Source organism: Schistocerca americana, chromosome 3 (genome assembly GCF_021461395.2).
Source record: "Schistocerca americana isolate TAMUIC-IGC-003095 chromosome 3, iqSchAmer2.1, whole genome shotgun sequence".
Classification (NCBI taxonomy): domain Eukaryota; kingdom Metazoa; phylum Arthropoda; class Insecta; order Orthoptera; family Acrididae; genus Schistocerca; species Schistocerca americana.
Genome location: NC_060121.1, coordinates 290,528,960 through 290,673,138, shown reverse-complemented (window position 1 = coordinate 290,673,138; position 144,179 = coordinate 290,528,960). Strand labels below are relative to the sequence as shown.

Sequence of the window (144,179 nt, the reverse complement as noted above, 5' to 3'; positions counted from 1 at the left end):
TCGGTCCACTGTCGACAACCTGGCCCTCCTAGAGGAGGCTATTCAGCAGTCTTTTCTATGCAAACATCACTGTATCAGTGAATTCTTTGATATCAGTATCGCGTATGACACAACTTGGAGACACTGTCTTCTTGCAAAACTGCATCAATGGGGTTTTCGTGGCCACCTCCCCATTTTCATACGGCCTTTCCTGTCTTATCGGTCTTTTAGGGTCTGAGTTAGTGACTCGCTGTCAGATCGATTTGAATAGGAGAACGTGGACCCTCAGGGCAGTGTTTTACGTGTCGCCCTCTTTGCCATAGCCATAAACAGTATCACATCAACGGTCAGGAGTCATGAATAGTGCTCCTTATTTGAGGACGATTTTGCTGTTTCTCTTCCTCCAGTGTTGCAAAAGCGGGCCGCCAGTTACAACTTACAGGGCAGCGGTTAGAGGAGTGGTGCTGCAAAGACGAGTTTTCGGTTTTCTGCGGATACGTGTGTGTGTGTGTGTGTGTGTGTGTGTGTGTGTGTGTGCGCGCGCGCGTTCATTTTAATCAATCCAGCGTATTTTTAACATAGCTGCCTTGCATGTGAGCGACATCATGCTGTATTTTAAGAACTCAGTGCGGATTCTGGGCCTTATTTTTTACTCCAGATTTTCGTGGTTGTCACACCTGAGAGACCTGAAAGCAAGAACCCTAAACGCACCGGATATCTTAAAGTGCCTTAGCCACAGGTCTTGGGGAGCAGACAGGGAGCGTCTCCTCCAGTTTAATGCGGCTTTCGTGCGTTCACGGCTGGACTACGGGTGCATGGTGTATGGATTGCAGAGGCCTTCCTATTTGAAGGTCGCTGTCCACCGTGAGAGGCTCTGCCTAGCCACAGATGTTTGTAGGACCAACCCTCTCTGCTGAGACTGGGGAACCACCCCTTACCATCCGGCGCCAGCTCCTCCTGGTGCGTCAGGCGTGTAAGTTCCTCACATCTCAGACTTCCCCTGCACACCATACTGTTGCTCGTCTGCCTCTGGGGCGCCTTTTTTCCGTCCACGAGCCACAATGCCGTTTGGGATCTGCATGCAGCGTTTGCTGTAGTCCCTCGGTGTGTAGCCAATACGACCTCAAATCCAGGGTTTCAACCGTCTGCTGCCCTGGTTACTGGAGAGACCCAGAGTGATCTTAGATTTGGTGCAGTACAGAAGAGATAGAACTCTTGCTTCCGTTTTTTATGCAATGTTTTCTGACATTTCATCTGAGCACCACCACTATGTCGCTGTTTCTACGGAGGTATCGAAACAGGGAGATTCTGTTGGTTGCTCTGTGTTTTCCCAGATCGAGTCCTCATGGTCCTACTGCCTCAAGCCTTTACTGTCTTTGTTGCAGAATTGCATGCAATCTTGCAGGCGCTGGAGCAGATGAAACTGCATTCAAGTGATAAATTTCTTGCCTGTTCCGATTCTCTCAGTGCCCATCAGTCTCTGCGACATTTGTACCCAGCAGATAAAGTTGTCCAAACTATCTAGGATAGTCTCCTCCACCTACAACGGCTGGGATAGGAGGTGTCTTTCTGCTGGGTACTATGGCTCCTGGGATTTGTGGGAAACGAAAGGGCGGATCTAGCAGCCAAGGAGGCACGCCTGGATCCTCAGATTTTTCGGTGTGCCATACCATGCGTGCTTTGACCTCGCTGTTGAGCTCCAGAGCCTTGCGTCGGTGGGAGGACGAATGGCTGGAAGTAATCTAACAATAAGCCCTGAGGCATATAGCCCGTGATGCACCACCCTCCAGCCACGTCGACGGGGCGAAGTCCTCCTTACTAAATTTCGCATAGGCCACAGCCCTATGACGCATGGCGTTTTGCTCCAGCGAGAGTCCTCTCCAATGTGTGGCACTTGTGGCGTACAGATCACTGTGCGCCACATTTTATTAATCTGCATTTTATTTTCCGACCAGTGGGCCGCGGCTGATTTACCGACAGATCTGCTGTCTATTTTTGTCAATGATCAAACGAATATGTTTTGAGTTTTAAAGTTTTGTTCAAATGGTTCAAATGGCTCTGAGCACTATGGGATTTAACTTCTGAGGTCTTCAGTCCCCTAGAACGTAGAACTAATTAAACCTAACTAACCTAAGGACACCACACACATCCATGCCCGAGGCAGGATTCGAACCTGCGACCGTAGTGGATCGCGGTTCCAGACTGTAGCGCCTAGACCCTCTCGGCCACTTCGGGCGGCTAAGGTTTTGTGAATTGTCTACCGTTTTTACCACGATTTTAGGGAGATGGTTTTAATATGTTCACGGGCTGTCTGGCTCTCCCATATTTTACGTAAGTGGCCAGCCAGTGACTTTTCCTGTGTTTTCCTTTTAGCTCCTTTGTCGTTTTACTTGTCTTTTAGTCTCCTGTATAGCATCTTTTTTTCCTTTCCCTTTGTCGTAACGTGTGTAGTTGCATTTTACTACTTTTCTCCATATGGGCGCTGATAACTTCGTCGTTGAACGCTCGTAAGCACCAAACACACACACACACACACACACACACACACACCTACCAACAAACTGCCGGATACCTGACACGCAGAATCAGTGATGTATTTCGTTCCAAAGACGGATAAACAAGCGTTAATGCAGCTGGCCATAATGTTTTGGCTTATTAGTGTACTTTGCAAGTCAACCAATCGATTTTCTGTCTTGGAGATGATGTTTAATACGGAGTCAATTGTGACTGCAGTCATGGGCAACATTGGGGGAAATTTTACGTTTAGTCGTTGTGAAAAATAAGTTGCAGAAAGCACGGTGTGTATCACCGGGCACCGCTGCCTGTATTAAGACCTATGGACCGAGCATCCGGTCACCAACTGCGGATAAGAGACGGCCGGGCGAGAATGTGGCAGGCATCAAAGAGCGCAAAATAAAGACGGCCGAAAATTGAACTTGTATAAAATAATAAAAAATAAAAACCATGCTTAGTTATATTTGATCATATACTAATCTATAGAGCACCAGCCTATCAGGGGCGATCAAAAAGTTTCATTCTGAGGGTGCTGCAGCAGCGTATGTGCAACCCAGCGCGATTCCGATGCCCGATATAAGCACTGACATGTAGGCAAGCGGTTAGTGTGGCTTCCGAACGAAACTTTCAATCGCCTATTACAGAATTCGTCGTGCATCTTGTGTTGAAATTGAGATCTAGTTACCTATTTAATATGACGCACTGACGTAGTCAGTCCTTTAGTAACAAGAAAATATAGCGACGTTGATTGTGAATTCTGCTGAAAGTGATTAGTAGTTCGGTCCTGCGCGAGTTATTCTGTTGAATGGATACGAAGTACGTTGTCGTGATTAACTCAAGCTTAATTAGAAACATTCTTGCTATAGATTTCAGAGCAAAAATGTTCAAATGTGTGTGAAATCTTATGGGACTTAACTGCTAAGGTCATCAGTCCCTAAGCTTACACACTACTTAACCTAAATTATCCTAAGGACAAACACACACACCCATGCTCGAGGGAGGACTCAAACCTCCGCCGGGACCAGCCGCACACTTCAGAGCAGTTTACACGAGTGACAGTTTACTTACTCAGTGGCAGTTAGATTACACTTCGGTGAACTTTTCGTGTACGGTACTGTCACAGTTACGAATTTTTCTACTCGATTTCTTCTGATTAGTCAGATTTCAGAGGGTCAAGTCAGGGCTTACTAACGATTAGTAGAGTCGTAGCCATTAGGGTATTTCTAATAAAGCTACGTTTCGTGTGGCTTCTCCCTCAATCGGTGACCACATCACAAAAACTGAGGTTTTCTCAGGCCAGTCGGATGATCGAGCGCTCACGCCCAAGGAACGTAAGAGCATATATGACACCAGAACCACTACAGGAGTGCAATACTGCAGCGGTTCTCCAAGGGACGGATTCCACAAGTTTTTGGTAGGTTTCCAGATCTTTGTGGCACTGGATGTCTACGCACAGGGGACGCAACTCACGTAAATTACGGACCAAATGTTTGTGATCGCGCAGCTAACACCCAATGGCCTCCCACATGTGTTCCATGAGCTTCAGATTAGACGATTTTTCTGACCAATGCATCTACATGTGTTCACTATCATACTCCTCAAACACCCGTGCAGCCCTGTTCTGGCGTTGTCGCACGGGTAGTTATCCTCTTTGGAGATGACATTGCCGTCAAGGAAGCAACTACACTCATGGAAATTGAAATAAGAACACCGTGAATTCATTGTCCCAGGAAGGGGAAACTTTATTGACACATTTCTGGGGTCAGATACATCACATGATCACACTGACAGAACCACAGGCACATAGACACAGGCAACAGAGCATGCACAATGTCGGCACTAGTACAGTGTATATCCACCTTTCGCAGCAATGCAGGCTGCTATTCTCCCATGGAGACGATCGTAGAGATGCTGGATGTAGTCCTGTGGAACGGGTTGCCATGCCATTTCCACCTGGCGCCTCAGTTGGACCAGCGTTCGTGCTGGACGTGGAGACCGCGTGAGACGACGCTTCATCCAGTCCCAAACATGCTCAATGGGGGACAGATCCGGAGATCTTGCTGGCCAGGGTAGTTGACTTACACCTTCTAGAGCACGTTGGGTGGCACGGGATACATGCGGACGTGCATTGTCCTGTTGGAACAGCAAGTTCCCTTGCCGGTCTAGGAATGGTAGAACGATGGGTTCGATGACGGTTTGGATGTACCGTGCACTATTCAGTCTCCCCTCGACGATCACCAGTGGTGTACGGCCAGTGTAGGAGATCGCTCCCCACACCATGATGCCGGGTGTTGGCCCTGTGTGCCTCGGTCGTATGCAGTCCTGATTGTGGCGCTCACCTGCACGGCGCCAAACACGCATACGACCATCATTGGCACCAAGGCAGAAGCGACTCTCATCGCTGAAGACGACACGTCTCCATTCGTCCCTCCATTCACGCCTGTCGCGACACCACTGGAGGCGGGCTGCACGATGTTGGGGCGTGAGCGGAAGACGGCCTAACGGTGTGCGGGACCGTAGCCCAGCTTCATGGAGACGGTTGCGAATGGTCCTCGCCGATACCCCAGGAGCAACAGTGTCCCTAATTTGCTGGGAAGTGGCGGTGCGGTCCCCTACGGCACTGCGTAGGATCCTACGGTCTTGGCGTGCATCCGTGCGTCGCTGCGGTCCGGTCCCAGGTCGACGGGCACGTGCACCTTCCGCCGACCACTGGCGACAACATCGATGTACTGTGGAGACCTCACGCCCCACGTGTTGAGCAATTCGGCGGTACGTCCACCCGGCCTCCCGCATGCCCACTATACGCCCTCGCTCAAAGTCCGTCAACTGCACATACGGTTCACGTCCACGCTGTCGCGGCATGTTACCAGTGTTAAAGACTGCGATGGAGCTCCGTATGCCACGGCAAACTGGCTGACACTGACGGCGGCGGTGCACAAATGCTGCGCAGCTAGCGCCATTCGACGGCCAACACCGCGGTTCCTGGTGTGTCCGCTGTGCCGTGCGTGTGATCATTGCTTGTACAGCCCTCTCGCAGTGTCCGGAGCAAGTATGGTGGGTCTGACACACCGGTGTCAATGTGTTCTTTTTTCCATTTCCGGGAGTGTAGAATGAAGGGATAGAGGTCGCCCGTAATCTGAGACCGGCTCCACAAAACCTCATGAGGCTAAATGAGGAGCTACTTGAAAAATAAGTAGCGCAACTGGGATACAAACCGTCGAAAAGGCGACATGATCCAAAGAAGAGCAGCACCTTTCGTTTATAGTTCGCGTAGTAAGTGCGAAAGCTTCACGGAGATCTCTAACTCCAGTAACAGACGCTGCAAAAGGGGCTTCGTGAATCACCATGTGGTTTCCTTTTAAAATTCCAAGAGCTGATGGTCTTAGAAGATTCAGCCAACACACTGCATGCTCCTATATAAATCACTGGAAAAGATCATGAAGATAAAATAAGTCTCGATCTCATACAGGGTTAGCAACAGTCGATCTTCCGACTAAGTATTCGAGAATCGAATAGAATGGTGGGAGTAATAGTGGTACAAGATCTACTGAAAAACTAAATCTGGGTAGTGCAGAGGGCACTCAAACGTAACGTCCTAAATGTAAGAGGAACAGACGTTACTATGAAAGGTGAAAATCAATCTACATCAACATACGTAACCCGCAAGCTACCGTGTAGTGCATGTAGTGCATGCAACTACTAGTCATTTCCTGTTCCACTTGTAAATAGAGCGACGGAAAAACAACTGTCTATAAGCTTCCGCACGAGCCCTAATTTCGCTCATCTTATCTCCGTGGTCGTTACGCGAAATGTACATTGGCGGCAGACATAAGCTCTCTAAATACCCGCAATAGCGCCCTGCGAAAAGAGCGTCGCCTTCCCTCCAGGGAATCCCATTTGAATTCACGTAGCATTTCCGTAAGACTTGCGTAGAGATCGAACCTACAGGTAAAAACTCTAGCAACACGCCTCTGAACTGCCTCGATGTCTTGCTTTAATCCGACCTGGTGTAAATCCCAAACACTCCAGCAGTACACAAGAGTGGGTCGTACTAGCATTCCACACGCCGGCTCCTCTATAAATGAGCTACATTTTCTCAAAAATCTCCCTCATTCGCCTTCCCGACTATCAACCTGACGTGCTCATTCCATTTCATATCGACTTGCAGTATTACGTCCAGATATTTAATCGATGTGACCGCTGAAATATGTCAATAGAAAATCAATCAGGCCATGAAAAATATTTATAAGCTAATAAATATGTAAATAACAATTATTGTGTGTAATAAAAATGTTTTGTAAAATTTATTTAAGTTCTTTGCATATCGATGGTAACAGTGAAGTATCCGCACCACGCTCTTTGTTGGCGGGAGAGCCCGCGCATTAATACATAGGGAGCGCGGCGAGAAGCGCGGAGCATTGTCGATAGAACACTCTTGAGTCAACCTTTGTGCTGTGAAGCTGTGTGTAGAGACAGAGAGGTGTGCCTGTTCGCCAGCAGCTATATATTACTTGAAGAATCCTATAATTATGTAATTGGTAATTATTCATGAATTATTAAAAATCGACGTCATGAAGACATCAAAGGTATTTAAGCGCTAACTCCATATTGTAAGTTCGCTGTTACATTTTGAATCTGTTTTATGTAAACGATCCCCAAACTAAAGTTTTATAAATTGAATCATTATAAAGAGTTAAAAATTTATATTCAATCACTTTCAGAATAGATCAGTTTATCTCATTCAGAATCGTATTTTTTTCATTGAACCCAGTAATCACAAGATTTAACTTCCGTTGAGTTTTCTCAATTTTTTTTTATTTACTAATGACATTGAATTTTTCACCAGCAACTTCAATCAAAAAAGCAAATGAATAATAAATACAGTGTTAGCTCACATATTTGCAATCCTAGTAAATGAATGCCAACCTTATAATTATCAGCAATAGATCAGAGTGAGTAAGTTCAGACATGCAATCAGACGACGTTATCCAGAGGGGACCCAGTAAAATAAAAGGTAAGGAAAATATATATGTATGTTTTCAGGTTCGCTGCATAGACAACCAGTACTAAGGGCCACTGCGTAAGCTTGTGTGTTCACGTCGAAATAATCTTCTTTTGATCAGTCACATTAATATTGTTACCAATAAAGACATTAGGCATACAACATTGCGTATGCTAAAGACTATCAGATCAGACACATTATCAAAAGCAAGTCCAGACAGGAAAGCTGCAAGGCACAAAAAGTTCAATTCTCTTTCTTCCTTTCATTAGACGGAAAGTAAGTTAAATTATTTTATTCTAGACGGGAAGGTTATCGTCTAAACGCACTAAGTTCAATCATTATTTCTTTTATTTATTCGACGGGTAGGTTTCACCGTGTCAAGCAGAACATTGCTAATGCTGTATTCGAACGTTATAGGATTGTTTTTCCTACTCATCCGCATAAACTTACATTTTTCTACATTTAAAGCGAGCTGCCACCATCACAACAATCATAAATTCTGTCTAAGTCATCTTGTATACGCCTACAGTTACTCAAGGACGACACCTTCCCGTACACCATATCGTCATCAGCAAACAGCCGCAGAGTGCTGCTCACCCTGTCCACGGGATCACTTACGAATATAGAAAACAAGAGCGGTCCTAACACACTTTCCTGGGACACTCCTGATGATATCCTTGTCTCTGATCAACACTCGCCGTCGAGGACAACTTACTCGGTTCTGTTACTTTACAAGTCTTCGAAGCACTCTCATCTCTGCGAAGCCAATTCGTATGCTCCGACCTCCGTCAACAGTCGGCAGAGTGCCACCGTGTCAAACGCTTTCCGGAAATCTAAGGATATGGAATTTGCTTTTTGCCGTTAATCCATGGTTTGTATGTAGACTATCATGTAAGAAAAGGGAAAGTTGAGTTTCGAACCAGCGATGTTTTCTAAATCCGTGCTGGTTTGTGGCCAGAAGCTTTTCTGTCTCAACGAAATTTATTGTATTCAGACCGAGAAAGCGTTCAGAAATTCTGCAGCAAACGGGTGTTACGGATAGTGGTCTGTAATTATGCGGGTCCGTTCTTTTGTTTTTCTTACATACAGGAGTCACCTGCGCTTTTCTTCCACTCTCTTGGGACTTTTGTGCTGGGCGAGAGATCCACGACAACTACAAGTTTAGTAACCTCCGCAGAGTAATCTCTGTAAAACCGAATTCGGATTCCACATGGACCAAGCGACTTATCTGTTTTCAACTTTTTCGATTGCTTCTCTACGCCAGGGAAGCCTGTTCCTATGTCCTCCATGCAGGGGTCTGTACGACAGTCAAACGACAGTATGTTTGTACGATCCTCCTGCACGAATTATTTCTTAAACGCGAAATTTACAACTTCAGCTTTCCTTTTGGGGTCTTCTATTGCCACACCAGACTGGTCACTGAGTGACTGGATAGAAGCCTTTGACCCGCTTAATGAGCGTAAATTTTTCGGGTTCTTGGCGGGATCTTTCGCTAAGGTATAACGATGGAAGCTGTTCTATGCTCCGCGCGTAGATCTTACGGACGCACTGTCATGTTATTTTGTGGTTTTAAAAAGCTGCACTTGCGTCTTTTCTCTGCCTGTGTTTGCTCATATTCTTATAATGCCATGTAAGAAGACCACGGTGTGAAGGGAATCGGTTGATTTCGATCTTCATGTTTCTTATGTTTACTATTCACGTCCCATTATACACTACTGGTCATTAAAATTGCTACACCAAGAAGAAATGCAGATGATAAACGGGTATTCATTGGACAAATATAATATACTTGAACTGACATGTGATTACATTTTCACGCAATTTGGGTGCATAGATTCCGAGAAATCAGTACCCCGTAATTACGGCCTTGATACGCCTGGGCATTGGGTCAGACAGAGCTTGGATGGAGTGTACAGGTACAGCTGCCCATGCAGCTTCAACACGATACCACAGTTCATCAAGAGTAGTGACTGGCGTATTGTGACGAGCCAGTTGCTCGGCCACCATTGACCAGACGTTTTCAATTGGTGAGAGATCTGGAGAATGTGCTGGCCAGGGCAGCAGTCGAACATTTTCAGTATCCAGGAAGGCCCGTACAGGACCTGCAACATGCGGTCGTGCATTAGCCTGCTGACATTTTCGCATGGATAGAATGGCCGTTGCTGGGGAGGCTTGCGTGCCTCAGCGATACAGATAGCCGTACCGTAGGTGCAACCACAACGGAGGGGTATCTGTTGAGAGGCCAGACAAACGTGTGGTTCCTGAAGAGGGGCAGCAGCCTTTTCAGTAGTTGCAAGGGCAACAGTCTGGATGATTGACTGATCTGGCCTTGTAACAATAACCAAAACGGCCTTGCTGTGCTCGTACTTCTAACGGCCGAAAGCAAGGGGAAACTGCGGCCGTAATTTTTCCCGAGGGCATGCAGCTTTACTGTATGATTAAATGATTATGGCGTCCTCTTGGGTAAAATATTCTGGGGGTAAAATAGTCCCCCATTCGGATCTCCGGGTGGGGACTACTCAGTAGGACGTCGTTATCAGGAGAAAGAAAACTGGCGTTCTACGGATCGGAGCGTGGAATGTCAGATCCCTTAATCGGACAGGTAGGTTAGAAAATTTAAAAAGGGAAATGGATAGGTTAAAGTTAGATATAGTGGGAATTAGTGAAGTTCGGTGGCAGGAGGAACACGACTTCTGGTCAGGTGACTACAGGGTTATAAACACAAAATCAAATAGGGGTAATGCAGGAGTAGGTTTAATAATGAATAGGAAAATAGAAAAGCGGGTAAGCTACTACAGACAGCATAGTGAACGCATTATTGTGGCCAGGATAGATACGAAGCCCACGCCTACCACAGTAGTACAAGTTTATATGCCAACTAGCTCTGAAGATGACGAAGAAATTGAAGAAATGTATGATGAAGTAAAAGAAATTATTCAGATAGTGAAGGGTGACGAAAATTTAATAGTCATGGATGACTGGAATTCGGTAGTAGGAAAAAGGAGAGAAGGAAACGTAGTAGGTGAATATGGATTGGGGCTAAGAAATGAAAGAGGAAGCCGCCTGGTAGAATTTTGCACAGAGCACAACTTAATCTGAAGAAACTGCAAAAAGGTGGGAATTTAAGGAGATGGGACCTGGATAAACTGGAAGAACCAGAGGTTGTACAGAGTTTCAGGGGGAGCATAAGGGAACAATTGACAGGAATGGGGGAGAGAAATACAGTAAAAGATGAATGGGTAGCTTTGAGGGATGAAGTAGTGAAGGCAGCAGAGGATCAAGTAGGTAAAAAGACGAGGGCTAGTAGAAATCCTTGGGTAACAAAAGAAATATTGAATTTAATTGATGAAAGGAGAAAATATAAAAATGCAGTAAATGAAGCAGGCAAAAAGGAATACAAACGTCTCAAAAATGAGATCGACAGGAAGTGCAAAATGGCTTATCAGGGATGGCTAGTGGACAAATGTAAGGATGTAGAGGCTTATCTCACAAGGGGTAAGATAGATACTGCCTATAGGAAAATTAAAGAGACTTTTGGAAATACGAGAACCACTTGTATGAACATCAAGAGCTCAGATGGAAACCCAGTTCTAAGCAAAGAAGGGAAAGCAGAAAGGTGGAAGGAGTATATAGAGGGTCTATACAAGGGCGATGTACTTGAGGACAATATTATGGAAATGGAAGAGGATGTAGATGAAGATGAAATGGGAGATATGATACTGCGTGAAGAGTTTGACAGAGCACTGAAAGACCTGAGTCGAAACAAGCCCCCGGAGTAGACAACTTTCCATTGGAACTACTGACGGCCTTGGGAGAGCCAGTCCTGATAAAACTCTACCATCTGGTGAGCAAGATGTATGAAACAGGCGAAATACCCTCAGACTTCAAGAAGAATATAATAATTCCAATCCCAAAGAAAGCAGGTGTTGACAGATGTGAAATTTACCGCAGTTTAATAAGTCACAGCTGCAAAATATTAACGCGAATTCTTTACAGACGAATGGAAAAACTAGTAGAAGCCGACGTCGGGGAAGATCAGTTTGGATTCCGTAGAAATGTTGGAACACGGGAGGCAATACTGACCCTACGACTTATCTTAGAAGCTAGATTAAGGAAGGGCAAACCTACGTTTCTAGCATTTGTAGACTTAGAGAAAGCTTTTGACAATGTTGACTGGAATACTCTCTTTCAAATTCTGAAGGTGGCAGGGGTAAAATACAGGAAGCGAAAAGCTATTTACAATTTGTACAGAAACCAGATGGCAATTATAAGAGTGCAGGGGCATGAAAGGGAAGCAGTGGTTGGGAAGGGAGTGAGACAGGGTTGTAGCCTATCCCCGATGTTATTCAATCTGTATATTGAGCAAGCAGTGAAGGAAACAAAGGAAAAATTCGGAGTAGGTATTAAAATCCATGGAGAAGAAATAAAAACTTTGAGGTTCGCCGATGACATTGTAATTCTGTCAGAGACAGCAAAGGACTTGGAAGAGCAGCTGAACGGACTGGACAGTGTCTTGAAAGGAGGATATAAGATGAACATCAACAAAAGCAAAACGAGGATAACGGAATGTAGTCGAATTAAGTCGAGTGATGCTGAGGGAATTAGATTAGGAAATGAGACACTTAAAGTAGTAAAGGAGTTTTGCTGTTTGGGGAGCAAAATAACTGATGATGATCGAAGTAGAGAGGATATAAAATGTAGACTGGCAATGGGAAGGAAAGCGTTTCTGAGGAAGAGAAATTTGTTAACATCGAGTATAGATTTAAGTGTCAGGAAGTCGTTTCTGAAAGTATTTGTATGGAGTGTAGCCATGTACGGAAGTGAAATATGGACAATAAATAGTTTGGACAAGAGGAGAATAGAAGCTTTCGAAATGTGGTGCTACAGAAGAATGTTGAAAATTAGGTGAGTAGATCACGTAACTAATGAGGAGGTATTGAATAGGATTGGGGAGAAGAGAAGTTTGTGGCACAACTTGACTAGAAGAAGGATCGGTTGGTGGGACATGTCCTGAGGCATCAAGGGATCACAAATTTGGGATTGGAGGGCAGCGTGGAGGGTAAAAATCGTCGAGGGAGACCAACTTTCAGAAGGTCTCCAGCGAACCTTGCAGAAATAGCACTTTTGAAAGAAAGGATATTGCGGAGACATGGCTTAGCCACAGCCTGGGGGATGTTTCCAGAATGAGATTTTCACTCTTCAGCGGAGTGTGCGCTGATATGAAATTTCCTGGCAGATTAAAACTGGGTGCCCGACCGAAACTCGAACTCGGGACCTTTTCCTTTCGCGGGCAAGTGCTCTACCATTCTGCAAGGTTCTGCAAGATTCGCAGGAGAGCTTCTGTAATGTTTGGAAGGTAGGAGACGAGATACTGGCAGAAATAAAACTGTGAGGACCGGGCATGAGTCGTGCTTCGGTAGCTCAGATGGTAGAGCACTTGCCCGCGAAAGGGAAAGGTCCCGAGTTCGAGTCTCAGTCGGGCACACAGTTTTTATCTGCCAGGAAGTTTCAGAAGGTTGTTGTCTTGCAAACGTGTGGATAAGCTTGTCCTAATAGCCACGGCGTTGCGGGGACAAAAAATTCTCGTGACTGCGGACATCAATGCAAAATCCCCCCTGTGGTTCAGTGGCACCCAGGATGAAAGAGGAGAAAAAGCTGTCGATACAATCACGTCATTACAATTCATAGTCGCAAACAAACAAGGAAACCCTCCCACCTACACCGGAGGGGGGGGGGGGGGGGACATGGTACAAACATTGATGTTACCTTGGTAACACCAAATCTTGCAACAAAATTATCGAACTGGACAGTGTGGGATCAGATCACTACCAGTGACCACAACATGATAAGATTCATCATAGGAGACAGCGAGTGCCACTGGGACATGGGGTGGGAAACGCAGTTCAACTACAACAAAACTGACACCGCCTGGCGAGGGAGTGTGACATACCTCCGTTGCTGGAGGGTGATGTCAACATGGAAGAATATACCAAAGATCTTACAAATGCGATAATCAGGGCAGTAAAGGCAGCTGTACCAACCAGGAGGAGGGCCATTGCGGCCTCCCCTTCACCATCGTCAGCCGAACTGGGACAAATGCGCCAGGCAGTACGGAGGGCGAGGAGGTATTACCAGCGGTGTGTCGTCTGGTATGAAAAGCAGCGCTGGCAGCAGATATACAGAGAAGCCAAAGAACAGTTCCAACAGGAACTCAAGGCTGTCAGAATGAGAAGCTGGGAGAAATATGTGCAAAGCCAGTTGGCTACGGACCCCTGGGGACTTCCCTACAAAATAGTCAGAGAAAAAATAAAATAACCTATGGTGTTATCTACCGTCAGGGACGGGGACCGGATGACGGAGACCTGGCAGGAAACTGCGGAGGCCCTACTCCGTGCCCTGTTACCTGACGATAGAGAGGAAGATGATTCGGAAGAACAGCAAAGAATAAGACGAGAGAACCAGCGGGTCTATGAAAACAATCGTGTGGTCTACTCCTTCTCCGAAGAAGAGGTAAGCTCTCAAATAAAAGGTCTCAAAAAAGGCAAGGCTCCCGGCCCAGACGGCATTATTGCGGAGGTGATACAGCACCTCGCCCCCCCAGCTGGTAGCACCTCTCACTCAGCTATACAACGAATGTCTACGGCTTCAGACATTCCCCTCAATATGGAAGAAGATGAACGTTGTCATAATTAAAAAAGGTCCAGACAAAGACCCCAAAGAAGCCAAGTCATACAGACCTATATGTCTACTGGACTTGTTGGGCAAGCTCTTTGAGAGGTTGCTGGCAGACAGGCTGGCTGCACACCGGGTCCTGTGCGGGATGAGTGACAGACAGTTCGGTTTTCGGACGGGACGGTCCGCGTCTGACGCAATCGCCCTGGCCGCGGATGTCTGTGGCTCTGCCCCGCACAAGTACATAGTTGGCATCATGGTGGACATCAGTGGCGCCTTTGACAACCTGTGGTGGCCTTCGCTCTTCTCCTGCTTGCTGTCTGAGGAACTATTGTGAAGACAGGGAGGTCTGGCTATCGGCCCCTAGTGGAAAAGTCAGTAAGAAAATCACCAAGGGGTGTCCTCAGGCATCCGTCCTGGGACCACTCTTTTGGGACATAAATATGGAACCACTCTTAGAAGAACTAAAGAGTAGTGAAGATGTGCTAGAGGTCATAACCTGCGCAGATGACCTCCTCCTGCTGGTCGGCGGCCATAGCCGCGAAGAATTGGAGCCAAAGGTAGAAAGAGCTATCACAATACTGACCACATGGTGTCATAAAACAAAGATGTCAATAGCACCTAACAAGTCAACCTACTTGCTGCTCAAGGGTCAACTCATAAGAAACCCTACCGTCAGAATAAATGGCCTACCGATCCTCAGGCGCAGAGAAGCTCGGTACCTTGGTGTCATCATCGACGAGAGGTGGAACTACGCATCGCATATAGACACAGTAACACAACGATCACTCACAGTACTACACAACTTAATTGGAATAGGGCACAAAAGATTTCACCTCCCACCTGATCTCATTAAACTGTATCACAACAGCATCCTCACATCCATAGTAGGCTACGGATCAGCGGTCTGGGCACACAGGCTCACGAGGGTCATGCCTGCCGTGGCCGTAAGAAGAGTGCAGCGAAATATGCTCCTACGGTCAGTAGGCGCATACAGAACAACTCCAGGAGGGGCACTTTCAATATTGATGGGGCTATGTCCATTGGACATAAAAATTAGGGAACAGGCTACCTGGTACTGGGTCAAGAAAAATAGAAGGGAGAAGATAGAAGAAATTATGGGGGTATATGTAGGGGATAAACCAAGCATCAAAGGAAGGGGAATGGAATTGTGGCAGGAACTCTGGGATAGTGATGAAACTGGCCGAAGAACCCATGAGCTGTTTCCAAGCATAAAGGAACGCCTTGAACTTACCTACATCAAACCATCAAGGGGATTGCTGCACTTTCTTACTGGGCACGGACCCTACCCGACATATCTCTGTCGGTTCGGGAAAAGGGCGGCATCAGCGTGTGACTGTGGAGCAGTGCAGGGCACTCCAGACCATGTGTATGAGTGTCCCCTCTTCGACGATGTTGCACACCAACTTAGGGAACAACTGCCGAAAAACGACACGTACCACCTGCTCAGGCATGAAAACACCTTCGACGTTCTGAATCAATTAACCAATGAAATATCAAGTAAAGTCCTCAAAGAATATCTACGTAACAATCATTAATTAAATACCAGATTTGTCGCGTACGCCCCCCTGTTCCGCCGGGACGTGGAATAGGCCAGTCGCTTCACGGCTGGAATCCGCCAGGTCTTCGGAATAGGTTGGGGGGCAGTACATTACTACCGGATTTGACAAGCACCGATCATGACATTAGATTAAGGTTAGTTATAAGATCAAATTAGGATAAGAGAAATAGTATAAAACTGCAGCGACCAAGTTACCGGCCAGCCCAGTGCCAGGGGCACTCCCACTGGGATTAGCTCAGTGGGAATGGCCAAAAAATTAGGTTTGTATTGTACTATGGCACACTTGTAACGCTGCAGGTAGGGTAGTTATAATAAGTAATCATCTGAAAGTAGCATCTTAACAATAGAAGGCAAAATCAAAGTAACACTAGAGAAACAATAACATAGTACAGCATAGTAGCAGAACACTCCCATAGTGGTGATGGATTGTAGTAAATCCTGTAGTGTTAAACATAATAATAGCTGCAGACAGTAACTTACAAATAGTAAAAAATAGGACCTACTAATGTATTCAGGTAGTAGGTTAGTTTGTATCACAATAATGATGAAATAAAGAATTTTTTTTAAACAAAAAAAAAAAAACAAAAAAAGTCTCCATCTGTTGACTCAGGGATCGAGACGTGGCTGCACGATCCGTTACAGCCATGCGGATAAGATTCCTTCATCTCGACTGCTAGTGATACGAGGCCGTTGGGATCCAGCACGGCGTTCCGTATTACCCTCCTGAACCCACCGATTCCATATTCTGCTAACAGTCATTGGATCTCGACTAACGCGAGCAGCAATATCGCGATACGATAAACCGCAATCGCGATAGGCTACAATCCTACCTTTATCAAAGACGGAAAAGTGATGGTAAGCATTTCTCATCCGTACACGAGGCATCACAACAACGTTTCATCAGGCAACGCCAATCAACTGCTGTTTGTGTAGGAGAAATCGGTTGGAAACTTTCCTCATGTCAGCACATTGTAGGTGTCGCCACCGGCGCCAACCTTGTGTGAATGCTCTGAAAAGCTAATCATTTGCATATCACAGTATCTTCTTCTTGTCGTTAAATTTCGCATCTGTAGCACGTCATCTTCGTGGTGTAGCAATTTTAATGGCCAGTAGTGTACCTTTAAACCAATTTCCTGAACATGGATGACTTCTAGATTGTATGAATGTGGTCGTAATTGCAAACACATGCACACTGGTAAATTCAGGTGCGCTTTTTTGGTTCAGCTGTGTGGCAGGGCCTGGGAGCTGGCTTCGGAACCCAGTTTAGCAGGACGTCTGTATGCCCAGTCTTTCTTCGCATGGCCTCGCGGTTATTCCCTCAGACGCACAAGCAAGATAGGTAGGTACTTATTCAAATTTTAGATTTCGAAGCGATGGAAAATTTTGAGCACAGGAACAAACCGTTGTTTCTCGTATCTTATGACTGGAGGAGACGGCTGGTACCACAAAAAATTCGTCGGTCTGTTCGCCCCCTCCATGTTCCTTTCTGCCTATGTCCATACAGGCGAGGTAGGTGGCATTTTGTGCGGAATCAGTCAGTGCCTGTTCTGGGTTCTGATCAGTATGACGTACCGCTTCTGTGCGCACTTGGAAGGTGCTTTTGGATGGGAGTTAGTTGAATTTTTCGTTACAGGAACATCTTATAATTTTTATAGTCATTTGTCAGAAGCATTATATGGTTGTTGGTAATAACAACTTTGCTATCGAATGAATAGATTCATATGGGGCTGACTTCGCTCTTTATCTGGGTCAGGACTCCTTAGAGCGCCACAATTTCATCTGGTGGCAGAAAGTGGAACTATTATTTTTTCTTCATACTCCACAAGCGCACCGATTAATGAACATATCTACAATGTTTCAGCGTCCTGCGACATATACAGCCCTCACTGCAGCAGTCGCAAACCCGGCATTTAATTGTAATCACCCAGTTCGGGTATACAGGGTGTTACAAAAAGGTACGGCCAAACTTTCAGGAACCATTCCTCACACACAAGTAAAGGAAAGATGTTATGTGGACATGTGTCCGGAAACGCTTAATTTCCATGTTAGAGCTCATTTTAGTTTCGTCAGTATGTACTGTACTTCCTCGATTCACCGCCAGTTGGCCCAATTGAAGGAAGGTAATGTTGACTTCTGTACTTGTGTTGACATGCGACTCATTGCTCTACAGTACTAGCCTCAAGCACATCAGTACGTAGCATCAGCAGGTTAGTGTTCATCACGAACGTGGTTTTGCAGTCAGTGCATTATTTACAAATGCGGAGTTGGCAGATGCCCATTTGATGTATGGATTAGCACGGGCCAATAGCCGTGGCGCGGTACGTTTGTATCGAGACAGATATCCAGAACGAAGGTGTCCCAATAGGAAGACGTTCGAAGCAATTGATCGGCGTCTTAGGGAGCACGGAACATTCCAGCCTATGACTCGCGACTGGGGAAGACCTAGAACGACGAGGACACCTGCAATGGACGAGGCAATTCTTCGTGCAGTTGACGATAACCCTAATGTCAGCGTTTGTAACGTTGACCACGTCACTGTATGGAGAGTGCTACGGGAGAACCAGTTGTTTCCGTACCATGTACAGCGTGTGCAGGCACTATTAGCAGCTGATTGACCTCCACGGGTACACTTCTGCGAATGGTTCATCCAACAATGTGTCAATCCTCATTTCAGTGCAAATGTTCTCTCTACGGATGAGGCTTCATTCCAACGTGATCAAAATGTAATTTTTCGCAATCAACATGTGTGGGCTGACGAGAATCCGCACGCAATTGTGCAATCACGTCATCAACACAGATTTTCTGTGAACGTTTGGGCAGGTATTGTTGGTGATGTCTTGATTGGGCCCCATGTTCTCCCACCTACGCTCAATGGAGCACGTTACCATGGTTTCATACGGGATACTCTACCTGTGCTGCTAGAACATGTGCCTTTACAAGTACGACACAACATGTGGTTCATGCACGATGGAGCTCCTGCACATTTCAATCGAAGTGGTCGTACGCATCTCAACAACAAATTCGGTGACCGATGGATTGGTAGAGGTGGACCAATTCCATGGCTCTCCTGACCTCAACCCTCTTGACTTTCATTTATGGGGGCATTTGAAAGCTCTTGTCTACGCAACCCCGGTACCAAATATAGAGACTCTTCGTCCTCGTATTGTGGACGGCTGTGATACAACGCGCCATTCTCCAGGGCTGCATCAGCACATCAGGGATTCCATGCGACGGAGGGTGGATGCATGTATCCTCGCTACCGGAGGACATTTTGAACATTTCCTGTAACAAAGTGTTTGAAGTCACGCTGGTACGTTCTGTTGCTGTGTGTTTCCTTTCCATGATTAATGTGATTTGAAGAGAAGTAATAAAATGAGCTCTAACATGGAAAGTAAGCGTTTCCGGACACATGTATGTCCACATAACATATTTTCTTTCTTTGTGTGTGAGGAATGTTTCCTGAAAGATTGGCCGTACCTTTTTGTAACACCCTGTATGTAGTGCTGGTGTTACACTGTGCCAGCAGCTCGTGGTCGTGCGGTAGCGTTCTCGCTTCCCAAGCCCGGGTTCCCGGGTTCGATTCCCGGCGGGGTCAGGAATTTTCTCTGCCTCGTGATGGCTGGGTGTTGTGTGCTGTCCTTAGGTTAGTTACGTTTAAGTAGTTCTAAGTTCTAGGGGACTGGTGACCATAGATGTTAAGTCCCATAGTGCTCACAAGGGAACCTCCCCATTGCACCCCCCTCAGATTTAGTTATAAGTCGGCACAGTGGATAGGCCTTGAAAACCTGAACACAGATCGATCGAGAAAACAGGAAGAAGTTGTGTGGAACTATGAAAAAATAAGCAAAATATACAAACTGAGTAGTCCATGCGCAAGATAGGTGCTATCAAGGACAGTGAGAGCTCAGGAGCGCCGTGGTCCCGTGGTTAGCGTGACCAGCTGCCGAACTAGAAGTCCTTGGTTCAAGTCTTCCCTCGAGTGAAAAGTTTAACTTTTTATTTTCAGTTTATGTGACAAAGTCTTATGTTTTCATCACTTTTTTGGGAGTGATTATCACATCCACAAGAAAACCTAAAACGGGCAAGGCAGAAGAATCTTTTTACCCATTCGCCAAGTGTACTAGTTAGGTGGGTCGACAACATATTGCTGTCATATGACCACATGCTGTCACCAGCGTCGTATAGAATATATCAGACATGTTTTCCTGTGGAGGAATCGGTTGACCTAATGACCTTGCGATCAAATGTTTTCGGTTCCCATTGGAGAGGCACGTCCTTTCGTCAACTAATCGTACGGTTTTGCGGTGCGGTCGCAAAACACAGACACTAATCTTATTACAGTGAACAGAGACGTCAATGAACGAACAGACAGATCATAACTTTGCGAAAATAAAGAAAGCAAAATTTTCAGTCAACGGAAGATTTGAACTTTTTTTTTTTTTTTTGTAACCATATATATTTATTTAAATATTTTAACAACGATACATTTAAAAAAAAGACATTTTTCTATTAATCTATTATCCTAGTGATGGTTAATATTATTGTCATTTTTATATGTTTTCGTTTTTATATTTTCCTTTTTCGTTTTTCTCTTATTGTTTGTTCCTTAAACCCTTTTACATGGCCATTTGTCGTCTTTTTTTTTTTTGAGGGGGGTAGACATTGCAGGACAGGCATAACAGTTTATATTTGGCATCGTTGCATTGATTTGAGTTTATGTTTCTGTATGTGATGCACTTGTGATGACATAGGCACATTGTGTATTCTGGTTTGATCTCTTCCTCTAGTAACACTGTTTAGTGGGACAGTGTGAAGGAGCGTCACCATGATAGATGGAGCAGAAGTGGAAGAAACTTTTTTTTTTATTTTTTTTTTTTTTTTTTTTTACATATACTACAGAATATACCTAACTGAAGAAGGGAGAAAATTTTGTCATATTACATAAGAGAAGCAGAAAGGATAGTGTGAGTAATCAATAGAATTTTGTAGGCACAAAGTAAAGGAAATCAAATATCTAATAATAATGAGTAGTTGGCACTTTCCACTAGGGAGCACTTTGTGTCACTGATTCCACTAGGAAGGAACACTTTATACTACTATACTTCACTATTTGATGCGAGAAGAGAAAGCTCTTTATCTTTTGTGTTGCACTTGTTCACTATCACTGCACACGTTATTCTTGTGGTGAGTGCGGTGAGGTGGCTGGTGGCGGTGCTGGGGGTCACAGGCTGGGGAGGACTCTGGCGATTGCTGTCTGCAGTGGGATCTGCAGGAAGTTTTTGAAGTGCTCGTGGTATCGCCTGTGCTGCTGGGCCGTCTTGTTCTCCTCCCAGAGGTCCATCAGGAAGGCCAGCCGGTCGATCTGCCTCCGCGCTACGATGGCGTGTGCCGTCATGGCGAGGATCCAGAGAGTCGCCAGTCGCTTGGGTCGTGGAAATGGGTTGCAGTCTGGGGCGGTGATTGCTTCCACTGTGATGCTTCCCGGCGCCGTTCTGTTGAAGACCTCACATTCCGCAACTGCTCATGCTAACCACAAGACCACGGCGCACCTGGCTTCAGTGTCTCCTTAATATTGGCTATCTTACGCATGGACTACTCAGTTTGTATATATTTTTTATTTTTTCATAGTTCCACACAATTTCTTCCTGTTTTCTCGATTGATCTGTGTTCAGTTTTTAAGGCCTATCCACTGTGCCTAATTATAACTAAATCTGAGGGGGGTGCGATGGGGAGGTTCCCTGTCAGAGCCATTTGAACCATTTGTTACACTGTATTTTCGTAGCAACTTATGGGGGTTACTTTTTCACCGGAGTGTTTATATAGCTATCCAGTACGTTTGAAAGTTCTTCTACTTTTTGTACTTTCAGAGATGGTTCAGCTCTTTCGCTTCGCCCATTATATTAGCACGGCATTCCACTTCCGGAAGACAGAATCTCTAAAAGCCAGCGGAGTGCTTGGTCAAAACGAGGTGACATTGGAAATATATCTGAGTGACTCGTCGAGAAGCGGTCCGTGGCAGTCGGCCGCAGTGCCAACACCTGGGAGAGGAGCAGACGAAAGGGATAGTCGCAGCCGGGAGCTGACTTTTACAGAGGTCGGCAATCCGATGGGGTCGCGCTCCGCCTAATGAAGACCCGACAGGCCGCGCCTCGCCGGCTGAGAGCACTTCCCGGCCGGCTCGGGGAGGGGCATTTTTCCGCCGGCAATAAAATGGCGGGTGTCACCGAAATCCAGCCCGCGCTGCATTATACACGAACCGCGAAATTCGCGAGCAGCTCCTCCCGCGTCACGTCACCGGGACAGCCGTCGTCAAATATTCAGGCCGCATAAGCACGTCCCCGCTCGTCAGCGCTGGCCCGCGCCCGTCTCTCCCGATCGTCCTCGGCCCTGGGTCAGCATAGACTGCCGCTTTTCTTCTTAAAGCATTCCTGAGAGAGTGCCAAAATGTCAGAAATCGCAACATCTGCGCCGATGTTTCGGACAGCGGCCATCAAAATTGTAGGGCGGCGCGCAATAATTTTTTTTTTTTTTTGTTAGTTCTTATGGGACCAACTCCTGAGGTCATCGGTGCCTAAGATTACCCACTACTTAATCTAACTTAAACTAACATACGTTAAGGACGACACACACACCCATGCCCGAGCGAGGACTCGAACCTCCGACGGGGGGAGCCGCACGCACCGTGACAAGAGGCCTCATACCGGCGTAATAATTGTCATTCTGGCATGATATGTACTACATGCTTAGATACGCAAATGATTAGAATTTCAGCGCAAACTAAGAAAAAGACTCATCATAAAATAAATTACACTTGAATCCCGCCAGATGTTTCCCTACAGAAACTTACTTGTTTCCTACGTAGAATCGATATGTACTAGCTTGCCGGCCGGAGTGGCCGAGCGGTTCTAGGTGCTTCAGTCTGGAACCGCGCGACCTCTACGGTCGCAGGTTCGAATCCTGCCTCGGGCATGGATGTGTGTGATGTCCTTAGGTTAGTTAGGTTTAAGTAATTCTAAGTTCTAGGGGACTGATGATCTCAGAAGTTTAGTCCCATAGCGCTCAGAGCCATGTACTAGTTTCCTACACACTAAAATTACAAGCTACGTACCCTAAACTAACTCCTCCACTTCCTTGCGGTCGTCTCCGCTATATTTCTACAATGTGTTTGTTTGTTAGCTCTCTTTCCGTGGTAGATTCCTGTCATTGTCGCTTTTATATCGTTTTTCAGCTGACTTCACAGCGGGTCGGTTGCTCTCACCTCCACAATTCGGGGACCCTGACTCTCGTGATAGTGTTCCTGTGCTCTTTCATTCCCTTGGTTGTTATTATTATTATTACCATGACCATTCTGCCAGCTACCCCCGTTGCGGTGATCATCGTGGTATGGTTGTTTCGCCTCAGACTGGAACCTGTCGTCCCTTCACTCACTCTGTAAATGGTGTGGTCTTGCTGTGTGTTGTTCGTTGTTGTGAGGTGGGTTGTCGTTCCCATTCTCACTATTTATGTGTTCAAGCCATTGTAATAGTGTCTTGAATATTTCCTCATTTCCACAACGTCCTACTAAAGTCATCTGACAAGAGTGCAGCTGCTTGCCGTAGAAGAAACGTATTAAATCTGTTGGTGCAGAAGGCATTTCAAGAAACTGGTTCTTTTGACAAATTTTCTCCAAAAACTGACTAGTCTGCGTATACCCTGGTTTCCAAAATTTTTCATGATTTTGTCTTTAACAGGTGCCTGAGCCACTTGTGACCAATACGTCTCTAAGAACTTTTCTCGATACTCAAGTTACGAGTGACAATTCTATGCAACTCTTCGCTTCTTCGTCGCAGTTTCCCCTTCGAGAAAGCTGCACACAAAGTTTAGTTGAAGGCGAAAAGGCCATTACGGTGGGAGTGAACAATCAAACTGTTTGGCCCAAGCTTTGGGATGAAGATCTGAATTATTTACCCTAAACATCTGAAATTTTCGAAGTTTCAGGAAAGAGTTTAAGTTGAAAGCTACCCTCTTCCATCGACGTCATGGATTCAGTGAACGCCGAACGTGGCTCATAACATAGGGCACTCCGTGATGGCATGCTCCTATTGTCTGACTGATCGATTTTCGTCGCTGCCCGTCATCATATAACGTACAGACGGGATGTTGCACTCAGTTGCGCTGGCGCTTCTTACCGTTCCTAGCGTGTGTGAAGCTTCCAGACGCAGATGTCCGAGTTGTTCGGTAATTACTTCCTCCTGCTGATTACCGCCCCTGTTGATGTTTCATCGACTTTCCTTGAACTTCACCAGTCCTCATGCTTCTGCTGCGTGAGAAATCGGTACAAGGGACACCCTGCCTGCTACCTATTTCCTGTCTGTTTTACTTCTGGAGTTCCTTTATTTGTTCCGATACTTTCGTAAATCATTTGTTCGTGGATCTCTAATTCAGATGAGACTTCCTTATTAGCTTTTGTCTGTTTTGTCTGGAAAGTCCTTTTGGTTTTCTGGTGATCCTTTAGGTTTTTAGGACTCTGATCTACTTGTTTCTGTATCGCCTCAGTAAACACCTGTAGCTTTGCCTCTGTTTTGTTAGAAACTTCCTCGTGTGACTTTCCGTACTTCCTTTCTCGTTTCGTTCCTTCTGTAATCTCTTATTCTCCACGCCGTCAGCCAAGATTTTCCGTAGCATGTTTATTATGTCCTCGCCTCAACTTGCTGCTCTTGCCACTGGTCAAGTTATCACCTTTGGCTCAGACAACAGTCTGTCCGGGCCCTGCATGTTTTCTACGCTATCGCCTATATCGTCTGTATCATCACTCTCTGTGGGTGCCCGATACTGACTTGAGCCAAGTAGCGTATCTTCCACATTACTAATATCTTTTCCTTGAAACTGCTCCCCACTTATTGTCATATCTACAGTATCGCTTGATTCTGCATAAACCAACGCTTTCAATCTTTCCTTATTCCCTAATTTTCTCTCCTGGCTTCTAGTCCTCATTCGATAAAATGACAACAGCTCCGACGCACCTGCTATTCCTACGACTTGCAACGCGTGGTAACACTCCGCCCTTTATCACCAACAACGCAGAAACAGTACGAGAAAAATGATGTAAACAGTACCTAAAAGCTGCTACAAAAAAATTAGTCAATTATGAAAACCGCTGCACTATGAACTAACATGAAATACACTCCCCAAAATTTTAAACATATTCATTAGCAGTTGTAAGCTCTCGTTCGTAACTCAGTTGAATATTATATTCATAAATTTACTTATCCGAGTATAACAAAGGTTTAAATCTGACTGCGGATCAAAAGAAGGCAATTTCGCAGCCCCTATCCTAACGGAAAAGGAATTGCAGGGACGCCAATTTACGCCAGAAGCTGGTTGTGCTGTGATCACGACCTCTTGGTTATCAGGTGCTCCGTGGGTATGCAGATTAGGCTGGCACTGAATTTTTCACTCCAGATCATATCAGATCATAGATTACCCCCACGAAGCTAGTAAATTGCTTGAAAAAAAATCAACTGCCGCGCCTATTGCTTATGGTTGGAGGATCCGAATATTTTAGCTAAACGATCCACTTTAAAGCTTGATGAATGATCTGAGTTTGATATGGTAAAATAACATTTATTCAAATGTTCTGCAAAAATTACTAAGGACACTTAACCGTTGGGATCATAAAATAATTTCAGAACAACTTTACATAATTAAAACAGAAGAATGATAAGAAAATGAATGGTTCTTAGGATCGCCACCAGCATGATGTTGGACAGTTACGTTTGAAATGGTGCCCAGACACATAAAGGACACGAATTATGCTTTCAACCGTGATTATAAAACTATGTAGTTGCACAAAAAGATGTCCGCCCCGATAGCTGAGTGATCAGCGCGACGGTCTGTCACGCCTTAGGGCCCGGGATTGATTCCCGGCTCTGTCGGAGATTTTCTCCCCTCAGGGACAGTGTGTTGTGTTGTTCTCATTATCATTTCATCATCATCAGTGGGAGGTAACAGAAAACCACCACTGGAATCACCTCCCAAGACGCTCATGCCGTGGACCTCTCCGACAAGGCTTCCCCATGACAAGACCTGCCGTAAGGCAGAACACAAAAAGATATGAATTCGAAAAGAGCACACAATACATCTATGACTAAAGGAAGCATCAGAAGGAAACATAACAAGGCGGGTGAGCTCCAGTGAGTTAACTCGATAACGAAGCAAAACATGAGTGGTTACGAAAAAAGAAAATCCCCATTGAAGCAAGAATTAGCTTGCAGAATAATAGTGCGTGGCATGCGTGGAACGAGTTAGGAAGATTAAGAAATAGAAAGCGCGAATGAACTACTATTCCCCACTAGTCGCGATTTCCGGAGTCGGGAGTGTGCACTGCAAAAGCACTAACCGTGACTGCCACTGAGGTGGCTGCCGACAAGTCGGGGTGGGTCGAAATGCGGCAGCTGCTGACTGTTGCTGGGCTGAGCGGATGCCATTCGATTGCGAATCGCGTATCATCCTCCTGATTACTCGTCGTGGATCGCGTAAGTTCAAAGTGAAACTTCGAAGGCTTGCTAGAGAGCCGATGTTGAAAAAAAACACGTACGAACACGGAGTTCAGAGTAGAATCACCAAGTAGACGTTCGAATCAGAATGCCCCTCCAAATCCGAATACGAATGCCTCTCTGGATTTTAGTAGGCTTCCTTCAGACCTCGGAAAGACATCCCCCACATCTTTTCTAGCCAGATCCAGAAAGGGCTTAAATGCACTTCCAATCAGGGATATCGTAGTCCGTTCCTTAACTTTCACCATATAGTTAAAATGTGTCAACTCTTGACGGCAAAGAGATATGCGTGTATGGGAACGATAGACGATTGTCGCCCCGTTCCCACGTTCAAACTTGTTTTCGGACATTCTGGAAATTTTGTTAGGCTTCGCATACCGTTCTCACGGAAAGCGCAAATTTGGAAATATTGATACACGCGAGTGGCTATACATACTGACGGAAAAAGAACTGCAACACAAAGATGGTGTTGTGCGACAAAAACGAAAGTTGGTGAGCGTGTTTCTGCATCTGAAAGATGATTGCTATCCAAATTTCGCGCCAGTCGCATAAGAGTGGCACTAATAGCGCCACTATGAGAATGCAAATCAGGTTTGCTTTAAACACACGCTGTAACGGTCGTGAGCGTTAGTTAACTTTGGGTATGTTGAGTTGATATTAATCAAGAATACCTTTCAGGCCACAAAGATACTGTTAACACCTCACAGAGTTTAAACTATGTCGTGTGATAGGGCTACGAGAAGCAGAATGTTCCTTCTGCGATACTGCAGGAAAACTTAGCAGCAATGTAGCCACTGCAGATGATTGCTGGCAACGGTTATCACGAGAATGTACGATCGTAAAAAGATCGGGTTACGGACGGTCGCTAGTTACCACAGAGAGAGAAGGCCAAAGTGGCTCTGGCGCATCATACTGCATCTGCAGCAGCAACTCCAAAGCACTTGAAACCACAGTGACCCAACGAACCGTTGCAAATCGTTTACTCCAAGGACAGCTCCGAGCCAGACTCCAAGTGCATTTCACTGACTCCAAACCACCACCATTTGCGACTTCAGAAGTGTCAGGCGAGAGCTTACTGGAGGGCAGGGTGGAGGTAATGATTTAGGCAGCCATATCGTGCTATTGTGTGGGGCCCCGTGTTTACTCTACAAGGTGGAATTACTGCCAAGGATTATGTGATCATTCTGGCCGATCAGGACCGTCCCATGATACAATTTGTGTTCCTCTGTGGTGACATTGCATCCCAAGACAATAGGGGCCCCTGTTCACACTGGACATAATGCAGGACTGGTTTTGTGAGCACGACGTTGAATTTTCTCACCTCCTCTCCCCGCTCGTATTTAATCTTTCTAGGAGGGACCAGAAGGCAGTTGTTTTGTACTTTTATATCTAAACGGGACCTTAACCACATTTAGACTTGAAGATCACCATAAATGAAGCCAAGGTAGAGTTTGACATCTATAGAAAAGTCTTCTAATGATTTAGTTCTGAATGTTGCATGAACCACTCATTTAAATATAAACCTGCTGCCTTCTTGTCCCTTCTAAACAGATGAAGTGGTGTACCGGAGTCTATGATTGAAAAACTGTATAAGAAAATACTAGCGAATTGGGTTGAGGGGAGGGTTGACAGCATGGAGGGGTCTCACTCTGAAGGCAGTAGAGAAAAAGGAAAGTCTAAGGCGCTGCAGTCATGGACTGTGCGGCTGGTCCCGGCAGAGGTTCGAGTCCTCCCTCGGGCATCGGTGTGTGTGTTTGTCCTTAGAATAATTTAGGTTAAGTACTGTGTCAGCTTAGGGACTGATGACCTTAGCAGTTGAGTCCCATAAGATTTCACACACATTTGAACATTTTTGAAAAAGGAAAGTAACAAGTTTCATAAGATTCTATATCCCGGATAAGTATCAGAGAGGAGTGGGAAGCAAGCGATGTCAGCCAACATAGCCCCGGCACTTTTCACACAAAAACATTTGGCAGTAAATTTTGGAACCGTTAAGTTTTCAAAAAGTATCCTCGTATCCCGGAGTATATCGTATTGAGTGCGATAAAAGTCAATTGTGTAAGAGTAGACACATTGTCCAGACAGGCAGGAATTTATATAAGAGATTTAAAGAATACAAAGACCTTGCCAATTCCATGTCATCTACGACAATGCATTTGATTGACAACCAGCATCAGCTGCAGCAGGTTAGCGATAACTTAACTGTCTTACGCACTGCAGAGAAAGGGCGGATACTAAATGTTCCGGAAGAATCTGAAATCTGAAGGGGACACAGTCGCGAACAGGCTCAAAAAAATCGATTTTTTTTAGTCTTAATCTATGCTCCAATCATTTGACTACAAAATGCCGTTTGTTTCATACAAATCTGATTATTAGATTCGGAGTTATTAATTTGTTCGTGAAGCATGGTAACTAGCGCCACGTCCATTTTTACTGTGTCTTGCGCAGTAGTCAGCATTGACTATAGCACAACAATCATTTATGTTCCACGGATATAAATACTCTTTATTTGGGTTGCAAGAGAGAATTGTTATTCTGATGTTTGGCAGCCTGTCTGCATTATCGACTATCGTTTGTCAGTTTCTTCAACCTAGTTGTTTACGTTTTGGTGATACAAATGTAATGATTTTGTGAAAAGTTATAACACAATGGGTAGAATAAGGAAGTTTGGATATAAGCCTAAGTTTCGTGGAAATAAATATGTAAAAATAAACCGCGAAACTGCTAGTTTTGAACACAGGGCAGAAAATAATATCGAAAGTGAAGTCAGTGCCAGTGTCAGTGCTTCAAGCAAGGAGCTTCTAGGTGCTGCCGGTTTTCCAAGTGCCTCTCAAATGCGTGACAATGCAATATGTGGTGCGAACAGTGTTTCTGTTGTTACTGACACAAACATTCTGAACCCCATGAGGTTATTATGTGAACTTATCGAAAAACACACAAATTGTAAAAACTGTGGTGGAACCGTTACTTTGCACGAAGATGTGGTGAAAACCAAGGGATATTTTTGTAATTTAGTTTTGACATGTTTGGAGTGTAGCTGTACTGCCAATACAATGTCATTCCACGTAACAAGAAGCAGATTGTATGAAAACAATATAAGATTAGTGTATGCACTTAGATCTATTGGAAAAGGGCGAAGTGCAGTGATGAACATTCCTCCACTTCCAAGAAAGTTTGATGTTTACCACAAGACTATTGGTGCATTTTTAGCTGAGGTAAGTGAAACTTCTTGGCAGATTAAAACTATGTGCCGGACCGAGACTCGAACTCGGGACCTTGCCTTCCGGGGGAAAGTGCTCTACCAACTGAGCTACCCAAGTGCTTGGGTAGCTCAGTTGGTAGAGCACTTGCCCGCGAAAGGCAAGGTCCCGAGTTCGAGTCTCGTTCCTGCACATAGTTTTAATCTACCAGGAAGTTTCATATCAGCGCACACTCCGCTGCAGAGTGAAAATCTCATTCTGAGGTAATTGAATCTACAATATTGAAAGCAACCAAAGAAGCAGTTCAGTTGAATGATACGAAATCTAACCCAAGGCAAATTTCTGCTGGTTTTCATGGCAGTTGGCAGAAACGTGGGCATACATCCTTCAATGGCATTGTGTCAGCAACTTATTTTGATACTGGGAAGGTTCTGGATATTGAAATTATTACTAAGTTCTGTGACATCTGTATCAAAAATCTCACTATACAACATGTGTGCAAAAAGGACTATGATGGTTCTAGCGGAGGCATGGAAGTGGCTGGTGTTTGCTAACATTTTCAAAAGGTCTGAGCAGTCAAGAGGTATCCTCTATACAGACTATCTTGGGGACGGAGACAGTAAGGCTTATCAGAAAGTGGTAGAAGATAAACCTTATGCGCCTAGAGTCAAAATAAATAAACTGGAATGTATAGGACATGTTCAGAAAAGAATGGGATCACGACTTCTAAAGACATGCAAGTAAAAAAAGTTAGGTGGTAAAGGGGGCCTGACAAAAGCTGAAATAGACAGGATCCAGACTTATTATGGTATGGCCATTAGAAATAACTGCAACAATGTAGAAGCAATGAGGAGAGCCATCTGGGCTATATTCTTTCATAAAATTTCAACAGATGAGGAACCAGAACATAACCTTTGCCCACGGGGACCTGACAGCTGGTGCAAATTCAACAACCCAGCTACATCTAGCTATAAGCACAAACATTCAATTCCAGAAAAAATCCTGCTAGCTGTGAAACCCATTTTCAGAGACCTTAGCCAACAAGAACTCTTGAAAAAGTGTCTCCATGGAAAAACTCAAAACCCAAATGAAAGTTTGAATTCTGTCATTTGGGCAAGGTTACCAAAAACTGTTTTCGTTAGAAAAGAAACACTAAAATTTGGTGTTCATGATGCAGTTATGTGCTTCAGTGCTGGTGTGTCAAAGAAGACTGATGTATTAAGACTCTTGGGAACAAAGGATGGTATCAATACTGAAAGGGGACTGAAAAAGATTGACATGGACCGTATCCGTTATGCTGATATTTCTGCAGGAAATGCTACCAAGGAGGCCAGGATAGCCAGAAGATCAAAGAAAAGAAGATAAATATCAAGAAGCTGAGCCACAGTATAGCCCTGGAATGTTTTAAAAGTGTGTCTGTATGTAAAACTTTAATACCATTTTTCTCAAAACTACATTTTTTGACCTTCTGGTACACTTTTCTCAAAAACTATGACTGCTACAGACATCAGACTTACAGTATCTCTTGTTAATACAACGATGATTAATTAGATAAAAAATAGACCAGTAGTGATAAAAAGAACTGATTTACAAGCTCCAAGGTGTTTAGAAAAGTTTTAATTTTTTGTCTTATAGCACAAAAAAATGATTACTCATGAAGTATATAAAATACATTAACCATTTTTACTGTGATTTGAGAATGATGTTTCAGCTGTACACTGTAAAAGTTTCAGGTCTTTTTCTCCATTAGTTACTTCAGAAAGTGTACCTGACGTTTGCTCGTTTTAGCATCGATTCCTTATGAGAGTTCCCTCGCGACTGTGTCTCCTTAAGAAGCCTTCATTCCCATCCTCTAGATGTAATGAATGAATAAACAGATTTGCATCACAAAAGTATTTTAGTTAATTATGACATCATACAGGCAGATTAAGGTACCCACATAGCGTAATATTTTTCCGTGTTTTGTTATTGTACGGGACTTCTTCCCTCTCAATATTGTGCCGGCCGAGGTGGCCGAGCGGTTCTAAACGCTGCAGTCTGGAACCGCGCGACCGCTGCGGTCGCAGGTTCGAATCCCGCTTCGGGCATGAATGTGTGTGATGTCCTTAGGTTAGTTAGGTTTAAGTAGTTCTAAGTTCTAGGGGACTGATGACCTCAGATGTTAAGTCCCATAGTGCTCAGAGCCATCTCTCAATATTGTGGTGGTTCCGTCTCCTTCCTGCTGTTACTTCCCGCTATTCCACTTTAAACAATTCACTAGTCTCATTTCTGTATAGAGTCGCACCTGTTGTTGGCTCGTGTGCGGCTTCAGTACTGAGGGTGGCGCAAATGAAAGTGACCCGAAGAATAGAGTTCCAGGGTACAAAGAAACACAACAGAGGAAAGGAAATACAGTACTAACCTGACTACAGCAGACGCTGAAAGCGACCTGTTTCTGGTTTACTGCAGCCACATTTTTTGGTGTGCGTGCACGTTTCGGAATATTTTTTGACTTGTTCAAAACAGACCCTGTCTGACGCTATATTCGGACTAAGCGTTGCATGGCACTCTTTGCTGGCGCTTTGACACCACTTAACTTCTCAGCAGACGAAAACCGTTTCCACGAATTTGTTGTCGCGTAACTTTCCACAATGAACACCCGCTGGCCCACTGTGAACACCATCGTCCCCTTTGCACCGCTCCACTCACACTGACACAGTCCGCACTACACTCTGAATTGGCGTGGATCACTTGGAGGGCGAAGACGTGGTGCATGCGTCACGAGGTGTATTTATATGCAGACATTCATGACCTCACGACCAATGGTATCCACTCGGCCGGGCCACTTTTATTTGCCCCGGCCTTTATTTACTATTGCATAGTTATCATGTTTGTGTTCCCCATCGCACAGCACGGGTGAATGGTTGTTACAAATATTTGCAAGTAATTCCATGCAGCATGTGAATTCTCCACCCCCTCCCCCCACGTTTCCATCTTTGTTTTACATGTTTCATAATTTGGTAACTTTTGGTCATGATGTCCATTTTTTCGGATTTTTAGGTCCCTTTTACCGTTTTGAGGGGAAACGGCCTTGCTGCAGTGGATACAACGGTTCCCGTGAGATCATCACCGAAGTTAAGTGCTGTCAGGCATGACCAGCACTTGGATGGGTGACAATCCGGGCCACCATGCGCTGTTGCCATTTCTCGCGGTGCACTCAGTGATACCAATTGAGGAGCTACTCGACCGAGTAGTAGCGGTCAAAGAAAACCATCATCACGACCGGGAGGGCGGCGTGTTGACCATACGTCCCTCCTATCCGCATCCTCATCTGAGAATCACACGGCGGTCGGATGGTCCCTATGGGCCACTTTTGGCATGAAAATGGAGTGCTTTTTTTACCCTTTGACGCTGAACCTTTTGTTCCATGATAAAATTGGTGTGAGGATTTAATTTGTTATGATTTAGAAATTTTAGACGCATACTTTCTTATTTCATATTTCAGACTTGAGGATACCCTTCCATTCGCGTGTAACACAACATTCGTATTATTATAGTTTACACCATACGATGTAACTTTAAGTGTTCCGAAACCGCTTGTATACACAATAAAAGATTTTGTATTAAGCAACTGCCCTACGGTTTCTTAATTTTTCAAAATAGCCAACCATATGCTTGAAAGGTGATGTTCACTCAATTCTTTGATTACGAGGGCCCATGCTCATTGACTTCACAGAACCTGGTGTCTCCATCGCTGGGTAACGGTACTGCAGAACACTGGGGAAATTACGGGGAGTAATTACGGCAAAACGTTCGTGAAAACAGCGACAAGGGTTGCTGCTGCTTCTCGATAACGCACGTTCCCATATCGGAAATGCCGTAACGCAGAAGTTATGCCAATTCAAGTGGGAGGCACTCTTCCTTTAGTTCTGATCTCACCCCATGCGATTATCACGCCTTCGATCACCTAAAAGTCGACGATTTCTCTCGGACAAAGACGTGCAGCAGCAATTACGAACTTCTTTACGCAGCAGGACACGGACGGACTTTACAGATATCTTCAACCTGAAGCGTCTGTGGGATGGTTTCCTCAATGATCACGGCGATTTTTCTTGGCGTACCGACTCTTGACTGTAAGGCCTTAGAACGGAAACTTTCTGATCGCCCCTTATGCAACAGTGCGCAGGAAAACTTTTCAGAAAATTAAAAAGTAATGCCTGAGAATTCGGGTGGTTATGCTTTACTGTCTTGCTTCTTCAAACCGCAGTTTTTCTTATAAATAAAAACGCATCAAACTTTTTCCTAGACTGATTCAGTGCCTTGTGGACTAGGGAATGGGTTTATACAAATTCCAGCGTCGACAGTAGGACACAGTGTAGAACATCGATGTCTGTCAGGCTCGCTAAACGGTTCTTGAAAGCACTTTTCCTGCTCGTTATTTACTAAACTGGTATCCTCCATCACGCAACCAAGAATAGTATGAGCACTTCTGCCACTTAAGGCGACTTTAGTATACTGCGGCGCTTCATGTTATCTTTTAGATATCTCTTTGTACAAAGAACGTAATTAATCGATGAAAACTTCTTCGAATATCTCTTGCTTCTGGATTCCGCAAGAAAAATCAGCCACTGAAGATATTGCCACCGCTAACAGGTTTTCCCGCATGCTTTTCGTCGCTGTTCTCCACCTTCTGTGAATGCTAATCCAAGAAAAATGTCCCTGGACACTTACGAAGCTTTCACCGAATGATCTTCCCACGGCTTCCTTATACCTCCATAGCACACGGACAACAGTCGATCTCCTCTCTTTAGCACCGGTCGGACGTTACAGTCGCCGTACGGGAATCTCTACAAATTACAGAGCAATTTGACGTCCGTTCCAGCGTGGAATCAGCGTAAGTGGTCGATTAGGTGCATTTCAAACCTGTCATTTATCGGTCTTTTAGGAGACGATTGCGAGATCTGTTGTCCCAGAACGATTTCCAATGCCCGGCTATTACGTTTATTTCTAGCTATCAGGGGCCGGTAAAGGCACGACTTCTTCCGCTGGTGGCTGGTCGTTAGAGGAGGATAGGTCCACAGCTGGCACACCGAAAGAAATGGGTAGCAACATGCAGGACCGTCATATTTATCAGGACGTAACAACTGCGAGTCATCGCCATGTACTCGGTTATTGCGTTTCCGAGAACTAGATCCTGTTCTACTATTACGTACAGCGTGCAGTATCCAGCCGAGGTCGTCCGTAAAACTTCAATATACCTCCTCTCATACAATTTACTAGTAAATATGTACAATTTAAAAGGCATTTTTTTTAAATTCATAAATAAGTACTACTAACAGAATTGCCCTCATTATGAGGACGCTAGTAGGATTCTCAAAAATTACTAAAACGATCATGGACATCAAGATTCCGGGGATGGCACATGATTCTGGCAGTGATTGCTACGCTACGTTACCTGCTTTCGTCATTGCCTTATTGCTTCCACTAAGCCTTCATCTTTAATGCTGGACAAACTGGACAAATCACACTTCGGCACAAACTATAAATTTTAATTCTTGAAAAAAAAACGGAATACCGTGGTAATCCACCCGGAAGATAAAAGATCATTTAAAATTAGCTACGCATTCTCGCAAACCGCTTGAAAAAACCGGAATTTATAGGATTCGATGTAGTTGTGCGGAGGTGTATGTGGGTACGATCAAATAACAGCTATAAGAGCACAAGGCAATTGCAGAAGGGAGGATACTGACAGATCAGCTGTTGCTGAACATGCTTTGCAACCAGAACAACACCACATCCAATTTGATAGGACTCAAGTACTGGCAGCCACAAGAGGATACCACGAAAGGCAACACAGAGGGGCCGTAGAGATTGTGTAACACCCTAAAAATTTCTGTATGAAGGAGGAGGGCGTGAAACTGAGTAGCATTTGAATTTCGGAAGATGTGTACTAGTTTTCCGACATGGGGTGATAGCAACAGCGGACGACGGCAGTCGACAAAGGCCAACCGCGCTCGGTTTCGAATGGTTCGAATGGCTCTAAGCACTATGGCACTTAACATCTGAGGTCATCAGTGCCCTACACTTAGAACTACTTAAACCTAACTAACCTAAGGCCATCTCACACATCAATGCCCGAGGCAGGATTCGAACCTGCGACCGCAGCATCTGCGCGGTTCCGGACTGAAGCGCCTAGAACCGCTCGGCCACAGCGGCCGGCACTGTATAATAGCCCGGAACATTTTATTAATTGTGACATTTCCTGCCGTGAAAGCTTACAGCTTACATTTTACATTAATTTTACTGCCACCATCATGACCGTGACGTGCAGGTTTCTTGACTCAACAGTTCCAGTTTTCACATATGATTCCCAAGATTCTTTCTTCTGGCCGGTGAAAGACATCGTTATGCGTCATGGACGTAATGAAAACGATCAGATACGAATTCAAATAATTCGAATTCTTCTTCTGGAGTCCTCAAACAGTAAACCGTGTACACAGTGTGTTTGACTTAATTAAGGGTACAAAGGAAAGGGACGAGCAGAGTATGATGAAACAATCAAATAATCCTATTAAAAATACGTCTGAAAATCCATTGTCTCCCCGACGACGACGTATTGCGATCGAGTACATTAACACCTTGTAACAGAGACCTCGAGGATCCACACAGCAAATATTACAAACACGTTACAATAACTATTACACTTGTCCGCTGTTCATGGTAAGGCAGGTTTCAGCAGGTCGGATCACCGATGCCTTTACACTTTCAGATATCCCAGAAGGGTTCCCAAAATTTTGACAACCATCCACAGTATGTTCTCTGAATTCATCGACACCTATCAGCAGGGCTAAACTACGCCATAGCTTCTAAAGATACCCTAGGGAAAACATATCTAGCGGTTTCAAGTCGGGTAACGGGGGCAATAAGGGGGGGGGGCGGGGAGGGGGGGGGAGGGAAGCCACGACCGATGCACTTGTTCTTGAAGATTCATGCTATGTATTCCCAAATACTCATATGAAAGTCTGCCGATACACCATCATACATGTATCGCATACGCATCCTGTCACCGTAAACCTGTCCTAAACGTCTTATCAGTGAACTACTTCCCCTTTACTTCTTTGATTCCATGTTGATACTGTCCTTAATTGTACACATACTTGTAATGGTTTACAATCTGCTATTCTTTCATAAGAACGACTTTGGCTCATCCCTATACGTACTATCTATTTACAGCTTTCATTTTCTACATCCACAATTCATACAATTGTCTTTGACATCCAAGGTGATGCATTGTAAGGGAATACTCCGCTGTATCCCTTGGCACGCCCTACGGCATATGTAGACCCTTACAGCACCCAAAGAGACCTCACACAGAATATTAAACCGCAAAACAAGTATCGTAACATATAATAAACATTATCCATACGTAAACAACAGAACTTCGTGAACTACTTAGACATTTTCTTACCTTTCAGTCACTATTAAACTATTCGAAACAGCTTTTTCACATGCTTCCTCATTTATTGACGATCAAGGTGCAGATATTTTCTCACCTTTAATGCATACGAGAAATTTTGCGAAATTTAGTCCTCCTAAAAATTTTCTACCTCTTCACTGATGCTAGGCAACAAGTTTTGCAAATAATAATCTTCTAATTCCCAAAAAGTTTATTGTGCATAGTCTCCTATGTCACATTTTATGTCAAATATATTCATTTACTGCCCCTAATTGTACTGGTAAGTTTTATTTCAGTTTCCTGACTAGTTCGTCGGTGCTTTGTTTCTCCTTCCCGACTTTCATTACCAAATAAAAAATAGCATGCCACCATGTGCTGAAAGATTTCATTGCCTAGGTCTTTGATAGTTCTTTTGAATGACTAAGCACCATGGTTTAGAGTTTAAAAGTCTGGACTGGCATCCGGAAGTGCAGCGATGAAAATCCCCGTTTAACCATTTTGACATAGATTTTCCGTGATTTCCCTAAATCACTTTAGAGAAATGTCGGAATTGTGCCTTTGGAAAATACATTGCCTTACACTCACTTCTCCAATCGGAGCTAGTGGTTTGTCTCCCATGATTTCGTCATCGACGGTACGTTAAATCTAGTCTTCCTCTTTCTATTCTGTGTATATCTGGTATTCGAAAATCAGTCCAACTGTTTTTGTTTGCCTATTGCAACGTAATGTCGGGCCCGACCTATTTTAAATGTGTCACTTCTTCTAGACGTAACAGTATCAAGGCGTGTTTTTGAATTTACAAAATATTTTTGTGCTGTGGAAACAGTTTAATTTATTGAATTCTGCTTTTGTGACTTACAGCGAGTTGACAGACTAAGTGAGAAGATAAATTTTGGGCATTTTCAGAGTACGCTAATCGTCTACGTAGAAAAACATGTCAACTAACACTGATTTGCATTAAGGTTTTAGTTGTTTGGCTCTTGATTTCAGCATTAAATCATATAGTACAAATTTGACAAGAATGATCGCAGGCAACATCAGTGTCTACTCCGATTGTTCTTTTTTCTTCGATGCCGTAGTCTGCTCATTGTAAAACAGTATTAAAATACGATGTTGCTGTATTGACTATATCCTTTACAATTGTAAAAATGAACGATTACAGGGATGCAATGTAACTGAAATATAATTTCTTGCATTGACAGAACGTGGACGTTGTAACGAATGGGAGCGATCTTGAAACAATCTTTGGACATCATAGCCTCCTTTTACGAAAAACTGCAATTCTTATTGAATTATTAGACTACAGGATCGAGAAACAGTAACACTGCACGTAGGACAATGCACTAAAAAATAAGGCATCTCGTCATGACTACACATTGACGTGACACTGATAGGGAGAACAGCTTCACGGGTAACCCTGCGATGTCAATTTCCTCTTTGCTATCACTTCTGATATTCTAAATAACAAATCCAGCAACGTTGTCACCCTCAAGAAAGGGTTAACAAATTTTCGACCACTACTCTCATATAGTTAATTGATTAGCTAGTCAGGGATTCTATAAATCATTTTAACGATTCTTTTATAGAAATAACGTGGAACGAGTCAGTTTGCCAGATTGTATACATGATTAATGAGAACATTAATGAACACACAATCTTTTTAATCCTACTATACCTAAAAACAATATTTTCCTTCTGTCTACCAGATTTTAAGTAGAAATTCATCAATGGAACAGAATGAGTTGTCCAGGAGAAATCATCTGAAGTTACACTTAAAACTTGGCTTGCTACCTGTCACAATTTTATGTTATTGGGCGGATGATCAAAAATTTTGTTGCTGCGTGTTGAACTCTCTGAGCCACTGACAGTTTCAATAATGGGTATTGAGGACATTTTCCCCTAGTGTTGTACGTATCTATGTCACTTTTCTTCTCAAATTTTAATGGATTATTTATGACGAATTTCATTAGCGAATATATGTATCGTGACGGCTGAGTTAAAAAGCCTAGCTCCTTGAAGAGGTACCTACATGACATCCATGGATGAACACCACACATTATTCTTGCTGCCGGTTTGTGAGCAGTTATTAGTTCCTTTCTATATAATGAGATACCCCAGAAAACTATTCCATAACATATTATTGTGTGAAAACATACAAAATATGTCAGGAGGTTTCCTATATTAGAAATAATCCGACGAGCAAAAGCAGCTGAACTTAATTGTTTGAGAAGCTCACAAATATACTTCTTCCAGTTCAAGTTTTTGTCAACATTTATACCCACAAAAATGGAGCATTCCATCCTATTTAATGACTCCTGTTCATATCCTTCATCAGTTCTTGGTACGACTATTTGTTGTAAAGAACTGAATGTAGTGTGTGTTTTCAAAATTTATGGAGGGTCCATTTTCTGAGAACCACTTTACAAATCTTTGTAAAATCTTGTGTTGCGTTCCCTCTAATGGGCTTCATTATATCACTAGTATAGTCTGCAAAAAGTATCCGCTCTGCTTCCTGAATGTTAAGTGGTAGGTCTTCCACTTATATTAGGAACAGGAGTAGACATAAAACTGAACCCTGTGGGACTCCCTTAGTGATTTCTCCCCAGTCATTAAAATCTGATACGCCTCCGACATTGCTGCAATTATTCAACACAAACGTTTGCATTCTGGTTGTGTGATATGATTCGACGCACTTGTGCATAAATCCATCAGTGCCACACAACTTGAGTTTTTCTAAGAGAGTCACATGATCCACACTAACAAACGCCTTGGAAGGGTTGGGTTGTCTGGGGGAGGAGATCAGACAGCGAGGTCATCGGTCTCATCGGATTAGGGAAGGACGGGAACAGAAGTCGGCCGCGCCCTTTCAAAGGAACCATCCCGGCATTTGCCTAGAGCGATTCAGGGAAATCACGGGAAACCTAAATCAGGATGGCCAGACGCGGAATTGAACCGTCGTCCTCCAGAATGCGAATCCAGTGTGCTAGCCACTGCACCACCTTACTCGGTGCCTTGGAAGGATCACAAAAAATACCAACTGGCGATATTTTGTTACTGAAGGCATGTATTGTTTCATTAGTGAATGAATAACTGGCATTCTCAACCGAGTAATCTTTCTGGTATCCAAAGTTTGATGTGTTAAGTATATTGTTTCCATTTTAGCGTGACACTACTCTCGTGTACATTATTTTTTCGAATATTATGAAAAAATATCTGAAAGGAAATTGCACGATAGTTGTTTAAATCTGTCTTGTCACCTTTCTTATGAAAAGTTTTGAAAACTGAATATTTTAGCTTGACTGGAAAAACGCCCTGTGCCAGTGTAGCGCATCGCATATCGCATTACTGAATAAGTTGGTACAGCTTTTCAAAACTACGTTTGAAATTTCGTCAACTCCACATGAACTTTTGTTTTTTAAAATTTTTATAACTGCAGCAAATTCAGCGAAGATTGTTGGTGCTACTCGTAGTTGCTTAGAGTTTCGTGGAATGACGTTTTTAATGTATTTTCTTGTTTCTTCGAATGAACCATTTAATCCTATTTTTGCAGTTACATTTACAAAGTGATTGATTAAAGTACTTGCAACTTGTAAATTATTCGTCACAACATTGTCATTTAGTTTAATTATTATGGTATCTTGTACACTTATTGGCTGCCCTGTCTCCCTTTGACAATATGAGATATAGTTTTAATCTTATTATCTGCATTATTTATTTCTGTCAAGATGTGCGTACTTCTAGACATTTTAATGACATTATTTAGAATACTACAGTATTTTTTGCAGTATACAAGTAGCATCGGATCCTGACTTACTCTGTCCTTTGTATCAATTTCTCTCTTTCTCTTACATGATACTTTGATTTTCTCGGTTATCCATAGCTTACTTTTTGTAAGGGATTTTCCGGATAATTTGTTTAGGAAAGTAGCTTTCAAATGTTGGCCCAAATTTGCTATGAAATAAATTGAATTTTACTTTAGCATTTCTTTCTGTATATATCTCAGAACATATCGGCCGTTTTAACTTCTTGAAACACTGTATCCTATGCTCACATCATATTCTCTGCCTAAGACTAAGATTTTAACAACACAAATACACTCGTGTCGAATTTTCCTTTTGTAGCTTACGTCTTTCATTTTTATCCATGTGAGTGCCGTCCTTCTTGTGGATATTCATTCTGCGCGTGGAAGTAGATAGATTATTTGCTAGCTGCGTTGTCAGCTAGTAATGAAGACCCTGGTGAAACTCGCTGGTAAAGTTTCACATTTGTTCGAAAGAGTCTTATTCATATACATCAAAGATTCACCATAAACAGTTTTTGTAATGATTACGTAAAAAAGGAAGGGATAATTCCTACCAGCGAACTGATTATTGAGAAAATTGTTAGTAATTATTAGACTAACAGCTCTAACTTAAGAAGAAGAAAACCCAAACAAAAAAAAATCTTGGTAATATTTTCTGCTAGGGGATAAAATGTACAATAAAGTGTCAGAGGACATTATAGAAGTAAATGAAACCAACGTTGATAATAATTAGTTCGTGTGACTCTGTGGCCTGGTGAAAGCCTTTTAATTGGATGGCACTTCGGTGACTTGAGTGTCACTAACCCAACTCAGTTATCCGACTATGGAAAGGGGACCTACAGTTTAACACGGAACCCGAACCACGTGTGGTTTCTGGAGACTCCTCATATCGTTGAAAGGAGAAGGCTAGGTTAAAACACAGATTGAAAAATGCTCTCGGTTAACAGGCACGCATTTTAGAGCTAAACCAGCTGTTTCTTTTTTTCCCTCAAAAGAAATACATACTACACGTTCAATGATTACTTCGATAAATTAGATTTGTGTTTGGTGAAACTAATAACAGATAAATAAAGAAACACCTCTGTCATTATACAATATGGTTTCTTAGTGTACTTCATCTTACTGTAATGATTTGTGATTGTATTCAGTATGGACAGATGCTGCCTCAGCTTTTCATACAGAAAGTAGTAATGCCATAATGCCTTCTGATGTCAGCTGTAAGTATCTGCGTGTGCTCGTGTGCGTGCGCGTGTGATATATATATATGGGGGGAGGGGGTTGGGGGGCGGGGATTGAAAGTCTTTTTTTTTTCACATTAAGCTGAGACCCAGTCCATTACGCCATGCGGTATGTGACACTGACTCAGAATCTTACCAGAAAAGAAAGTCACCTCCCGTAAGATGAAAAATAAAACCGTTGGTACCATACTATCATTCAGAACCGCAAGAACCTACGATCTGCAAGTGCAGATACATTCGCACGTGAAACTGTATGTTGTACTAACTGGACGCGTCAAGAAAATGATAAGAAATGCGATGGTTAAATCAGAGCATATGAAACTGGATTACTCTCCTTACTGTGACTGTTGACAGATTGCGCCAATCACATTCTGTGCAGAAAATTTCATTCAGTTAGAATTTATAGGAACAGAGCTTAAAGTGGTGGAGATATCAATGTAAAATTCGTAGCTTTTCAGTTGAAAATAATTTTTGTTGGATCTTTTACTGACAAGTTTTATGTGCTTATTTTGTGAATGTACCACTTCTACGGCTGAGTGGTTAGTGGTCTAAACTGGCAAACGAAGGATACATCTCTGATCCCTGGTAACACCAAGGAATTTTCCTTGTTCGTAGACCTCTAACCTATCAATACAAATAATATCAATCGCCGTTGTATACGTGCATTTCTAGGCAACCACTTTCGACGTACACTACGCCCTCTTCAGGCCTAAACTGCTCCAATCCAGTAAGCTTCGTGTTATAAATATAGCAGTGCCTTTAACTGGTCTCATAATACCTGCTACGGGCATACGTGCTCGCTGGACAGCAGTCAGAGTTGCTGACATAAATGTGAGGTGATGATGCTGCAGGAGGAAATAAAGCGTTTAATTGTAAAAGTTCCTCAAACGGCTATGAGGAGCTGTAAGATAAAGAATACACCAGGATATCGATCAATATACCAAGAGCTAGTGAAGTTTGGTCCACCGAAATTGTTGGAAATGCTAAGGAGGCTCTTTGAAAGAGTACTTAAGACTGGAGAATAAGATAGGGTTACGTACTGATACAGATAACGCATGAAATATTCATATCGAAAATAATCACAGAATTCTGATTACTGAGATGTCGGTTGCATAGGAATATGCAAAGCTTAACCAGAGCTGGGTTATTGCAACATTGAGTGAAATTTAATGCAGTAAATAACAAAATCTCTTCTAAAATGGTATTTGGTACTCGAACTGGCTCTAAGCAAAATGGTCCAGGTTAATGTGTGTTACGTTAAGTCCTATCTTTAATGTTTCGGGTTAACATGTGTTACGTTATTTTCAGTGTAAACACAGTCCTTTGCTTTTACCACTGTCATGCATTAAGAACAAAATACTCGTACATTGAATTCACCATATAAATGACATGTATCTAACAAACTATGACTCTTACAGACACGATGAAGAAACAGTTACTCATCTCGATGTACGACCTACGGATTACACAGATCCAACAGTCCTTTGCTTTTATCACTGTCATGCATTTTACAAAATACTCGTACATTGAATTCATTATACAAATGCCATATACCTAACAAACTATTACTCTTACAGACACGATGAAGAAACAATTACTAACTCGATGTATGACCTCCGGGTTACACAGATCCAATTAAATTGTACGATTTAAAATTCTACTTGCGCGAAAGAGTTTTATGCTGCTAGTGTAATTCGTATGCAATCAAATACCATTAATTACTTTTCTTGGGGAATACTAACACCGTTATTCTGTCTCTGTCCAAGTTAACTTAGCAGTTGGTTGTTTTTTTTTACACTGTGAAAAACTAACATGGTGGCTGGATGGATAATCTCTGTGGGTCCGATAAGTTTTACCTTGTGCCATATCGCAATGACGGAAACTCCTTGCTGCCGTCGAGATGCTGCTGCTTTTTAAAGATGACCAGACCACAGCAATACGGTAGTTCTATCTTCTCAATTAGATAATGAATTACCGAATCCAAATAAATTTCCGCAGCTGCTCCAAGGTGTCTTCTCGTGGCTGAACACATTGTAAAATTCTTTAACACTGTTTCCTAATGGGATGCGGGACTGGACTATCTCGGGTAAGATTGTTAACAGAATTTGCACTTTCAGCAATGATGACTGCTTAACACTGAATTGAAATGGTACATCTCCCATTTATTAATTTTACCTTAAAGAACGTCTAGCTTTGGTCCTTACACTTAACGCTCACTTTTGAAACGGCTCTCCGTTCGACACATGAGACAATAATTGTCTGTTTCTACTGGCACCTCAGTCCTTATAACGAGTAAAATTCATAGTGTCTTTTATGTTAAATGTAATACTTATAATAAGATCAGTATGCTACTCAAAGAAATAGCGGTGTACTCGCGTTCGCTTTGTGTTATTGATTCTGGCTCTAGGTTTTTGTAGGTATTGTCTGCATCGTCTTCTCAACGTTTTCCTGTGGCGGTCTGGAAATAAATCGTCTCTCTTGTACTTCTGATTTTCTTCAAGGCACTCCACTCTTGCGAAATCCTCTTCTGCGTCGCCTTCGGAAACGCATCTTCTCGAAATTTTGGTACGTTAGCGTAACAATAATGGAACAGTCACTTTCCAGAATATTCTGCGTTCTTCACTTTTCTTCAGAAAAATTATTGCGTTCCTTATCTCAGTACACTGATAATTTCCTAACTTCCTAACTTCTTCACTTCCTACCGCTCTTCTGCCTTCCACCAAATAATTAAATTTCCTCTAATTATCAGACATGCCACATCCGTCCATCGTAGTACACCCGAGTCCCGCTACACACTACTGCTCATCAATTATTACTTCCGTGCTGACACTTTTTTATTTAACACAGATGCAATGTTTCCTACCGGGCTAAAGCTTCCAAAGACATATAATTTACACAGTCACATATAATTACATTGAAAGAAGACCATTAACAATATAAAACCACTTTTTTTACATGTTCATAAACATAAGTTACAAAATAAATTTAAAAAAATAGTAGATACCACTTTAGTACATTTTTCATCAAGATATGAGGTGAAAGGGCAGAAAATATGCCCGTTATAGCTAGCGATGATGTTAATTAATTTTAAGCATTTTGATTAAAGACTTTACGTGTGTTGTGAGGGCGAAAGAGGAATGAGATTCGCTGGTCATAATTGCAATCAATTCAGGAGTTACTAGTTTTCGCCATGACGTCTGTTTCTGTCTTTAGAATGGTCCATCGTGCATGAATACACCAGAGAGGCACCGTGAATTCAGTTTTGGCATTTAGAAGTCAGGTGGTTCACAACTTACCTCATGTAAGGAACCTGACCAAAACTAAAAATGAGCACTGCCAGGATGGCTACGAAAATTGGTTTCCTCTGCACAGGCGCTACAGTCTGGAACCGCGCGACCGCTACGGTCGCAGGTTCGAATCCTCCCTCGGGCATGGATGTGTGTGATTTGCTTAGGTTAGTTAGATTTAAGTAGTTCTAAGTTCTAGGGGACTGATGACCTCAGAAGTTAAGTCCCATAGTGCTCAGCCATTTGAACCATTGAGCCTCTGCACAGGCGACCATTTTCTTTGATACCCGAGCTGTTAGGTAAACCGAACAGCGAGAAGTGTGCCTCACTGGGACCATAGTTTTGCCGCCGTCAAGATGCCCTCCCGTGGCTGGTACAGTCAGTTTCCAGACGACGCGCTCCCGCCATTCAGGTGTCATGCGGAAACAGTTTAACTGCGTCATAGAAACAGCAGAAGGCTCGATAAGAGATTGTCGATTAGTCGGAAAAACAGTTAACGATCTTGTTTCTCGTTAGTTGCTACAATTAGATCATCCGGAATTACGATGGCATATAGCAATCATGATCACAATCCGCCCACCGACGCCTCTATACCGCCACCAAGGTGATTTGCACCGTTGTACTGCAAAAAAGTGGCATCATTACACAGTACCTCTCTCGCTGCATCTAAATTATGTGTTTTATTTCTTCACTTGGTGTTCCCTGTTTACTTGTGTATGCGATTTTTCTTGACTAACGGAACATTGTTGACCGATCCAGCAATAGTGTTCTTGTATCCAGAGACTTTTCCCACCTATAGTGCGCGACGAAAAAAGTATCACTTTTTCGAATCAGTGTAACTACACTATTGGGCATTAAAATTGCTACACCACGCAGATGTGCTACAGACGCGAAATGTAACCGACAGGAAGAAGATGCTGTGATATGCAAATGATCAGCTTTTCAGAGCATTCAGACAAGGTTAGCGCCGGTGGCGACACCTGCAACGTGCTGGCATGAGGAAAGTTTCTAACAGATTTCTCATACACAAACAGCAGTTGACCGGCGTTGCCTGGTGAGACGTTGTTGTGATGCCTCGTGTAAGGATGAGAAATGGGTACCATCACGTTTCCGACTTTGATAAAGGTCGGATTGTAGCCTATCGCGATTGCGGTTTATCGTATCGCGACATTAGTGCTCACGTTGGTCGAGATCCAATGACTGTTAGCAGAATATGGAATCTTTGGGTTCAGGAGGGTAATACGGAACGCCGTGCTGGATCCCAACGGCCTCGTATCACTAGCAGTCGAGATGACAGGCATCCTTTCGGCATGGCTGTAACGGATCGTGCAGCCACGTCTCGGTCCCTGAGGCAACAGATGGGGACGTTTGCAAGACAACAACCATCTGCACGAACAGTTCGACGACGTTTGCAGCAGCACGGACTATCAGCTCGGAGACCATGGCCGCGGTTACCCTTGACGCTGCGTCACAGACAGGAGCGCCTGCGATGGTGTGCTCAGCGACCAACCTGGGTGCACGAATGGCAAAACGTCGTTTTTTCGGATGAATCCAGGTTCTGTTTACAGCATCATGATGGTCGCATCCGTGTTTGGCGAGTTCGTGGTGAACGCACATTGGAAACGTGTATTCGTCATTGCCATACTGGCATATCACCTGGCGTGATGGTATGGGATGCCATTGGTTACATGTCTCTGTGACCTCTTGTTTGCATTCACGGCACTTTGAACTGTGGACGTTACATTTCAGATGTGTTGCGACCCGTGGCTCTACCCTTCATTCGATCCCTGCGAAACCCTACATTTCAACAGGATAATGCACGACCGCATGTTGCAGGTCCTGTACGGGCCTTTCTGGATACAGAAAATGTTCGACTGCTGCCCTGGCCAGCACATTCTTCAGATCTCTCACCAATTGAAAACGTCTGGTCAATGGTGGCCGAGCAACCGCCTCGTCACAGTACGCCAGTCACTACTCTTGATGAACTGTGGTCTCGTGTTGAAGCTGCATGGGCAGCTGTACCTGTAAACGCCATCCACGCTCTGTTTGACTCAATGCCCAGGCGTATCAAGGCCGTTATCACGGCCAGAGGTGGTTGTTCTGGGTACCGATTTCTTAGGATGTATGCACCCAAATTGCGTGAAAATGTAATCACATGTCAGTTCTAGTATAATATATTTGTCCAATGAATACCCGTTTATCATCTGCATTTCTTCTTGGTGTAGCAATTTTAATGGACAGTAGTGTATTTCCCATTGTGATACGTAAGTTTGAAATTTGACTTCCTCTGTAATGGAGGTAAAGAGTTGCGCCCTGCGACGTCACCTTCAGGCTGGGCGACGTTCCAAACAGCAAAGTGTCGACACGCGCGAGAAGGAGGCCTCAGATCAGCAGTTCACGTGGGATGGTGAGATGTAAGGGGGGGTCCATGTGAGATTTAAGGGGGACCCATGTGAGACGTAATCTGCCCAACACCGTCGTGGACGTGTCACACGATGGGAAGGTCGCCACATCCCTTCGTTACCCCTCAGGTGGGTAGCTTCCCCTCAGCCGCTAGAAGAGCCGCGAGATACCACTCAGGAGAACGTGGCTAGTGCCATGACGCGATTTCCCAGAAATCTGTAGAAGAGGGGCCAAAATAAGCGAACAAGTGTCTCGACTTATCCGTGGCTACTCGACCGTTTCTGAAAAAACGACTCCCAGGTTTGGTACTTCATATGGCTTATAGTGAGTAAGTAGTTCCAACTGAAGCGGTGGCAAAGCGGCTAGCGTAGCGGCTTCACACTATTGCGCCTCGTGTTCGAAACCTGATTGCGAATTTTTATTTATGTAAATCATCCATATATCCATCTCCATAGAAGATGTTTTCCGATGTGTACAGAATACGGTAGTTCTTATTCGTCTGCTAATTGTATGATGAATTAATTAAAACGAAAAAGGGCAATAATTCAATGGAAAAATAATTTGAAATTGTTTTTGGTCAAATTCCTGTGCTGTTTCTTTATTCATAATCAGTTGCATTTGCCAGTTTTCGGAAAAGTGATCCGTTATGTGTGATTTGCCGGAAAATTATTTCTAGCTATATATAAGTAAAATTCTACATGCATCTCTTATATATATGAAAGAGATGAATGTAGAATTTTACTTACATTACACGGTCCTGAATGTTGTTTTTGAACTATGATCTAATTTTGTTATGCCATATTCGTGCATGACTGTTAACAATATCGATTTATGTGCCAGAGATATGGTTTGTAATTAAATTTACATCACTCATGAAAAGATATTAATATTTTACGTAAAATTTTGGATTGCCTTTTGTTCTGAACCATCTATCACCTATAATATAAATGTTGTCAAATTTCACACCGTTTTTTGTATTTCTCTGTTGTGTTTGTTCTTTTAAAATGTTATTTGTGATTCTTTCCTGAATGTGTGTAGATTTCTGTTAATTCTAAGATGTTCATATAGCTTCCTTTTTGGTCTGTATGACGAACTGACGGTTTAATGCTTATGTCTCTTGCAGAGTGTCGATTTTCTCGAAGATGCATACTAAATGTAGAAAGCTCGTTATTCCTTTTATTTGTCTGTTCTTCGTATCTTGAAAATTTTCGATTTGTTTGTCTAATCCAGAGCATGTCCCAGTCACAGCATTCAGTTTTATAGATTCCTGAAATTTCCCATTTTTCTGCTTTCTGTTGTGCGTATTGCATTCGTTCCTGGTATGCATTTTATACAATATACTGAGGCTGCAGAACAGCTTGCATGAGAAATGCGTGTATTTGTCCAATAAATCTGAGCAATTCTTCAACTGAAATGGCCCGTTTCATAAACTTTATGTAAGATATCTTTATGTAAGTTACCTAATAGAACGGCTGACACAGTGGCTCCATTTCGGGATTTTTGCCGGAGTAAATGAGGCGATTAGATCGGCAAACGCCTCTCTGAGCCGGCAGTAAACGGCGGCGGATAATTCAGCAAGAACAGATGTGCAGCGGTGACGAAAATGTTTCCAGTTTGCCTAGCGACGTAGTCTCGGCAACATGTATTAATAGTGGAAATAAGAAGATAGTCACATACCTTAAAATGGCCAGCATGCAACATCAAGACACATATTTTCTTTCAAAATATCTCCATCTACATCTACACTGTGTGAGCAACCTGACGGTGTATGGTGAAGGGTACTTCTGGTATCCCCCTTCCCTTTTTCTCCTTGCGGTCATTTCGCGAGACGTATGTGAGAGAAAATAGTACGTTTCCCGTCTCTTCCCGGAACGTCCTCTCTCGAAATTTCGATGGTTAACTTCTCCGTGATGCACAATGTCTCTCTTGCAGCTTGTGAGTCAGTATTGAGTATTTCAGAGACATTCTTTGTCGAAGTTAACGACACCGTGACCAAACACAGTGGTCTTTGTCAGATATTCTCTATTTCTTCTATTACTCCAATCTGGTATGGGTAGCAGACTATTGGACAGTTCTCAAGAATCCGTGTTTTGAAAGGGACATCTTTCGTGGATCGATTACGTTTCATTAACATGCTTCACATGAATTTGACTTGTCGTCTTGTTTTTAAAGGAGTAGCGTTTTAAAAGCAACGGAACGCTTTTTCGTCGGCAAATTTAGACTGGAAAAAAATGCAGAATTTGTTTTGGGACATCGTGGAATATTCCCATTTCAGCCTCTATACTTTCATGAAGTTACGATAGGTGGCATCGCTTTACGTATCCTTCAAAATGGCATCTGTGAAGGAGGTGCGTTCCAAGCAGAGAGCTCTCATAGAGTTTCTTTTAGCGGCAAACCAGAACATAGCAGACATTCATAAGCACTTGCGGAATGCCTGCGGAGACCTGGCAGTGAACAAAATCACGGTGTGTCGTTGGGAGCGGCGTCTGTCATCATCGCAACAAGGTCGCACAAACACATCCGTCTTCCGTGTGCCGTTCAGCCGCACACAGTTATCACTCCTGCAACGTTGATACAGGCGGATACTCTCATTCGAGGTGATCGACGCATCGCTGCACAACTGGACGTCTGTGGGTAGTGCTGACAGACTCTAACACCAGTTGGGGCACTCAAAGCCGTGTGCCCGTTGGATTCCTCACCGCCTGACACAAGATCATAAAGAGCAATGAAACACAATCTGTGCAGAATCGTTTGTGCGTTACAATTTTGTGTCGAACATCCCCACAGACGATGGACTGCTCTTCCTCATCCACCCCACAGCCCGAATTTCGCACCTTCGACATCCATCTGTTTGGCCCAATGAAGGATGCACTCCACGGGAAGCAGTATGTGGATGATGAGGTTACTGGTGCATCAAGACGTTGGCGCCGATGTGGACTATTAGAGTGATACAATGCGGACATACAGGCTCTCCCAGTAAGCTGGCGTAATGTCGTCCCATTGAACGGAGATTACGGTGAAAACTATTTTCGTAGTCAATAGATGGTTGGTTGATAGATTCGGATAAAGGAACCAGGCTGTGGGTCATTGGTCCCATAGGATTAGGGAAGGATGGGGAAGGATTCAAAGGAATCATCCCGGCAGTTGCCTAAAGCCACTTAGGGAAATCACAGTAAACCTAAATTAGGATGGCCGGACACGAGTTTGAACCGTTGTCCTCCCTTTGCGAGTCCAGTGAGCTAACCACTGCACCACTTTGCTAGGTATAGCCAATAGAGTCGGAAATAATACGTTGCATTTCATTCCTGAATGAAATCAACCTGCTTTCATAAAAAATGGTGTTCCATTACTTATTGAAGACCACTCGTACAAATATCTTTTTGTGATTGCTACCCTTTAGGTCATTTAGCACGGTTACTCATAGGTATCTTACAGTAGTTACTCTTTCCAGACTTTGTCTCCAATGGTGTAATAATACAATAGTACGTTTCTTCACCCATTTTTGCTTCTACACTGCATTTATTTATATTCAGGGCCAAACATCTTTCCGATGTTTGCTACAGTCTTTTGGCGTTGCTACCCTCGTATAGACAACCATTATCTACGAACAGCCTCATATGGTTTCCGACGTTATGCGTTGTACAATGAAGCGCCAAAGAAACTGGTATAGGCATGCGTATTCAAATACAGAGATATGTGACAGGCCGAATACGGCGCTGCTGTCGGCAAAGCCTATATGAGACAAAAAGTGTCTCGCGCAGATGTTAGATCGGATATTGCTGCTACAATGGCAGGTTATTCAGATTTAAGTGAGTTAGAACGTGGTCGGCGCACGGGTGATGGCACACAGCATCTCTAACGTAGCGGTGAAGTTGAGATTTTCCCGTACGACCATTTCACGAGTGTACCACGAATACCGGGAATCCGATAAACAATCAAATCTCCGACATCGCTGCGCCCGAAAAAAAATCGTCCAAGAACTGGACAACGACGACTGAAGAGAATCGTTCAACGGGACGGAAGTGCAACCCTTCCGCAAATTGCTGCAGATTTCAACGCTGGGCCATCAACAAGTGTCAGCATGCGAACCATTCAACGAAACATCATCGATATGTCCTTTCGGTGCCAAAGGCCCAGTCGTGTACCCTTGAGGACTCCACGACACAAAGCTTTACGCTTCGCCCGTGCCCGTCAACACTGACTTCGGACTGATGATGACTGGAAACGTTCCCTGGTCGGACGGGTCTCGTTTCAAATCGTATCGAGCGGATGGACGTGTACGAGTATGGAGGCAACCTCATGAATCCATGGACCCTGCATGTCAGCAGGAGATTGTTCAAGCTGTTGGAGGCTCTGTAATGGTGTGGGGCGTGTGCTGTTGGAGTTATATGGGACCCCTGATATGTCTAGGTACGACACTGACAGGTCACATGTACGTAAGCATACTGTCTGATCACCTGCATCCATTAGTGTCCATTGTGCATTCCAAAGGACTTGATCATTTCCAGCAGGACAGTGCGACGCTCCACACGTCCAGAATTCCTACAGAGTGGCTCCAGGAACACTCTTCTGGGTTTAAACACTTCCGCTGGCCTCCAAACTCCCCAAACGTGAACATTATTGAGCATATCTGTGATGCCGTGCAACGTGCTGTTCATAAGAGCTCTCCAGCCCCTTGTACTCTTACGGATTTATGGACAGCTCTGCAGGATTCATGGTGTCAGTTCCCTCCAGCACTACTTCAGACATTAGTTAAGTTCATGCCCCGTCGTATTGCGGCACTTCTGCGTCCTCGAGGGGATCACACATGATATTAGGCAGATGTACCAATTTCTTTGCCTGTTCAGTGTACGGGTAATTTCGTTCAGTTGACATGTCTATATCGTAATACTTGTCGTTAATACCGTATGGCCTATGCAGCCAAGTAAGCTAAGCTATAGATGACAGGACATTACTCTTGTGCAGACTGACCCTAACAGGTGATGCAAGTATGAGGCTATTCAGAAAGTAAGTTCCGATCAGTAGCGAAATGAAACCACTCTGAAAATCCGATAAGGATTTGAACAAATGTTTTAGGCAGTGTCTCCAATATGCTTGTCGATCGCGTCACTTCGCTCTTTTCAGTTCTGAATGGACAGTGAGTGTGAAAAGATGCCTAGGAAATAGCCAAGCATGAGGGCTGGTGAGAGATTTCTTCTGATGTCATGCAGCCAACATAACACAACTGTCAGGCAGTTTCTTCACGATGACAATTCTCGGCCGCACTCCCCAGGGGCAATGAAGATGCTGCTGCACCGTTTTCAATGGGAAGTGTTCGTTCACTCACAATGCAGCCCGTGATTGGCTGCCCCTGAGTTTCATCTCTGCTCACATGAAGCGCTGGCTTTGAAGATGACATTCTGATATAGTCAACGAGCTGTAGACTAGCGTAGAGTATTGGTGGAAAGCCCAGGCGGCTGATTCCCTAACACAGCGATCCATCTCCCACAACAGTGGCCCAGAACCAGGAATCCCCTTTCTATCAATATCTGGTCGCTTCTTACTGAACTAAATGCTGTCTCTCTACGACCTTTCTGTGGGTCCAATTATGTACGCTTCGATGGTCCACGCCTTCCCACAGCTTCGTCTGGAGCTATCGCAAGGCCCAAAAGGCTCAGTTCCACCTGAGGCCCTCCGCTGGCTATTTTTCTCTCTTCTTAGTGAGTTCCAGGACTCGTAAATAGTCTGCACCGATGGATCAATGGTCGACGGTCTTGTTGGCTTCGCTTACGCTCACGTTGGATGTACTGAATAGCGCTTTTTGTCAGATGGCTGCAGAATTTTCGCTGCGGAGTTGGTAGCCACGTATCGCCCTCTTCAGCATATCCGCTCCTGCGCCAGTGAGTCCTTTGCCATCTGTTGTGACTCCTTAAGCAGCCTAGAAACTCTCGACCAATGCTCCCTTCGCCTCCTTTGGTAATGACTATCCTATGCTCTTTTTATGCCCTCGGCAACAGTGGACGTTCAGTTACCTTCATTTGGACCCCAGAAACATCTTAGGATACTGGGCAATGAACTTCCTGGCAGCCTGGCCAAACAGGTTACCGGTAAACCAACTCTGGAAATCGGCCTGCCAGAGACTGACCTCCGATCGACCTCCCACCGTAAAGTTTTCGCGATCTGTTATACTGAATGGCGCACCCTCAGTGCACTAAATAAACTACACGTTGTCAAGGAGACAATGAATGTGTGGTGGTCATCCATGCTAGCCACTTGCAGGGACTCTGTTGTCCTTTGTCAACTCCACATCAGCCATACTTGGCTAACAGATGTTCAACCCTTCCGTTGCAAGGACCCACCTGTGGCTTCCACAAGACTGTCGTCCACATCTTGTTGGACTGTCCAATTTTAACTGCTCTGCGGCGGACTTTAACCGTCCCGCCACTCTACCAACGGTGCTGGGAGACAACGCATCAATGACTGATGTTTTACATTTTACTCTTGAGAGGTGTTTTTATCACACAATCTAAGGGTGGGCATGTGGCTTTCTCTCTCAGGATCCGCCCTCCCTCCATTGCAAATCTTCCTCTCCCATGGCCGACCCGTGTGGCCGAGCGGTTCTAGGCGCTTCAGTCTGGAACCGTGCGATCGCTACGGTCGCAGGTTCGAATCCTGCCTCGGGCATGGATGTGTGTGATGTCCTTAGGTTAGTTAGGTATAAGTAGATCTAAGTTCTAGGGGACTGATGACCTCAGATGTTAAACCCCATAGTGCTCAGAGATATTTGAACCATTTTTTGAACCTTTCCCATTCTTTGCTGTTTGTTCGGCTTGGTGTTCCTCTTTTTCCCTATCTGTGTTCCTCTAGCCTTACCTTTCCAGCTTGAGATTTTAGTGTATTGCAGGATGGCTGGCTCATCCTTTTTTTATTTTCGTGATCAGCCAGCCCAGGCCATCTCCTATATTATTTTAGTACCTTCCATTACGTTTTCCATTTAGTGTACGTTTTACCCTTTCTGTTAGCTTCTGTAGTTTTGTCTTTCAATGTGATTCTACGTTAGTTTTATTTTTCCCGACTCCTTTTTGGACTGTTTTTAACTCGGGACCTGTTTGAATGAGAAAAGAGGGAGCGATGACCCCATAGTTTGGTCCCGTCACTCCCCAAACCAAACAAACAATGACGAGAGTATTGGAAAATTGGCATAATGCTACGACAAATATCTAAGTCAGAGAGACGACTATGTGAGAAGTAGTGAAAGGTGTAGCTAACTGTCGGAAATAAATCATTTTTGATTTTCAAAGCGGTTCCATTTCGCGACCGAACGGAACTTACTTTCCGAACAGCCCTCGTATTCTGAAGGAAAGTCACGTTAGTGTGCAGTTGGGGACTGTGTCGTAACCGGGATCCAGCAGACGACAGCGCAGGGCGACAGCCAGTGTCAGGGGCAGCCGCCCGGCCCCGTCAGCGCCATCGCAGGGCCGGCCGTTCGCTGCGGAATAAATGATCGCGGCTAATTGCGCCGTTTCCGGCTCTCGGCCAGAATAATCTGGTTAGCGCCGCGGGTTCTCTGATGAGCTACGCTGCCCCTGTAGCGGACCGAGTCCTCGGCGGGAGGGAAGCGCTGCCGTTTCGGGCGTCACCAGCGCTGGAAAATCCATTAAATGGACGCTGTCCAGCCTGGGGCACTTCCAGCCATTCTGGGAACTTTGTTTCCCCAGACCAGAGAAAGGTACGCATTTCAGGCTTCTGTGCTCACACAACCTTGTCAAGGAAATTTCCAAGACAAGTATGTGTTACAAATCTCATTATTTATAGGTTTCCGTGCCCCAACCTGTAAAAACGGAATCACTATGCACTGAAGAGCCAAAGAAACTAGTACAACTCCCTAATATCGTGTAGGTCCCCCGCGAGCACGCAGAAATGCCGCAACACGATGCGGCATGGACTCGACTAATGCCTGAAGTAGTGCTGCAGAGAACTGACACCATGAATCCTACAGGACTGACCATAAATCCATAAGAGTACGAGGAGCTAGAGATCTCTTCTGAACAGCACGTTGCAAGGCATCCCAGATATGCTCAATAATGTTCATGTCTGGGGAGCTTGGTGGCCAGCGAAAGTGTTTAAACTCAGAAGAGTGTTCCTGAAGCCACTATATAGCAATTCTGGGCATGTGGGGTATCGCATTCTCCTGCTGAAATTGACCAAGTCGTCGGAATGTACAATGGACGCTAATGGATGCAGGTGGTCACACAGGATGCTTAAGTACGTGTCACCTGTCAGAGTCGTATCTAGACGTATCAGGCGTCCAATTTTACTCCAACTGCACTCGTCCCACACCATTACAGAGCCTCCACCAACTTGAGCAGACCCCAAGTGACGTGTAGGATCCATAGATTCATGAGGTTGTTTCCATACCCGTACACGTCCATCCGCTCGATACAATTTGAAACGAGACTCGTCCAACTAGGCAACATGTTTCTGGTCCTCAACAGTCCAATGTCGGTGTTGACGAGCCCAAGCGAGGGTTGTACTTCTGCCATGCTGAAAGACTCTCTTCAGTCGTCATTGGTCCCGTTCCTGCAGGAATTTTTTCCGGGCGCAGCGATGTATGAGATTTGATGTTTTACCGGATTCCTGATATTCATCATACATTCTTGAAATGGTCGTACGGGAAAATCTCCACTTCGTCGCTGTCTCGGAGATGCTATGTCCCATCGCTCGTGCGCCGACTATAACACCACGTTCAAACTCACTTAAATCTCAATGACCTGGAATTGTAGCAGCAATACCCGATCTAACAACTGCGCCAGACACTTGTTGTCTTACATAGACATTGCCGACCGCAGCGCTGTATTCTGCATGTTTACATATCTCTGTATTTGAATACGCATGCCTATACCAGTTTCTTTGGCACTTTAGTGTAGAATCGCTTTTGTGTCCGTCTGTTCATCAATCTGTCTGTCCGACTGCTACGAATTCTTTTCTCAGGAACCGCTTCACACATAGAGTTCAAATTTATGTCACATATTAAGGTCTGTAGTCCCTTGAAGGTATACACGTTTTATGCTTCTAACTCACTTCAGTCAACAGATACGGCCATTTCTGTGACATATTTTTTCACTCGCAGACTCACTCATCAGTCTTTATGGTACTTCCCGTTGGTATAGAACCATGAAATTTGGCAAGAAGCAACGTATCAGTGTAGAAGTAAAGGGAAAAAATGATAAATTGTTAATTCGTAACCATACAACTGGAAAAAATGTTTTTGTCATTTTTTATCCGTCTGTCTGTTTGCCTGGCCGTCTGTCAAGCCCTTTCTATCTGGAAAAGTTTGGCATAACAACTCCAAATTTATGTTGTGTATTAAACTCTATGTTCACTTGGAAATGTATAAAAGTTAAACTTCTATGTCAATGCAATCGAAAGATTCGGTCATTTATGTCACGGTAATTCCTTGTAACGTCCTAGCAGGAAGCAGCATCTTCCAGTAGTGCCAAGTGCAGTTTTTGGCTTTCGGCAGCTGTGCAATGGTTGCTCGTTAACAAGAATAGAGAAAGGGCTGGTTTTATTCCCGAAAACGGTCATCTGAAACGCTGAACTGTGTAACGGAGCGGGAAAAGTAAACGAGATATCCAGAAAATATTCGATCGGCTAATGGACGGAGGCTGGTAAAAAAGCGATCCACCAGACTTGCCGACGGTGAAGAGGTACAATAATCCATTTGTAAAAAGACAGAAAGGAAGAGAGTTGGCGGAATTCCAGCGCCAGGGTAGCGCTAGAGAAAACCTCCCGTAGTGCCAGCCACAACGGCTGCTGTCTTACCCGTCTAAATATCTGCATCAATAGCATTATTCTACAGTTCACAATTAAGCGCCTGGCAGAGGGTTCTGCGAAGCGGCCTCAGGCTATTTCTTTACCTTTACAATGTCGAACTGCGAACAGAAAAAATGAACCCCCATACCTTTCCAAACGAACTCTGACTTCTCTTATTTTACTACAATGAACATGTCTCCCTACGTAGATAGGTACCAACTAAATATTTTCGCATGCGGAGAAGAACATTGTAGATTGAATTTCCATGAAAAGATCTCGCTGATACAAAAAAAGTCTTTGTTGTAATGACTGCTACTCCAACTCGCATATCATATCCGTAGCACTCTCTCCCCTATTTCCCTATAATTCAAAACGCTTTGCCGTTTTTTGAACTTTTCCGATGTCCTCCATCAATCCTGTCAGCTGCGGACCCCAAACTGCACAGCGATGTTCCAGAGGAGCGCGGACAAGTGTAAGCAGTCTCTTTAAGAGACCTGTTGTACTTCCTAAGTGTTCTACCAACAAATCGCCGACTTTTGCTTGCATTTCCTAGAAGATTATCTATGTAATCGTTACAACTTATTCCTAATTGTAATCCCAAGTATTTAGTTGAATTTACAACTTTCATATCTGTGTGACTTATCGCGTAACCAAAATAAAATGGATTTCTTTTAGTACTAGTGTGGATGGCTTCACACTTTTCGTTATTTAAAGTCATTTGCCACTTTTTGCGCCTTCTATATGTCCTGTCTAAATCACTTTGCGTTTGGTTTTTATTATATGATGACTTCAGGAGACGGTAAATAACAGCATCATCGGTAAACAATCTAACAGAGCTGCCCAGATTACCTTATAGATCGTTTATGTAGATCAGGAACAGCAGAGGGGCCTATAGCACTTTCTTGGGGAACGCCAGATATTACTTCTGTTTTATTCGACGACTTTCCGTCAGTAATTACGAACTGTGACCTTTCTGATAGGAAATCACGGATCCAACCACACAACTGAGACAATACTCTATAGGCACGCTATTTGATTAGAAGTCTTGTGGAGAACAGTGTCAAAGACCTTCTGGAAATCTAAAAATTTGGATTCACTTTGACATCCCCTGTTGACAGCACTCATTACTTCGTGAGAATGAAGGGCTAGTAGTATTCCACAAGAACAGTATTTTCTGAATACCTATTGGCTGTCTGTAAATAAATCATTTACTTCGAGATAATTCATACCTTTCGAGCATAGTGTATGTTCCAAAACCCTACTGCAAATCGACGTCAAGAGATTACTCCTATTTCCTTTCTTCGGTATTGGTGCGACTTATGAAATTTTCTAGCCTCTAGGTGAGGTTCATTCGACGGGCGAACGGTTGTATACAATTTCTACGTATTGAGCTACTGTAAATAGTCTTCACGTGTTTGCCGCCGGATCACGTTGTGCAAATTCCACAATATTTCCTCGAAGCAACTGTCCGACATCTTCAGGTGGTTCAACCTTGCTCGTGGCTAGGGTACGATTGACGGTATCCGCATAACGACGCCTCGTTCTTAGAACACGCGCGCGAAGAATGCGCAGTCGCGGAAGTGGCGCATGCGCAGTGATTTGCCATATTCAAACTCCCTCTGCCGAAAACCGCATAGCGGCTCTCCCGTTCGTGCGCTGTATGCTGCGTCTGTCAACAGTGCGGCCAGTGTGGCCGCACTAGGCCAGCTTTATGACGGGTCTGTTAGCGAAGAATCTTGATTTTCGCGTCGTGGTTTAATAGCAGCCAATGCAGGGTTCCAGGCTGTGCTCAGTTGAAATCCCGTATCCTTGTTGATGAGATTATCGGCTGTACGGATATTTATTGCTTCCTTAACGACGCAGTCCCAGAAAGATGATGCCGCGGATAAAACTTCCGTCTTTTCATAGATCATACAATGTCCTGTATTCAGGCAGTGTTCCGCAGTTGCCGACTTTTCCAGTTGACGAGGGCGTGTATGACGCTGATGTTCATCGCAGTGTTCTTGTACTGTGCGGCATGTCTGGCCTATATACGCTGCCCCACACTGACAAGGAATCTTGTACACACCCCATTTCCTCAGGCCAAGGTCATCCTTAACCGAATCCAACAGGTTTCTCAGTTTGGCAGATGGTTGAAAAACACACTTAATGCCGTATCTCCCGAGGACTCTTCCGATTCTTGGCGGCATGGCACCAAAATACGGCAAAAAGGCCAAAGTGGTGGGTGTCTTCGTATCTTCATTCTGCTCCACAGATTGAATTCGCCTGGGCCTGAATGCATTACGCATCTGTCTCTCAGAATAACCGTTTTGTCGGAACACTCTCTTCAAATGCTGTATTTCACTCGACAGGCTCTCAGGATCAGATACCGCATGTGATCTGTGAACTAACGTACGTAATGCACTATTGCATTGTGCAGGATGAGGGCAGCTTGTGGCCTGCAGATTCAGATCTGTATGCATTGGCTTGCAGTAGACGCTGAGTCCCAACGTTCCATCTGTTTTCCTTTGTACTAAGACATCAAGAAAAGGTAAAGTACCATCTTTTTCCACTACAACTACTCCTGCAACCACCTAGTGCGCCACAGTCGGCTCCACAGAGCGCCCCAGCCCCATACCCAGTGCTGCTGCCTAACTAGAGGTGCCTGCCTCCCATCACCTCCCCATCCATCCCGTCCCTCACCCCTCCTCCCAGGCCACACCCACCAAAAAACTTTCAAGCACCCAAGCAGCGACCTCACCTTCACTCCCTCCTCCAGAAAACCACCGCCTTCCCCACTTCCCTCTGTTCCTGTTATGGGTATCACCCCTCCTTCCACCTCCCCAGCCTCCACCCTGTATACCTTTATCCTTGCCAACCCTGATCCAAAATTCCTAGATCCCCACACCCTCACCCTTGAAACTGGGAAATACATCCCCAGGGGACCCATTGCCCAACTTATCCCTCGCAGAGACACTGTTCTCATCAAGTCCTCCTCTCCCTCTTTCCATACTGATCTCCTCCAGGGCCTTCCCTCCATCACCTTTCGCCCCCTTGCGTCCCTCACCTCTTTCCTTACTTCCTCCTCCCTTCATCAGCCTCAACCCCATCATCATCCACCAACCCTCACCACCATGATCACATAACTCAGGCCTGTGGTCACGGAGCAGAGGTGTTGGTGGAACTAAATGCCCATCCTGCCCTGAAAGTCTGCTCAGCCTACCATATTTACAACTAGTCTGACCCTACCTTCCCCATGCGTATCTTTACTGAGTCCGCCTCCTCCGTCGATCACATCCTCACACAAGGAGCTCTGATTTCCAACCACCACCACTCCATTGACCCGTCCCATTCCCCTTCTCAATCCTACCGCTGCCTGCACAAGGACCAATTCACCCAAAACTACAAGAACCCCCCCCCCCACCTGCCCCAATTGTAAAGCCTCCCACTTCCTTCAACAGTGTCCTAACCTTGTCTCTCCCACTTCCTGTAACACCTGCAATGAACCCCACCCCACTTACTCCTCCAAATGCAAAACAAAACCCCCTCCCACCAACCCTGAGCTCACCGTTCGCATTTGCCCCATCGACCTGCCAGTTCACTCCAACAACTCCCTCCGCACCCCTACAGCAGAAGACATCACCCGGTTCCTAACCATCATCCTGCAGAACTTCCACCCCTTCCAGCACCCCCACGCCCTCCAGCAGATTTCCCTCACTGGCCATTCTGTTTTCCATTTAAATACCTGTGCCACCTACTCCCACAAACAGGCCCACTTTATCTTCACCCACCTAGCCACTCTCATTTAAGCCCCTCTCTCCCCTCCCCACTCCCTTCCCCCTCCCACCTCCTGGCGGCACATCACCAATATTGTCTCAACATTCACTCCCTTCTTGCCAACAAATACCTCTTCATGCATATGCTACCTCAGCACCAGGTTGACTCCTTCGTCCTTCATGAAACCTTCATCCAATCTCACCATATTGTCCACTCCTCTCCCTATCTCCTTCACCACATCGACAATCCCTTTCCCTCGCCTGAGGTGGGGTCGCTATTGGCCACATCAAGCATCTCCCTGTCTGGCCACAACCCCTCCTCAATGACCCAACTGGACACCTTCTCCTCAGCATCTTTTTTCCCTCCCTCTCCATCACTTGGGCCACTACCTATATCTGTCCCACAGCTCCTCTCCCCTATGACTGCATTTCCCATGTTGACTATACGTTCTCCACCTATGTGATTGCTGCCAACCTCAACATCCACAGCTGTGACCCTGCCACCCTTCGGTGGTGGCATCAATTCCTTGCAACCTTCCATGGTGACCTTGTTCCTCTCCCACAACACACCCACCTTGAAAGTAAATCCACCCCCAATGTTATCCTCAGTTCCCCCAACCTCCTTAGTCGTATTGCTATGGATGTCCTCGATCCCATTGGTAGTGACCACCTCCCCATCCTTCTCACCATCTTCTCCACCCATGGCCCCCTTGCAGCCCCCCAACCAGCTGCCCCTCCAAAGTACATCCACAACTAAACACTGTACTGACTGGGATGCCTACCAGCAATCCATTGCCTCACAAATTGAAAGCCACCCCCTCACCTTTCACCATCCCGCTGACATTACCCATGCCTCTTCCTTTCTTCAGAAGACCATCACTGACACTGTGGAGGCCCATGTCCCTACCAAACTCATCCACCCTCACTGCCCTAAGCTTCCTCTGCAGGCTGTCCTTCTTTGTGGATCCCACAGACTCTACTGCTCTTTTCTCTGCACCCATGACTGAGATACACTCATCTGCCACCGGAAAATACAGCGCCACATCCAGAACCTCCTTACAGTAAAGAAACGCTGGGACTGGCGCCAGATATACACACACCTCAATTCCACCTTCCCGGTCAACTCCTTCAAGTACTGGTCAGCCTTCCACTGCCTTACTGCTAGCCATCCCATTTCTCATTACCCTTTCCACCACAGCGATTGCCCCTTTCCTGACAACCTCAGTAAGGCTGACCATTCTGCTTCCCACCTCTCTGAGGTTTTCTCCATTCCTGCTAACCCCCATTTTGATTACTCCCTCTTCCCCATCATCCTTGACCACACAGATACCTCTGTCCTTCTGCTCGCCCCTTGCTTCCAGTATTTGGATCAGTTACCCACCTCAGACATCAACAGTCCCATCACCAAACACGACATCACACTTGTCCTCTGCTCTAAACGCAACACCTCCCTTGGTCATGATGGCATCACCTACTGCCACCTCAAGGAATCCCTCCCGTCCTCCTTTGCACTGGCTTTTACTCCAATCTGTGGAAGACTTACTGTGTCCTGCTGTTCCCTAAGCCCAACAATCTCCCTCTGATACCTATCATCCCATCTGCCATCAGTAAGGTCTTCGAGACCATCCTCTCCTGCCGTGTTCACCACCACCTTAATCAGCACCACCTCCTTTCCCTTACCAGTGTGGCTTCCAGCCTTCCTTCTTAGCCAATGAAAATCTCCTCAACCTTTTTTTCCCTCCAACTTAACTCCCATTGCTCTGCTATCTTTGTTTCCCTTGACCTCCAGAATGTCTAGACCATGTCTGGCATCTCAGGTTCCTCTTCAAACTCCAGACCTATGCTCTCCTTATCAATTTTTTCTGTCTTGTTGCTTCCTTCCTCTCCCATCGTCCCTCCAATGTCACTATCCACAATTCCAACTCCTGTGCCTTCTATCCCTCCTCCGGAATGCCCCAAGGCTCTGTCCTTTCACCTCTCCTCTATCTCCTGTACACTGCTAATATGCCCAAACATCCCCTGCCTGTTCATCTCCTCCAATTTGCTGATGACACTGCCTTCCTAGCCCTTTATCCTACCCTTCAACGGTCCCAATGCACCCTCCAATCTCATCTTGGCCAGTTCACCACTTGTTACAACTAGTGGTTCCTCTGTATCAAACCCTCCAAGACCTAGGCGATCATCATAGGCCACACCACCCCGCTCCTTCCATGATTTCTACCTGGCCATTCATGGCTGTCCTATCCACCTCACTCCTCCCCTCAAATACCTTGGCCTCACTCTCGATCGCAACCTGGACTTCCCATCTCCTTACAGTCCATCACAAAGTTCACAACAGACTCCACCTGCTGAAACTCCTGTCTGGCCAGATATGGGGACTGCATCCTTCCACCATCCTTCACACCTACAAATACTTGATCCAACTCATCCTTTGTTATACCAGTGTTGTTTGGATTTCTGCCCCTCCCAGGTTCTATAAAGCCCTCCAAATCCTCGAATACCATGCACTTCACCTCTCCTTCCATATCTGCTTTCCATCCCCCATGCACATCCTCAACGATCTCATCCCCTTTTCCCACCTTTTCCTTGAACACATCCACACCCTGTATATTGTCCACCTCCTCGATCCCCCCCACCCCCTGGTGTCCCTCTCCACCCTCAGCCCACTGCCGCGTCTTTACCAATATGTCCCGCCCTCTCTCCATCTCCATACCTTCCATCTCCTTTCCCACCGTAACTTCCAGCACCTACCCCTCCCAGAAGATGAGCTTCGCACTGACGTCTACCCTTCCTACCAACTCTAGCCCCGCCTTCCTCCTGCCTCCTCCTCAGGACTCCCTCTCCCCCCCCCTCCCGAGTGGCTTTCACCCTCTTACACCCCCTCCTTCTCCTGTGCTCCACTTCAGTATCTCTGCACTCCCTCCTGACTTGTCTTCCCTCTTCATCTCCTGCCCTGCCTGTCTCCTGTCTCTTGGTACGCCCCTTGTCCCCCTTTTCCTCCCACCCCATCCCCCCCTCCCCTCTTTTTCCCTCCTCTCCAACCTACAGTCCCTCGGCATGTCCCTATCAGCGGTTTTTATTCTTTGTGTGTGTTCCGTCGTTTCCAGTGGTTTAGTTTTAAGTTAAAAGTCGGCCACAGTATAAAAATCACACAGAGTGTGACACTTGTCTCACTCTGTGTGAGTTTTATACTGTGGCCGACTTTTAACTTGTGTTTGACTCCAATGATTTTAAGTGTGCAACGAATTGACAGCTGTGTTCTTTTAAATTTATGTCGACTTTTTAACTCTCCCTTCTGTGCATGTCTCCCTATTAGTGTATATTTTAACTTCCAGCATCTCCATTTGCTGTGTTTTTTATGTCTCCCTTTTATTACCCCCTTTTTGTAAGCATTCCCTTTTCATGTATGTTGTAAACTCGTTTGGCTGAAGAGCGGTGAACTGTGCTGCTGCCAGCCCTCCCCTGCCTATGGCGAAGGGGAATGAAATTGCAATAAAGAAAACAAAATTGACGATAACTTGTGATCTACTCAAGTCTAGCTGTATTAAATGTGGAAATAATTAATACCTGAATTCTATGTTAATGAATGGCGTCTGTTCGTCGTTACTGCATCCACTAAAGAACGACACAGCGTGCAAGCAAGTTGTAATAATAAACACATGCTCAGACACATGATCAGGAAAATCCAATTCTTGGCGACAGATGTGGAGAGGGTAAGCACCAGGGATGAACTGAGTGACCATCATAGATATTAAGTAAGGCTAAATTGAATAGAAACTGAGCCTGACTAGTTACAGAGAAGCTAGTAAGATAATTATAAAAAGAAAAGTAAGACGAGTTCGTAGATGAAAACGTGGCCTCAATCGAAAAAGCAGTTCCTAAGTTATTCAATGTTAAAGGTTTTTTTTAATAAAAATTAACTTTGAAAATTAATATCTCAACAACGCCGATTTTTATGCACTAAGTGTCCACAGAAAGGGCTCAGACAGTATTATTATAACATAATAGTTGATTTTTTGTAAACATATCTTTTAAATTACAGGGTGGAATATGCATTCCGAGCATAAAAACTGGCCAGCAGTGAGTAGGATAGTAGAATTCACACTCTGAGGCTTCCATACAAACTATATCGATCTTAGAAATTCCAAGACTTTAAAGAATATTTTAATTTTAAGTCTGAAGTCGAAATGACAAAACAATTATGTGTTATATAATCACATATTAACTTCCGTGCGAAGTTTTTGGATTCTCCATCAGGTATCTTCCCGAGTGGCGGATAGGGGAAAGCCTCCTAGATATGGATGCTACCGAGGAAATCAAATACTCGGGGTGAACCAAATACCACCGCAATTCGAAATCCAGACACGTCTGGGTGAAAATCACCGGTACTCTGGTAAGCGTCTGTTAGCTCAGTGAGCTCGGCTGAAAATATTATGTTCCAAAGGCCTCAACAACCTAACCGGTGCTGGTATTGCCCAGGCCAAACCAGTAAAACACAAGCAAGCATGAACTGTGCAAACAAATTTAGCTTCTCCCCAGATGGTACACAATCCACTCGTCGACAGACAGCAACTGGACTTTCGGAGTATGGGGAATCCAGGCACGCACAGCAGACAAAATATGGTAAACTTCCCTACAAGCAGAAAACTTTGATTGGAACACTAAATATCAGAAAACTGATCCAGACAGGAAAATTACATAATCTCACTCAAGAAATGGACCGACAAAAAATTCTCGTACTTGCTCTTTAAGAAACACGACCGACAGGCAGTGAAACCATGGTCTACGGAAACTACCGCATCTTCAAGAGCAAAACACAACAGACGGTCGCGAAACGCGCACCAATCTTCGGAACAGCCTTTCTTTTACACAAATCCATTATCAACTCTGTTAAAGAAACCACACCCATTAACAATCGACTCATGACCATGTGCATTCAGAGAGCCAATAGAATATATAGATTATCAATGCGCATGCGCCCACAAATATCGAAAACAAGAAAAATCCCGAAACCGTCGAAAAATTTTAGAACAGACTCGAAAAAACTATGAGCAAAATTCAACAACACGACGTGAAAATCCTAATGGGAGACTTCCGCGCTCAACTCGGGAAAGGAAAAACTAGGAAAAACTTATCGAAAAATAATCGGCAAAAATTCTGCTCACCAAAACACTAACATTAATGGCACGCGTCTGATTGACATTTGCCAACAATTCATCCTCAAAGTTAGGTGCACTACAGAATCATTCAAGTTCGAAGTGGTGCGAACATCGACTCGGACCACTACCTCACCCGAGTTGAAGTAAAATTCTCTCCGAAGAGAGTACAACATACAAAAACCTTATATCCAAAAGTTCGACACATCTAGAATTCAAGAAACAAAGATCACAGAAGAATGGGAAAAAGAACCGACACACAAGTGGACTGACTTCTGTAGCAAAATATCAGAAAAACCAAATCATTAATCTCACTTAAGAAAAAGACAAAACACGCATGGGGGGATTCCAACTGTCACCAAGCCATCATCAATCGCCGAATCGCCTTTCAAAAACATAACAGCAACAAATCGCCGGAATCCCTTCAACTCTTCCTCGATACCCACAAACAGACAAACAGAACCTTCAGGAAAACCAATCACAACTACACCACCGAACAGCTCTAATCAATTGAGGACAACTTCAGAAATTACAACCAAAGAAATTTCTATAAGGCTTTCGCTAACAGAATTAAAGGTTACACAGAATTTGATCTTGAATAGAAAAGATGGGAAACTCGCACCCTCCAACCAAGAAAACTGCAAAGAACAGGCACACTACTTTTCCGGCCCTCTTAATTGCCCTGAACCACCAGAACGATTCCCCCACACATCCCCAAAACACCCGAAACCCGTCGTTGATCCACCGACGCAAAGGAAACCCGATACAACATCACGAAACTGAAGAACGGAAAGACGTCAGGAGGAGATGAAATCACCGCAGAATTACTGAAAAATCTCGGAACACGATCATTACAGGAAATTACACAGATCATTCAGGACATATGGCGAAGTGAAGAACTCCCAGACGAATGGAAATGCGCACTCATACACCCACTTCACAAAAAAGGAGACAAATTTGATGTAAATAACTGCAGTGGAATCTCCCTCCTTGCCGTTCCGTACTCTCCGCTTGCCTCTTACTACGTGCACAAGAACAACTCGAAACCCTAATAGGTGAATATCAGGCAGGGTTCAGACCTCACAGATCAGGCACCGAACAAATTTTCAACCTGAAGTCTGCACTGAAAATTCAGGCTACACGGAATCTCCCAACCTTCTGCAGATTTGTCGACTTCAAGAAAGCTTACGACTCCATCGACCGAAAATTCCTGTTTAATATAGTCAAAGAAAACATCTGGATCCAAAAACATAACGGCTCACCAAAAAACCCTAACAGACACAAATTCTAAAGACAAATTCGACGGAGAAATCTCCCTGGCGCCGTTGGATAAGAAGCTGCCAGCAGCAAGTCGTATCTTCCTAGCTTACTTATTTGTTACATAGTTTAATTCTTAATTTCTTTGCGTGTTTTTGGGTACTTGCATTGTTTAATTCATAAATTTCGGGCGTATTATAGTATTTGAGAGTTGTAGCATCGCGCTTTAGTACCTGAATAGTGTAAAATCGCGTAGTCTCCTTCTGCCGCCGAGCAGTGTGTCAGCAGTGCGCAAGTAGCAGCATTACTGCATTTACTAGGCAACCTTGTATTTTAATAACCGTTTAAGTGTTGTGTCGAATTGTTTGTGCTCTGTAGATTAGTTCAGACGTTCTTTGCACAACAGTTTTTAGCATGGATAGGGACTGTGACTGCTGTGTTCGGATGCGGGCTGAGTTGGCATCCCTTCGCTCCCAGCTTCAGGCAGTGTTGGCTTCGGCCACGCAGCTTGAAGCTGTTGCCTATGGGCATCACTGTGGGGTCCGGATGGTGGTTTGTCGGGGACGGCCAGCTCGTCCCACGCATCCCCCGATCGGACTACAGCAGTGGCTGCCCGGGATACTGCCCACATTGAGGCTGACCCCTCACCTGTGGTAGAGTGAGAGGTCATCTCGAGGTGTGGCAGGGGGCGAAAGACATTCCGGAGGGCTGAATGGAAGGCCTCTCCAGTTTGTCTGACGAACCGGTTTCAGGCTCTGTCTCTGGCTGATACTGATCTTCGGCCGGACATGGCTGCTTGTCCTGTTCCAGAGGTTGCCCCTCAGTCTGCAAGATCCAGGCGGTCGCAGAGGGTGGGCTTACTGGTAGTTGGGAGCTCCAACGTCAGGCGCGTAATGGGGCCCCTTAGGGATATGGCAGCAAGAGAGGGGAAGAAAACCAATGTGCACTCCGTGTGCATACCGGGGGGAGTCATTCCTGATGTGGAAAGGGTACTTCCGGATGCCATGAAGGGTACATGGTGCACCCATCTGAAGGTGGTCGCTCATGTCGGAACCAATGGTGTGTGTCGCTATGGATCGGATGAAATCCTCTCTGGCTTCTGGTGGCTATCTGATTTGGTGAAGACTGCCAGTCTCGCAAGCGGGATGAAAGCAGAGCTCACCATCTGCAGCATCGTCGACAGGACTGACTGGGGACCTTTGGTACAGAGCCGAGTGAAGGGTCTGAATCAGAGGCTGAGACGGTTCTGCGACCGTGTGCGCTGCAGATTCCTCGACTTGCGCCATAGGGTGGTGGGGTTTCGGGTTCCGCTGGATAGGTCAGGAGTCCACTACACACAGCAGGCGGCTACACGGGTAGCAGGGGTTGTGTGGCGTGGACTGGGCGGTTTTTTAGGTTAGATGGCCTCGGGCAAGTACAGAAAGGGCAACAGTCTCAAAGGGTGCGGGGACCAAGCAACAATCCGTATTGTAATTGTCAACTGTCGAAGCTGCATTGGTAAAGTACCGGTACTTCAAGCGCTGATAGAAAGCACCTAAGCTGAAATCGTTATAGGTGCGGAAAGCTGGCTGTAGCCAGAGATAAATTCTGCCGAAATTTTTACTAAGGCACAGACGGTGTTTAGAAAGGATAGATTGCATGCAACCGGTGGTGGTGTGTTTGTCGCTGTTAGTCGTAGTTTATCCTGTAGTGAAATAGAAGTGGATAGTTCCTGTGAATTATTATGGGTGGAGGTTACACTCAACAACCGAACTAGGTTAATAATTGGCTCCTTTTACCGACCTCCCAACTCAACAACATTAGTGGCAGAACAACTGAGAGAAAATGTGGAATACATTTCACATAAATTTTCTCAGCATGTTATAGTCTTAGGTGGAGATTTCAATTTACCAGATATAGACTGGGACACTCAGATGTTTAGGACGGGTGGTACGGACAGAGCATCGAGTGACATTATACTGAGTGCACTATCCGAAAATTACCTCGAGCAATTAAACAGAGAACCGACTCGTGGAGATAACATCTTGGACCTACTGGTAACAAACAGACCCGAACTTTTCGACTCTGTAAGCGCAGAACAGGGAATCAGTGATCATAAGGCCGTTGCAGCATCCCTGAATATGGAAGTAAATAGGAATATAAAAAAAGGGAGGAAGATTTATCTGTTTAGAAAGAGTAATGGAAGGCAGATTTCAAACTACCTAACAGATCAAAATGAAAATTTCTGTTCCGACACTGACAGTGTTGAATGTTTATGGAAAAAGGTCAAGGCAATCGTAAAATGCGTTTTAGACAGATACGTGCCGAGTATAACTGTGAGGGACGGGAAAAACCCACTGTGGTTCAACAACAAAGTTAGGAAACTACTGCGAAAGCAAAGAGAGCTTCACTCCAAGTTTAAACGCAGTCAATACCTCTCAGACAAACAGAAGATAAACGATGTCAAAGTATGCGTGAAGCGTTCAGTGAATTCGAAAGTAAAATTCTATGTACCGACTTGACAGAAAATCCTAGGAAGTTTTGGTCTTACGTTAAATCAGCATATCCAGACACTCCGGGATGATGATGGCATTGAAACAGAGGATGACACGCGTAAAGCTGAAATACTAAACACCTTTTTCCAAAGCTGTTTCACAGAGGAAGACCGCACTGCAGTTCCTTCTCTAAATCCTCGCACAAACGAAAAAATGGCTGACATCGAAGTAAGTGTCCAAGGAATAGAAAAGCAACTGGCTCAACAGAGGAAAGTCCACTGGACCTGACGGGATACCAATTCGATTCTACACAAAGTACGCGAAAAAACTTGCCCCCCTTCTAACAGCCGTGTACCGCAAGTCTCTACACGAACGGAAGGTTCCAAATGATTTGAAAAGAGTACAGGTAGTCCCAGTCTTCAAGAAAGGTCGTCGAGCAGAAGCGCAAAGCTATAGACCTATACCTCTGACGTCGATCTGTTGTAGAATTTTAGAACATGTTTTTTGCTCGCGTATCATGTCGTTTCTGGAAACCCAGAATCTACTCTGTAGGAATCAACATGGATTCCGGAAACAGCGATCGTGTGAGACACAACTCGCTTTATTTGTTCATGAGACCCAGAAAATATTCGATACAGGCTCCCAGGTAGATGCCATTTTCCTTGACTTATTGCGAATACATAGAAAGAAGGATCCTTTATTGTATGATTATATGATAGCAGAAAAAACACTGGTAGCAGTTACTTCTGTAAAATATCTGGGAGTATGCGTGCGGAACTATTTGAAGTGGAAAGATCATATAAAATTAATTGTTGGTAAGGCGGGTACCAGTTTGAGATTCATTGGGAGAGTCCTTAGAAAATGTAATCCACCAACAAGGGAGGTGGCTTACAAAACACTCGTTCGACCTATACTTGAGTATTGCTCATCAGTGTGGGATCCGTACCAGATCGGGTTGACGGAGGAGATAGAGAAGATCCAAGGAAGAGCGGCGCGTTTCGTCACAGGGTTATTTGGTACCCGTGATAGCGTTACGGAGATGTTTAGCAAACTCTAGTGACACACTCTGCAAGAAAGGCGCTCTGCATCGCGGTGTAGCTTGCTGTCCAGGTTTCGAGAGGGTGCGTTTCTGGATGAGGTATCGAATATATTGCTTCCCCCTACTTATACCTCCAGAGGAGATCACGAATGTAAAATTAGAGAGATTCGAGCGCGCACGGAGACTTTCCGGCAGTCGTTCTTCCCGCGAACCATACGCGAATGGAACAGGAAAGGGAGGTAATGACAGTGGCACGTAAAGTGCCCTCCGCCATACACCGCTGTGTGGCTTGCGGAGTATAAATGTAGATGCAGATGTAGATGTAAACAACCCTTTTCCATCAAGACTGGCGTCCGGCAGGGCGATGGCCCCTCCGCACTACTTTTCAGTGTCGTTTTAGACAAAGCCATCAAAGAATGGGAACGAGAACAAAAAAATCGAAACATCTGGAGGCTCATCAGGCTAGGGAAAGAAAAGGATAACATCGATGTCACATGTCTATTCTTCGCTGATGACCTCGCAGTCCTTTCTGGTGATGAACAAACAGCAATCCATCAGAGTGAAGTCCTCAAACAATGAGCCGAGAAACCGAATTCATGGCTACAAAAGACATCAAAACACAAAATTTAATCACAAACTATGGCACAGTAAACAAGGTTAACCACTTCAAGTACTTAGGAGAAATTATTGAGCCTAGGTATACAGAAAGATTAGCACAAAAAACAAGGAAACTCAAAATCCGGAAAGCGTATGGGAAAGTTGCGAGCGTCTGCAATAGAAAATGCATAAACATCAACACAAAAGTTCGACACAACACGACACGCCTTCTATCAAACCGGGAACATTCTACAGCAGCGAGACTCTAAACCTTAATTACAAAGGAGACCCCGAAAACATCAAAAAGGCTGAAAGAAAAATCATCCGAAAACTCCTTGGCCCAAAACTCACAGACTAAGGATACCGTCTACAATCACACACAGTCACAGAAAAATATTCCAACATCGAAACCGATTTTCGCAAACGCAAACTGAAATTTTACGGACACGTCATGAGACTAGACGACAACCAACTAACGAAGAAAGTTTTAACGTACTTACAGAAATTGAAAATGACAACAGTCTGGACAAAAAAGGTCCGAATTGATCTAAAAAGGCCAAAATCTCATCGACAGGCATCGAAGATCGAAATGTCTTCAGACATAAGGTCTAGAGCTGAGAAATTTGGTCACAAGACAAACCCAAGGTACCTAGAAGAAAGTGGTCAGACGAACGTCGAGCTAACCATAGCGGGTTGTGAAACAATCCTGGAAGAACAAGAAAAATAATAGCCACAGGTCATAATTGGTTTATGTGATCCTCTATGGGTCTAAACAATCTACAGAAATAAACAATCACACATTATCTTGTACTGTCAATTCTTCATTCTTCGTACAGATCAAGATTGCAGATAAAAAAGAAGTATCTTACAGGTTTTGATGTGTGAGTTTGTGAATATCAAAATACATGACATAAATAACCATATCTTTTGATTGTATAGACTTATGGAGCTAACACTATGTGATCAAAAGTATCCGGACACATGGCTGAAAATGACTTACAATTTCATGCCACTCTCCATCAGTAATGCTGGAATTAAATATGGTGTTGGCTCACCATTAGCCTCGACAGCTTCCACTCTCGCAGGCATACGTTCAATCAGGTGCTGGAAGGTTGAAACTTCCTGGCAGATTAAAACTGTGTGCCGGACCGAGACTCGAACTCGGGACCTTTGCCTGTCGCGGGCAAGTGCTCTACCACTTGCCCGCGAAAGCCAAAAATCCCTAGTTCGAGTCTCGGTCCGGCACACAGTTTTAATCTGCCAGGAAGTTTCATATCAGCGCACACTCCGCTGCAGAGTGAAAATCTCATTCAGGTGCTGGAAGGTTTCTTGGGGAATAGCAGCCTATTCTTCACGGAGTGCTAAACTGAGGAGAGATATCGATGTCGATAGGTGAGGCCTGGTACGAAGTCGGCGTTCTAAAACATCCAAAAGGTGTTATATAGGATTCAGTCAGGACTCTGTGCAGGCCAGTCCATTACAAGAATGTCATTGTCGTGTAACCAATCGGCCACAGGCCGTGCATTATGAACAGGTGCTCGATCGTGTTGAAAGATGCAATCGCCATCCACGAATTGCTCTTCAACAGTGGGAAGCAAGAAGGTGCTTAAAACATCAGTGTAGGCCTGTGCTGTGATAGCGCCACGCAAAGCAACAAGGGGTGCAAGCCCCCTTCACGAAAAACACGACCACACCATAACTTCACCGCCTCCGAATTTTACTGATGGCACTACACAAGCTGGCAGATGACGTACACCGGCCATTCGCCATACCCACACCCTGCCATCGGATCGCCACATTGTGTACCATGATTCGTCACCACACAACGTTATTCCACTGTTCAATCGTCCAATGTTTACGCCCGCTATACCTAGCGAGGCGTCGTTTGGCATTTACCGGAGTGATGTGTGCCTTATGAGCAGCCGCTCGACCGTGAAATGCAAGTGCTCACCTCCCGCCTAACTGTCATAGTACTTGCAGTGGATCCTGATGCTGTTTGGAATTCCTGTGTGACGGTCTGGATACATGTCTGCCTATTAAACATTACGACCCGCTTCAACTGTCGGCGGTCTCTGTAAGTCAACAGACGAGGTCGGCCTGTACGCTCTTGTGCTGTACGTGTCCCTTCACGTTTCCACTTCACTATCACATCGGAAACAGTGGACCTAGGTATGTTTAGAGTGTGGAATCTCGCATACAGGCATATGACGCAAGTGACACCTAATCACCTGACCACGTTCGAAGTCCGTGAGTTCCGCAGAGCGCCCCATTCTTCTCATTCTGCTCTCTCACGATGTCTAATGACTATTGAGGTCGCTGAAATGGAGTACCTGGCAGTAGGTTGTAGCACAATCCACCTAATATGAAAAATGTATGTTTTTGGGGGTGTTCGGATACTTCTGTTCACGTAAGGTATATACATTCCATCACGAAGGAACTATACACCTTAGTATGTCTCGATACGTGTACCTGTTCCTGAGAGAAAGACGGACAGACAGTTTGATAACAAATGACAAAAAAAATATTTTTTACTGAGTATAATCACAAATCCACATTTTTCGAATTTTTTCCTTTATTTGTACTGCGAAACCTTGCTTCTTGCCAAATGTAGGTAAACGTTGAAGTACGCTATAGATTTTGATGAGTGAGTTTATGAGTATCAAAATATGTGACATAAATGGCCGTATCTTTTGGTTACATTTCTCTGGAGGCTTCGATTTTTACACATACAAGTGACCGTAGACCTCAGTATGTGGCATAAATTTCAACTCGATAAGTCCACTAGCTCCTCAGGAAAAGGTTTTTTAATATTCAGATTGACAGGCAGACGGTATCCTATAAGGGTTCCGTTTTTACCGACTGAGTAACAGAATCCTAAAAAACATGAATATTTACCAAAATAGTTAATAAAACATTGAAATAGCGGCAGCATGGTGAAGGTAACTTAGACATTGTTGTATAACTTTTTTATTTAATTTTTTATATTTCTTAGCAATAAAACAGCGTAAAGTAGTATTTACCATAACAAAATATCACTCTTTGAGCAAACTATCCAGCTGAGGAAAAAACTGAGAAAATCGTTAGAGAGCTGAGGAAATTTACATCCAACATGATGTACAATAGATACATATAGCATAAAATTAATAGTTTTTAATTATGTTCCAGAAGACGGAAGCATATGAACTTGACTCACGACAATATGAGAGCTTAAATAACCGGCAGCCATCTTGGTAAAGTCAACGACCCTTCGGGTGCCACAGACGACTGTCGTTCGCCAGAGTGGGAGAGTGAAGTATGTGTATATGAGTGACGAGTAGGTCACGACTCGAGAGTGCCCGAAATTTTTTTAAGTGTTGAATCGGTGACTTGTGATATTCGCGTGTGTCGATAGCAAATACTTTCAAATATTTCAGCTTGTTATTTCAAAATAATTTACAGAGAACTGTATCTTACATGCATTTTCGACCAGATTTGAATTTCGGATCGTAATTCTCGTTCAGTTCCGCGGCTTTAGTTTCCTATGTTACGCGGTAGGCCGGTGGGGTAAACCTTTTGCCGACTATATGTGTTTGCGGTGCATGTTATAGTTATTCTAGTTTCCTTCTCATCTTCTGCGTGATGTTAATGTGAATGTGAAATGCGTGTGTGATTTCTTACCACTAAGACATACCTTATTTTTATGAGACCCTTATGATTTACAAGCTCATCAGTCAGGGAATGTGATTATTTGTTGCACTTGTGTGATTATTTAAGACAGGCACCAGCAACCATTATGTTTTTATACAAATATCTAGTGCTTTTCTAATTGTCTATAGTAAAATACGTGTTCATTACGAGTTAATTTCAAGCTTACTGTTACTGCTGGTAACTGGCCCAACACAGCCCAATCTTTGTTCCCTAGGATACATCCTACAGCGTTTACCCTTGAGCAAATACACACAGGCCCATTCATTTATTTGCTTATTAAGTATAGATTTATTTGGTAAATTAATCAATCCAGAAACAGACTGGATCGTTTAATCTAATACCTTCAAATAAAATATTCGATGGGACCCTAATTATGTATCTCTATCGACTGAGTAAATTGCATAAAGTAAAACTAAATTTTGTTGGATAGCTGGCTAGTATCGCTATTCTCTATAGATATCTTCAACCTTCAACTAATACTGTTACTCCTCAAAGTCAGAGAGAACTCAGAAACTTTTCTGCAATAGTTAGCGAGTGATCTGAACTTGAAATTTTAATTGATTCGCAAATGTTGAAATTAATTTGAAATTTACGCTGAATGAATTTTGATTTATTTTCCGTGCTTTAACGGAGATTCATATGATAATGTGAGATATTGCTCTGGTTTGCTTTAAGTTCTTGCACAGTCGTAATTTAATTCAGAAGTAAATAATTAATAAGCTGATACACTATTAAAGAAACGGTAAGTAAAGTCAGCTTTTTATTAAATCGTAAAATACTGTGACCTATGAACATTGTTTTTCACTGTAAATTACCGCTTGCATATATTTTTGAACTGTGAGACTTGATTTAAAGAGTAAATGCGACAATAGCATTTGGTTGGCCGTAGACTTTACCGTAGCCAAATCTTGGAAAGCAACCACGTATTCAGAAACCCTATCAACAGTTTCTTCCGGATTAATTCCAATTTATAAATTTGTGCAGGTGCACGTGGGGCTCAAGAACGAAACACGACAATGTTACCTTGGAACAACAGTTCGCTTTAAAAGCAAAAGGCAGTACCGCCCCAAGCAAGCCATTTCATCTTCAGTGAACAATGTAGCTATTAGTTTATTGGTGTATTGACTATGTAGCACATATCTAAGTTTCCTATGGAATTGGTCATCATCTAAATCGTCGCCCAGGAGAAGTTTGCCAAGCAGATATTCTGCTTACTGTCTCCATTCTTGGGTAATCGAGCCATCTTCACTTTCCATTGTGGATAGAATGACTGAAAATCTGATTTACTCTTTAGTATTTAGTACAATTTGCCCTGCACACAGACCTTTAGCTGGTTTCTCAAGTAGCTTTCTCACTGCGCCTATTTGTGGTGGTCAAGTAATTCTCGGAAGTGGAATTTAACATTTCTGTATTATGCCAGTTGAAACACTTCGATGGTTGCAATTGGGGACCTCAGATAATCCATTCTAGCTCGCCTTGTACTTCGTCTAATGTCCGACATCTCAGATCACCACGTGATGGCAGTGTTGGAGATATATTCGAGTTGCCCCTTTTGTGTTATTTCTTGTAGTGCCTGTCCTGAAGTGTATGTTGACTGGTATTCTACTGACATGGGGTACTATTTCGCGTAGCTTGCTCCATTTTGCTTTCTTAAAATTAAATCTTTCTGTGTAATTAGGTTTATATTCGTGTTATTTCTATTGTTAATTGAGAAAGTAATTATCTTGCAATCATTGCCTGTCAATCCAGAGTGGACTGCCTACGCAGAAATTTTATAGGATCTTTCATTAAGAGTGATACATTTCATAATTTAAAAGAAGTAGGTAATAAAATTCTTAACATATCAAAGTATATTGTGCTTTATTCTGAAGCTTAGACATTTCAGTTATGTTCTGAACAAAATATAGTTCAAATGTCCAACACAGCTTTGGACACACTGACGCATACGAGGACTCCAGTCGTTAATCACTCTGTCCATCATTAGTAGCATTATGTTTGCAATAGCCTGGCGAATGTTCGCCTCCGAATATTCCAAAGCTTGTGGCGTGGACTTTGATGTAGCCTGTAGCCTCAAAGAAAAAAATCCATGGTTGTTAAATCATAAGACCGTTGCGGGCAAATCACAAATCCACGTCTTGAGATGATCCGTCGCCAGACGTCTCCCTCAACTAATCGAGAGTAGCATCAGCTATGTATCACATAGCACCATCCTGCTGGATCCACATGATTTCAGTATCTATGGTCTCAAGTTCTGGCCCAAGAAATTCGCGTAACATGGATCTGTAATGGTTGCTATTGACAGAAACATTTCTTCTCTCATCATTTCGATAGAAAAAGGTCGAATGAAACCGCCATTCCATAAACCGCACCACACAGTGAGTTTTTCTGAATACAGTGGCACCTCATGGACAACTTGTGGATACTTCTCGCTCTAATAACGACAATTTTGGATATTGACGAAGCCATTAAAACAAAACTGCACCTTTTCTGAGAAGATAATTTCTCCACTGAAATAAACATCACCTTCCAGCTGCCCTATCAGTGAACTGACGAAGCAGCCTGTTGTCGTTTGGCTTCCGCTCTTGAGTCAGTATAACTCTGTATGGATACAGGCCCAAATCCTTTCGCAAGATTCGCAAAGCGTATGTCTCAGATAACCGCAACTTTTGAGACCGTTTTGAAACTAATACATTTGGCTCTTCCTCAATACTCGTCGCTACTGATGCGATATTGTCAAAACATGGCTCTAAGCACTATGGGACTTAACATCTGAGGTCATCAGTCCCCTAGACTTAGAACTACTTAAAACTAACTAACCAAAGGACATCACACACATCCATGGGCGAGGCAGAATTCGAACCTGCGACCGTAGCAGCAGCGCGGTTCCGGACTGAAGGGCTTAGAACTGCCCGGTCACAGCGGCCGGCTGCGATATTGTCCTCATTTCGCGCTTCATGTTGTCGTCTTGATAGTTTCTGGTCGTGTAGAGCGAATTTGCGCTCAATCTTGGCCACAGTGAGCCGTATAACCTGGATAGAGAAACAGTGAGAGCGACCTAGTTCTCTGATGAACAAACGATGAGCACTCACAACTGCGATGCCATATCGGTAAAAACTTTTCAATGATTTCTAAACTTACAGGAAGCATGAGTCTCTGCATGATGAAACTGCAAATTGTACTGGATATTTTCACCTCTGGGTGCACTTATACAGGGTGGAGAAAAAAATGGGTTACGAAATTTTAACCATGGGTAGCTGCTGCCAGCAGGAACCAAAATTACTAATATTGTGTAGGTCGACTACACACCACTTTTAAACTACGGAAACTTGGCGCCACGCGCGTCGATTGGCCGTGGGATTGCCCTGTTGCCGTTCGTAGGTTGACGGGCAGCGCTATGATTGTAGGAGTGCGTGGCGCCAAGTTTTCGTAGTTTAAAAATTAACATTAGTAATTTTGGTTCCTACTGGCAGTAGCTATCCAGGGTTAAAATTTCGTGAGACAATTTTTCTCCACCCTGTATATATTAGAAACTGGGAATTACAATCTAAAAAAGTATCACTAAGAACCCTCCAATGGGCGACCTGCAGTGCGAGATCAAAGCTGACAGATAATGAGCTTTTTTGCTTACTCAATGATAATCCAGAGTTCAACTCTGTACCAGACAATGAAAACGATGACGACTCTGAAGAAGAAGAAGAGGAATTTATCACACGAAGTGACCACGATTCAGACTCTGATCAAGTCCACGATTCAGATAATGACTGTGAACAGCCACTCTCCACTGGTGGAGACGAAACATCTAAATGGAATAAAATGTATCCTAAAGTGGCTTTGAAAACGAAAAGAAAGAATATTGCGAAAATATTCCCTGGGCCTACACGTGTTGCCAGAGGGTTCACAAGTGAAACAGAGGGTTTCTGGACAATACTTAACCCAGAAATGATTGATGAAAATGTAAAATACACGAACATATATATGTTGTTGTTGTTGTTGTCTTCAGTCCTGAGACTGGTTTGATGCAGCTCTCCATGCTACTCTATCCTGTGCAAGCTTTTTCATCTCCCAGTACCTACTGCAACCTACATCCTTCTGAATCTGCTTAGTGTATTCATCTCTTGGTCTCCCTCTACGATTTTTACCCTCCACGCTGCCCTCCAATACTAAATTGGTGATCCCTTGATGCCTCAGAACATGTCCTACCAACCGATCCCTTCTTCTGGTCAAGTTGTGCCACAAACTTCTCTTCTCCCCAATTCTATTCAATACTTCCTCATTAGTTATGTGATCTACCCATCTAATCTTCAGCATTCTTCTGTAGCACCACATTTCAAAAGCTTCTATTCTCTTCTTGTCCAAACTATTTATCGTCCATGTTTCACTTCCATACATGGCTACACTCCATACGAATACTTTCAGAAATGACTTCCTGACACTTAAATCTATACTCGATGTTAACAAATTTCTCTTCTTCAGAAACGCTTTCCTTGCCATTGCCAGCCTACATTTTATATCATCTCTACTTTGACCATCATCAGTTATTTTGCTCCCCAAATAGCAAAACTCCTTTACTACTTTCAGTGCCTCATTTCCTAATCTAATTCCCTCAGCATCACCCGACTTAATTAGACTACATTCCATTATCCTTGTTTTGCTTTTGTTGATGTTCATATTATATCCTCCTTTCAAGACACTGTCCATTCCATTCAACTGCTCTTCCAAGTCCTTTGCTGTCTCTGACAGAATTACAATGTCATCGGCGAACCTCAAAGTTTTTATTTCTTCTCCATGAATTTTAATACCTACTCCGAATTTTTCTTTTGTTTCCTTTACTGCTTGCTCAATATACAGATTGAACAACATCGGGGAGAGGCTACAACCCTGTCTTACTCCCTTCCCAACCACTGCTTCCCTTTCATGTCCCTCGACTCTTATAACTGCCATCTGGTTTCTGTACAAATTGTAAATAGCCTTTCGCTCCCTGTATTTTACCTCTGCCACCTTTAGAATTTGAATGAGAGTATTCCAGTCAACAATGTCAAAAGCAAAACGTTTTTCACTAGTAATAGTGAAGTATATTGTGGAAAACAACCTAAAGGATCATAGATGTTTCTAATCTCCCTTTGATATTGTAGGAAAGCTAGTTACTCACACTGAAAGCTCAGGAAGAAACGTTACAATGGACAATTGGTACAATAGCTGTTCCTTAGCCAACTCCCTTTTGAAAAAGCGACTAACATGCATCGGCACAGTGAGAAAAAACAAATGCGAGATCCCACAAGAATTTTTGCCTGGGAAATATAGTCCTATCCATTCCTCTTTATTTGGTTTTCGTAATGATGTGACGCTAGTTTCGTATGTGTAGAAACAAAACACGGCAGTTACATTACTTACTACTATGCACGATTTTGAAATCACTGACGAAGTTACAGATAAACCAGAGATAGTTTTGGATTACAATATAACAAAGGGAGCAGTCGACACAGTCGATCAAATGGGTGGTGCGTATTCTGTCGAACGGGTGACAAGAAGATGCCCATTGGTTATACTCTGTGCTCTAATGGATACAGCAGGAATCAATGATAAAATAATTTTTCATGCAGATGAGGCATATCCAAAAAAGAAAAGAATAATTTTCTTGAAAGATTTAGCACTGTCTCTTATGAAGCCTCAACTAGCGGAAAGGGCTAATATTTCTTCACTGCCTTCCGACATTGCAACTTTCCTCGTGAAATACAAAAATCGACGTGATGAAAGAACTGAGGAGCCTACCACCAAGAAAAGTGGTCGTTGTGTGACATGTGTACAAGCAAAACACACCTGCTACCATAGGTGTAGTTCATGCCATATCTTTGTTTGCAAGGGATATATAAAAACAGTGCATACATGTGCGAAGTGTAAAGCATTTCCCGAAAATGCAAGACAATTAACTATGTAGATAGAAGGAACTTTGTGATGACTGATACTTCATTACCTAAAGCCTTTGTCCTTTTATATTGCAACGAAAGAGTGTTTTTGTTCCGTATGTGCTTAAAAAAGTGTTGGAGTAAATTGATATGTCAGCTGCGGCAATAGAATGATATGAAATTTTTTTGTTTGTTGAATCAAATTGTGAATTAGCAATGTAATATAAGTCTCTTGTATTGTTGTTAAAATAAATGAAAATTGAACTGTTATTTGGTTCACACATGTTTCCCGTGGTAGCATAATTACAGCTTTTTGCTACATGTGTACAAAGTGCGCCGCGCGCCCGCTCGTGTTACGAAAATCGGCGCACCTGCTGGAGGGTTAATGAAAGTCCGAATATTTACGACCTGTGAAATCCCCCGTAGCTGTACTCTTCATACCCACTGCAAATCTTCCGTCTTGGACCCTCTGTCCAGTCACATAGTCAATCCACCAGAGACCGCATTTGCGACCTGACAATCCACTGCTACGGAATGACGCTGCCATCACGACTTCCCGCATACCTGCACTCATATAACTGTAAACAATGTCGGAAAACAACTGCAAACTGGGACATTTTGAAATACCCGTATATTCAACTGAATTACTGTCTCTGTTATACAGCCGATAAAAAAGCGTCCTGACGTTGAAGAGATTATCAAAACGACAGTATTAGTTGCAGGTTGAACGGTATCTATGGACAACAGCGATGCAAACTAGCTATTGAAATAAAATTTATGTTAACGTTATGGAATTTACTCAGCTAATAGAGATATATTCAGTAGATTTAGGATCCCCATCGAATATTTTATTTAAAATTAATAGATTAAACGATCCAGTGATGCAACTGCAGGATTAGTATTGGCGTTAATTCAAAATAACTCCAGCACCACGTAGTTACGTCACTCAGTAGTAAATAATTTGAACTGTAAGCAGAGGATAAACCCTATCAATAAATAGTGCACATTCTAGATACTAGTTCTGTGGTGGTGGGGCAGGCTGAAAATATATGACTCACAGCTAAAATCTATTATAAATCAAACAGCCATTCTCTTTCTAGGTTGATTAATTTACCAAATTAGCTGGTCCGACGTTCGATTTTAACGTTTTTATGTTTATTTTAACGTCAGCTAGTTATTCAGTCAGTTAGTCAATTAGTTAGATTTTTGCTGTCCTTTTTGCCTTTTGCCCTTTGCCCTTTATTCTCTTTGACCCTTTAGCCTTTTGCCTGTTTTCCCTTTTTTCTTTTTTGCTCATTTTGCTTTTTGCCCATTTTGTTGTCCATTTACATTAACATCCATTTAACTGATCTTCATTTCAAGTTTAATTAATATATCTTCGTTTCGAGTTAAGTTTTTTTAGCGATTGATTTTTCCAATCGCTGGATTGCATGTTGCGAATAACCACACCGTTATTTTTATTAAGAAAAAGTTGAGTTTTTATGGAGGCAACGAAGCATAGGAGTCCAATATTTTTTTATTAAGGAAAGTCTTTGTGGAACTCCAGAGATTAAAAATTTTAATCCTTGAATATCTTAAACAAACAAAACAACAAATAAAAATTAAATCCTTCTTCAGTAAATTCGTCCACCATTGTGTTCTTTTACAACTTCTTCTTGTGGAAATGGTTCCTTATAATATTTATCAATATCTGTTTCACTTTCTTTGCTAGAATCCGAATCGTTTCTTCCAAACAACATTTGTTAATTGCTTTAAGAATCTTTTCATATATGTGTTTCTATTTCGTTTATCTCAATCTTATAATTCTACAAAAGCATCCTTTTCGTTGTCATAAACTGCAATTTTTGCACAACCATTTGTAGGTAAAACTAAATCCACTAATTCTATTTGTTATTCTTCGTTTAACGAACTATTTAATTTTTCTCGCATATCTCGGTAACATATTTTATTCTTAAAAAACAGACCTCTAATTTTAGCGTTTGTCTTCTTCCATTTATTACTACAAATTTTAATAAGATTAAAATAAAAAATGCTTTGTTTTTCAGCAATGGGGAACCCTGAGTCACCAGTTTATTGGTGCTGTTTTATTTTTCTGGATAGTTCTTTTTATGTAATGTTGGAGAACTGGGGATTATACCACAACAAAAAACCTAGATTTGAGTAATCTATTTTGGGTTGGAGTTGTATATTTTTTTAATTTTCTGACCTTCTTAATTTTCTACAGTTTCTACAAATTGATAGTATCTTTCCATGATTTGTTGCAAAACAATCTAAGTTACATAAACAACTAAGTTACATAAATTGCATATTTTTTATCTATCCTCATTGTTGTTGATGTCCATACCCTTTTGTGCATTTTGTGGGTTATCCTGTTGTTTGTTGTGCATATGAGCCTGCATTTCTTCCATACTATTCCAGGTGGTTGTCATTTTAATAGAATATCTACTCATACGATCATTATTTAAACATTTCTTACAAATTGATCTAGGTTTTTTAATTTCTTTCCATATTCTGTTACACTTTTTACTGTGTCACATTTAGTGCACTTTTTTAGTATCTGCCCCATATCGTCTGTACTGTTCAATATGTCGTTCTTAATTTTTTATCTATTATGTCGAACCTTATTTACACAATTTTTACAAATCGATCTTGGTTTATCTAACTTTATCCCATATTCTGTAGTGTCTTTCCCTACAGAACATTTAGTACATTTCTTTACAGGCTGCTCTATATTCTCCATTTAACACATATAAAAATATATAAGCTGTTGCTCTTTTTCTGTTGTCCTCATTCTTTTCATCAATCTCCATTTACTCATTTTCATCATTCACCTATGTTGTCCATTGTTTGTTGTCCATTCAATTTTTATTTACGTCGATTTTTCATTCACTGACATTCATTCACCTATGTTGTGCTTTTTTTCCATTCAATTTTTGTTTACTTCGATTTTTCATTCGCTTACATTCATTTACTTGTGTTGTCTTTTTTTGTTGTCCATTCAATTTCTGTTTACTTCGATTTAGTTAGAATTGCAGATGCAAAATTATTAATAAAACATAAATTTTAATAGTTTTCGAAAAGTAGTTGAAACTGGATTGTTGAAAGTAACGTGAAGTGATTTTTTTAACTATATGGACGTTTAAATAGATATGGGGAAAAAAAATTGTATCGAGTTCGATAGTAAATTTAAAGTTATTTTGTCAGAAGTGTTTAATAAAATAACAACTAACTGTGACTTTCAATTTTTTAAAGATGACGATATTAAACTAAAATATAATGGAATGAAGAAAACAAAAAATAATAACGAATTTCTCGATCTGTAGTTCATTGTGTGATTCTGAAGTAGCTTGTCGGGGGCCTTTCGGGGCTCGTTGAGTCTTTTTTGAATTTTCATTTTATGGGTGCGTCGGGCTTGCTCGCAGAATTATCCATGGAAAATTATCTAACGGAAGATTGCCTAAGAGTACGCTCAACCTACCCACTTACTACTCGCCGCAGCTCAGATTTGATCGTATGCTTCTACAGAAATGTTAGTTCAGCGTGCACGAGTTGAAATTAGAGTTGCTCGACACTGGAAAAGCAATCACGAATCTGTCGTCTAATCATGAGCTAAGGAGAAGCGGCTAGTTGAATGAATGTAATTAAAGTGAGTGAAACCCGTACTTCCATAATTTCCGTGAGGCTTGAAAAATTCAGCTCGGACCTAGCGTCCTATTTAGCGGTGTCAACGCTTACCGGATTTAACGCCGTCCATCGAAGAGTGTGGGCAACTTCAGCCGCCGACCGACACTGTTCCCGGAGTCTCGTAGTCCGCGCCATTCGGGATCATCTGCCAGGACTGAAGTCTCAGCGCCAGCGCCAGTTCTGTCCCACTTGGAGTTTCGTACCTGAATGTTTTTCGTACTTCCCTTCTCAGTGTCACTTAGCCCCTCCAAAGGATAACATGAAGCTTGTTTCACCCAATCAAAATCTTGCAGCTGCCAGTTCGCCAGTGAAACGGAAGAAACGAGAATATCCCGTTCCTTTCCATGTGAAATTTACTGAGAGGCAAATCAGAGTTTTCAGTCCATGACTGGAAAAGTTTATTGTTTACTGAACTGTGTAACTCCAGTCTGTCGGGGCAATAACTACTTCGTGAGCACGGGAATGCAACCACCAGCGACATCTCGCAGCACAGCCATTGCGTGTCGAGGCGTGGCTGGAATCTGGTCCGTGCCAGGGTGACATTCTGAGGAACAGTCCGGGAAGAATAACTTCGACCTGAGAACTAGAGCCGCGTGTTGTGGTCTTCCGATTAGAGCGTGTTAAAGCAAGCACAACGCGTCGCCTGTGTTTTTAAAACGACTCCTACGTTTGTGAGTGACTTGTTCCCGGCCAAAAAAAAACGGGAAGGCATGTCTCGTCGTAACCTCTCGCACCGTCATGGTGCCGACTCGCCACACACGCCGTGAAAGTCGCTATGTTTCTGGAGGGTCAACCCCTCCAGCCTTTCAGGTGTAACCAACCTTTAGTGAAAAGCCAATAAAAAGGGATGCCCCACTGTTTTCGCCTGAGTTAAAAAGAACGAAAGTTTCTCCACACCCATACAAAAATCGAACAAAAGAACGAGGAACAATTTACTTTGTGGACTATAACAATTGCTCAACCACTGCCTCACAGAGATGTATCCAAACTACACGAAAAATGGGATGTTGTAAGAGCTTATTCATTCATTTCGTACAATTGTTTGTCTCATTTCTGATGCCTGTTCTCATTTTTTCTCTATCATGGTAGCGTAACCAGTCGATCCATTAATTGACAGACTCTAGTTGACCGACTTGCTTTATTACCAGTTTACTTGTTAATGTGATGTCTTTTTAATAGCTGCGCCAATGCTATTGTGGTATGTCTCACTTTGTCCTGGACGGTTTGTCACTAACAGGCCAAGTTGTTGAATGATGTCTAAAACATTCTTGCTCCTATTAAACCAGAGTGTACTTTCTGCATTAATTTCAACTGTTATTAACAAGTTTTTACCGTGAACGTTGTTACCTGCTGCCCCGTTTTTTTTTCAGTAAGTGGTTCTAAGTGGCCAGAGGATTGTGTGAATATGTTTTTAGGGACCCATTCGCTGTTTTAGTATCGAAATTCAGTAGAACCCAAATGTTCACTATACATTTCCGATATTTTATTGATTTGCTGATCCAGTAACATAACTAAAGTCTGCGGCGTCACCTTATGTTTATTCCGCTGATTAACTGTAATCAGCATCCCATCCGAGCAAACTGAGATTTTACCTGATGTTGTTCGTACCGCAGCTAATATGGCAATGGCACGGCTCTGTTTAAAAAGAATAGCTCAATAATATCGTAGGAGCTAGCCACACATGTCTGCTTTCATACCCAACAGCTAACTCGCTGGAAATAATCACCTATAGCTGTGATTCAGCAGTCACACAGTCTATGCACTGGCTTAAATTGTTAAGTAGCAAAAGAAACAGAAATATTAAATAAAAGACAAATGAAGAATTAACAAAAAGTTTTATATTCTAACGTCAGTAATTGCTGTAGACAACATGAGAGAAATCTGTTCATTAATTCTTATTCAAGAAAGCATCCTTAAACAAACAGAAAGCTGTCCTACAATAACGAGTTGTAATGCAGACAGGAAGAAGACCTTCTAATATACACCACAGTTTTGTTGAAAGTGTTATGAGAATGGAAGCAGAATTCCCATGCTACATAATTATCAAGACATGCGAAAAACTAAGTCCATTTCGTAATCACAATACACGAAAATTCGTCAACCCAACATAATTGATAGTTCAGTATCATAACTTACGTAACAACACATGAGAGCTAACGAGTAAAAACTCATAATCTGCCTATTCTTCACTTGTAAAGAAATCAGAATAAGACTTCTAGAATGGAGCACATTCTGTCCTTGTAAGAGTTAGGGTCCCTTCAAAAGTAGTGGCCGTCCACTGCCCAGAATCTGTGACCTACACGATCAAACACCGCTGTTACCACAGGCAGGTCCGCCTTCTTTCAGAACTCGACAGAAAGTGTCCAGATGCGCTCCCTCGACCGCACCACTCAAAAAGTGTGTCTATCTCCACCTGACTCCAGCAATGTTCCGCCGCTGTCTATTTCTCCACCAAAAATACATCGTCCTTATGTTCTACATGCATGATTTTGACTCAGCTTTATCACTTTCTGCACTCAACTAATCTATTACAACAATATTTAAATAAAGAAACATTATAAACCTCCAGTCACACTCAGATCAGTTACAATAAAAGGTTTGTTCATTAGCAAATAAGACGGCATTCTTCTGCAAGTGTAGGCAACGGTCTACCCGCAGTTAATACACCGGTTCCCGTCAGATCACCGAAGTTAAGCGCTGTCGGACGTGGCTGGCACTTGGATGGGTGACCATCCGGGACGCCATGCGCTGTTGCCGTTTTTCGGGATGCACTCAGCCTCGAGATGCCAATTCAGGAGCTACTCTACCGAACAGTTGCGGCTCCGCTCAAAGAATACCATCATAACGACCAGGAGAGTGGTGTGCTGACCCCACGCCCCTCCTATCCGCATCCTCGTCGGAGGATGACACGGCGGTCGGATGGTTCCGGTAGCCCACTCGTGGCCTGAGGACGGAGTCTTCTGCAAGTGTGTTCACGTTAAATAACAACAAATTCTCGTTAAATACCACGTATTATTCAAACAATTATTTACAGGTGGCAATTATTAAACTATGAAAAAACGTAAATCAGTTACAAACTATGGTGTGCACACACTTTATTCAACATGTTAACACTACTCCAGGTATTCAGATTTACGTTATGACTTGTTTTATACCCCTTCCATCATTGGCGATGATGTGGTGCAGACGAATAGCGAAATTCTAAAGTGAAGGAACACCGATGCTGTCGATGACCTCCTGAATGGCTGTTTTCAGCTAAGCAATGGTTTTGGGGTTATTGCTGTAGACCTTGTTTTAATACAGCCCCACAAAAAGGAGTCGCATGTGTTCAAATCCGGAGAATATGGCGGCCAATCGAAGCTTATGTCATTGTACTCATAGACCCAGAATGCGATCCCCAAAGTGCTCCTCCAGCACATCAAACACTCTTGCATGAACCACATCTTGTCGAAATCATGGTCACTTTGGATAATAGGGATGAAATCATCTTCCAAAACCCTCACGCACTGTTCAGTAGTCACCATGCCGTCAAGGAATGTCGCACCGATTATCCCATGACGGGACATGGCACACCACACAGTCACCCGTTGAAAGTGAAGAGACTTGTCGATCGGAAATGCGAATTCTCAGTCCCCCAAATGCGCCAATTTTGCTTATTGACTATCCGATCCAAATGAAAGTGGGCTGCGTCGCTAAACCAAACAACAATACGCATATTAATTCCCATCATACCCCGCGGCCAACGTCCTAGCCCAAACCGTTCAAAACTTATGACGATTTTATTTCATATACCTCGTAGTTCAATAATTGTGACCCTGTATATCAGCCAGATAGAAGCGTCTTTTAGTACCCTTTCCAATGGTGGTGTTAGCTAAAAAATCTGTTTGACCACTTTTAAAATCACCATGGGCTCTTATTATCAGTTTACCACTATGTAAATAAGTTAATGGAAAAATAGCAAACTGTACATTAAGTACACTACTAGCCATTAAAATTGCTACACCAAGAAGAAATGCAGATGATAAATGGGTATTCATTGGACAAATATGTTATACTAGAACTGACATGTGGTTACATTTTCACGCAATTTGGGTGCATAGATCCTGAGAAATCAGTACCCAGAACAACCACCTCTGGCCGTAATAACGGCCTTGATACGCCTGGGCATTGGGTCAAACAAAACTTGGATGGCGTGTACACGTACAGCTGCCCATACAGCTTCAACACGATACCACAGTTCATCGAGAGTAGTGACTGGCGTATTGTGACGAGCCAGTTGCTCGGCCACCATTGACCAGACGTTTTCAGTTGGTGAGAGATCTAGAGAATGTGCTGGCCAGGGCAGCAGTCGAACATTTTTTGTATCCAGAAAGGCCCGTACAGGACCTGCAACATGCGATCGTGCATTATCCCGCTGAAATGTAGGGTTTTGCAGGGTTCGAATGAAGGGTAGAGCCACGGGTCGCAACACATCTGAAATGTAACGTCCACTGTTCAAAGTGCCATCAAAGCCAACAAGAGCTCACCGAGACATGTAACCAATGGCACCACATACCGTCACGCCGGGTGGTACGCCAGTATGGCGATGACGAATACACGCTTCCAATGTGCGTTCACCAAGATGTCACCAAACACGGATGCGACCATCATGATGCTGTAAACAGAACCTCCATTCATCCGAAAAAACGACGTTTTGCCATTCGTGCACCCAGGTTCGTCGTTGAGTACACCATCGCAGGCGCTCCTGTCTGTGATGCAGCGTCAAGGGTAACCGCAGCCACGGTCTCCGAGATGATAGTCCATGCTGCTGCAAACGTCGTCGAACTCTTAGTGCAGATGGTTGTTGTCTTGCAAACGTCCGCATCTGTTGACTCAGGGATCGAGACGTGGCAGCACGATCCGTTACAGCCATGCGGATAAGATGCCTGTCATCTCGACTGCTAGTGATACGAGGCCGTTGGGATCCAGCACGGCGTTCCGTATTACCCTCCTGAACCCACCGATTCCATATTCTGCTAACAGTCATTGGATCTCGACCAACGCGAGCAGAAATGTCGCAATACGATAAACCGCAATCGCGATTGGCAGGCGAAGACTTCCGGCATAAGAAGTCAGCCTCATTCTGCCAACGGTCTTGTCAAAGAGGGCGGAGGAGCGGATAGAGGTTCAGGGCACTCTCTTGTCCTAGGGGTGGGAAATTGTCCCTAAAGGCGGAAGAATCAGCAATGATCAACGATATGAGGATGCAGAAGGCAATGGAAACCACTGCATTAAAGACACGTAACGTGTATCCACAGGACATGTGGCCTGTAATTGAAGAAGTGTCATGATGATCTCTCCATTGGCAAAAGATTCCGGAATAGTCCCCCATTCGGATCTCCGGGAGGGGACTGCCAAGGGGAAGGTTACCATGAGAAAAAGATTGAATAATCAACGAAAGGATAACGTTCTACGAGTCGGGGCGTGGAATGTCAGAAGCTTCAACGTGGTAGGGAAACTAGAAAATCTGAAAAGGGAAATGCAAAGGCTCAATCTAGATATAGCAGGGGTCAGTGAAGTGAAGTGGAAGGAAGACAAGGATTTGTGGTCAGATGAGTATCGGGTAATATCAACAGCAGCAGAAAATGGTATAAAAGGTATAGGATTCGTTATGAATAGGAAGGTAGGGCAGAGGGTGTGTTACTGTGAACAGTTCAGTGACCGGTTTGTTCTAATCAGAATCGACAGCAGACCAACACCGACAGCGATATTTCAGGTATACATGCCGACGTCGCAAGCTGAAGATGAAGTGTATGAGGATATTGAAAGGGTAATGCAGTATGTAAAGGGGGACGAAAATCTAATAGTCGTGGGCGACTGGAATGCAGTTGTAGGGGAAGGAGTAGAAGAAAAGGTTACAGGAGAATATGGGCTTGGGACAAGGAATGAAAGAGGAGAAAGACTGATTGAGTTCTGTAACAAGTTTCAGCTAGTAATAGCGAACACCCTGTTCAAGAATCACAAAAGGAGGAGGTATACTTGGAAAAGGCCGGGAGATACGGGAAGATTTCAATTAGATTACATCATGGTCAGACAGAGATTCCGAAATCAGATACTGGATTGTAAGGGGTACCCAGGAGCAGATATAGACTCAGATCACAATATAGTAATGATGAAGAGTAGGCTCAAGTTCAAGACATTAGTCAGGAAGAATCAATACGCAAAGAAGTGGGATACGGAAGTACTAAGGAATGACGAGATACGTTTGAAGTTCTCTAACGCTATAGATACAGCAATAAGGAATAGCGCAGTAGGCAATACAGTTGAAGAGGAATGGACATCTCTAAAAAGGGCCTTCACAGAAGTTGGGAAAGAAAACATAGGTACAAAGAAGGTAGCTGCGAAGAAACCGTGGGTAACAGAAGAAATACTTCAGTTGATTGATGAAAGGAGGAAGTACAAACATGTTCCGGGAAAATCAGGAATACAGAAATACAAGTCGCTGAGGAATAAAATAAATAGGAAGTGCAGGGAAGCTAAGACGAAATGGCTGCAGGAAAAATGTGAAGACATCGAAAAAGATATGATTGTCGGAAGGACAGACTCAGCATACAGGAAAGTCAAAACAACCTTTGGTGACATTAAAAGCAACGGTGGTAACATTAAGAGTGCAACGGGGATTCCACTGTTAAATGCAGAGGAGAGAGCAGATAGGTGGAAAGAATACATTGAAAGCCTCTATGAGGGTGAAGATTTGTCTGATGTGATAGAAGAAGAAACAGGAGTCGATTTAGAAGAGATAGGGGATCCAGTATTAGAATCGGAATTTAAAAGAGCTTTGGAGGACTTACGGTCAAATAAGGCAGAAGGGATAGGTAACATTCCATCAGAATTTCTAAAATCATTGGGGGAAGTGGCAACACAACGACTGTTCACGTTGGTGTGTAGAATATATGAGTCTGGCGACATACCATCTGAGTTTCGGAAAAGCATCATCCACACAATTCCGAAGACGGCAAGAGCTGACAAGTGCGAGAATTATCGCACAATCAGCTTAACAGCTCATGCATCGAAGCTGCTTACAAGAATAATATACAGAAGAATGCAAAAGAAAATTGAGAATGCGCTAGGTTACGAACAGTTTGGCTTTAGGAAAAGTAAAGGGACGAGAGAGGCAATTCTGACGTTACGGCTAATAATGGAAGCAAGGCTAAAGAAAAATCAAGACACTTTCATTGTATTTGTCGACCTGGAAAAAGCGTTCGACAATATAAAATGGTGCAAGCTGTTCGAGATTCTGAAAAAAGTAGGGGTAATCTATGAGGAGAGACGGGTCATATACAATATGTACAAAACCAAGAGGGAATAATAAGAGTGGACGATCAAGAACGAAGTGCTCGTATTAACGAGGGTGTAAGACGAGGCTGTAGCCTTTCGCCCCTACATCGAGGAAACAATGATGGAAATAAAAGAAAGGTTCAGAAGTGGAATTAAAATACAAGATGAAAGGATATCAATGATACGATTCGCTGATGACATTGCTATCCTGAGTGAAAGTGAAGAAGAATTATATGATCTGCTGAACGGAATGAACAGTCTAATGAGTACACAGTATGGTTTGAGAGTAAATCGGAGAAAGACGAAGGTAATGAGAAGTAGTAGAAATGAGAACAGCGAGAAACTTAACATCATGATTGATGGTCACGAAGTCAATGAAGTTAAGGAATTCTGCTACCTAGGCAGTAAAATAACCAATGACGGACGGAGCAAGGAGGACATCAAAAGCAGACTCCCTATGGCAAAAAAGGCATTTGTGGCGAAGATAAGTCTACTAATATCAAATACCGGCCTTAATTTGAGGAAGAAATTTCTGAGGATGTACGTCTGGAGTACAGCATTGTATGGTAGTGAAACATGGACTGTGGGAAAACCGGAACAGAAGAGAATCGAAGCATTTGAGATGTGGTGCTAGAGACGGATGTTGAAAATTAGGTGGACTCATAAGGTAAGGAATAAGGAGGTTTTACTCAGAATCGGAGAGGAAAGGAATATGTGGAAAACACTGATAAGGAGAAGGGACAGGATGATAGGACATCTGCTAAGACATGAGGGAATGGCTTCCATGGTACTAGAGGCAGCTGCAGAGGGCAAAAACTGTAGAGGAAGACAGAGATTGGAATACGTCAAGCAAATAATTGAGGACGTAGGTTGCAAGTGCTACTCTGAGATGAAGAGGTTAGCACAGGAAAGGAATTCGTGGCGGGCCGCATCAAACCAGTCAGTAGACTGATGTCCAAAAAAAAAGTCATTGGATCTCAACCAACGCGAGCAGCAATGTCGCGAATCGATAAACCGCAATCGCAATAGTCTACAATCCGACCTTTATCAAACTCGGAAACGTGATGGTACGCATTTCTCCTCCTTACACGAGGCATCATAACAACGTTTCACCAGGCAACGCCAATCAACTGCTGTTTGTGTATGAGAAATCGGTTTGAAACTTTCCTCATGTCAGGACGTTGTAGGTGTCGCCACCGGCGCCAACCTTGTGTGAATGTTCTGAAAAGCTAATCATTTGCATATCACAGCATATTCTTCCTGTCGGTTAAATTTCGCATTTGTAGCACGTCATCTTCGTGGTATAGCAATTTTAATGGCCAGTAGTGTAATTACACAAGTATGACTTGTTATGAGTTATTCATGCTGCATTCAGTTGCTGCGTTATTCTGTTCTGACAAACATTTGCGTAATGAAAGTAAAAAAAAGTAATAAATTAATAAATAAAACTGGTACAGACATGTAGCTTTCAAGTATGGTAGCTATAGTTTAATACCATCATCTGAGATCATTTCACTGGATGTGCCTCATTTTTCTGAGTTTGCTGATGTATTCATATTTGCTTTCTTACATAACTGTGATTTATTATTAGAATTTTTAAAAGTTATAAAAAGCCATTTTCCAGATAGGTTGACACTCTATCAATTATAGTACCTCTCCTCCATTCAGCACGCGAGCAACCGCCACCCAAATTCCCTGTTGTGAGATTAACGCATTTCCAGCCACACATTCTTTTCCTTTGTTCCTGGGCTCACCTGGGGCAGTGGCATGACGCTCTTGTCCCACGGGCTTGCACTCAGCTAAGTAACCAATTTCACCGCTCCTCAGTAGCAACCCTAGGCGGCCGAATAATTCGCCTACATACTTGTAACATTACAAATCTGGGGCGAAACGCAAAAGTTGACCATAGCTCAGATGTGTCTCCTGGATATGCAACAGGGCAGCTCTCATTTCTTCTACCCTTTTCCTAAGTACAGCCGTCACAAAGGAATTTCTCTTTGGCTTAACCTGCAGAATCTTTAAATTCGTTGTGGTGATGTGTTTTAATATAGCACTGGTCGGGGAAGGGGTGTGCTGGAAGTAGGCACTCAAATTCAATTCGTCAATGGGTTTGTACGAGGTCCTCCTACACATTGCGTGGATCCAAAGGTACCGATTTTTCTAAGTAGATTTGACGTAGAACGTCATATAAGTCTTTAACATCTTTGGGCAAATTATTTACCTTCAGAATTAGTTTATCTGCTGCCTCTGTTCTGAGTAAGGTAATTGATTGCTCACTTTCATGCCCTAGTCTTTTTGTGTAGGATTCTTTTGTCCCCTAGGTTTCTGAGTTTCGCTTTTAAGTCTATAATCAGAGTCGGATTCACTGTTTATAAATATTGCCCAGTGTCTGTATTTGTTAGCGTGGTCACGTTCTTTCGTGTATTTGGCTATTTCGCTTTATTCTTATTCATTTCGTTGTAAGATACATCCACGGTGATCATCGATAGACTGTTTATTGAGCCATATAGTGCATCTACATCTACATGGATACTCTGCAAATCACATTCACGTGCCTGGCAGAGGGTTCATCGAACCACCTTCATAATTCTCTATAGTTCCAATCTCGTATAGCGCGCCGAAAGAATAAACACCTAATCGTTCCGTACGAGCTCTGATTTCCCTTATTTTATCGTGGTGATCGTTCCTTCCTATGTAGGTCGGTGTCAACAAAATATTTTCGCATTCGGAGGAGAAAGTTGGTGATTGGAATTACGTGAGAAGATTCCGTCGCAACGAAAAACACCTTTGTTTTAATGATATCCAGCCCAAATCCTGTACCATTTCTGTGATACTCTCTCCCATATTTCGCGATAATACAAAACGCGCTGCCTTTCTTTGAACTTTTTCGATGTACTCCGTCAGTCCTATCTGGTAAGGATCCCACACGGCGCAGCAGTATTCTAAAAGAGGACGGACAAGCATAGTGTAGGCAGTCTCCTTAGTAGACCTGTTACATTTTCCAAGTGTCCTGCCAATAAAACGCAGTCTTTGGTTAGCCTTCCCCACAACATTTTCTATGTGTTCTTTCCAATTTAAGTTGTTCGTAATTGTAATACCTAGGTATTTAGTTGAATTTACGGCTATTAGATTAGACTGGTTTATTGTGTAACCGAGGTTTAATGAGTTCCTTTTAGCACTCATGTGGATAACCTCACACTTTTCGTTATTTATGGCCAACTGCTACTTTTCACACCATTCAGATATCTTTTCTAAGTCGTTTCGCAGTTTATTTTGATCTTCTGATACTTTATTAGTCGATAAATGACAGCTTCATCTGCAAACAACCGAAGACGGCTGCTAATATTGTCTCCAAAATCGTTTATATAGATAAGTAACAGCAAAGGACCTATAACACTACCTTGGGGAACGCCAGAAATCACTTCTGTTTTACTCGATGACTTCCCGTCAATTACTACGAACTGTGACCTCTCTGACATGAAATCACAAATCGAGTCACGTAACTGAGACGATATTCCATAAGCACGCAATTTCACTAAGAGCGGCTTTTGTGGTACAGGGTCAAGAGCCTTCCACAAACCCAAAAATACGGAATCGATCTGAAATCCCTTGTCAATAGCACTTAACAAATCATGTGAATAAAGAGCTAGTTGTGTTTCACAGGAACGATGTTTCCTAAACTCATGTTGAGTGTGTGTCAATAGACCGTTTTCTTCGAGGTAATTCATAATGTTCGAACACAATGTATGTTCCAAAATCTTGCTGCATATCGACGTTAACGATATGGGTCTGTAATTTAGTGGATTACTCCTACCACCTTTCTTGAATATTGGTGTAACCTGTGCAACTTCCCAGTCTTTGGGTAGTGATCTTTCGCCGAGCGAACGGTTGTATATAATTGTTAAATATGGAGCTAATGCATCAGTATACTCCGAAAGGAACCTAACTGGTATACAGTTTGGACAAGAAGACTTGCTTTTATTAAGTGATTTAAGTTGCTTCACTACTTCGAGGATATTTACTTCTACGTTTCTCATTTTGCCAGCTGTTCTCAGTTCGAATTCTGGAATTCTTTTGTGAATGCATTTCGGACGCTGTGTTTAGTAACTCTGCTTTGACAGCACTGTCTTCCATAGTATCTCCATTGCTATTCCGCAGAGAAGGCATTGATTGTTTCTTGCCGCTAACATACTTCACATACGACCAGAATCTCTTTGGATTTTCTGCCAGGTTTCGAGACAAAGTTTCGTTTTGGAAACTGTTATAGCCATCTCGCATTGAAGTCCGCGCTAAATTTAGAGCTTCTGTAAAAGATCGCCAATCTTGGAGATTTTGCATCTGTTGATGTTTGGCATGTTTGTTTCGTTGTTTCTGCAACGGTGTTCTAACCCGTTTTGTGTACCAAGGAGGATCAGCTCCGTCTTTTGTTAATTTAGTTGGTATAATCTCTCAATTGCTGCCGGTAGCATTTCTTTGAATTGCGTGTAGGTTGTGAACTGTTACCGTACGTTCTTCCTCTTATTCAAATTTCTTAATTTTAACATGTTTATCTCTTTAGCCAGTGTCACAAATTTTTGTAACAGAGGCTGTTTAATGTATGTTATTTTTTGTCGTTGTTGGTATGTGAGATTGCATGCGTTCGGATCTGTGTTCGTATCAAATTTATCCATGGTATTTTGTATGGTCAGATCTCGATTGGAGACTGTCTGATCACCCTTATTCAATATTTCGTCTTCCAGCTCTTCAGTTTTCAGCATGACGTTTTGATGCGTTCTCACAAGCTTAAGGATTTTTTAAGGAAAAGATTGTCTGGAGAGGAATAACACTGTACAGTAATCGTTTCATTTACCGGGCAAATTCCTGTCGTCATATTAATCACTTTGGACGCAAGTAATGTGAAGACTCGATTTTAGTTAAAGTGATTATACTCTCAAATATGTTGATATAATCGTATTCACTCTCCATGGTATATTCTAGCAAACTGCCATTGCAGAAAATTTGAGGCTCCAACTGAGTATGTTTTGCATTCATTCTTTTGGTAAACAGGTTGAACGAAAGTGCCACGTATCTAGTGTTGCACGTCATAATATTTCGTTGTGTGGTTAAGATGGGGACATTTAAACATCCCAGAACAGAGACACAGTCTTTATTTTAAGCGTCTGAAATCCTACATACACCTTTCGTCTTTCCAGTAGTACGTTCTTAAGTTGCAGAATTACTTTAATAGCTTGATAGAATTTGTCTTTTTAGATGACATCTTTTTGAAGCGGAGTTTCATCTCCCCCAAGAACTCAAATTTCTCTACTTTGTCTTCTGCGTTCAGTCCTAAAAGTTTTCTAATATTTCTTCATCTGTTGTTTCTTTTCATATGTCATTGTATTGTATTGTATGGTAACTGGGGACCTAGAAACGGTGGAGAGGCACCGTCCCCGCCGCAGCCGCAGTGGTCCACAACCCCACGACGACTACCGCAGTCCACTTCATCCCTACGCCGCCCCACACCGAACCCAGGGTTATTGTGCGGTTCGGCACCTGGTGGACCCCCCTCCCCCCTCCCCCATGGAACGTCTCACACCAGACGAGTGTAACCCCTATGTTTGCATGGTAGAGTAATGGTGGTGTACGCGTACGTGGAGAACTTGTATGCCCAGCAATCGCCGTCATAGTGTAACTGAGGTGGAATAAGGGGAACCAGCCCACATTCGCCGAGGCAGACGGAAAACCGCCTAAAAACCATCCATAGACTGGCCGGGCGGATTCGTGCCGGGGACCAGGCGCTCCTTCCCGCCGGGAATTCATATGTCATACATTTGCCGACCACATCTGCATCATCACGTATAGTAACACATCGACTTTGCTGCTGTCACACCTAGGGCCTTGTTCAGAATTGTTAAAGCCTATACACTGGCGTAAATTCACTCCTAAATTTAGTATAGATTATATGATTACTTAAGTGCCTCAAATAAATCGTATGTACCATTTTTAGTCCCAATTGACAACCCATATTTCTCTGTGGTGATTATCAATTTTGTTTAATATAGTTAAGTTTAGAAATATCAATTTCCAAGTTACAATAGTGTCAGAATCTTAAAGTTCCTACTAAAAATCCATTGACACATTATAATGAGATCTGTACAACAAATAAAGCAATGTTTTGGGAAAACTTGAATGTACATTACTGAGCTGCTGAAACAGTTACTTTTGCTCTTCGTCTAACTGCTATTCTTGGAAGAAACGAATCACCCTTTGACACATTTCGCATATTTCTATTTAATAATCTATTATGGAATAATTTTCTGCGGTAACACGTCATCTAGAAAAAGTACTGATTGCACAAAAGCGAGCAGTAAGAATAATATGTGTTCCTCGCCTGCGGTTGTCAAGGAGTTAGGCATTTTTAGTGCACCATCACAACTGAGAGATTCACTAATGAAATTCCCCCTTAACAGTCCATCACAATTTGAGAAGAGTGGTGATAGTTACACGTACAACAACAGAAGAAAGAAATTACCTTTATTAACCGTAACTGAAACTATCAGTGGCTCAGAAAGGAGTTCAAAATTCTTAATCATCTGCCCAATAACATAAAATGTATGATAGATAGCAAAGTAAGTTTAATCTTAAATTATTTCTCCTAGACAACTCCTTCTGTTGCATGGACGAATTTCTTACTCAAAAACTGGTAACCTGTAAAATGAAACTAGTTTATTAGAGTCCATGATAAGAACTAATACAGCCATTAATGTTAACACTAATCATGTGTGCATACCCTGCAATTTGTCTCGTTCCACATTGTTTCGATAAAAGAATCGTTCAAATGATCTATGAAAATCTGGGGTACATGTAACTGACTAACTAGCTGAGGTACGAAGCTGCAGCCATTCGCCTCTTTCTTTTCTGAGGCGTCTCTTGTTATGGAGACCACTGTATTAACAATTATTTTATTTCTTAATGTTTTTCTGAGACTTTCAGTCGCAAAATATCAGATATTAGCAGCCATATTTTTTTTAAGGCATGGGTATTTTTGGATGTACAGCTGAAAGGGATGAACAATGAGGCAGTTTCAAATACAGCTTGCCAGGCGCCGACGATCTGAAGAGAAGAGAGTGCATATGCGGAACATTTTCAGAGAGGGAAACGTCTTCGGAAGCAGTCGCAATAAGCGATAGTAGCAGGTGGAAGCGCCGTAATTGGGTTTAATACTTTATGGGGGCGGGCTGCCCCCGCGAGAGGCGGGCCGCGAGCAGCCCACTAAAGATAGCGTTTTACCTCCGAATTGTTGGAAATGAAAAACAAAACGACTCGGGCGTAAAAGGAACGGCACTTAGGATTAAATATAGATAAAAGTAATACCCATGAAAGGGTTGTGAAGACGAACGGGAAGGGAATGAAATGGGCGAGGCAAAACGGGCCAGAAGAGGATATCGTAGCCTTATCTCCAGCCTCTCTTCTCTCGAATGGTGCAGGCAATAAATCTGGGCTGGTTTTATTTAGCCGAGCGTACAATGGGACTGCAGCCGTGCTTAACGGCGTGCGTCTTCTTCAGTACGTGCTGCGAAACGCTGTGACGTCTATATGACAAGTGTTTGACAATCCATTACACTTATCGCGTGTCTAAATGCAGACTTTCCCGGCTCATACTGCTGATAAGCTTTCCTGTTTCTAGGAGCGAGGCAGTGCTGAAACATCGCGACGTTTCGATGAGGTTAGTAGAGGTCATCTTCTGGAGTCGTGAAGATTCTGAGGGAGCAGACAGGTAGTTTGGAGTGGTAAGGTGTCAGACTATGAATAGGTAAAATTATTCTAAACCACGATATTTGCACAAATAATTTTACTAACCAAAATTAACTTGGTCTTCTCCAAAACACCAAAATATTTCAATATAGAATTTGTTAAAATAACTTTTTCTTTGAAAACAGATCGCTATATTTGTTAAATGAATAGAACAAGCATTAAACCAGGACACATGATAATACGTTGCTTCTTAACGAACCAGCTGGAGCTTTGAAACAGTTACAACAATCTTTACGTTACCTTGGATAAGAAAGGGTGCAGAACTGTGTGTGAAAGAGAGAAACACGATTAAAAATATCATTGAAATCGTTAAGACATCTATTTAGACTTCGTTAAACTACACAAGGCTTCATATGGAAGAAACACTCAGAAAACATTTAAAAGGTTATAACAGAATGTGAATGAAAGGTAGTTGTGTTTTTAAGTGCCATCTTCAGCTTTGGTACTCCCTGAACTATCACAATAACTTAGGGGAAAAAGTGTGGTCATTAAAGCCCCCAGCGGCGATAATAAATTAAAATTTTTTACGGAAATACGATGTGAAATGGGTTTTCCGACCTCCATCTAAAATTAGAGCACTTTTGAGTTCCGTTAAGGATGATCTTGGACTGCGTAAGGCGGGTGTATATCGTATTCCTTGTAGCTGCGGCATGGCATATACTGGTCAAACTATCAGGACCGTGGAGGACCGATGTACTGAGCATAAACGGCACACACGATTACAGCAGCCAAGTAGATCTGCTGTTGCCGAACATTGCTTGGTTACTGGTCACCCAATGTTATATAATAGCACCGAGATATTGGCATGCACGTCCAGCTATAGGGACAGTGTTATTAGGGAGGCAGTTGAGATTAAATTACCGAGCAACCTCGTTAACAGGGATGGAGGTTTCTGTTTAAACTCTGTTTGGAATCCGGCTCTCTCCCTTGTCAAAAAACAGAGGGACAGAGTCAATGCTACCTCACCTGCGAATTCATAGTCTCACTATCGATAGCTCTGACTTTGGTCATCTTTGGTGGCATTAGTGCTTAGTGTGTGTGTTATCTTTCCTGCTTCAGTCGGTGAACCGAGGTTTTAAATTTGCATGTACGCCGCCTGTCCGTTGCAGTTTGCCTTGAAAATGGCGGGGTGTTCTCCCGCCGAAATATCGGCGGTCGCTGAAAGTGTTACCTGGCTGAATTTCCGGAAGTTATTTGAAAAAAAAATTAAAAATGTTAAACACGGCTCTCAATCCTTAGTAACCGATCCAGAGGAAGATAAGCTGTATACGGCAAATATCGGTAAAATGTCACCATTCACAATAACATTTAGACAACGTCCATAAAAAAGTATGTAAAACATTATCCACAGGAAGTAGGAAAAATGAACTTTCAGAGCGAATTTTCGGATGGGATCCAAAGCGACGACTGCAAGAAGCATAACATAAAGTTCTCACCAAATCATGTTCCAGACTTAATCCACTCAAGCCAAATTTCTTTTCGTGGCGCTCCACCACGTTAACAGCTAGGCCTGGACTGCAGGAAACGCATCGAAAGCGGAAAGGCGTTAAAGGTAACTTTCTGACTCCGACACAATATAAAATAATACACCGAGGTGACAAAGACATGGGATAGCAACATTCACATATACAGATGGCTTCAGTAACGAGTACACAAGGTATAAAAGAGCAGTACATAGGAGGAGCTGTCATTTTTACTCAGTTGATTCATGTAAAAAGGTTTCCTGCGTGATTATGTCCGCACGACATGAATTAACAGACTTTGAACGCGGAATGGTAACTGAAGCCAGATGCATGGGACATTCCTTTTCGGAGAGCGTTAGGGAATTCAGTATTTCGAAATCCACAGTGTCAACAGTGTGACGAGAATATCAAATTTCAACCATTACTTCTCACCACAGACAACGTAGTGGCCGTCGCCCTTACTTAAAGTGGCGTTTCCAAAGAGTTGCGAGTGCTAGCAGACAAGCAACACTGCGTGAAATAACCGCAGGAATCAATTTGGCAGGTATGATCTTTGTAAATCATCTTCGCTTTCTGCAAATAATACCTGATCATCTGCGAACGGTAGTATATACCTACGCCAATTTGTCTGTGTATATTGATTCTTCCTCGTGGATTTTGTCTCCATTCACACATCCTTTTCCAAGGTTTTCTTCCGTCAACCGTATCGAAAGCTTTCTTAAAATTAACAATTACCAGATATGATTCCAGACTGAACTCTTACCTTTTTCAGTTGGCGTGACCTGCCTTTCCGGAATCCATTCTGCTCCTCTCCAAAGAGTGGTTCACATGAAATGTTTGTCATTTTGATTTTATGATGCTGGAGACCATTTTATAAGCCGCGTTGAGTAAGCTCGTAAAAAGTAGTACTAATGCATATGCACTTATACAGGTGTTTGTTTTAACTTCTACATCTCTACATCTACGTAATTACCCCGCTATTCACAATAAAGTGCCTGGCAGAGGGTTCAATGAACCACCTTCAAGCTGTCTCTTTACCGTTCCACTCTCGAACGGCGCGTGAGAAAAACGAGCACTTAAATTTTTCTGTGCGAGCCCTGACTTCTGTTATTTTATCGTGATGATTACTTCTCCCTATGTATGTGGGTGCCAACAGAATAATTTCGCAATCGGAAGAGAAAACTGGTGATTGAAATTTCATGAGAGGATCGCGTCGCAACGAAAACCGCCTTTGTTTTAATGATTGCCACTCGAATTCACGTATTATGTCTGTGTCACTATCTCCCCTATTTCGCGATAATACAAAACGGCCTGCCCTTCTTTGTACTTTTTCGATGACATCCGTCAGTCCCACCTGATGCGGATCCCACATCGCACAGCAATACTCCATAATAGGGCGGACAAGCATCGTATAAGCAGTCTCTTTAATAGACCTGTTGCACCTTCTAAGTGTTCTGCCAATGAATCGCAATCTTTGGTTTGCTTTGCTCTACCCACAACATTATCTATGGGATCGCTCCAATTTAGGTTATTTGTAATTGTAATCCCTGAGTATTTAGTTAAATTTACAGCCTTCAGATTTGTGTGACTTATCGTGTAATCGAAATTTAGCGGATTTCTTTTATTACTCATGTGAATAACTTCACACCTTTCTTATTCAGGGTCAATTGCCACTTTTCGTACCATACAGATATCTTATCTACACTCCTGGAAATTGAAATAAGAACACCGTGAATTCATTGTCTCAGGAAGGGGAAACTTTATTGACACATTCCTGGGGTCAGATACATCACATGATCACACTGACAGAACCACAGGCACATAGACACAGGCAACAGAGCATGCACAATGTCGGCACTAGTACAGTGTATATCCACCTTTCGCAGCAATGCAGGCTGCTATTCTCCCATGGAGACGATCGTAGAGATGCTGGATGCAGTCCTGAGGAACGGCTTGCCATGCCATTTCCACCTGGCGCCTCAGTTGGACCAGCGTTCGTGCTGGACGTGCAGACCGCGTGAGACGACGCTTCATCCAGTCCCAAACATGCTCAATGGGGGACAGATCCGGAGATCTTGCTGGCCAGGGTAGTTGACTTACACCTTCTAGAGCACGTTGGGTGGCACGGGATACATGCGGACGTGCATTGTCCTGTTGGAACAGCAAGTTCCCTTGCCGGTCTAGGAATGGTAGAACGATGGGTTCGATGACGGTTTTGATGTACCGTGCACTATTCAGTGTCCCCTCGACGGTCACCAGTGGTGTACGGCCAGTGTAGGAGATCGCTCCCCACACCATGATGCCGGGTGTTGGCCCTGTGTGCCTCGGTCGTATGCAGTCCTGATTGTGGCGCTCACCTGCACGGCGCCAAACACGCATACGGCCATCATTGGCACCAAGGCAGAAGCGACTCTCATCGCTGCAGACGACACGTCTCCATTCGTCCCTCCATTCACGCCTGTCGCGACACCACTGGAGGAGGGCTGCACGATGTTGGGGCGTGAGCGGAAGACGGCCTAACGGTGTGCGGGACCGTAGCCCAGCTTCATGGAGACGGTTTCGAATGGTCCTCGCCGATACCCCAGGAGCAACAGTGTCCCTAATTTGCTGGGAAGTGGCGGTGCGGTCCCCTACGGCACTGCGTAGGATCCTACGGTCTTGGCGTGCATCCGTGCGTCGCTGCGGTCCGGTCCCAGGTCGACGGGCACGTGCACTTTCCGACGACCACTGGCGACAACATCGATGTACTGTGGAGACCTCACGCCCCACGTGTTGAGCAATTCGGCGGTACGTCCACCCGGCCTCCCGCATGCCCACTATACGCCCTCGCTCAAAGTCCGTCAACTGCACATACGGTTCACGTCCACGCTGTTGTGGCATGCTACCAGTGTTAAAGACTGCGATGGAGCTCCGTATGCCACGGCAAACTGGCTGACACTGACGGCGGCGGTGCACAAATGCTGCGCAGCTAGCGCCATTCGACGGCCAACACCGCGGTTCCTGGTGTGTCCGCTGTGCCGTGCGTGTGATCATTGCTTGTACAGCCCTCTCGCAGTGTCCGGAGCAAGTATGGTGGGTCTGACACACCGGTGTCAATGTGTTCTTTTTTCCATTTCCAGGAGTGTATATCATTTTGCAATTCGTTTTGGTCATCTGATGACTTTACAGGACGGTAAATGACAGCATCATCTCCGAACAATTTAAGACGGCTACTCAGATTGTCTCCTATGTCGTCAATATAGATCAGGAGCAATAGACAGTCTATAACACTTCCTTCGGGAACGCCGGATATTACTTCTATTTTAGTCGATGACTTTCCGTCTATTACCACGAACTGTGGCCTTTCTGACAGGAAATCATGAAGCCAGTCGCACAACTGAAGCAATATTCCATAGGCACGCAGTTTGCTTAGAAGACTCTTGTGAGGAACGGTGTCTAAAGCCTTCTGGAAATCTAAAACTATGGAATCAATGTGACATCCCCTCTCGATAGCACTCATAACTTCATGAATATAAAGAGCTATTTGTGTTTCGCAGGAACGATATTTTCTGAATTCGTGCTGACTATGTGTCAATAAATCGTTTTCTTCGAGGTGCTTCATAATGTTCGAATACAGTATACGTTTCATACCCCTACTACAAATCGACGTTAGTGACATGAGCCTGTAATTCAGCGGATTACTCTTACTTTCCTTTTTGGGTATTGGTGTGACTTGAGCAATTTTCAAGTCTTTAGGTACGGATCTTTATGTGAGCGAGCGGTTGTATATAATTGCTAAATATGGATCTATTGCATCAACACACTCTGAGAGGAACCTGATTGGTATACAATATGGACCGGAGACCTTGTCTTTATTAAGTGGTTTAAGCTACTTTGCTACACCGAAGATATCTACTTCTATGTTTCACATCTTGGCAGTTGTCCTTGATTTGGATTCAGGAATATTTACTTTGTCTTCTTTGGTGAAGGAGTTTCGGAAAACCGTGTTCAATTACTCTGACGTAGTGGCACTGTCATCAGTGACTTCACCGCAGTGAAGGTATTGATTGCGTCTTGCCACTGGTGTGCTTTATGTATGGCCAGGATCTCTTTGGGTGTTCTGCCAATTTCGAGGCAGTTTCGTTGTGGAAATTATTAGAAGCATCTCGCATTGAAGAAAGCGGTACATTTCGAACTTCTGCAAAAGTTTGCGTCTTGGGGATTTTGTAGTCTTTTAAAATTGGCATGCTTTTTTCGCTGTTTCTGCAAAAGCGATCTGACCCGTTTTATGAACCGTGGTGGATCAGTACCATCACTTATTAATTTATGTGGTATATATCTCTCAATTTCTGTCGATACTATCATTTTGAAATCATTCCACAACTTTTCTACGCATACATGATCAGATCGGACGGAGTGAAGAATGTTTCTTAACAAGGCGTTAGGAGCATTTTTATCAGCTTTTTAAAATAGATATAGTTTGTGTTTCTTTTTGGTGGTTGTTGGTGTTTATACAGCCTAGCAGCAACTACCTTGTGGTCGCTAATCCCTGTGTTCGTCATGATACACGCTGTTTGCGTACTCAAGAGGACGTCGTTATCAGGAGAAAGAAAACTGGCGTTCTACGGATCGGAGCGTGGAATGTCAGATCTCTTAATCGGGCAAGTAGGTTAGAAATTTTAAAAACGGAAATGGATAGGTTGAAGTTAGATATAGGGGAAATTATTGAAGTTCGGTGGCAGGAGGAACAAGACTTTTGGTCAGGTGAATACAGGGTTATAAACACAAAATCAGATAGGTGTAATGCAGAATTAGGTTTAATAATGAATAAAAAAATAGGAGTGCAGGTAAGCTACTACCAACAGCATAGTGAACGCATTATTGTGGCCAAGATAGACACGAAGCCCATGCCTACTACAGTAGTACAAGTTTACATGCCAACTAGCACTGCAGATGATGAAGAAATTGATGAAATGTATGATGAGATAAAAGAAACTATTCAGGTAGTGAAGGGAGACGAAAATTTAATAGTCATGGGTGACTAGAATTCGAGAGTAGGAAAAGGGAGAGAAGGAAACATAGTGGGTGAATATGGATTGGGGGAGAGAAATGAAAGAGGAAGCCGTCTGGTAGAATTTTGCACAGAGCATAATTTAATCATAGCTAACACTTGGTTCAAGAATGATAAAAGAAGGTTGTATACATGGAAGAATCCTGGAGATACTAAAAGGTATCAGATAGATTATATAATGGTAAGACAGAGAATTAGGAACCAGGGCAGATGTGGACTCTGACCACAATCTATTGGTTATGAACTGTAGATTAAAACTGAAGAAACTGCAAAAAGGTGGGAATTTAAGGAGATGGGATCTGGATAAACTGACTAAACCAGAGGTTGTACAGAGTTTCAGGCAGAGCATAAGGGAATAATTGACAGGAATGGGGGAAAGAAATACAGTAGAAGAAGAATGGGTAGCTCTGAGGGATGAAGTAGTGAAGGCAGCAGAGGATCAAGTAGGTAAAAAGACGAGGGCTAGTAGAAATCCTTGGGTAACAGAAGAAATATTGAATTTAATTGATGAAAGGAGAAAATATAAAAACGCAGTAAATGAAGCAGGCAAAAGGGAATACAAACGTCTCAAAAATGAGATCGACAGGAATTGCAAAATGGCTAAGTAGGAATGGCTAGAGGACAAATGTAAGGATGTAGAGGCTTATCTCACAAAGGGTAAGATAGATACCGCCTACAGGAAAATTAAAGAGACCTTCGGAGAGAAGAGAACCACTTGTATGAATATCAAGAGCTCAGATGGAAACCCAGATCTAAGCAAAGAAGGGAAAGCAGAAAAGTGGAAGGAGTATAGGTCTATACAAGGGCGATGTACTTGAGGACAATATTATGGAAATGGAAGAGGATGTAGATGAAGATGAAATGGGAGATACGATACTGCGTGAAGAGTTTGACAGAGCACTGAAAGACCTGAGTCGAAACAAGGCCCCGGGAGTAGACAACATTCCATTGACGGCCTTGGGAGAGCCAGTCCTGACACAACTCTACCATATGGTGAGCAAGTTGTATGAGACAGGCGAAATATAATAATTCCAATCCCAAAGAAAGCAGGTGTTGACAGATGTGAAAATTACCGAAGTATCAGTTTAATAAGTCACAGCTGCAAAATACTAACGCGAATTCTTTACAGACGAATGGAAAAACTAGTAGAAGCCGACCTCGGCGAAGATCAGTTTGGGTTCCGTAGAAATATTGGAACACGTGAGGCAATACTGACCCTACGACTTATCTTAGAAGAAAGATTAAGGAAAGGCAAACCTACGTTTCTAGCATTTGTAGACTTAGAGAAAGCTTTTGACAATGTTCACTGGAATACTCTCTTTCAAATTCTAAAGGTGGCAGGGGTAAAATACAGGGAGCGAAAGGCTATTTACAATTTGTACAGAAACCAAATGGCAGTTATAAGAGTCGAGGGACATGAAAGGGAAGCAGTGGTTGGGAAGGTAGTGAGACAGGGTTGTAGCCTCTCCCCGATGCTATTCAATCTGTATATTGAGCAAGCAGTAAAGGAAACAAAAGAAAAATTCGGGGTAGGTATTAAATTCCATGAAGAAGAAATAAAAACGTTGAGGTTCGACGATGACATTGTAATTCTGTCAGAGACAGCAAAGACAGTGTCTTGAAAGGAGGATATAAGATGAACATCAACAAAAGCAAAACGAGGATAATGGAATGTAGTCAAATTAAATCGGGTGATGCTGAGGGGATTAGATTAGGAAATGAGACACTTAAAGTAGTAAAGGAGTTTTGCTATTTGGGGAGCAAAATAACTGATGATGGTCAAAGTAGAGAGGATATAAAATGTAGACTGGCAATGGCAAGGAAAGCGTTTCTGAAGAAGAGAAATTTGTTAACATCGAGTATTGATTTGTATGGAGTGTAGCCATGTATGGAAGTGAAACATGGACGATAAATAGTTTGGACAAGAAGTGAATAGAAGCTTTCGAAATTTGGTGCTACAGAAGAATGCTGAAGATTAGATGGGTAGATCACATAACTAATGAGGAGGTATTGAATAGAATTGGGGAGAAGAGGTGTTTGTGGCACAACTTGACCAGAAGAAGGGATCGGTTGGTAGGACATGTTCTGAGGCATCAAGGGATCACCAATTTAGTATTAGAGGGCAGCGTGGAGGTTAAAAATCGTAGAGGGAGACCAAGAGATGAATACACTAAGCAGATTCAGAAGGATGTAGGTTGCAGTAGGTACTGGGAGATGAAGAAGCTTGCACAGGATAGAGTAGCATGGAGAGCTGCATCAAACCATATACAACTTTTATTTGTAAAAAAAAGTACTGTATACCAGGAGTAAATCTAATGATTGTCTCTAACTAGAAATCTGTAAATATATGTGTGCACGAATTAGCTTACTTTAAATTGATCTATATTTGTAAATAATTTGACATGCCCTATATCCTTGTAAAAAGAGATCTACAGATGAATAAAGCTACTACTACTACTACAACTAGAATCAGATGTGTCGGTTTTTATTTGCAAAACAGGCACACTTTATGACTGCCGATTACAGCACCATCTACCACGAATGGAAAACAATAGTTTGAGTAAACCATACGTATTTTTTGGCGTAGAATTCGAATATGCAATAAAAATGGCTGATGTCCCCTTTACTGATAGTAACTTTTCATCTATAACATTTTTTCGTAAAATGCTTCGTTTTCGAGGTATTTGGTTGTTTCGAGTTAAAGCAAACACCCTGTATATGGTAATTTAAGTATCATTTTTGAGGTGATAACTATTAATTCAACTTGTGACATGAGCTCTCAAAGGAGGCCTGCTACCGTTATGTGAATAAGTCACCGCTTCCTTGGCACTGCTTTAGTTCGAAGCAGTTGACCTGCCACAGAAGCATATGGAGACAGCAGTGGTGTTACGAACTTCCTTATTTATAAGCTGAACACCTGAGGATGATGATGACGATGACCCCAGAAGGCTGGGAGTGGTTCAGGGGTATTTCCAGTGGGGAGTATTTAGGAAGGGATTTCCAGTTACGGCATTTGCTAGGCAACCATAGGTACCCTCGTAAACATCCTGGTCGGATGTTTCCAGAATGAGATTTTCACTCTCCACCGGAGTGTGCGCTGGCAGATTGAAACTGTGTGCCAGACCGAGACTCGAACTCGGGTTGGTTCAAATGGCTCTGAGCACTATGGGACTTAACATCTATGGTCATCAGTCCCCTAGAACTTAGAACTACTTAAACCTAACTAACCTAAGGACAGCACACAACACCCAGCCATCACGAGGCAGAGAAAATCCCTGACCCCGCCGGGAATCGAACCCGGGAACCCGGGCGTGGGAAGCGAGAACGCTACCGCACGACCACGAGATGCGGGCTCTCGAACTCGGGAACTTTGCCTTTCGCGGGCAAGTGCTCTAAAGTTCTACAAGGTTCACAGGAGAGCTTCTGTAAAGTTTGGAAGGCAGGAGACGTGGTACTGGCAGAAGTAAAGCTGTGAGGATTGGGCATGAATTGTGTTTGGGTAGCTCAGATGGTTAGAACACTTTCCCACGAAAGGCAAAAGTCTCGAGTTCGAGTCTCGGTCCGACACACAGTTTTAATCTGCCAGGAAGTTTCCTCTTGGTCGGAACCGGGGAACTGGAACTATTTTTAATTTATTTTTGGGAGAATATTGTAATTCAAGACTATAATAATATGCTTAATTATTTACTCTCAACAGTAGAGGGGAATATTCGAGATATGACCCAATGTATAAATCATTTCTTTTTAGTGATATAGGACGCGAGCTGGTGGTGAAGAATAGTGGATCCTAAATGAGAATAACTGGGAGTGGATTTCCAGTTCCTTTATTTGACCTACAGTCAAGGAAAACTTTCTGAAAACTTCGATCGGAACAGAGGGACTGCTTCTACTTTAAATTTATTTATGGAAGAATACGTCCCAGACAATAATCTGTTACACACGATATTCTCTTCTAGGATCCAGGTGTCCAGCATCTGACAAAAGTCCGCATTTCACATTCTAACTCTTTTTCATACACACAGAATTGATTTAAGAATGTTATTTCCACAGCTTGGATTTTTCGTTAGTTCTTCAGTTTAACACTCATTGCTCATCGACATAAAGGGAGGTTCCCACAGTACTTGTTTTGTACAGCTTTACTACTATGTCTTTTCTCATATTTTTCCCACTTTTCTTCAAATGACGCCACCTACTGGAGGTTTCAGTCTTGAGGAACAATTTTTGTTAGAGATAAAATGTTCTCTGACGCTTCCTACTGACCCGAGGTGCCTTTTTATTGAATTCGTTGGCCACGGTACTTCACCAAACTAGCAGGATCTGCTAACTCGGTGTGCTGTATTTGTATACCACGTACCCCAGTAAAGTGATAGAGTAATTTTCAACAAGAAAACCATACGAATGAGTGTCTTTAAGCAGAGACAGACCGTTTAGAAGCGAATCAGGAAACTTTATTTTGCTCGACCAGCTCCCAATCACATGTAGCAGATGGCTGGATTATAGACTGCACTGCCAGTGCATGACGCGGAATGACTACACCATGCCATCTGCAGGGGGCATAACCAATAATAAGAGACTCCTAGTGTTACCGGAAAGTCAGTGACTTTGAAACATCCTACGTATACGAGGGTGTGCTAAAAAGTAATACCTCAGAATTTTGTATGTGGAAACAACGGTTTTTTAAATAAAACATACGTTATTAACATTCAACGTATTTATTCTTCATCTCTACATAGAGAAAGTCCGGGTAAGATGACATACCATTTTGATTTTAGGTCACTGTTGCTTCATAAACCATGATGTTAAACAAAATTTATATCAGGTCTGTGACTCATTCACTTGTAGGTTTCGCTATCTTGGTGCCATATTTTCAAATTAACGTAAACCAAACGTTTCTGGCATTTTTATAAAAAGAGCATAATATGTCACTTAGACCGATGTCAGGATAAAATGACACAGGGGTAAGAAAACGTACGAAATTCAGATAAAAACTAGGTATTTGATATATTTAATAGATTTGTACTTAAGAACAAGTAAAATAGTATCTCTGAAACAATTATTAATCAAAATTAATTAAGATTTCTCAGTTCAATCGTACAAAAAGTGACTGAAAGTAGAATTACGAATGTGAATCCATTTAGCAACAAAATTAGTACCGTTTTTCAAAAAATAATTCTCATAAACTCTATCTATTTGCAGATATCACAAACAAAACTTTTGTGCCCACAAACTACGCTACTGACATCTAAACCAGTGTTCTCCGGGTTTTGAATGCAAATACCGTTCCAAGCTGTACAAACAGTAACAATCTTCGGAAGCATTACTGTTGTCACCAAAAAGGTCTTTTTCGTATAATATTTCTTTCCCAAAACTAAGTTATCTCTTTGCCTTTGTCGGTTATTTGGAATGTAAGTCATCTCATCTCTTTCATAGCCATACCAAATATGCACGACTCCAATAGTTTCAGGTGTATCAGTTCACGCTCCAGTGCAGTGTTGAGAGTTGTCTGGAATCTCCCCAATCCTTCCTGCACACCACTGAAGATTTTGTTCATAACCCTAGTACGTCTTGAAGGCATGGCCTGCGGAAGTGCGAATGCTTCCGACACTCGCAGCCATCCCATCTCGTGCTGATAACAGCATCTATAGCCAACTGCATTTGCAGCGCATCCCAAGACTGTCTTGACGATTACCGTACTTTATTGCCCACCATCTGAAAGGGGAAATTCATGTTCTTACATACATGACATACTGTGTCATTTTACCATGGCACATGGTATGTCATTGTAGTCTGAATAGCCCTCTTTGATTTAATTGAGAAACTTTCAACTACTGCGTGCTCCAGCAGAACCTTCTGCCTCTCAAAACATAGCTAAAAGCGTGCGTCACAAGATAACTTATACTTTTCTCAAACATGTTATTACCTACAATACTAATGAATGAATGTATGTGAAAAATGAAAAAAATTGGAGGCTTACCAATAAGTTTATCGTTAATGATCATAAAGAATCCTCCTCAATTGCAAATAGAAGCCGGCCGTTGTGGCCGAGCGGTTCTAGACGCTAGAGTCTGGAACGGCGCGACCGCTACGGTCGCAGGTTTGAATCCTGCCTCGGGCATGGATGTGTGTGATGTCCTTAGGTTAGTTAGGTTTAAGTAGTTCTAGGGGACTGATGATCTCAGAAGTTAAGTCCCATAGTGCTCAGAGCCTTTTTTTTTCCAAAGCAGAAACGGAATGTTGACCTAGGTTTCGGTGCGGACAACCACGCCTTCTTTGGAACACACTGTATTACTGTTTGACTCTGCCTCTTTAGGGAGTTTGTAGTTTTAGAGCGTTCCAAAGAAGGCGTGGTTATCCGCGCCGAAGCCTAGGTCAACATCAGGTTTCTATTTGCAATTGAGGCGGATTCTTTATAATCATTAAATTATTCACGATTGTTGACGCGCTGCAATGTTAAAAGTTCTCACATTTTTCGTTCACAGTACCAAGACGAAAGCTGGCAGCTCGTCGTCATACATGTAGGAAAAGGGTTGCCTATCGATCTTTCTATACAGCTTACGCAGGTGGCACCACGCAACTGGTATCTCCCATAGCCTTGCTATGTCATTTTACCCGGGTATGTCATTACAACCTGACTTCCCCTATTTATCTCTCAAGTTAGTCACCTTGGCGACGTACACAGTTGTCCTATCGACAGACCAGTTTGCTGATACCGTCACCGTAGAAGGTTTGGCTTTGTTGACGGCGCTACAACCTCACCTCTGCTTGCACCGCTTCATCACTATCGAAGTGAAGTCCTACAAAAACAAATGATGAGCTGATGGGACCTAATCGGTACTGTATCGAGGATGATCGATGACAGTGCCAAGGCGTCGGATTGTTGGAGACGTAGCAGCGCTCTTGTGTGGTCTAGCATTATCATGCTGAAGAAGAGGATGTGATCGAGCTCTTCGAATTCGAAACTCGATTACAGCACGCTGTTTATCACCCATCGACATAGTGACATCAAACATTACCGTATTACACGCTACACTTCGGAGCTCTCTAGCGGCAGAGGTCTGCAAATATGTAGGCATGAAGAATGAAATGCAGAATGTTAATGAAGTTTGTTTCATTTACAAAGCTTTAAGAGTTATCACATAAAAAAATACTTTTTAGCACGTTCGCGTTGTTTGAATTTTTCAGCTTCTAGTCGATATCCACTTTATGGCTGTATCGTAACGGTAGCGCAGAAACTTCAGTTGTTGACTTGTTGACGGGTATTGGTTACGAAGATTAGGTTGCATCGTGCTAGTGAGCCTCTTTTCCTTTCTTTAAAAATTCCGCTATTTGTCTGTCAATTGTTGATTTACTTTACACAATCATTATTTCGGCTTTACGGCCATTCTCAAGTGCTTGTTGAACTAAAGGTTAGTAAACTGTGAATGTCATATAGGCCAGTCAATTGAACAAGATATTATTACGTATTTGAAAACATTACTTACATATTAAAATATTTCTGTCCTCTCTGCTATAAGCCATCATCGAAAAAAAATTATGGTCTTATAGAACAGTTGTATTCCAGGATACGAGTACATATCGAAGATATACAGGGTGTTACAAAAAGGTACGGCCAAACTTTCAGGAAACATTCCTCACACACACAAAGAAAGAAAATATGTTATCTGGACATGTGTCCGGAAACGCTTACTTTCCATGTTAGAGCTCATTTTATTACTTCTCTTCAATCACATTTATCATGGAATGGAAACACACAGCAACAGAACGTACCAGCGTGACTTCAAACACTTTGTTATAGGAAATGAACAAAATGTCCTCCGTTAGCGAGGATACATGCATCCACCCTCCGTCGCATGGAATCCCTGATGCGCTGATGCAGTCCTGGAGAATGGCTTATTGTATCACTGCCGTCCACAATACGAGCACGAAGAGTCTCTACATTTGGTACCGGGATTGCGTAGACAAGAGCTTTCAAATGCCCCCATAAATGAAAGTCAAGAGGGTTGAGATCAGGAGAGCGTGGAGGCCATGGAATTGGTCCGCCTCTACCAATCCATCGGTCACCGAATCTATTGTTGAGAAGCATACGAACACTTCGACTGAAATGTGCAGGAGCTCCATCGTGCATGAACCACATGTTGTGTCGTACTTGTAAAGGCACATGTTCTAGCAGCACAGGTAGAGTATCCCGTATGAAATCATGATAACGTGCTCCATTGAGTGTAGGTGGAAGAACATGGGGCCCAATCAAGACATCACCAACAATGCCTGCCCAAACGTTCACAGAAAATGTGTGTTGATGACGTGATTGCACAGTTGTGTGCGGATTCTCGTCAGCCCACACATGTTGATTGTGAAAATTTACAATTTGATCACGTTTGAATGGAGAACATTTGCACTGAAATGAGGATTGACACATTGTTGGATGAACCATTCGCAGCGGTGTACCCGTGGAGGCCAATCAGCTGCTGATAGTGCCTGCACACGCTGTACATGGTACGGAAACAACTGGTTATCCCGTAGAACTCTCCATACAGTGACGTGGTCAACGTTACCTTGTACAGCAGCAACTTCTCTGACGCTGACATTAGGGTTATCGTCAACTGCACGAAGAATTGCCTCGTCCATTGCAGGTGTCCTCGTCGTTCTCGGTCTTCCCCAGTCGCTGGAATGTTCCGTGCTCCCTAAGACGCCGACCAATTGCTTCGAACGTCTTCCTGTCGGGACACTTTCGTTCTGGAAATCTGTCTCGATACAAACGTACCGCGCCACGGCTATTGCCCCGTTCTAATCCATAGATCAAATGGGCATCTCCCAACTCCGCATTTGTAAACATTGCACTGACTGCAAAACCACGTTCGTGATGAACACTAACCTGTTGATGCTACGTACTGATGTGCTTGATGCTAGTACTGTAGAGCAATGAGTCGCATGTCAACACAAGCACCGAAGTCAACATTACCTTCCTTCAATTGGGCCAACTGGCGGTGAATCGAAGAAGTACAGTACATACTGACGAAACTAAAATGAGCTCTAACATGGAAATTAAGCGTTTCCGGACACATGTCCACATAACATCTTTTCTTTATTTGTGTGTGAGAAATTTTTCTTGAAATTTTGGCCGTACCTTTTTGTAACACCCTGTATAATTTGGTTTACATGAGCAAGTGAAAAACCATTAACACACAACATGGCGCATTTAACAGCCATACATTCCTGTACCCGTATTCGCCTTTTCTCTTCATCAGCTGAAGTTAACAGATGTCAAATCAGTGGCAGACATCGTAACCACATGATCTTCGCAATACCAGAGGTATTACCAGGAAAAAGGAGGGCAGATATTTATTTAGCTAAATGCTTAACACGTTCTTGTAATAAACGTTCATAACAGCCTCTTACAGGTGTACATTGTAATATTCCATTCTCAGAGTGCAAATATAACCATTTTTGATGCGGGTAATACCTCTGCCGATGCAAAAACATCATGTGGTTCAAACAGTAGTGCCGCTCTGATACGATCTCTGCCACTGTGCTATTGAGTATCCTCTTAAGAACATCGTTGCCGTCAAATATGCTCAGATTTTGAGATTATGCACTCATACAGTTTTATGAACGGGATAAAAGTGGTTCGTGATATAATATTACTCCATCTATAATCATCTGCAACAGTTTTTTGCACGAAATGTAGAAGTTTGGATTTATGGTTTTCATTTTCTGACGGAAAAGTTAAGAAATAAATATTGAAAGGTCACTGATGTGTGTTGAATATGTTTTACAATACTTTAATCAGATACATCTTACTTTCAATCTTGTACATAGTTTCTCTTTGCTCACGATGTCAAAACCCATAGACTCATCTGTAAGCAGAATGTGTATTGCATAGTGAAATTCACGAATTTCTTCTGCAAGCTGCCTTAAAAACAAAGTTATTCAATTGCAGATGAGTTATATACATCTTAAAACTACTGTACTCTTTCCAGATTAAATGCCAACACTGGCTCAGAATACCCGGAAAACTGTTTGACTTCTTCTGCAACACTTCTCAAAAACTTCGTTGTTCAATTTGCCTGAAATTCGTTTTTTATTGCATTTCTTCAATGTTCCTTCCAGGTTTTGGGAACGTTAAACATCGGCGAAATTGAACATCTATGGCTGATGAGCGAGGTCATGGAGTCGTAAGATGCTGGATTCGCATTCAGGAGCATCAGTGTTCGAGCCCGGTCCTTCCAATTCAGGTTTTGCACGGTTTCCATGAAGCATTCACGACAAAAGGGGGATGGCTCCTTTAAGTCGTCAATGGGACATTAACCTCCAACCTTCGTTCCTTCCTTACCATCTACCCCCATAACAGTTGACGGTAAGTCACGATAGACAAGACGTTGTGTGAATTTAAAAATTCAAAATGCTGTCGTGATCTACGCATTAAGAGGCACAATCTTACATTAAAGGTTTAACACTGGAACACAAGTATTAAGTTTATGAACTGTGTATATATCTTGAGACAGCATAACTCAGAGCGCGCATGCTACCCAAAACTACAGGGTGTATCAAAAAGAATCACCCGATTAAAAAAAAATCATTATGTTATTTGAGACATGTGCGAGAAGAACGTACTGTTGGAAGATCAAACTCTCTAGTTTTACATTGTTCCAGTTAGGTAGCAGCAATGTGCACCCACTTCAGTTCTAGTAAATGTTCTGTCGGGACAACAGAAATCGTTTTGTGTTCTAGGTTTTGTGCAGCGTGGGCCAGTAATAACTGTTCAGCTTGACGTTGTACCAGGTATGGTGTGGATCCTCCTACAGCACACAGAGCATTGGACGATGGAGTGAATAATTCCGAGAAACAGGTTGCTCTGTGTGGTGTCACCGCCAGACACCACACTTGCTAGGTGGTAGCTTTAAATCGGCCGCGGTCCATTAGTACATGTCGGACCCGCGTGTCGCCACTGTCAGTGATCGCAGACCGAGCGCCACCACACGGCAGGTCTAGAGAGACTTACTAGCACTCGCCCCAGTTGTACGGACGACTTAGCTAGCGACTACACTGACGAAGCCTTTCTCTCATTTGCCGAGAGACAGTTAGAATAGCCTTCAGCTAAGTCCATGGCGACGACCTAGCAAGGCGCCATTAGCATTATATTGCATTTATCTAGAGAGAGTCTCACTTGTATCATCAAGAACGCTGTATGCAAATGATGGATTAAAGTTAAGTATTCCAGCAGCTACGTACTTTTCTTTATAGCATTCATTACGTATCCTGCGTGAGTTAGTGCGTGCATCTTGGCCGCCTCTTTCAATTAGTGTGCGTAGTGTTGGCAAGTCGGCCGACACTACACTCTGTGTAAAGGCAAATCGCCGGGCCGTCCCTGACTGTCTGACAAACACGTCGAACGCATCCCCCCCCCCCCCCCCCCCCCGTAGTTTCACAAAGAGTCGGCAGAAATCCGTTCGCAGTGCAGCTCGACAACTCAGCATGCCCCGGATGTCCGTCTGACGTGTGGTGTGTCGGCGTTTACTTATGGAACCATACAAAATTCAGCTGCTGCAAGCTCTTCGTGAACATGACAAACAACAAAGTGTGGACCTGTAATTTCGTTCTTTGCACGATGGATCATGACAGTATTCTTCATTGCTTAGCGTTTAATGACGAAGCAACATTCCATTTAAATGGAACTAGAGGGACTCTCCAAAATTTAATGTTTTGTGCAGTTTCACAGGAAAAGGTGTATGGTCCATTTTTCTTTGCCGAGAACACTGTTACAGGAAGCACACATCTCGATATCCTTGAGAACTTTCTTCTCTCACAGTTGGAGAGTAATACGAACGACTTCATTTACCTCCAGGGCGGGGCACCGCCACACTGGCATCTGTAAGTGCGGGAATTTTTTAACCAAAGGATTACTGAACGATGGATGGGTCGCACTGGACCAAATGATTCATTCTTAGCCTCCGAGTTCACCGGACCTGACTGTATACGATTATTTCTTGTGGGGTTTTATAACAGACTCTGTATACGTGCCTCCGATACCAAGAATAATAAATGAGCTGAAACATTTCATAACAGCAGCTGTGGAAGCTGTAACTCAAGACATGCTACCTGCAGTGTGGAAAGAATTTGAATAGCGCATTGATATACGCCGCCCATCTCAAGGGGGGCATATTGAACACCTATGAAAAAGTATGAAAAAAATTTTTTTTGAGTTTCTCGTTCATAAAAACGCAAAATTGTTTGTATATGTTTATTAGTTTCAGAAATATAGACGTGCCAAATCCGATGATACTTTTTAATACATCCTGTATATTCCTCCAATATTTGAGAATGAGAACCTAAACCTTAGAAATCAGGTGCGCCCTAACGGTGGAAGTAACACTCTCCGAGTTTACTGTCCCTAACAGGTTGCTCTAAAGAGCTTTTAACACCAATCTCTCTAATACTAACCAGTAAACGCGATGCCTGTGATTCTTTAAGAAGCTAAACTCTCTTGTATAAAACAGTTTCAAATATCTGTTTTTAAATAAATTAATGCATTAAATGTTTGATGTCAAGCATGGAAGGGAGATAAACTTTAGAAAAGATTTGAAACTACATATGTAAAGTTGGTTAAAAGTTTTCTAAGTGCTCTCACTCTCAAATATTGAATATAGTTTGGGTAACTGGCGCCCTGTGAGTTACGCTGTCTGAAGACATAGTTTATAACATTAGTACTTGTGTTCCAGTGTTAAACCTTTAATGTAGGATTGTAGCCCTTAACGTGTAGATTACGAAAGCATCTTAAATTTTTAAATTCGCTCAACAATTATGTGAATTACTGAAATTCAAACTTCTGTGCTCCTGGAAACCGTTAGACAGGCGAACTACACTTTACACCATGCACCATGAACCGGGTTACAAGTTTGTAATATACAGGGTGATTCAAAAAGAATACCACAACTTTGAAAATGTGTATTTAATGAAAGAAACATAATATAACCTTCTGTTATACATCATTACAAAGAGTATTTAAAAAGGTTTTTTTTTCACTCGAAAACAAGTTCAGAGATGTTCAATATGGCCCCCTCCAGACACTCGAGCAATATCAACCCGATACTCCAACTCGTTCCACACTCTCTGTAGCATATCAGGCGTAACAGTTTGGATAGCTGCTGTTATTTCTCGTTTCAAATCATCAATGGTGGCTGGGAGAGGTGGCCGAAACACCATATCCTTAGCATACCCCCATAAGAAAAAATCGCAGGGGGTAAGATCAGGGCTTCTTGGAGGCCAGTGATGAAGTGCTCTGTCACGGGCTGCCTGGCGGCCGATCCATCGCCTCGGGTAGTTGACGTTCAGGTAGTTACGGACAGATAAGTGCCAATGCGGTGGCGCTCCATCCTGCTGAAATATGAATTGTTGTGCTTCTTGTTCGAGCTGAGGGAATAGCCAATTCTCTAACATCTCCAGCAAAAAGCTTTCTGTTGAGCGGTCGCCAACTTAGCATCAACTGACGCTGACGCCTAGTCGACAGCGCCTCAAGCGAACAAATGTACAACTAAATGAAACTTTATAGCTCCCTTAATTCGCCGACAGATAGTGCTTAGCTCTGCCTTTTGTCGTTGCAGAGTTTTAAATTCCTAAAGTTGTGGTATTCTTTTTGAATCACCCTGTACTATAGATAGCTGGAGGAGACACAGCTATATTATCACTGCCTCTCATAGGTGTCCGTAAGGAGGAGTGGAGCAGTGGGTCGGGGGAGGGAGATGTTTGCTTCCTCTTGGAATCTAGTCATTACGTAATCCTCGCGCTTTCATGAAAATGATTGTCAGTGTACTAAACTGAAAGCAACTACAGGGTGTACATAAAGTTCGGGAACACTTTCAATAATTTATTGCATAAGAACTAAACATTGTACCGATGTCATACATGTTGCATTTTGAAGAGAAACTCTGCAAGGTTTTTTTTTTTTTGTTTTTTTTTACAAACATTCGATATGTGAACCATGAGTGACCCAGCAGATATCAATACGGTAATCGAATCCTTGCCATACGCGTCGCAGTATGGCATCATCGAATGTGGCAGTCGCTTCCCGTATTCTCTCCCAGAGCTCTGCTACATCACGTAGTAGAGGCGGTACATACACCAGATCTTTAATGTGTCCCCACAGAAAAAAGTCGCACGGAGTGAGATCTGGTGATAGGGGAAGCCATTTCATGAAACAACTGTCCCCTTCTGAAGCACGGCCGATCCATCGATGCGGCGCGACTATCGACAAATTACCAAACTACGCTGTGGCAGTATACATGACAAATGTGTGATATCTGTACAATGTTCGGCTCTTGTGCAATAAATAATTGAAAGGGTTCCCGGACATTATGTACACCCTGCACTTAGTGCTCCGGACAGCGCTGGTAAATATTCAGGCTGTCGCAGTCTCTATAAAATATGGGTCAGTTTGGGGGCCGTTCACGAGAAGTAATACTGTTTCCTTGGACCGGAGGCAATTTTGTCACTGTCCTATGGTCAAGTCGGAGAGAACGTTTGCAGAACATTGCCGGAATGGAACCCCTGATATTTTGTAGCAGACCCCGGACCTCATGTTTGGAGTGTCTGAATAGAATTATGTGCTTCTGGGCACTGTCGGTGCAAGAAGATAAGTTGAAATGTTCTTTATATTTTTTACACCCGCACTAAAGTTAGAATATTCACATCATTACAATAAATTTTATATACACATACTACGCAATGCTGACAATTCGTCTGCGTAATTCATTATTAATTATTGCTCAATGGCAGCCGAAGTTTTATGAGCTGGAGAAAGGTCCGTCCCATCACTCCGGCGCGCGGATTCCGCCGCCAGTTCCCGACATAACGTAGACATGGCTGCAGTACACAGTCTTTTATAGAAGAGAGAGGGAAAGTGTGGAATTTCAAGGTAGGAAAGATGTTCCTCCAGGAGTTAAAACTTTTTTATTCTCTGTGAGGTGGAACATACTGAAACATGCCGTTGTGGAGTTACGAAGTCTGCAGTTTAGTTGGCACGGCAGTGTAATTACGTGTCATACCGAGGAGGCGAGGAACATTTAAGCTTTTAGGAGCTAGTTCTGCCATCTAATTTGAGCGTTGTTCTGGATGTTTCGGATGCTGGCTTCCAAGACATGTCTTGTTCACCTATTATTATGTCACTTAATATTTTAAAAAGACTGGGTGAAATTAGTGCAATAAGTCCATGAACATGATCAGACATGAGGTTTTGTGAGCATCAAACTTAAATAATTGTTTTTTTTTAGCTTTACTGCCTGTTTCTGCATTTTCATTGGTACTGGGAAGTGCCTTTTTTATGATATTTTTTATACCCATCAGAGTTGTCTTAATCAGGTCTTTCTGTTGTACATTTTTAATGTTCACTGTAAAACTAACGGTACTGGTAGATCAACAAAAATATCTTTAGTGGATGTTCTCTAACTTCATTTCCTAAGTTGGTGGATAAACTGGATTTAATCTTATGAAGATATCTTTTGAGATTTTTAACTCAAAATATAGTACTCATGTTTATATTAATACTACAAAAGGATCTGCTTCACATATCCTAATGAAGTATGCTCACCTTTCTAGTGTGTACCTTTCAGAAAATATGTGATTAAAAAATCCTTGGTCAGGATCCCAAAAACTCCTTTTTTTGATAACGAGTTTCATCTCATTGATGAGCCATCTTCAGATTTAAATTAGAGAAAAATTTCACAACAGAAATGAACAGCAGCGTAATACATTTTATATGTAAACTTACATTCCATGACATATACCAATAAAAATTTTATTACTTGATATCTTGTATACCATCCACCAATGATTAAACATCCTCATAATCTGTTTAGCTGAATTGCTTTTACTGTCATTTTCAGACTGAAAAATTTTATGTATGTCTTGGTTAATGGTATATAGTGGCGATATTACCTAAAATAGATTTTCATGTTTGCATATAGTCTGTCACTAGGAACGTGCATCGCTCGCAGTGCTATTGGAAGAAGGAAGTAACTGCTTGATGGCTGCCAGAAAACCAGCCACATATGCAGCGATATTGCGCTGCCAGACTGAGCTACTAGCCAACGAAATTTTACAAATTCGTGCCCCTATAGTAATACACATAATGGAAATGTAACGAACTTTCTACTATTTTTACATTGTAATGAACTATATTCAATTTCTACAATCTGTAGTAACCATACACCGAACACAGGCTTTTCGTTAAGTAGTAACAAACAGGAAAACATTAAAAAGAAATAAATAAAATGATCACAACTGAAAGCAGTACATATTTAACATACAGGAAAATATATACAGATATTGATCTAGGATTTTTCATCCACGTAGTTTAATATAACAGATCGCATGTCTTCCGATCTGACAATGTCAAATAAGAATGCTTTCAAAAAATATATTGGGTGAGCAACTATCAATACTTTGAAACATAATAAGATTTTTTGTCTCCAGGTAGATTTTTATTCTCGGAGCGTGATAAATACTCAGACTAGAGAATGAGTTGCCTAAAAATGGCAATTTTGGTACCTTTCTCCCTTTTGGACAAATGCTAGAATGGGACGACAGGATGCAGGCAAAAAAAGGTTTGGGTCGCACTTCTGTCTCAAGTGTGCAATGCTTTCTGCTGCGATATCCAGCTAATAGCCTCACTTTGCTAACTAGATGCTCACTAGAGATGGACATCTTGACGTCAATCTAACCTTGTGAATCATCTACTGCAACTTTTATACCCACCGTCGTTAAGCACTAGTTTACTTACGGACATTTTCAGCGCTAATGAAACTGGACGTTACTGTAGGCATTAAGTCGTAAAGCAAGCTCCGATGCACTGGATTTCAAAGCGCGAAATTTCCTTTACGACTGCATCCTTTTTTGAAGCAACGTTCCATCGAGAGATAACACTGAAAAGCAGCCTTTTTTTCGCAGTACGTGTGGTGGCCCTGTTGTCGAAGTGGCATGCTCGTGTTTCGCTACGAAAATTACGAGCCAGAGGTGATCGCTGCTCTAATCCACTTAACAAGATTTCCTGTTTTTCCGAATTCTTACGACTCGCCGTAAACGCGAATGGAGAAATCCCTCCGTAAATCTCAATTTGCATGAAGTAACAGCGAGCCAAACAGGGTCCGAAAAGTTTGCGCCACCGATGTTCACTCCCCCCACCCACCCTCGGAATTCTGCACCAAACGGGGCAATAGCGGTGCTGTCAACGAGGAAACGACTGGAAAAGTCGCGATAATGTTTTCATTGGGCGCTCGGGAGGAGCACCCGCGTGGCGCGTGTAGCGCGCACCGGACAGAGATCGGGCGGAAACAGTAATGAGAAATGGATGGCGCCGGCGGAAATAAAACAAGGGCGCGCAACAATGAGAGAAACGGAATTAGCGCGCCCGCCGCCCGATTGGCCCGGGGCTTGATTGGCCGGCCAATGAGGGCGCCGTGAATAATGCACGCGGCCCTAATGCTAACCTACTGCGAGCAAGATCTGACGCGGGAGCACCTCCCAGCCGATGCCGTCACCCCTGCCCCATGCTACACGTCACAGCAGCCTTAATAAGGGAGCAAGTAACTGCAGCTGTGGCCAGGAGAATGCTTCAACCGGCGGCCGCCTTAAATACATCGAGCAACAAAAAGCATTGCTCTCTACCGAAACTAGGTGTCGAACTGCAGCAGTTTGAGCATGCTGGCCGAAGACCCTCGTAGAGAAAACCCCGATTACCATATATATAGAGTGAGTCGAAAAGGACTTTACAACTTTGGAATGATGTAGAAATTTACTGCGATAACTTACAGAACCGGTAGATGTGTCCTTTTGCAGTAAACAACCTCAACTTTCATATAAAAGTGTCCAGTGTCATGTGGTTAGCATCCCACCAGTAATGAATTTCTTCCTACACTCGTTGCGGTATACAGGGCGTAAGTTGTGCAACTGCAGCGAAGAATAGATTTTTCAAGTTACCTAAATTGTTCGTAGGGGAGGAACATACAAACGGTCTTTAATGAAACCCCAGAGGTGTGAATTCTGAGAAGTGAGGAGGCCATGCGATTGGCCCTTCATGGCCAATCCGCCGATCTGGGAAGCGATTATCGAGGATACCTCGAACTTCCGTGGCGGAATGAGATGGTGCGCCTACTTGCTGGTAGTAAGCCGTCCCATATCGGTTATCTTCATCGACCAGTGGATCTAAAAAGTTTTCAAGCATATCCAGATACATAACACCAGTGACAGTTTTCTCCATGAAGAAGGAAGGGCCGTACACTTCAATTTGGTAAGGGCATAAAACATATTAACTTTGGGGCTGTGGATTGTAGGCCTACTTGGAGGTTTTTTAGCGTATTCGGAGCGAAATTTACGTCAATCGGTTGTTGCAGAGTTAGTTTCATGAAATCAAACTAGCCGGCCCGAGTGGCCGAGCGGGTCTAGGCGCTACAGTCTGGAACCGCGCGACCGCTACGTCCGCAGGTTCGAATCCTGCCTCGGGCATGGATGTGTGTGATGTCCTTAGGTTGGTTAGGTTTAAGTAGTTCTAAGTTCTAGGGGACTGATGACCTTAGAAGTTAAGTCCTATAGTGCACAGAGCCATTTGAACCATTTGATATCAAAATACGCAGCGAGCACACCCCGCACTAGTGAAAGTAGCCATTTTAGGTGCACACTACGCTGGCACTCCTGGTGGCGGAATGGGGTACTGATGCACTACTTGAATCAAACTTGAGTGTTGCTACGAAATGGCACATCTACCGATTCTGTTACTTTTCTCAATAAATTTCTATATCATTCCAAAGTTGTAAAGTCCTTTTTGATGCACCCTATATTATTTCTCAGGTCAACATCCATTTTTCTCAACACATACGAATCGTACAGGGATGAATACGGTATCGCTACGAAGGCTTTTTAACCTACTTCTGACATTGCGTACCGATTTTGCCCAAAAACTTACTATCTGTGGAAAATTTTAACGTAGAAGAGACTTTCAACTAACATAGGCAAAAAGGCACCATGAATACCCAGCTTCCTACACGTAGTTTACGAAGCTAACTTGTCAGTCACGAATATTATCTTACTGCAAATTACATTTTATTCGTTTAAAGTCTTTATTAATTAGATAATTTGTACACAGAATTATCACAGATAATAACCGTGACCACTACGGTGCATTATCTCTGCCCATTGTCGAAGTTCACTCTTCTAAACCAGTATACACTACTGGCCATTAAAATTGGTACACTAAGAAGAAATGCAGATGATAAACGGGTATTCATTGGACAAATATATTATACTAGAATTGACATGTGATTACATTTTCACGCAATTTGGGTGCATAGATCCTGAGAAATCAGTACCCAGAAAAACCACCTCTGGCCGTAATAACGGCCTTGATACGCCTTGGCATTGAGTCAAACAGAGCTTGGATGGCATATACAGATACAGCTAGCTGCCTATGCAGCTTCAACACGATACCACAGTTCATCAAGAGTAGTGACTGGCGTATTGTGACGAGCCAGTTGCTCGGCCACCATTGACCAGACGTTTTCTATTGGTGAGAGATCTGGAGAATGTGCTGGTCAGGGCAGCAGTCGAACATTTTCTGTATGCAGAAAGGCCCGTACAGGACATGCAACAAACGGTCGTGCATTATACCGCTGAAATGTAGGGTTTCGCAGGGATCGAATGAAGGGTAGAGCCACAAGTCGTAACACTTCTGAAATATAACGTCCACTGTTCAAAGTGCCGTCAATGCGAACAAGAGGTGACCGAGACGTGTAACCAATGGCACCCCATACCATCGCGCCTGGTGATACGCCAGTATGGCGATGACGAATACACGCTTCCAATGTGCGTTCACCGCGATAGCGCCAAACACGGATGCGACCATCATAATGCTGTAAACAGAACCTGGATTCATCCGAAAAAATGACATTTTGCCATTCGTGCACCCTGGTTCGTCGTTGAGTGCACAATCGCAGGCGCTCCTGTCTGTGATGCAGCGTCAAGGGTAACCGTAGCCATGGTCTCCGAGCTGATAGTCCATGCTGCTGGAAACGTCGTCGAACTGTTCGTGCAGATGGTTGTTGTCTTGCAAACGTCCCCACCTGTTAACTCTGGGATCGAGACGAGGCTGCACGATCCGTTACAGCCATAAGGATAAGATGCAGTCATCTCGACTGCTAGTGATACGAGGCCGTTGGGATCCAGCACCACGTTCCGTATTACTCTCGTGAACCCACCGATTCCACAGTCATTGGATCTCGACCAACGCGAGCAGCAATGTCGCGATACGATAAACCGCAATCGCGATAGGCTACAATCCGACCTTTATCAAAGTCGGAAACGTGATGGTAACATTTCCCCTCCTTACGCGAGGCATCACAACAACGTTTCACCAGGCAACGCCGGTCAACTACTGTTTGTGTATGAGAAATCGGTTGGAAACTTTCCTCATGTCAGCACGTTGTAGGTGTCGCCACCGGCGCCAACCTTGTGTGAATGCTCTGAAAAGGTAATCATTTGCATATCACAGCATCTTCTTCCTGTCAGTTAAATTTCGCGTCTGTAGCACGTCATCTTAGTGGTGTAGCAATTTTAATGGTCAGTAGTGTACTTTCTGAAAGAACAAAAATATTTGTCATTGTCGCCTTGAATAGTGATTTACCTGTTTGTAATATGAACTAACGTGGTTACTGTAATTGAAAATGTTTGTCGAGTTAAAGTGACAGGTTATATGACCCTAATGACAGTCTCTGATCTCCGCCCATCGTACAATCCGGAACATATATTCTGAATGCAAAACACATTTTTGGACACATGGGACTGTATATAGAAGGATGTATCATAAATTCATGATCGATATTCCATGTCGTTCGGCTCATTTTTAAAGGCGTTTTCTGTTCATTCTCACAACTATTTTTACCTCAACTCCTAAACTTATTCCAAATACTGTCATTACCTAAAAGTATAAAGGTGTGAAGGTTTCGCACCGGTCTCCTGACCTGGGTTAATGTGGTCCTGCACACATAACTGAAAATACGGGCAGTCCAAAAGACAAGTGTTTACCAGAAACTGCACTTTACCAAATTCACAAAACATTTGAAAATATGGCAGAGGAAACAGTGGGTGTCGAAAGTGGCTGGGGTTAGTGGGCTAAATTCTTAATTTTTAAACTTATTAATTAACAACGTGAGTCAGCAAAATCAGAGGATATGAGAAAAATTAAAGGACAAAGATAATTACCAGCTCTCAGTCCAACAGTTACACATTTACTCAACATCTAACATAATAAGGCAACATTGCAACATTCCTGCTGATCCAATAAATGCAGCTTTACAATTACAAGTAGGGCTCAAAATTGCAGCAGTCCTACCACAAATGATTTAACAAGCTAGAAGGAGTGATAAGATTAATAAAATAGTATAGCTCCAGCTGAGGACGCAATATCCAAAATCAGCTAACTGGAGCTCACACACCAAAGCCACAAACTAATACATATTACACTAATCAACAAGTTGCAATAGTAAATAAAAAATCTGAGCAAACGTAACCAGCCTATCCAATATTGGCAAAAGGACCAAATCAGTCGGACCAGTAATTCAAAACAAGGCCTGCAATTATAAACTGGCGTGAAAAACTTAAGGACGAAGGAAACTTCGTCATTGTGTGTCACTGCCAAATAACATTGTTCTATGAAACTTAATTGATACATAGAAAGAATTGTTCCAGCATAGTACAGAAGGTACCTGAAAGAAATACGCAATGCAACGAACAGAAATGACACTTGTACTCAAATACGTACAATAACACAATGAAATGGATTCCATTCATGGCGTTCCCCTGGACGTTAAAAAGGCGGGACATGGTTCTTAATAGGATGCGTGATGACCACAAACGGCAACGCATACTGTGCAACATGCTCCCATGTTGTCCACCAGGTTGGTAAGCAGCTGTTGAGGCAGAGTGTTCTGTTCCTCCATCATCATAGCTGGCAACTGCAGGATGATCGCTGGTGCATGTGGACCTGCCGCTCAATGCATCCAACAAGGGCTCGATGGGATGGGTTGGTGAGCGGTGGAAACAGGTAATGAATCCAGGAACATTGTCCAACATGACTGCTTCGTTGGTCCAGGTGTTACGGTGTGGGAAGGCACAAGGTTGCGAAGGCAAAGTGACCTCCAAATCTTTAAACACGGTACGCTCACCAGTCAGTGTTAGTAGGACAGTGTACTCTTTCTTCACGTGCATCTTTTCTGGGGTGAATTCGACTCTGGCTCCATTTTATGGATGAAAATGCGCGACCACATGGAACTGCGTAGGTGGAGGAACACTTGGAATGACAGGATAGTCAGCAAATGGACTACTGAGCATGTGCGACATGCGTTACGGTGTCCTACTTCAGCACTTCCAAATGCATCAACGTTCGTCCAGCCTTTGTCAACCGTGCTGGTGCAGGAATGGAATGCCCTACCGCAACAAGTCTTTACTAACACTGTGGCCAGTGTGGTAGCATGTAGCAGAGTATGCATGGCTTTCCATGTTGAACACATATCCTATTAAGTCCATGTCCTGCCTTTTTTAATGTCCAGGGCACCATCATAGATTACAATAACTTCGGTGTAATTAAGGTCTCTGATTAAAGTATCATTATCTCATTGTGCATTTGTTTCAGTTGCCTACTGTACTACACTGCAGCAGTTCCGTGCACGGTCCAAGTTTCATTGAGCTATGTTACGTGGCAGTGGCACATGATGCGAAAATTGCTTTTGTCCTTAAATTAAGCACAATTGATAAACAAGGTAGATCTTCAAGATCTAGTTCACCTAGAATCTCCTCGTGCTGAAACTGATTTCCAGTAAAAACACTAAACCCTAGACTCTAGACGCTGCCTTAATGACAATATAACAACTGGCACAGCGATATCTGAAATGTAGCCAAACACAATTGTTGCGACGTTTCCATCCAGCACAACCAGTACGCCACTCTTCCTGTGCGCCGCCATTCAAGGGCACACACCATAGTGCACCTTCTTTTGTGTCTGGTCAGCGCGATATTTCCTGGAGCAAAGATGGCAGACACCACCTGTTTTCCTGGAACCAACGCCTCGTACTGATGACAAGTCGCTGCTAGCTCACGCCCAGAATCCACCGTGCTGCCATACTGTTGGCCGCGTAACTTGTTCCTCCGACTATACAGCTGAAGCTGCCTCAGCTGCTCATTTGTTGTGCTCTCTCAATAGCTCTGTATAGACTGTTTCAGAGTGCCCACGTTTTCTTTGGCTTCTAGTCCCACGAGGACAGCTGCTGTCTCATTCTCCATGTACATGGGGCCACTGTCACCGGCAGCCATTCGCCACCCATCCTTCCAGGTGCTGCTGCTCGCTGGGCAACATCCTGAACCAGCCACCACTCCAGGATGTAAAGAAGAGTAGAAGGCACGCCATCTTTGGCCTGGCGCCACACTCAAAAGTCACGTCCTACTGCTGCTGCCCACAGCCCTTGCTGCTGGCTTCAAGTTGTTGACGATTGTTTATTCCACACCAAACTGCCCTTCTCTGTCACTGTCGGCTACTGCTTGCCTCATTGTGGTGGTGCACCTGGCTATTTTGTAGTTTTCCTTGTCCTCTACTGCCGGCCTAAGTGGCCGTGCGGTTCTAGGCGCTACAGTCTGGAACCGAGTGACCGCTACGATCGCAGGTTCGAATCCTGCCTCGGGCCTGAATGTGTGTGATGTCCTTAGGTTTGTTACGTTTTATTAGTTCTAAGTTCTAGGCGACTGATGGCCTCAGAAGTTAAGTCGCATAGTGCTCAGAGCCATTTGAACCATTTTGTCCTCTACTGTGGCAGGGATGCATCACCAGCGGTGGCATCGGCTGCCAAGCAGAACACGACTTCAACTGTAACACGAATCACTAACTCGTAGCGCAGAAACCCACTGCATTACTCGTTACTCACCAGAAACTAACATCTTATATGCAAAACTACACCTGTAACACTGTATTTCACATCACTTCCTTTCAGTTCACTTTTGGGAAACAGTGTGCAATTCTTCCTGTTTCTACACTGAAGCGACAAGGAAATTGATATAGGCATGCGTATTCCAATACAGAAATATGTAAACAGGCAGAATACGGCGCTGCGGTCGGTATCCCAAAGACAACAAGTGTCTTGCGCAATTGTTAGTTCGTTTACTGCTGCTACAATGGCAGGTGAGTTTGAACGTGGTGTTATAGTCGGCGCACGAGCGATGGGGCACAGCAACTCCCATCTAGCAATCAAGCAGAGATTTTGCCATACGACCACGTCACGAGTGTACCGTGAATATCAGGAGTCCGCTAAAACATTAAATCTCTGACACCTCTGGGGCCGGAAAAAGATCCTGCAAGAACAGGACCAACGACGAATGAAGAGAATCGTTCAGCGTGAGAGAAGTGCACCCCTTCCGCAAGTTGTTGCAGGTTTCAGTGCCGGGCCATCAACAAGTCACAGCGTGCAAACAAATCAACGAAACATCATCGATATGGGCTTTCGGAGCCGAAGGCCCTCTAGTGTACCCTGGATGAATGCACAACAAAGGCTTACGCCTCACCTGGACCTGTCAACAGCGACATTGGAATGTTGATGACTGGAAACATGTATACCTGATAGGACGAGTCTCGTTTCAAATTGTATCGAGCGGATGGATGTTGATGATGATGATGATGATGTTTGGTTTGTGGGGCGCTCAACTGGACGGTTATCAGCGCCCGTACAAATTCCCAACCTTTACTCAGTCCAATTTCGCCATTTTTATGAATGCTGATGAAATGATGAGGACAACACACACACACAGTCAGCTCGAGGCAGGTGAAATCCCTGACCCCGCCGGGAATCGAACCCGGGACCCCGTGCTCGGGAAGCGAGAACGCGACCGCGATACCACGAGCTGCGGACTCGAGCGGATGGACGTGTACGGGCGAGGAGACAACCTCATTAATACATGAACGCTGCTTATCATCAAAGGGCTGTTCAGGCTGGTGGACGCTCTGTAATGGCGTGGAACATGTGCAGTTGGAGTGATATGGGACCCCTGATACGTCTAGATAAGACTCTGACAGGTGACACATACGAAAGCATCCTATCTGATCACCTGCATCCATTGGTGTCCATTGTGCATTTCGAAGGATTTGGGAATTCCAACAGGATAATGCGACACCCTACAGGTCCAGAATTGCTACACAGTGTCTCCAGGTACCATATCTGGGATGCCTTGCACGTGCTGTTCAGAAGAGATCTCCACACCGTCGTACTCTTAAGGATTTGTGAACAGCTCTACAGGATTCATGGTGTCAGTTCCCCCCAGCACCACTTCAGACATTAGTCGAGTCCATGCCACGTCGTGTTGTGGCACTTCTGCGTGCTCGCGGGGGTCCTATGCGATATTAGGCAGGTGTACCAGTTTCCTTGGCTGTTCAGTATATTTTTCATTCACTTTTTTTTCCTGATGACCGTTCTCGGAATTTCTAGAAGAAAACCAGTAGTAATGTGAAACCTTTTTTTCCAGCATCTCTAATAATAGATGAACGTGACTGGCAACTCTGTTCCACTACGGAACGCGCTCTGTTTGCTATATCAGCGTCACTTAGGTACTCAAATCCCACTTCAGTTGCTATTTAACTACTCATGTATATTCTTGTCATCTATGTCTTTACAACCATAAATTTGTGTTCTAAACGAAAATAATTGTTTTGATTACAACAGAATACCTGAGGTTTCGGTTTTTAAAAAAAAATCGCCGAACTATCAATGAATAACACATCATCATTAAACTGCTGTTGAGTTTATGACTGTTCCAAATCGATGGCGAATGTGTTGTTCTCTATGGTAGTGCTCAGTGATCTGTACAGGTAATCAGTCCAGACTATGTCTTTCTATGTGATACATTCCCAACACGAACTGGTGTATATTTTATTTACTTTTAATTCAAAAGTCACATTCCTGGTGGAGGTATGAGGAGTATATTCCAATATGTTTGGTGGAATATACGCTGAGTGAGGGGAAGGAGCGGTGCCTGAGTACAATAATGCCCATTCACTTACTCAAGATGTAGGCTCAGTTGTAAAGGATGCAATTATTTCTCGGAATGTTCATGATGAGTTCGAAAGTGACAGAGACATGGGAGACCAAAACAAAGATAATAATGTAACGAAGTGTCCATATGAATTACAAGTGACAAAAAGTAAATAACAGGTAACACTAACCACAGAAGAAAGAAGACTGTTGGGGGAAAAATATGCCGCTGTAACCAAATAAGTGGAAACCCCGTCTGCAATTGCAACTCTCTTCACTTCGCGTACTTCTGTTGCTCAAATAGAGGGCTTACGCCACTGTATCACTCGCGTCTGATGACACAGAGCTACATTTTGGGTGGGACATCCAAGTGTTGCAGGTTTTCCACCATTGTCATTTAGTGATCTTCGTCAGTGCTCGGGAACATCAATACAGGATAAGCTGTCATAACCATCAAAATCTTCTGAAACATACAGTCTAACTTACCCGGGTCCTTGCGACGCGTATGTTGAGCGTAAGGAAAAGATTAAACTACACCCATGAGACTTGAGAGAATAGCGTATGTTAGTATCCTGGGATTGGAAACTCAAACAGTAAACATTTTGTAGGTAGGTAAGAAAACAATGTTCTAGAGGACTGATGACCTCATATGTTAAGTCCCATAGTGCTCAGAGTCATTTGAACCATTTTTTCCCAGATAATGGTGTTACCATGTTGGCTACTAAGGGATTCGCAGAGAGGGGGCTATACTCAACACTGATTTTGCTTCCCTTGTTCCTGACTGTATCTGCTGCTGAACGGTTTTCATACTTACGCTTGTCAAGGTAAGTCCTCAATGTACATTTTCTGCGAGAATTAACTGCCAATAACCTGCTTATCTGTTCTGATAAAGTAGCAATAGTCTCACCCGTAGTAACTGCACATGCATCTGGTATTTTGTGTATTCTACAATCTGCTATGACAACAAAAGAAAAAAAAAATGGGACAAACTGCACTTAGTATACACAAGGATATCGTGGCTCAAAGAACACAAAACAGTCCTGAGTGAAATAATCAAATCATCTACAAATGACACATTTGGCTGGCACTGTCTCAGTGCATAGCAACTCGTACCATAGAAAATTACTGAATTTACACGTCACAGGCGTTAACTATATTTCCTTGCAATTTTCTTTAAATTGTGACAAGTCTGCAGGCTCTTGTGTTCTTACAAAGGAACCCTAAGATTACGGAACACATCAGCATACTCTACTGCGCCCACAACAAAATAAATAAAAAATAAGGCCAACAGAAAAACGTTCATTCACCACCTTTCATCATGTTGGATTGCAAGTCCAGTCAGGTGAGGACAGTTGGTGCAGCAGACTTGGCTCCACTGTCTCTGAAGTATTCAGCTGACAGTCAATTCTGACACCAGATGTGTAGTCTCAGGGAGCCACGATTTCTATGTGTGCAGGATGAGAAGTTCGCAGAGCTGTCAGGATTTATATAATGCAAAATAGCTTCTCCGAGACTCTGACTGGTGGCAGTCACAGCGGAGTGCATGGCTGGGAGTTTCAGACTTACATGACTTCAGCATGTGTCGACATTTCTTGGCGTGGTCAAGGAATGTGCACTAGGTAGAGGCAGTGTTGTACAGGACGCCGTCCCAGAGGTCTGCAGGCATTGCCTGTCTAGCCAGGCCACTGACAGCTTGGCGAGCCATTCCACCAAGGCACTTTTGTGGTCATCACAGTTTGGCCTTGGTCGGCAGCAACAGCTCAACATGGTATGACAGAGACCACAGAGAAGTTTACCCTGGCCTCCAGCAAGATACAGCCATGACACTGATAGTTGCTCATGGGTAAATGCAGAGGGCAGCACAAACGCATGATTCCTGGAATGTGGGTGGCCAGCAGCTCTTGGGTCATCCTTGATTGACTTCAAGTGGGTCATTGGTCAAAGGCACTCAAGTCTCACATCAGTGGCAGCAGGCAAGGTAGCAATGGCAATCCATGGTAGTGGAGTGCATCAGGCTGGCTGGCTGGTGTCTTGCAGTGAAGCCATCAGACAAACAATAGGTGTCACTTCGCAAACTGCTTCGACATGGATTCACTGAAACTTAAAAAATTCTCATACCGACTGATCCTGAGCTTCAGAAGTCCAAGTATTTATACTGGTTAGCTTGTGGCTATAACGTTATCAAGCAGTGGTGATGAGCGAATTTGACCCCATTTTCTAGACTTGCAAACACTCAATACCATACCACATTGTCCCACCTATTGTTTTCTTGGCTCTCTCTGCATCATCTGTATGTTGTGGAGGTGCTCCTACATGGGTTATGCAGCCTCACTTCACACTTCAGTGCTGTCCGAATGGCGTTATAATTTGGTCATTCTGCTGTGGTCGCATTCTGTGCTCTCTGCTTGAATCCTGTGTGGTATTATTCCAGTGCTATTTGCAGCACTATCTTTCCTTCCTGGTTTACATTCTGACTGAGACACTGCATTCAAGCCTGTCTTAGCCCAGCTCTGTGTTCGTTGCACGAAAACTTTATTTTACATTCACCGAGAATTCCAGTCTGTTGTGCAACAGTACAATGTGGTGCAGGCGCAAGGGTATCGGGGCACACCGTTTAGTGCACGTTATTGAATGTGTGTCTTCGCAGCAGATGGCTGCTACATGTTCCCATGTTGATTCAGTGACATTGTGACATTACTGTCGTATCTCTATGCATTATCTATTCATTTCAGCGCCAGTATTTTGCCATTGTGGACTCTTGGACTGTGTGTTGGAAGAGAGAGTTTCGCGTCCTGCTGGTATTTTCAGTTCGGGCTGGCGGTCCTATTGTCGGCCTAGAGCGTGCTGGTAAATCTCATTACGTCGACATCTACATCTACATCTACATGGTTACTCTGCAATTCACACTTAAGTGACTGGCAGAGGGTTCATCGAACCATTTTCATACTACTTCTCTACCATCCCACTCTCTAATGGCACGTGGGAGAAAGGAACACGTAAATCTTACCGTTCGAGCTCTGATTTCTCTTATTTTATTATAATGATCATTTATCCCTACGTAGGTGGGTGTCAACAAAATATTTGCGCATTCGGAAGAGAAAGTTGGTGATTGAAATTTCGTAAATAGATCTCGCCAGAAAGAAAACCGCCTTTGTTTCAGTGACTGCTATCCCAACTCGCCTATCATATCAGTGACACTCTCACCCATACTGCGCGATAACACGAAGCGAGCTGCCCTTCTTTGCACTTTTTCGCTGTCCTCTGCCAATCCTACCTGGTAAGGATCCCATACCGCGCAGCACTTTTCCAGCAGAGGACGGACAAGTGCAATGTAGGCTGTCTCTTTAATGGGTTTATCGCATCTTCTACGTGTTCTGGCAACAAAGCGCAGTCTTTGTTTCGCCTTCCCCACAATATTATCTATATGGTCTTTCCAATTTAAGTTGCTCGTAATTCTAATTCCTAGGTATTTAGTCGAATTGGCAGCCCTTAGATTTGTGCGATTTATCGTATACCCTAAATTTATCGGATTTCTTTTAGTACCCATGTAGATGACCCCGCGCTTTTCTCTGTTTAGTGCCAATTGCCACTTTTCGCACCATACAGAAATTCTCTCTAGATCATTTTGTAATTGGAATTGATCGTTTGATGATTTTACTAGACGGTAAATTACAGCGTCATCTGCAAAAAATCTAAGGGGGCTGCTCAGATTATCACCCAGATCATTTATAGAAATTAGGTTAACCTTAGTGTAAGCGTGGTAGGTTTGAACCACCACCATTGTGTGTAGAGGGGAGGTACCAACCTCGGTGGCAGACGTGGTGTCTGCCTTGCAACCCACTGGAGGCAAAATGAGGATGACTTCTGACTTCTCTGTGATTTATTCTAACAAGTAAGTCCTGACACTGCGATGCTAGCTGGCTAGCGTGGGAGAATCGTCTCTGTTTTCATTCCACATATTTGCGCCCCCCATTGATATTGCGTTGTGCCGCCTAGTGCAGGGTGCAAACAACGTGAACAATTAAAACAACGTCGCTTCAGTCCAGTGCCAAACTGTAATGAAGGTAAAATTTGTCTCGTGTGCACATGTAGGGAGTTTACTGTCCTTTTCCTGATTCTTCTAAAGTTTTTGTGATATTTTTGGCCATCGCATTGGCAATAGTACAGACTTAGCCCCCTAACCAGCAATTTCTGGAAGGTTGGAAGATGGGTAGGAGGTTAGAGTTTTTTGGGGATCTGCGGACCAAGCTTCGAGGGACACAGCAAGTTATCGAGGACTGATCCTGGACTGTGAATCAGTGGAAACGTACCGCCTGCTCGGATGAATCGTGTTTCTTTTTACATCAGATAGATGGTCGTGTCTGGGTACGCCATCATTCACAGAAAAGGCTGCTCTAAAAATGCAATGCGCCACAGATGCAGGCCGATGTGGCAGTATGTTGCAATGGGAAATATTTACTTGGGCTTCTACGGACTCTGTGGTAGTAATCAAAGGCACCTTGATGATTTTGGACTATGGGGACATTATTGTTGATTATCTGCATCCCTTCTTGCCTGATGTCTCCCCCAATGGCAATGGCATCTTTTGACATGAATTGTCATTGTCACGAGGCCATACTCAGGTTACAGTGGTATGAGGGGCATGGCAATGACCTCACGTTGGCGTCTTGGCCACCAGATTCACCTGCTCTGAACCCAATGAAAGACACATAGGATGTTACTTGGCGCCAGTTCCGGACCCACATACCACCGCCCGTAATTTAGGGAAACTGCACGACCTGTGCATAGACATCTGCCACCCCTTACCTCTGGAACGTTACTAAGGATTTGTCGATTCCATGCCACGCAGAATCGCTGTTGTATTGCGATCGGTAGATGGACCAACATGCTATTAAGCAGGTGATCATAATGCTTTAACTCATCAGCGCCTGTCTCTCGAGTAAAAAGGGCTTAAGGCAGACAGAGGACAAGCTGACGATACGGCAGTGTATTCTCTGCCCCTCTCTGTTTAGAACCCATCACTCACCCGGCTTCGTACACGCATATTACTCCAGCTCTATTGGAATAGCATATTTCCAACGCCATTGTCAATTCCGATTTCAGTGGGCACGAGATCATTGGCTCTGAGCACTATGGGACTTAACATCTTAGGTCATCAGTCCCCTAGACTTAGAACTACTTAAACCTAAGGACATCACACACTTCCATGTCCGTGGCAGGATTCCAACCTGCGACTGTAGCAGTCGCGCGGTTCCGGACTGAAAAGCCTAGAACCGCTCGGCCACAGCGGCCGGCACGAGATCATTGAGCTTGGATCGTGGATGAATGGAAACGTGTCGCCCAGTTGGATGAATCATGCTTCTACCTATATCAGGTCACTAGTTGTTTTGGATGAGGATGAAGATGAGGAGTCGTGCGGTAGCGTTCTCTCTTCCCGCGCCCGGGTTCCCGGGTTCGATTCCCGGCGGGGTCAGGGATTTTCTCTGCCTCGTGATGACTGGGTGTTGTGTGACGTCCTTATGTTAGTTAGGTTTAAGTAGTTCTAAGTTCTAGGGGACTGATGACCATAGATGTTAAGTCTCATAGTGCTCACAAGGGAACCTCCCCATCGCACCCCCCTCAGATTTAGTTATAAGTTGGCACAGTGTATAGGCCTTGAAAAACTGAACACAGATCAATCGAGAAAACAGGAAGAAGTTGTGTGGAACTATGAAAAAAATAAGCAAAATATACAAACTGAGTAGTCCATGCTCAACATATATAACATTAAGGAGAGTACCACCTCAGTAGCGCCGTGGTCCTGTGGTTAGCGTGAGCAGCTGTGGAACTAGAGGTCCTTGGTTCGAATCTTCCCCCTAGTGAAAATTTTAATTTTTTATTTTCAGACAATTATCAAAGTTCAGGCACACACACACACAATCAACTTCGCTCTCCAAAATTCCAGGACATGTTCAGATTTGCTTGGACATATGCGGGATTTGACGGTCTACACACGAAAAAATTTGAAAACGTTAAAAACATATGTTTTGACAGAGCACAGGGAAAACTGTGCGACTGTTGCAGTCATTTGTTGCAGTTTATGTGACAAACTCTTATGTTTTCATCACTTTCTTGGGAGTGATTATCACACCCACAAGAAAACCTAAATCGGGCAAGGTAGAAGAATCTTTTTACCCATTCGCCAAGTGTACAAGTTAGGTGGGTCGACAACATATTCCTGTAATGTGACGCACATGCCGTCACCAGTGTCGTATAGAATATATCAGACGTGTTTTCCTGTGGAGGAATCGGTTGACCTATGACCTTGCGATCAATTGTTTTCGGTTCCCATTGGAGAGGCACGCCCTTTCGTCTACTAATCGCACGGTTTTGCGGTGCGGTCGCAAATCACAGACACTAAACTTATTACAGTGAACAAAGACGTCAATGAACGAACGGACAGATCATAACTGCAAAAATAAAGAAATTAAATTTTTTACTCGAGGGAGGACTTGAATCAAGGACCTCTCGTTCGACTGCTGCTCACGCTAACCACGGGACCACGGCGCTCCCCATCTCACACTCTCCTTGATGTTTCATATGTTGCACACAGACTACTCATTTTGTATATTTTGCTTTTTTTTTCATAGTTTCACACAACTTCTTCCTGTTTTCTTGATTGATCTGTGTTCAGTTTTTCAAGGCCTATCCACTGTGCCAGCTTATAACTAAATCTGAGGGGGGTGCGATGGGGAGGTTCCCTTGTCAGAGCCATTTTTAAAGATGAAGATGAGGAAGGAAATATACCAAGGCCTCATTGAAAGGCAGTATCCCGATATATCCCGATATATCCCTGAAGAAGTCAATGGTAATGTGTCGCCCAGCAGGATGAATCACGTTTCTAGTTATATCAAGTCGTTAGTCGTGTCCTGATGAGGATGGTGATGAGTGTGAAGTAGGAAATAGACCACTGCTCGTTGAAAGGAAGCTCCCCGATATTATCCTGGAGAAATTTAAGGGAACTGCTGGGAACCATTATCTAGACCTGATGGGGGTTCGAACCCCGCTCCTTCCCATTGCAAGTTCTGTGCACCAGCCTCACCGGGTAGGCCTCTGCGAAATCAGACACGCGGTACAATTATGTAGCACCTTCGTACGCAGAGTAAAAATTAGGAGTTGGGCGACAACGGGGCTAGTCCAGCAGCCGGCAGCAGCTGGAGAGGAAGAGTTCGGACGGCAGCGCGAGGAACCCGAAAGGCGGGCCCCGCGACACGGAAAAGCCATTAGCGGCGGCCGCATTAGGAGCGCGACATAAAGCAGCCGTGTCGCGGCGTGTCGCCTGCCAGGGTCCCGCCAGCCGGCGTTATTAATACGGGGTCCGGCCGCCGCGACAAGCTACTTGTTCCGAACGGGTTTGTCGCTGCATTATGTTTTCGTGAAACGGCCGCTAACAGGCCGTGTCCACCGGCCCGCGGAGGACAGCCGGAAAAACACCGAACCGACGTCCGCACGACGCGTCGACCGCAGCAGCACGGCCGCATCCGACGCAGCTCACGTCGACTGCATCAGTACGCGTTCACCACTACTAGATGGCGCAACTCACACGGGGACCAAGCCTGTTCGTCGTCACCGATTTCGTCCACATTCATGGCATATGCAGGCTCTGGCCAGAAATGAAAGCGCCGGAAGAAAGAGCTCCAGATGGCCAAGCGTTTCAAAAAAAAAAATTGCGTCTTTGGCGCGGGTCGGGTGAGGCATGAGCCTTTTATGTTAACATAGTTCCCAGGCAGCCATTGGTGAGGTGTAAAGAGCCCAGAATAGCAGTCGAATGGTCGTAAGGTCGAGTCCTTGGGAGGATCTCTGCGTGAGCGAGGGACAATGGTTATCGCTGAAACAACCGGTTTTCGGTTGTATCGGATTTTTTGCACTTCAGTTTAACCTGACTATTAAAACCTCTCAAAATAACCACTTTCCGATATAACTAATTATGGGTTTTTTTATCCGTTGATGATGATGTTTGCCGGCCGGGGTGGCCGAGCGGTTCTAGGCGCTACAGTCTGGAATCGCGCGATCGCTACGGTCGCAGGTTCGAATCCTGCCTCGGGCATGGATGTGTGTGATGTCCGTAGGTTAGTTAGGTTTAAGTAGTTCTAAGTTCTAGGGGACTGATGACCTCAGAAGTTCAGTCCCACAGTGCTCAGAGCCATATGAACCATTTTTCATGATGATGTTTGGTTTGTGGGGCGCTCAACTTGCGCGGTCATCAGCGCCCGTACAAATTCCCAATCTGTACACAGTCCAATCTAGCCACTTTCACGAGTGATGATGGAATGCTGAGGACAACAGAAACACCCTGTCCCCGGGCAGCAAAAATCCCCAACTCGGCCGGGAATCGAACCAGCGACCTCGTGATCCAGAGGCAGTAATGCTAGCCACTAGACCACATGCTGCGGACATTTTATTCGTGTTGATAGGTACATATGTAGGGTAAAATTTTGTAAGAATATTCTATATTGAACCAGAGATGGTCAAATGTAGTATCGATTGTGTCGTAGCGTCACTGCTCAACAGCCATCGCTGGTTGAAATTGTTATGCGTAATGTGTTAGTGTGTTAGAGTAACTTAGGATAGAGAGAAGTATGAAGGACAGTCAAGTGTAAAGATGTGTTAATTAGGGTAGCTTTAGATAGACAGATGTAGAGAGTAACTGTAGATCAAGAGAAGTAAAGACGTGTGTTAGTGACTTTAGACAGAGAGATGTATGGAGGACTCTAAGTGTAAAGACGTGTTGTATCTGATGTGTGCTGGAATATACTCACTCGCTACGGACAGTTATGGTTTTTATTTGCAAGATACCATGCTGGAAATAATTCAGATAAAGATGGTTGTTGTGTTACTAATGCAGTGCGCGTATTCATAAGTGATGATTGAGGCAATGTATAATACATCCAATGATTTTGTAAAGCTAATTGTTAATGTATAATCAGTTTATTGTGTGTGTTAATTGTGAGCATTATTAATTTTCAAAGAGTCAAAATACAAGTTTTAAAGTTAGTGCCATATTGTTACTTACCACAAGTCAATACCAGTTCCCAGATCCATGTCGTTTTTGATTAGCTATTTTTTCAAGAAGTTATTGTCTCTGTCATATTCGATTTAATTAGAGTGTGTGCTAAGCAACAGCCTTGCACAATAGTTGTATGCTAACTATACAATTTAAAGTACTATCAGAGACCACTGCGAAGAGCGTTACCATTGTGTAGATAAAGATAAGAAATTTTATTACTTCAGAGATACCATTCATAACCACAGGGAGCGTTATTTTCAAATAGATCAAGTTTTATTTTATTATCAGGGCCAGTTTCAAATCAATAGTGTTGCATCAGATTCAGTTTTTGTGTTACATAAATTCTTGCAGTTTTGGTTTGTTTTTAAGTTACTGGCAGTTTACATTCTCACAGTGAGAAAAGTTCAGCACAGAGCAAAGCGTATAAACGACGAAATAAAATTCACGTTCGCATGCCATTCTCATTGAACAGTCGTGTTCAGGCAACTGGCAGTTACGTTACTTGAAACGTGCATGTTTCAGTGTCATTTCCTGTAAGAAAAAAAATTTAAAAAAACCGTAGAAATCGGACAAAGATAGAAAAATCTTCACCCTCTCAGTTTCAAGACACATAGAATAAAAATATTAAATTAAGGGGAGTTGGAACGCCCTATCCCGACAATGTTTAATTTAGTGACTTGGCTTCCCTGTATTTCAGGAACCACTGTAGCCATTGACATGGAAACTTTTACAGAACATTAAACTGTATGTTCTGAGACTACTGAAGTACAATAGTTGTATTTCAGCCACTGCTTTCGGAAATACATCTTACACGGTTAAAATTTGTGTACTTTTTTGTACGTTATACAAAATAATTTTAATTATACTTAACATTATGTCTTTCTTTTAGTTTAGTAGACTATGGTATGTACGTTATTACTTCCTAAAAATTTGAATACTTTACTCGAAGTGGTTTCTGAGATCTAGGTAAAAATGCAACAGTAAATGTAAATTTTCAGGAACACTTCTTAAGTTTCAAAAGACTGTAACTTTTTTAAATTTTTAGTCACTCAGAAGCACCCTGCACCATACTCTGTATCATCCTCTTGATCTTTTTCCAAGTTTTTCTTCTTTTCTTCTTCTGGACTCCTTAGTGGCAAACTGTGCTGCATACTCTGCTTTATCAATGCGAACATTGTCCATTCGTTCAAGTTATATGATGCTGTTTGCTCCAGGATTAATTTCCATATGCTGTAGCACTTTCACCCCACCAATGTTGCCATCATTAAAAGCAGTAACAGCATCACTGACTCCCCACTTTAGTGTCTTCATTCCAACAAAAGCATTTTTTGGTAAGCGAGTCCATATTGAACGACTCATTGGGGTTTTGAGTCTGGCCATGCAGACACTTCTTCAGTAATTCAGGATTTGCCAGGTCTCTGTAATTAGGTTTTATGATATCTGTGACCCCTGCTGGGATGGAATGTTTATGGCTGTATGAACTTTTTGAGTACTGGGCATTGCGGTAATTGCACCATGAATCAGGTCCAGGAGGGCAAAGGTGGTGTACTGGTTTTTCATCATTTGACAGTCTGTGGAAGAAGGTAGCCCATACTGTCTGCTTCATTTTCAACAAATCCTCAGTATTATTTCTAATGGCCATCCCATAATACTGCTGTAGTAGTTCATCAATAATTTTGTCTGTCAGCCTGCCTTTTGCGGTTTTACCATCAGAAAGTTTCTTGTCTCTCAAACATCGTTTCAACTTCTTCAACCTTACGCCCATCCTCTTCTGAACATGACCAATGCAAACACGTAATTTAACCTTTATAAAACAGCAGTCCATAGCCTTCTATATAAAGAAATTACCGATTTTATTAGATCTTAAGTAATGCACGTAACAATTTTAACATTTTCAACTGGTGTAGATTATATTTAAAAAATAAAATAATGAGATAAAAATCCGAAAAAGTAAAAAAAAAATTGTTTTCCGTCCTAACTCCCCTTAAGTAGGCAAATAAAAGAAAACTTACTCTCTCCACCATTCGCCGCTTTTCTCGAAAAGTGACAAATGGTTGAAGACTATCAAATATCATCAGTATTCTTCTATTGATTCTAATTTTTTTGAACTCTACCGAATCGGAGATCATGTGGCCATAAGGACATTATGAATAGTCAGTGCTAAAGAGTAAAAACTAAGGTTGAAGAACTTTTTTTGTGTTAATTTGTCTGTTTTCAAGGGCTACAATCACATAAGGGCATGTTATGTAGACACAAGCACTAGATAAGCTTCTTTCTATTTTTAATGTAACAGTGACTAAATTGTTAAGTTTCCAATTTGTTACTGTTATCACAATGTCCTTCGTCTTTTATTATTTTATATAAATGGCAGAAAAATCTTTAATCTTTTAAAGCAAATGGGCATTGTACTTCATTGCTTTGTCACTTCGTAAAATTAGTTGCAGACTAGAATTGGTTCCATTCTGCAT

The 144,179-nt window shown here is 43.3% G+C and overlaps 1 pseudogene; it reads left to right on the top strand.

Annotated features, from left to right (window-relative positions):
* Nucleotides 1-87,635: 87,635 nt before the first annotated feature.
* Nucleotides 87,636-87,753, top strand: LOC124607822 (annotated as a pseudogene).
* Nucleotides 87,754-144,179: the final 56,426 nt, after the last annotated feature.